General features: G+C 35.6%; 1 pseudogene; it reads right to left on the bottom strand.

Moving 5' to 3' along the window:
- Positions 1 to 32,224: 32,224 nt before the first annotated feature.
- Positions 32,225 to 132,888, bottom strand: LOC112310371 (phosphatidylinositol-3-phosphate phosphatase MTMR7 pseudogene; annotated as a pseudogene).
- Between the last annotated feature and the right edge of the window lie 11,291 nt (positions 132,889 to 144,179).

Here is a 144,179-nt window from a genome sequence, read left to right as displayed (position 1 = left end):
ACTAGTTCCTTGGTAGATTGATAAATATCAACAAGATACTTGATTTCCATAGGAGCGTATTTTCAGTTTAAAAATGATTCCTTAGTTAACTCATGCATTCTTAAGAAAAACTTGGCTCATCACTCAAAATAGCATTTTGTATTACAAATTGATTTCATTTACTTGTTAGTATGTTTAAGGAATATAGTATGAATCTAAGTAATTTTTACAGTGTTTTTATGTTTTAAATGCCATCAGGACCTACAGTTTCTGCTCAGACACGTAACAAACTTGGAATAATCACTTCCTTCCTTACAACAAGGAAAAAGGTGAACAATTTGAAAATCGACTCTTCTTAAATCCATCAGAGAATTGGAGTCATACTGCTGCGCTGAAAACTTGACAGGCAAATATAAAGAATCACGGTTACCCATTTTCCCAGCTGCTGTTGCCCTAGATCTGGCGACTCCTGGCCCGTGACTCTGGAGGCACCCTTTGAATTATTGCAGTCATTGAGGGCTTTCTCCTCAATATCTACAGCAGTCCAGAAAGCTTCAGGAAAATTTTTTTCACAAACACTCCTGAGAATCCAAAGGTACCCAGGCTGCCTGGGGTCCTTACCTACAGCCTCTTCTACTTCCACCAGGGTGAGAGCCAGTGCTCCCAGCTCATGCTGTGCACCCAGATAGCGCTCAGGCCTTCTTGGTCTGGCTGCATCGACTGTTAAGTCTGGATCTTGAGCCCACAGCCTGGCCGTGAAAGCTTGCTGAGATCATACCCAGCCCCTAGAGCAACCCTGGGGCGACCGGTCCTGCCACCAGACTTATTGTCTCTTCTGCACGGAAAAGCTCCCGTGTTAATGGGGAGGAAGTGGCTAATTGACTAACACACTGATGTGTTTTTTTTGTTTGTTTTTGGTTTTTTGCCCAACAATCTCAGGGTCAGATCTGTTTGGGTGTTGCAATCTTATAAGTCTGCCACAACTTCTCTACTCCTTACTTAATAAACTCTGATCCACTAGTAAATAATAGAAATAAAAATAATAATAATAGTAATAACAACAACAGCTCATCAGGAAGAGAAAGTGTTGCTAGAGCCAGAAAGTGGTAGGAATACGAAAAACTAAGCATTGCCTAGTTTGAAGGATAATACCCCCTGGGGGCCCTATCTTGGGGGAAAGGGAGGGTCTCCAACTTTTGTGAATGTTACGACCAGAAGCCCCACCAAATTTTCAAGGTGAAGAGCAAATAAAAAGCCTCTTGTACTTCCAGCAGTCAGAACAGAAAAGTAACTATTTTGAATCAAAGCCAGAGGGCTCTGTTCTCCTTAACAAAGGTCTTCCTTTAAAGGAAACAGTTTTCCCAAAGCTTAATTAATTTGGGTTTCACCAGAGCCTAATCAAACTGGGGAAGGGAAACAGCTAACTGTAGTCTGCAGTCTGCACATGTTTGCAGTAGCTTTATTCTTGATTACCAAAAATTGGAAGCAACAAAGCTGTTTTTCAGTAGGTCAATGGATAAAGAAACCATGATAAAAAATTAAAAAAAATACTAAAATAAAAGGGAATCAATTCACACAAAAAAAGAGGGACCTTAAATGCATATGGCTACGTGAAGGAAAAAAGTCTGAAATCTACATTCTGTATATTTCTGTCCATGTAAAATTTGTGCTGGACAAAGTTAAACAAAATCAGGGAGAACTTAGGCAAGACTGTTTCAATAGAGAGACACTGAACTCAACTCCACTGAAATAAAAGTCAGAAGGAATGTGGAGCCCAGGGGCTGTTTGGTGGAAAAAGCTTTGGAAGAAGTTAGAAGAGAGATTGATTAGATGTACAGAGCACCTTGAGTTACTCCTGAGTAGATGTTATTCCTGATCAAAAGATTTTCCCTTTAATTAGACTCCCTGTGTTTGACCATTGGTGCCCCTAGAAGTAAGGCTCTTAGCCTGACACAGAGACTAGAGGATAAGGTTGCTATCTCCTACTATGTTTAATTTCCAACGAAATGGTTACAAGTTCTTTAATAAACGCATTTCCTGGGTTTGTAAAACTGGCCTGTGTGGGAAAAGATGTGCATACATTTCAAAAGGGCAGAGGAAAGATTTACAATTGCAAGTTATCTAAAATAAATGCTCTAAAAAAAAGGAACGTTAGGAGGTTATAGTCAGAAAAAAAAAACTATCTAAATTTTAGTTAAGCTGAGAAGTATATGAAAGCAGTGTGGGTCACTTCCAACTATATGACGTTTTGAACAAAAAAACTATAAAGATGGTAGAAGGACCTGTGGTTGCTGGGCTGTGGAAACATACATGAGGATAAACAGGTGCAGCACAGAGGATATTTAAGGCAATGAAACTAGTCTGTGTGGATATCATGATAATGGATACAAGACATTTCATTGAACTGTACCACACAAGGAAGAACACTAATGTACACTAGGACGTTTGGTTAGTAACAATATATCAATATTGGCTGATTAATTGTAACAAATGCAACAAGTTAATAACAGGGGCAACTGTGGGTGGTAAGAGGGCTGGAGAATAGAGGTGTTGTATCAACACACTTCACACTTCACTCAGTTTTTCTGTGAACTTAAAACTGCTTCAAAAATAAAAGCTATTTTAAAATCATCATGATCTTTTATATTACCTAGTTGTTTCACATAACTACTCTTGCCAGCCATTTTCACAAAGCCGTACACATTTTTCTAAATATGTGCTATATTTTATTTGAGGTTAAATTACACTTAGATAAAACATATAATAACTGCATAACATTATTAATATAATAATTTTGAAAACAAATTTGGAAGTTTATTTCATATGTTTTATACTAGTCATGTAACGTACTCATTTCTTCTTTTCCATTTAGAAAGTTCCCTTCTAAAGCTTGCCTTATCTGAATGAACTCATTTTAATTAAATTTCCTATAATTTCATCAGTTTTGAAAGAAACTACATTACCTTCAGTGTGTTTCTGTCTACAAATTTTGGATTGATAGAATCTGAGTTATGTTTTCAAGGACAAATTGTAAGCCTTCTACTAAGCTATATATGAATTGTCAATCTAAAAAAATATTTGCTTCTTGTTAAATTATCTTATTACATTGGCATATAGCTACTTATATGTAAGTATAAAAATAGTAACATATGCTTTCCCTAAAATTAAAAAAAATGAAAATTATAATATTGAGATAGGCATAAAGCAGACCATTTGATAAGTGATGTTTGAGGCTAGACAGCAAAAACAGTATCTCTTTAAGTCACTACAGGTCCCATTTTTGGTGAGGAAACCATCCAGTAAGCTCCTGAAGATGAAGTTCTCAAACCCATGGGTTACACAGATGTGACATAGTACAAATTTATTATAAGAGATTGTGTGCACTTGTTGAAACCAAACACAATTGTCCCCAGAAAGTAAGGATGATAGGCTAAAAAATTCACAATAGCAGTTTCTCTGAACCTGACTTTTCATTTGGAATGTTCACTTGAACTTGCCTCCCCCACAACAATGTCTGGTTGTAAGAGTAATATTCTTAGCCCTTATAATTTTGTCTCATGTGTAGGTGTACTTAAGAACATGAATAAAGCAACACTAAAATAACACTTTCCTTTATTTTTCTTAGCTCATTTTTCATTGCCTTTGACCAAATTATCTTCATTTATCCCTGAGTGATATCAAAAAGAAATCAATGCAGAAAGTGCCAACTCTTCATAATGAGTAAAATATCCACACACAGATATTTTTTACCTTCAGGCTCATACAATTTTATACTTTTCTTGATTCTCACCTCTCAGCTTATCTCCAACAGGGAAATAAGATAGACATATTAAAAAAAAAAGCCAAGTCCCCGTTACGTGAGATGGATTTAATGCAGTACTACTCAAATGTAGGTCTCAGGACTCATGATGGTTTACAAATTGCCTGTTATAAGTCCTTCACAAGATGGTGTTCAATTTTACTTCATTTGAAATGTGTAGATAAATTATGATTCACTTTCTTAGACATTGGATAGAATAAAAGCTATTTTTGATAAATACAACAGAATTTTATGTATGGGCTTCTATATTGCATCTTTGTAGTTTTATTTTTCTAGTGTTCTACTTTTTAAAAAATTTGACCAAAGATTTATTGGTCATCAGCAAACTGTAAATTAAAAAATAAACAACAAAACTTACTGTTTATAAGGCAATTGTTCACCGTTAAATTTGCCTCTCTCGGGCTTGCAGAGTTCTGAAAAACAGAGGCTCTGGAGACAGTTTTCAAAGTTCCAATCCCAGGTGTGCTCGTTCTTCCTGTGAGATACAGACACTGGGTGGTTATTAACTGTCTGTCTATGATGTACCTGTGGCATTTAGCTCTGTCCCTGACATCAGCTGAATGATCAACAAATGCCAGTAACATCTACTGTTGTTTTTCTCTGAGCCAAAGAAAAATTCTCATCCCAGTTTCTCCCAAGTGAATCTCCCCACTTAGTTCTGCATCCTGGTCTGAGGAAAACAAAACAACAACAAAAATCCCAAAAGAGTTGTCCCTGACTGACTTCCAGAACTGTGAGAAGAGGCAAAATTATATTTATAAACTGAGACATCAATCCAGAGAGTAATACCTTTGAAATGTATAACTCCAGGTCATTGTAACACCTTAACTGTGTCATAACTATGTATTAGGTATGTTAAGTGAATACAGGGTTACCAGACTTTTACTTAAACATATAGTATCTGTCTTTCTCAGTATATGAAAAAAAAGAAGCTTTATGATTTGTTCACTTATATGTATTTGTGGACCTAATGATGCCTCATAGTTAGAAGTGTCTAAATAAAAGTTTATTAAGTAGGTGAATTAATAAGCCACAAAGTAAACAGAAATGATAACCTTAATATCTATCCTTTCTTTTCTTTTATACATTTTTTCTATTACTCATTTTAGAGAGAGAGGGGAAGGAAAGGAGAGAGAGGAAGAAACATTGATTTGTTGTTCCACTTATTTGTGTATTCATCGGTTGATCTTGTTTTGTGCCCTGAAAGGAGATTGAGCTACAACTGAGCTACGTGGCCAGGGCTCTCCCTTCGTGTCTTCCCCTTCATAGCTCACCTAATAGCACAATAAGGGCAAGTCCTGAAATCAGAATTCTCTCCTTCTGGTGATTGTTTTTGTTCATACTTGTTGGACTGTTACAGAATTTGTGTAAAACTATTACGAGGCATCTCCTGAGCAATTAATTATACAAAATGGCAATGAAATAACATTCTTAGACTCTTAAATGGTATGCTTAAAGTTTGGTGTCTAAACAACCTAAATAATAATCACAATAACTAAGGGGTAAGTTAAACATGACTATATCAAGTCCTTAATACTTGAGAAACACTAGTATGCAAAAGTCTATTTTAGAAATGCCATGTCCCCATCTCCTCTGAGGAAAATGTTGTATGTCTCAGAATAACCATTGACTTTTTCCCCAAACTGCATTTACAGTAATCATTCTTTAGTTCAGAACTTACAATTCTTGAAACAACCTGACAAGAGTTGTGGACTCACAATAAAAAATAAACAAATAAATGCGCTCATAAAATATGCATAAAGATTACATAAGCGTTTAATTTAAAGGAGTCGTGGAGTCCCCAGAAGAAAATGGACCCCGAGTTTAACAACTCTCACCAATAAGGCATTTTAAATATGCCTCTCCTCTGTCTCCACCCACAAAATCATTCTTTCTCTCAGATGTGCTCTTTTTCATCGACTTTAACTTATGTTTGTTCCTCATGTTCAGAAATGTGCTTAAAACTCTCAAACTATAAAACTTTCTTTAAAATGTTTATAAGAATCGAACACAGAAGCTTCCTCTTTCTTTTAACAGTAAGTTTCAGATATTGATTACTGATATATCTATAGTTTTTGGATATTATTTGTCATATCTTCCTTCACTCCTTTTTCTGCCTTCTTTCCTTATATTATATTTTAAGGGCTTTAGTTCATTTTTTCTTTTTTCTCAAAAGTACTGAAATTGACATTTCATTATTTTTTTAGATCATACTATAAATGTTACACATCATTCTAAACATGTATGAAACATTTTAATCGTTTTATTTTTGTAACTCAAATAAAAACAATAATTCATTAATTCCAAATTTAATCTCTCATATTGTATGGTACTGTTATCATACCATAACAATTTTAAACCCCAAATATTAATCATTAATATATGGTTTTTACTCAACATTTATACATGAACAGTCTTATAATTTATTTTCACTAACACATCTGCCAGCTGTTAATTTTAGTTTTCATATCTGGAAAGATTATTTTGCCCTTATTCATTAATGCTATTTAGGTAACTGTAATTTGCCGTGATATTCCTGTTGAATTATGGCAATGAACTTTGCTGAAGAAAAAAGTCTTTCTTTCATGAGTAATCCATCTTGCTGTGTTTTGTTTTTCTGACAGGTTTTAAAATTTTATTTTTTGAAGGGATTGACGTGCATTTTTACTTGTATGCCTCTTAACTGTTATTATGTATGCTTATTATTATACATTTTAATTCTTTGGAGATGACTTTTTTCAATCATAATAAATTACTATTAGATTTTAAATATTGTTTTTACTGACTTTCATATTTTTAAAAGAATACCTACTAGACATATGATATTCTTTGTATTTTACTAAATTCTGTTTCATAATTTATGTATTTTAACATTTCTGCCTCTGAGTTCTTTCCTTTGATGTATCTTCTATAACACACACACATATATATAAGATTTTCATTAAAAATTTTCCTTTGATGTATCTTCTAAAACACTATATATAAATATATATTTAGTATAAGTGCTAATGTACATGACAGTTTTCTATTCATTTAATTATTTTTAATTCCAACATGCTTATTCTTATACTATCATGCACTTACTTTATGATTCTATTACTTCCTTTGTATTATTTACATTTTAAACTTTCATATTTTGGAAAGGTTTTCAAATTTTTATATTGTTCCTTGTGTTTGGTAAGGAAATTATCCAAATTGTAAGCCAGCTGACTTCATTTCCTGAAGTATTTTCTTTTCTTTGTAATTTATAATATTTTTTGCCCTGATTTAACTTTTATTCTGTTGTTATAATGGAATATCTAGCTATCTTTCTTGTCTTGTGTAGACACATATGGGATACTAGCCCTGATGTAATGTTATAATTAATGAGTTGGAGGATACTGAGCCAAGTATTTAGTGAGATTTCAGGTCCAACATATATATGTTTACTGAAGCCTGCTCAATAATCACTTATTGACAGTACGTGTGTTCCCAAACTACCCCTGAACCTCTGATCAGTAAGATAATTCTTTGCAGCTTCCCAAGAAGGGTGGATGGGGAGTTTATTATCTCTGTTTCACAGATATGACAGAGATTTGCAGATCTGCCCTATACTGTTAGCTCAAGTGCAAGCTCAGTTCTAGCTTTCCCTTTTTGCAAGAGTCTAAGAATTAACATCACATTGTAATTAAAATATCAACTCCATAATCAACGTCTTACTGTCTTTTGATCTTCGGTGAGCTGGTGTGCTACTTATTTCAGTTGGTGCTCATCTGATCTGATTTTTGTCAGCTCTGTGTTCCTGTTTATATTTTCTTCTTTTACATTATTTAAAATATAGTACAGAAAAGTGTTCAGTATTTTGTGTTTTTAATAAGAGAGCCAGTCCTTTAAATTCAATTTACTCTGCCATACTCACCAGAAATCCTCATTAGCACTAATATAAATAATACATTCCTTGAAGTATAAAATATTTTCTCCAACATATCTATAAATATGGGAAGCTTGGCATTATCTAAAGTTTTATAATTAATTTAAATCTCAACTGATTAGCATATTAAGAGTTGCTGTTTCCAAAACAAATTTTTGGTATTATAACTAAATTTTGACAAAAAATACCAAAAAATCTTTTTCAAAGGTTATTTAGTGTGTTTTATGCCGTTTGTATGAGCGTGATCCTCTTGTTCAAATACGTACCTTGTGTGGAATGCCTAATCAGAAAAACGGAAAGATTAGTGTGCCTTCCCCTACATATTCAACCATGCCAATTTTATCGTAAATATAAAAGCTATTATATTTGCATTCATTTAGGCTGTTAAATACTTGATGTCAGATGACAATTTCAAGTTATGGTCTATGAAAAGGGACAGTTGTCATGAATCCATGTCAATGAACAGTTGAAAAATTTCAAGGTACAATTCATGACAATGGACAGTTTCAATAAAAGAGAATAAATAGTAAAAGATACTCTGATCTATACTGTACCATTCATATTCTAGACATATGAAAATTTTCAGAAAAGAAAAGGGATATTTAATTATTGTGATCAATTTTATGTTAGTTGCTTCAGCTTGAAGGAGTGGAACAAGATGAAAGTTCTCAATATCATAAAGATATATGTTTTTCATCCCTAACTTCACTGATGTAAATCATTCATTTTATTATTTCTTGCTGATATGTAATTAAATCAATTTCAAATATTTTTAAATGGTGTGTACTATCGATTATAGAGTAGAATAATTACTTACCTCTATTTCCCATAGCATAGTGGTATTTAATGCTCTTTAGTTGAAAGTATGAAATAAGTAAGCAAAACAAAAAAGGAGAGGCCCTGGGCTCAGTTGTTTAGAGCAGGCATCCCCAACCTCTGGGCCACAGACTGGTACTGGTCTGGGACTGTTAGGGACCAGGAGGCACAGCAGGAGGAGAGCTTGAATGTAATTCACTTGAACCATCCTGATACTATCCCTACCCCTCCTGGCCCATGGAAAAATTGTCCACAGCACTGGTCCCTGGAACCAAAAAGGTTGGGGACTGCTGGATTAAAGTGGCGTTCTGATACACCAAGGTTGCTGGTTAGATCTCTGGCTAGGGGATATACAAGAATCAACCAATGAATACATAAATAAATGGAACAAGAAATCCATGTTTCTCTCTCTGTTTCTTTCTGTCCCTTTCTCTCCCTCTCTAAAATCAATTTGAAAAAAAAGGAGATCCATTAACAATAGACTTTGAAGATATTGGTAAGTTTTTAAAAATTGCATTTTTGCATTTTTACCCACTCTCATGGTGTTTGGCTCTTTCATTCCCCCCCACCCCAGATTGCATGAAACAGTGCATGTTCTGTGGGTATGTGTACTTTTCTGAGTAGCAGGATTCATGTTATTGTTAGGTAGGATATAGTTAGTAAACTAAGGCAGGGAAGATGAGGGAGACATGTCTCACCCATTGCTTCAGCAGTCCTGAGTCCAATCTAGCGTTCTGGACATCACAAGCAAAGATAGCACAGGAGGAAGGGAGACCTTGAAATTCTGTGTACTGGGAAAAGGAGCTTCTGTAGCAAGTTCATGAACCAAGACAAAAGAGCCTTTACTAGCTGCAAAAGAAAGCCTTTGTAGCTGTAAATAGGTTTAGAAGAGGGGAGAAAGAGAGGTACCTGAAGCTGACTAAAGTGTGGAACCCCTGGACCCCAATAGTCAGTGCACTCAGATTGGCCAAGTTTCCACTTGTGGCCAGATGCTCAAGTATATAGAACAAACTTACTAACAACTGTATTTCCTTTACACACGGGGCATTCAGCTGAGCCAGGTATGTATCTCATAAATAAACTTGCTGACTCATTCCACTATACATGCTTGTCTCTCACCTGAATTCTTCTCTTGCAAGCAAGACAAAAACTGAGGAGATGTGGGGAGTCCCCTAACTCAGGTCTGCCCAGTAACATTCTCATCAGATTTTCTACAAATAGAAGGAATATTTTTAAATTGACTTACATGGGCTGACTAGATCAGTAGAAGTATCACATATTCTGTGGTTATGTAACCTCATAAACCTTTAGATTATTTTACAGTACAGGATTAGAGGGTCATTCAGGTTCTGATTTAAGTTTAGGGTTGAGGAGAGATGAAATTGAGATGTTTTTAGTTCAGAAGAACAATTGAAGAGCTATACATTTACATATTTGTAAAAAGTATATGCTCTTACAAGTATACATTTCAATATACTGCTCCTTGTAAGTATCCTGTAACTTGTCGTGAAGTTTTTCATTACATGCCATCACCTTTTTCTTTGACATGTAAGTGAATATCGGATGTCAGACAAAGTTGGGGGGTGAAGTTCTAAACAAAGAGAACATTTGATCTAAATTTCTTAAGTAACATTTCAGAATTCAACATTTACTTAAATTCTAAACAACAAAAAACTAGAGACAAAATAGAAGTCAAAATGAAACAAAAACAGAAGTTAGTCTTCTACTTTCAGGTTTGTCTTTTCAACTTACTGTCTTACTTTACCCAGAAAAATAACAGAAATCACTCCAGGAAGACATTCGCAGATTAACTGAACTGTTATTTAATATTGGCCTTAGCATTACCAATGGTTCCTATAATAAGGAATAAAACAGGAACCTATTTTATAATATAGCTAGAGTAACATTAAAACAAAACTGGCCTCAGGCAAAATCACAAGCTAGGATCAGTCCTGGGAGGTTTTAATTAATCTTGCCAGGAATGTTTTTCTACTGTTCATTATCTCTCTCCAACAATCACATTAGAGGTTTTGAATTGCTGATAAGGGTTTTACCCCTGGGTAGAATCTCCCAGAAACTTTAGTTTCCTGGTCATTTCACAACATGATTGTAAAACCATGGCCCAGAATATTTCATGTGTTTATATCCTTAAGTGTATCAATCTATAGTAGACTTCTGGGGAAGTAAAATAGAGTAGGACGTCTTTGTATATGCTGCTGAAAGGCCTTTTCACGGTGACTGGCAGTGGGATGGAGATGGAATTAAAAATAATTAGCAAAATCAGGAAAAATATATGGGAGGACTTTAGCTATGGGCTATTGAGTTGGTATGGGAAATGCTTCAACAGAACAAGATACCTTTTTATAAATCTGAGGCATTCGATTTTAAATCTGCATATATGTTTAATAATAGTAATAATAAATACCATTTACTTATTTCTTACTATTCACCGGACCTTCTTGTCCATGTTGAATACATAACATTAATTCTACCAATATTTACATACACTGATACATTTTATGGGGAACACTGGAACAAAAACAGAAAATATTTTCAAAGTGAAAGCATTATTTTGCTTGGACCTTCAGAAACATATTTCCAGAAAAGATGGTGATTTTTAACAACAAATACTTAAGTGAAAAGTTGAGGTAGTAAAAAAGGATGGGAGAGAAAGAAAACCAAATTCTAGATGGAAAGTTAAAAATGTGCAAAGGATCTAGTTGCATAGAACAAATATACAAATGATTCCAAAAAACAGCTGTTTCAAATGAAGAGAGAAGAAGGAGAGCTAGATTTGGTGGGGAGGGGAGGCTTTCTGCGGCTTTCTGCCACTTACTGATAATGACTCTGGGTTTATTAAAGAGGAAATAGCAGTGGAAGGATCCAAGAAAGCTCATAGAACAAAGGGAAGGCTTGAAGTGTCTGCCCCAGAAAATGGATACAACCCAAGGGAGTCACCGTATAAAACACAGGCACTCAAACCATTGGCCTGGCTGCCTCAGAACACTTCCATTGGCTATTGATAACAGAGGCTTTGCCATAAAGGACTTCACACCCCTCACTGGATGCTTTCCACTGCTACTGGTTTTCAACACTGTGACTCCCATAAATAACTCCCAGTTGGTATGAACCCTGAGTAATTTCCTCTAGTTACACACCCTGCTTAGGAATATCTACTTGGTCAATCAGTCTTGGTTCACATATATCTGTCTCAGCTCCCAGCATGCCATGTGGGATATTTTCAGTATGCTCACATTTATCTTCTAAAGGAAGATGCAGGGGTCCATTTACCACCCAAATCCATGCAATGGAGGCATCCCACATGTAGGAATGGGGTTAGGCGCTACACAGCAGTCGATCAGAAGAACGACTCTAAAATGAGGCTTAAAGTTTTAATAGAAGCAGTCCTCACGTTCAAGATTCTGATACGCTAAAATATCAGTAAGCTTTAGTGAAATCATAACAGTTCCCCAACAAGCAGTTCAAATTTCAATTGACACCTTTAAATCAATTAAACAAGGATGCCATTAGACTGATATAAGCCTTTCTCTGGCTCTTAACCACTTCAAGTTTGGCAATGCCTGAATGGAATCAATTTTTACTCAAATCACTTCTTAATATTTTTAATGCGTTCCAGTTTGTCTTTTAAACCTCCTTAATGGTAAATAAATACATACACTAAAAGCTTTGCTGCTAATTCTTCAGCCCACAAATTACTACCTAAATAACAAATGAGCATCAGGCTCCGTGACCAAATATGTAACTTCTGTCAAATTCTGTCAGTGATTGGTCACTGTGCATCTGTTAACAGGTTCATAATAGGTTCATGCACAGACAGCAAAGCATGAAGTCGTGCTGCTTCCTCATCTGCTAGTGATAAGCCCACATATACTTTTATGAAAACGAATGATCGAACGAAGGCACTGGGCAAACGTTCAAGTGCAGCATAGAAACAAGCGGGGACGGGTGAGTGTGGTCAGAGAAGAGACAGGCGACTGGGGCGATGTTGCGCTCATGCTCTTCCGGAAACCACGCAGCCAGAGGAGCCCCGTGAAGTCAATTTTATTGATAAAGTAAATAAAGTGGTTGAGACAGAAAGAATGAAAGTTTCCTGAGGAAGCGATGCCTGCAAAAAAATTAATATTATAAACAGCTCATAGATATTCACAACATTGAAAGACCATGGAATAAAACCCAGGGGGCTGAACCAAACTCAGAGAGAAGTATGCCAATTTGCTTAGGTATAGAAATGATGCTAGCCTGATTCATAAATTTTAAGAGGAGAGGAAGAAGGCGAGCAGCATTCAAATTATTTTAATACACTTTTGCAAAGAAATAAGACAATTTAATTTTCAAAATTAAAAAATTTTAAATACAGTGGACTACATAAGTATTAGTTTTGACTTTTTTTCCTTACACATTCATAACCAACAGTAAAATAGTCTTTAATATTTTTGCAAAACTTCAAAAGAGTTGTAGAACAGCCATAACTTTTTCCATGGACCATTATGATAACTTTGTATGTTTTCAGCTTGCACAATCATGTTCACAGTGCAAAGTGGACACTGCCTTTAATTTTTACCACAAAGCTTTAAAAATAGCCCACTGTCCCTAATTACTTCAACTTGCATTTCATGAAATGGGGGCATTCTTTTACCTGTCCAGTTGTACAATCATCCAAATCAGGAATAGATATTGTTAGTAATATTTTCTGAACTAAAGACCTCTTTCAATTTTGTCAATTGTCCCGAAATTGTCCTTTATGTCAAAAGGAAAATGTTTCTCTGATCTAGGTTCTAGGTCAGTCTAGGATCAAAACTGCATTTAATTCGCATGTGTCTTTAAGTATATAAATTTGGAACAGTTCTAGAATTTTCCTTTGTCTTTTATTGCCTTGAAATATTTGAACAATAGTAGATACTTATTTAGGGTTTATCTAATATTTCCTCGTGATCAGATAAGGTTTATGTAGTTTTGGCAGGAATATATCAGAAGAAACTGCACCATTCAGAAAGCCTCATACCAGGAGACCCTTGATGCGTATTTGCTTCTTTACACAGTCTTGTGACTCACCCGTGAAATCGGTCTTAAAAAAAATAATGAATGAAAGATGGTGACTTTTCCAATTCTATCATTCTTTTTGCATTCATTAGTTGTCATTCTACTATAAGGAAGAACTCTTCCTTCCCCCTGGTTTATTTATGTGTCTGTCTGTTTCTATTAGTGTGGACTCATGGGTTCTTATTTCATTCTATGGATTATAGTCCATTGCTACAATTTCTTATTTTCATGCCCAAATCGCTCCAGAATTACACAGTAGGGACTACTTCAGGCTAACTCCTGGCACAATCCTATTCCCTTTTGACATGGCCCAATCATTCTTTGAGTATATTTTTACTTTCTGTCATAAGTTTTTCTCAGACCAATTTTGCATTCTCAGCCACAAAGCTAACTAAATCAGCCAATTCTCCAAGACTGAAATAGTGTGTATGGGTGTGCTTTGTTGTGCACAAATCAGGAAATACATACAGATGTTATTTGTTCCCCTTATTTCATACAAAAAAGCTACCAGACCATAGATACTTATTTGCATTTTGTTTTTCATGTATATATATAAAAAATATTATATTCATGTATATATATATATATATATATATATATATATATGAATGTATGTATACACACACACACACAGAATGAGAGTTAATTTACCCCACTTGGTCCTAGTTCTGCATAATGAGATAATCTCCCTAAGTCACTCTGAGCCCCAGCTGGATGAGTATTCACGATTCAGGGGTCAAAGTTGTCACCTGTGGCATGTCTCACTGTGTACAGAGAATCACTTAGGGCTCAGTTTTGCATTTAACCTGTTTTAATCCCTTGAGCTTTTCTTCTTGACGATTTTTCTGTCTTTAATTTCCAGTCAAGGCAAGGTTACCTAAGCGATTAAGTTACTAACTTAAATGTGGAGAGTCCACATTTATTAATGCTGTCCAAACTTGTATTTTGGTTTCCCATTTTTTATGTGTCTCGAGTGAAGTGGTTATTTCTACTAAGGACATGAAGTTCAGCATGTTAATTGACATGTTATGAGTTCCAAAAATTTCCAATTGTTCTGTTTTATATAAAGTATGCTTTAAGAAAGTTACCTTTCTTGTAACTTTATATCCCACTATGGTTTCCACTCAATTAAAACATAATTTTGCACTTGAAGAAAAGTATTTTGGTAACAATGGGCAGACCTCAGAGATCACATCATGGAATTTTAAGTACATAAAAAGATGTTAGCAGGAGCTATTTATTTCTCTCCAGAGGAACAAATGATGGAGAGGGAGAGAAGCCCAAGGCAATACTTTTGGCAGTGAGCACAAAGAATTTTTCTCCCAATTGTTGTGATCGAACTCTGTAGTTAAAAATAATGTAGCTAATAATTTCAGTTTAATTATACCAAGAAATAATGTTTGAACTCAGTGTGCTAATATGTTTACAGCACAACTTTTAGAAATAACTGCAAATCTCTTTGAGGAAAGTTATTTTCTATTAATGAAAAATAAAAAAGTAATTATATATAAAGGAAAATAACAGTATATAAATGTTAAATAGCAACATGCATATCTAAATTTCTCCTCCCATTGATAGGATAACTAATGCAACAATTTTGAAATCTCTTGAATATCAAATAGATATTCTTCTTTTTTATAATTTTTCTTTTCCCTTAATTTTATATAGTTAACTGCAGAAATTGAGTTGAATCATAAATTCAAGAAATATTGATTGAATGTCTCTTAAGTCAGACATTTTGCTAGGCACTAGAATTCAGAAAAAAACCATCATTACTTAACCAAGTCCATAATTTTGGTTCTATTTCTCCAACTCTTGACATTTATACAGTATTTAACTAAACCAGTTATATGTGTTTGTGTTCGTTGTTGTTGTTGTGTTGTACTCATTCCTCTGCATCCCTACACTGGTGACCTCTACAAACTAATATTCCAGAGTTCCCCACTTTTACAGGTGTGCTTCACATATGTTGATGTTTCTACCAGTTTAATTGCATCTGATTTTCACTTCCATGTTTAATAAACATAGTTTATAATCGCCTCCTGCATACTAAACTTAACAAACTGGAGTGAGATATCATGCTTGCTTTGTTACAATTTTAATCTTTTTGCACTCATTTTATTGTTAAGTAAATGAGGCACTCTTCTTAGTTTAAAAATTATTTTAAAAAAACTTTCTGGTTATATTTTCTCTTGTTGATTATGTTCCAGTTAAAGGTGAGAGACATTGAAATTAAGAACAATGTAACAATAGCTAGAGGGGAGTGGGGAGAGGATAGTGGGGAGAGGGGTCTATAGGAGCTACTATAAAGGACACAAGGACAAAATCAAGGGGAAGGGTTGAGGTGGGGGAGGGAGGTGGGACTGGCTGGGGTGGGGTGGAGGGATGGGGAGAAAATGCAGACAATTGTAACTGAATAAAAAAATTAAAAAAAATACCTATATCCTCAGGGAGAAAAGAAAAAAAAACCTTTCTTATCTTCAATAGTCTGATTGTATATGACTCAATTCCTTTTCCAGAATCTTAAATCTTACTTTTCCTTTATCAGAAGTAGTAAAGCCCAGATGTAACTCACTGACCTAAGAAAGGTATTAAATAACACTAAGTTCCTCCAGCCTGAGAGTAGACACTTGCAGCTTAAGTTATTCCCCAGCTTTCAGCATTCGGATTTTGACATTTGAATATTCCTGACAGTATATGGTTTAGGAAAACGGAAGTTTTAAATCTAAATGCGTCCTCCTAAATAATTCTAAAATAATCAAGACTATCTTCCAATATATAGAATAATAAAATATATCAGCAATTAAAACATTGTAAAGCCAGCAGGATCGGTTTTGATATGTTGACTTTCTGATATAAAGATTAACAAGTGAAAATAACCACTTAAATTTCATAATCAAAACAAATAAGGCCATATTTCGAGGTAAGCAGTTTGGCTTACATACATGAGTAATTAATTTACTCACTTATTCAGACATATTCGAGTGCTACTCCTAACCAGATTTGCACTGATCTTGACCAAAGAGATCCAGAAATGAATTCCTGCCTAGAAACAATGAAGAGCCTTCTAATAAACCTGAGTCATCTAATATTATTCACATATTTGAAAATATTTGACTACTTCCTCTGAACAAGTTCTGCCCTCGTCTTGACAAAAGAGATCCAGAGATTTATCTCTGCCTCGGACAAGTGAAGAGCTTTCTAATAAACCTGACTCATCTGATGAAGCTGTACCTACTGGCTTGTTTATACCACACCACCTTAAAATAATTCTAGGTATATTCCTCTTTGTTTCATCGTGTGACTTTATCTAATGCCTGTGTTTCCTAGATCCTCTTTTCAGGCATAATTCAAAAAGAACTGCCTACATACACCATGCCCAACCTCTCACCGTCCCTTCTATTATCTTTTCCACTCTTATCCCTCCACTAATCTTTTCTTCTTAAGGTCACTATTAACCTCTATATTGATAATGCATTGGGCCTTTTCAGTCCTCATTGTACTCAGTCCGCTGGACATTTCACATATTGATCATGAGCTCCTGTGCTTGCTATGCTCCCTTGGTTTCCTCAACTCTACTGTAGAGAGAAAGACCTCAAAATGTAATAAAAAGTCATATATTTTGTATAAGCTGCAGTACATAAGAAGGAGTGACAACAGCACTAATTAGCCATAGCCTGAAGATACACGTTCTGATTCCTTAACACTTCAAACTCAGGGACACTCTAAGACCTGCTTCAAAACCTGTGTTGAGATCAGAAGAGAATGGGTGCCATAATATTCAGGTAATAAGGATAAAGCCTGAAGCTCAGCAGGAAAAGGAAAGTAGACAGAAGAGTTATAAGGTGGAAAACTTTAAAGGGTATTTGAAAGTTATAGTAACATATATTTGAAAAAGGTCACAGTGATGTCCGGTAAATTCAGGATTTTTAGTTAGTGGTTTTGTAATGGGGTCCAGAACCTGGGGTATCTAGGAATATAGGGTAAAAGGCCTGGCTGGGGGATGGGACACATAGAGCAGGGCCATTGAGAGCTATATTATATATCAATAACAGCAGACTAGTCTTCCAGCCAGAATGGAGCCAAAAGGTATGCACAATTTTAACCCAGGGCATAAGTGGGAGGCAGCACCCCCTGGGTACAGCACTTGCTTGAGAGCTTGGACATGGTTGTCTCCACGCCCAGGGGCCATGCCTGCCCAGACTAACTAGGGCAGCCCAGAAAGACTGAAAATATGGGAGAGCTGGCAGGTGTAGCCGGCTTGTGGGAGGAGTTGGGACTGGGGTTATGGAGGAAGTTCCAGGCTGAGATTTCAACTAAAGGCGAGCTGCTTTGAGGGAGAGAGACAATGCAGGACTAGGGACAAGGACAGTGCAACAATGTGAGACCATGCAGGAAGAAAAGGGGTGAAAGGACTCTCACTGGTGGGCCATGAGAAGGTGCCACGTGAGTTTGGATTAAGAACTGGAGATCCTGGCGGGAACACAGCTGGTGGTGCTGGGAACTATGGGAGGCCTGACCAGCTGAGCACAGATTACTGGGAGGAACCTGGGGTCTAGAAGAGCCACAGACTTCTATTTCTTTTTCCTGAGATACTGTACCGGACTGGCCTGGTTGGGCAAAAGGGGGAAAGGCAGGACTGTGTATGTGTGTGTTTGTGGGTGTTTTAAGGGACTTTGGGATTTTAATGGCGACATTCCACCATCACTCTAAACCTGTATAACTTTTGAATAAACAGTTCCTTTCCATTTTACCAAACTCTGATAAAATAGTTTTTGAGAGTCTATTGAGATCCACAGTTCCTAACACCTGGCAGCAGGCAAGACAAACCTAGCACAGGGTTCATTCTGTAACAGTTTTAACTTTTATTATAAATGACATATGCTGAGTATGTAGAAAGTTTTCCTCTTCAACTACAACTATACTGGTTTACTCCTTTATATATGTTGTGTTTCCTTCATTATCTCTTCACATTTTCTACTGAAAATTGGGGAATACCATTTATATCTATATTGTAAATACATATGAAATCAATTAATATATCCCTAACTACAATGCAACCAAGGCAGTTCAAGTCAAATTGTCTCTTGCGTGGACTATTGTGATGGCCTCCTTTCTGTTTTAAGTTTATGTTTTCTCTCTAATTAAACACTATCCAGTGCGTATTTCAAAAATGTCTCCCCAAAACATAATTTAGGCCATGTTATTTTTCTTTGCCACACTTGGAAAACATTCCAAACTCATTTTATAGTGTGCAAGATTTTGCATAATTTGGCCTATAGCTTCATCTTTAATTTGCCTCATTCAACTTTTCCTTTACCCAATATCCTCCGGGTATTCTAGCAATATTTAGTTCATAAAAAACAGTTGTGTCTTTCCTCCACCTGGGATACTATATATACCCTCATTTCCCATATGTATTTGCTTACGACTTAGAATGTTTCAGTTTACAGAAGCTAAAGTGACTTTTTTGCCTCTATCATTACAGCAAATATACCCTTCTCCATTGGAAAGTCAACACCCCGGTGTTTATTATAATCATTACGGTAATAATCACTACCATAAATATTGTAGTCATTAAGTTTGCAAGATTTCGCTGTTTTATATTTTAGCAACTTTAATTTCCATGGTATTCTTTAGTGGTGTTATTAAAAGACCATGTTAAATTACTATCATGGCTAATACAGTTCTAACAGGAATAAAAGATGCTATTTTTTCAATCCACAAATACACAAGTATGTTGAACTGCGTGTGTGTAGATGTCATTGTGTTACCACACATAATTTACGGATAAAAAACTATGACTTGAAAAAGAAAGACAATGAATTTTAAAATAAAATTTTAAAAAATAAGATGAAGACTATGGATATGTTTGTCTACATTTTATATATCAAAGCTTTGTAATTGAATCTTGTTTATCAATTATTTTTGTTATAATTACTTTGTTCTTACCTAATTTTTTACTTTAATTCACTCTATTTGAACATAAATTAAAGCCGGCCTAATGTTATTAAGAGAACACATACTTTTATTTTCAAATGTTTTAATTTTTATTTTAGAATACTGCAAATTTAGAGAAGTATCACAAGAACTCATATATATGTATATGCATACATATATATTCTGTATCATACAACGTTTATACCAATTCTCTATCACATTTCTTTTTTTTTTATTTGGTAGTTTAATTTAAAGTCAATAGTGACTTAACTGGTAGCAATTGCCAAACTGAATCTTTATATATATATATATAAATATAAATATAAACATATATATATGTATATATACACACACACATACAGTTGAGAAAAACATTTAGTTTATCCAAAAAAATGTTGTAATGATTCCTAACCTTGGAACAGTAGAAGCAAAATACTTTGCATGCTGTCAGAAAAGATAAAAATGAAAGCAACATGTATTGAGAGGATCAACCATTTTTCCCCAAGTCTCTATTTCATATTATTCGAAAAATATATGCAACACCTACATTACTCAGCCTCTAGGCATTTAACGACAAGAAATGGATATCGCATATAAGAAGGAAGGAGAAAGAGGAGAGAGTCTATTTGTGTCTGTAACACAAGGAAAAGGATAGGGATAAAGTAAGAATGGTTGCCTTTAAAGAAGTTTCTAATAATATTTCTGACTTTGCATAGGTATATTTCAAAAAGCTCAGCTTAGAGGGCAAGGAAAAACACTTCAGATTTTATCCAACTGGAAAGAGAAGGTCATTTGGGGTTGCTGAGGAAGTCACAGAACTTACACAGAAATTGCTAGTTGCTAATAGAAGCTTATTCTTTTAACTGTAAGTTGGCAAAACTTATTTAAGATATTAAAATAGAAATATTGAGGGCTTTGAGTCACAGATATTTTAAATGGCCTGCCTGTGTTAAGCAGTGCATAAAAATGGTTACAGGAGGGGGTGGGCCCCCCCAAAACACACCAAAAAACCTGTAATTAGCTTCTGGATGGGGGGCCCCTTGTAGTACAGGCTTCCCCTGCTAGGTGAGTGTTTCAGGAACCCATCTAGGAACCAGCTGGCGTTGTTGTGAGGGGCTGCATTTAGCTTCAGTGAATTTCTTTTGAAGACTCAACGTGTTTGCCCATTTCGTGATGGGTGATTTTCTAGTGCTAAGTGTTCAATGGTTTTTGACCAAAAACAGCATAACCTCCCTTGCCCCACCCTCCCTAATCACCTGATCTCACCCCAAGGGACTTTTTAAAAAATTTCCCTGGATCAAAAAGTCCTCAAAGGCAAATGTTTTGCCAATGTGGAAGATGTGAAACAAAAAAGTGGAAGAAGCTTTACAAGGCATCAAAATCAAAGAGTTCAAAAACTGTTTTGAGCAGTGGAAAAATGGTCTCAGTAGGTGTATTGCATCAAATGGACAGTACTTTGAAGGTGACTGAAGTTTAAGCATGTAAGAATAAATACACAATTTTTAATAAATAAATTCCATGTTCAGGGAGTCTCCCCTAGTATTTTACAGCAGGGGCTAGGGACTGTTTTATGCTTATCACTAGATTTTTCTGGAGGGCTGCTACTGACTACTGGCTAAGATAAAGATGAGATTTGCTAGCTAGTGATTTGCAATGCCCTGCGAAAAGTCTGAGACCCTTTGGAGTTTAGATGAATGGTTTGTATCTGGTTTAATCACTTATAGAATTGGGCTTTTTGGCTTGTTGACCAATGGGCGAAAACATACCTCAGTAAACTCATGCCTGAGCCCCCAGAAAGGGAGATATGTTGCAGACACCTTGATGGTCCATGCTTCAAAGATGAGCTGGGTACCCTGTGACTGAGCAAGGACACGGGAATCTGTGCCTACAAATACGCATCTCCATGACTGTTCGCTCGCAATTTCTCCTCTTGTGCCTTATTGTTGTCACGTAGGAAAGCTTTCTGTGGCATAAATCTGAATACTGTGACACCTTTCAATTATCCAACCCTGCGTCATCAATGGAAGCAGCAAATCATGAGAGGACATAGAACTATAATGTGATCATCCTATTTAATATACATATTTCAGCAATTATGTGGAGAAAATTCGTTTTAAAATTAGTTTAATGTTGAAATACATAATAGATGCATATTTATAAGAATGATTAATTCATAATGATGATATCTGTTATTCAAGTATAACAAATGGTAGCATATCTAAAATAAGTAAATAACTGAATTATATTCTAAAGAAATGTATGAATAAATAATACATATGAAAATGTATTTTCCATTTCCCTCTTGAAGCATGAGCTTAATAGAATAAATTCAGCAAAATTTGTACAAAAAATAGACTTAATTTGGATATAACATATGAAATGGAAAAAATGTGTTAAGCATCTTAAAACTTCAGAACAAAACATATTTTTGAAATATTTATCTCTATAGCAACTGTACTAATTTAGAAAACAATTATACTGCCTTTAATGAATTGACAATGGAAAAGAACTTATACTTAAGTTTTGAAAATAGTCGTTTTCACATTAATAGTGAGACATTTTCTTGAATGACTGAAAAAGATAACATATCTGAAGAATAGTTTATTAACTTACTAAATATTAATTATTATAACATTAAGTTATCCAAATATTTGATTTCATTAGACTTCCATATCTACAGAAAAAAGACTCACTATCTTTTACCAACAATTTAGACATTTTATGATTAATTAAAACATTTTTCCAAAACTTCTTTCATATCACACAAATTATTATAGTGAGTTCACCATGATTCTTCAATGAATTGCAGAGATAAATTAACATTGCATGGGCACATCTGTGATCAAAGCTAAGTAATAATAATGTGTCACATACTCTTGATGCTATAAAACATCTATAGAAGAAATATATACCTGAAAAATAAGTAAATTAAAGAATGAATCAAAACTTCAAGGAATACTTTTATTATTCGTCAGAGCATATAAAGCTTTAATTTAACAATTAGTTTTGAAAGTGGTTTTTAAATAATACAGCTTTGAAGTATTAAAAACAGTGCTACAATAAAAAATTGGAAAGAATGCCATCAGAATGAAGAATCTAATCACTAACATATAGAACAAAAGTGCTTTAAAGAAAATGAAACTATCAGAATTTTTTTCAAGCCCAATACTGCTCTCTGCAAAGGGTACCAAAGTGCTCCAAAGAACAGTGGCCTATAGAATACTCTCTTGTGCTGAATGTCAGCTAATAGTTCAGTTTCTTTATCCAGCTAATTTTATTTGCTATCCCTAGTGTCTGTGTGTCGTTTTCCTATAATAAAACCCATCAGTTATCCACTTAATATAAAATTCTACCTTGAGGTCATGTTTAACTCAATGTAATTGAAAACAACTCTCGGTCTATTGGAAATTTGTTCCCAGACAACAGTTATATCCTATGAAGAAGAATGCAATTCCCTCAGGCTGAAGCCCTGAGAACCCTGGGGCTTAAATACAGCGGAAGACATTTTTTCTCCTCTTTGTATGTTTCTTGCTAAAAGAGCGTGCTTGTCACAGCTATCTAAACGTGCAGATCCACGGACAGGCAGCGTGGCTTTCAGCTTGCTCTGTCACGGACTTAGACAGCATCAGCTCTAGTCCCGGTTCCCTACGTTGGCATATTTGCTTTCAGACATATCAAAGCTGACTTGCCTTTTATTGACGTAAAGAGCAATGAAGAAATGTGAGGCTTATGAAAAAATAAAAGACTACAAAAATTATGCATGTATGTGAAAAGTTTTCTGTCTGCTATTTCCAGAATTCTAGAATTGATCACCCACTTCCATGAATTTGAAGTCTATAAACAAAGGGAAGAAAAAACTCCCCATTTTGCTTTCACCAAAAAAAATGAGACGGTATTAACAATGGCACCTAGTGGTAGAAGGGCGCTGCCACAAAAGCTTTGTTGAAAATGTGGTCTCACTTAGTCTGCCCCTCTCATGGTGTAACATGCTGGGCCTGTTTTGTTTTCTGCTTCCGTGCAGTCCGGCATACATTAGAGTGTTTAGTGTAGACCACACGTGCTTCTCCAAGGGTTCCACGAGGGTCAGCCTCACAATCACCCAGGGTGCCTGTTTAAAATGCAAATTTAATCCTTCATTGCAAAGGCCAGAGACATCTTAAAGTGCAGTTCTTCCTCTCACTCTGAATATCATAGACCTCATTTGTACGTGTCTGTGTATACTTTTTAATTCACAACCACGGAAAATAAAGATGAAGTTTATTGTTATTCCAGTGCTCGAGGAATTCTCACTCCTGTAGGAGAAGTAGAAAGATAAACAGTTAAATTACAATATCTATGTAAACAGTAGATCGACAAAGGAAGGAGTGACAATATCTGGGAGTAACAGGAAAACCGTTCACTGTGAAAGCTACATTTGAACTCATTTTTGATGACTGATCAGGAGAATGTGAGATGATGACATGTATCAGGAAGGAAACGGGAGGTAGAAGAAAAGGCATACATCTGTCAGCAGGTATGGGGCACCGACCGAGTAATAAATCTGGAAGACAAACGGAATGTGGTTTGTAAGAGGCACGAAGTGAGACAACGGGACAAAGCTGTGCTCTGCAGTGTGGTTTGACCCTTCGGCACTGCTCTGGGTGCCCCAAACCTGGTAGGTTTTGTCAAAATGTAAAAAAAAAAAAAAAAAAAAAAAAATCCTTTTACTTACTCAGTAAAAACTCAGTTTATATTCTTGCACAAATAAGCTATCTTATGAAGAAAAAAGTTTAAAATCTGGAGACATCTGTAAGAAATGAGAGAATGAAAGAATAAGGGAGAAAAATGGAGGATATGCACAGAGGGGAAAATAAAGAATCACTCTTCATGGGCACAAAAAAATTTTAATGAATGAAAACCACTAACACAATCAATCACATACACACACACACACACAGAAATCTAAAGAAAAAAGGTAGATTATTGCCTTAGATGCAAAAAAGGAAGTTTATAATGAGTCCAAGAATTTGTGATGTAGTAACTAAAAATAAGATATGTACCCTGGAACAACCATGTGCCTGTGCAGTCAAAAAGCCATGTATAACTTTTGATTCCCCCAAACTTAAATATAGCTCCTCAGTGTGTGCAGAGAATTGGCTTCAGTACCCCACACAGATACCAAAATCCACGGATGCTGCAGACCCTTAAATAAAAGGGCAAAGGATTACACATACAATCGGCCTTCCACATCTGTGGATTCCTTATCATAGATGGGACATACCATTAATACTGTGTTTTTTTTAAAATCCATGTGTGCATAAACATGGACTATGGAAGGCCAACTCTATATTTATTGAAAAAAGTCTGCCTGTAAATGGACCACCACAGTTCAAATCTGTGCTGTTCAAGGCTCACCTGTACTTTTTTAACATGATTAAATAAATAGCAAGATGGGTGAATAGATAGGTAGGTAGGTAGATAGAGAGATATAAGTGAAAAGTGTAAACATGTAAAAAAACACCTACACCCAAAATTTAGCACCTTACTTGATAAAATCAGAAACAAATCCAGGATGCCAACAATCTTATCATTGGTTAGCAAGTAATGGTGGCACAGAAGTCAGTAGATAAGAATAATAAACTATATATGTAAGAAATTAAAAAATAATAGTAAATCTACCTTTATTTCCATAAGATATGTCAGTATATCTCAGTTTTCTAAAAGGGTCCAATTGAAAAATAATTTTACAAATCAAGTAACTTAAAAAGGAACATATGAAACTAACATAGAAACAGTTGCATACTGAAGTGTGTATATATATATATATTTATATATACTATGAAAATATAAAACTAGCTAGAATAAACAAAATGAGGTCTGATATACATATTATATATATATATATAAAACAGAGTAAAATAAAATATATGGTCATAAATCTAGCATAACATATACTCTACATAAGGAAAATTATAAATACTTCTGAAACACAAAAGAAGACAAATAAAAAAGGTATATTATTTGAAAGACTAGCACATATTTTTAATACTTAATTTTGCTGTGATTTAATACATGTATAATACAACAAGGCACATAAAACAAAGAATAGCTAGGATAATTCTAAAAAATGACATGTTTGGATTAATTAATATTACTATGTATTAAAACATTTTTTAAAATCTCCATACTCAGAACAATATATAACATAGGGATACATAGAATTATCAATGTAAAAAAAAAGGAACTCCAGATTGCAGAGTAAATACGGAAATGCAGCTTACACAAAGGTAGCATCAAATAAGTGTGGAAATGTTAACCTTTTACAAATGGATACTGAGACAATTTGATATCCATATGTATTTTAAGTGATAAAAATAAATATGAGCTGTATACTGTAAACAATGACACATTTCAATTGAAATATGAAGATTATAAATATAAGTAATAAAAAGCATGTTAAATTGCTTTTAGTGGGAGACTGAAGAAAGTTTTCAAACTGAGACAAAACTCAAGATGTAATTAGAAAACGTTTAATAAATTTAAAAACAGAAGATTAAGAAAACATGAAGAAAAATATCATAATCAAAGTGAAAAATAAATAACAAAGGGGCAAAAAATGTTTTCAACTTACATCGCAATCTAATGAATCAACTAAAAATAGAAAATAAAAAAAAATCTAATGACCTAATTTGAAAACCTGATAAAAGGCAGCAATGGAGAAATCTCAGGTAACAAATCCAGTGACCATTAAAATGGAACAGTACAAATTGAAAATTGCAAAGAGATATAATTTCTTATACGTTAGAATAAATAAATTTTAAGTTAGACAATAAACTCTTAGTGAGGTCATGAAGAAGAAGGCGTAGCATTTTGTTGAGGGAAGGCAAAGTTTTCCAACAGAATGGAGAGAATTTTGGCAATCCTGATCATAATTTTATAGTTATTCACCCTTTGGATCAACAACATTATCTTTTGGAAACTATCCTAAGCACGGAAAAGTAAAAAACACAATTTATGGAATATACCAAAATCAGAAAACAACCAAAATATCCAGCAACAGGTAACCAGTTGAATAAACTGCTTTAAATCACAGAGTGATGTCTATATTTACCTGCAAAAATTGATGAATTACAACACCAAACATTGATATGGAGTGATATCCAGGATATATCGTTAATGAAAGTGAGAGGATGTAAGGGTCTTTGTCAATAAAAAGGGAGAGGGAAATCCATGCACACACACATATAGAAAATACCTATGTATTTTTAAAAACATATTCAGAGTATGTTTTATAAATGTGCATTATATACATGATTTATAATAGATATGTAAAGTCTATATATAGGATAGAGACACCATATATATATATATGTGTATATATATATAGAGATGTGTATATATATATATATATACATATATATATATATAGCTTTATTAAATTCATTGGAGTGACATTGGTTAATGAAATTATGCAGGCTTCAAGTGTAAAATGCTATAATATAATATCTGTATACTGCATTGTGTGTTTACCACACTAGGTCAAATTTCCTTCCATCCCCATTATTTGACCCCAGTTACCCTTCACTGTCTCCCCCATCCCCCTTCTTTCTAAACACCGTACTGTTGTCTGTGTCTATGAGTTTCTGTTTGTTTGTTTGTCTTGTTAGTTTGTTGATTGCTTTCAGTTTTATAGCCCACACATGAGTGAAATCATATGACTGAAATCATAGATCATTGACATTTTTTACTGACTTATTTCAGTGAGCATGATATTGTATATATTATGCTTTCTTTTTAAACCATAGAAGGGAAAAAAGCAACTGCAAATACAATTATTACTTATAGAAAGAAGAGTACAAATTAGAAGGGATAATATTGGAAACAAGGTTTCTATTTTTATGACAATATAGAAAATTATGTATTCCTTTCTTTTCTAATTGTTGTTCAGTTACAGTTGTCCTCTCTTTTCCCCCCATTACTCTCCCCTGCTGTGTCCCCCAACTCCTACAGTCAACCCTCCCAATCGTCTGTACTCATGAGTCCTCTACTCAAGTTCCTTGACTTGCGCCTTCCCCTTCTTTCCTCTGTTATTCTCCTCCCCACTCCCCTCTAGTCACTGTCAGTTTGTTCTTAATTTCCAAGTCTCTGGTTCTAGTTTGCTCATTTGTTTGTTTTGTTGATTAGGTTCCACTTATAGGTGAGATCATATGGTATTTGTCTTTCACTGCCTGACTTATTTCACTTAGTATAATGTTCTCCAGATCCATCCATGCTGTAGTGAAGGGTAGGAGCTCCTTCTTTCTTTCTTCTGTGAAGTATTCCACTGTGAAAAATGTACCCATTTTTTTTATCCACTCATTTACTGATGGGCATTTAGGCTATTTCTATCACTTGGCTAGTGTAAATAATGTTGCTATGAACATTGGAGTTCATAGGTTCTTCTTTTATGTACTTTTTAACCTTAGTATTATTTAAGTCCTATCTGTAATTAAAACTCATAACTATATTTATGAAAAAAATTTCCCCTAAATGATATCAAATTGAAACAAATATTCTAATTTTGTATCAAGTTGTATTATGACCATACACACACACACACACACACACACGCACTTTTTAAGTGACTTTAAGACCAAGTATTTGACTGATTGTCTCTAATGGTTTTTATTCTAAAGACAAAAAAAATCACAAAGAAATCTTAAACTTTATTCAGTCATCTATTTTTTTTTGGTGGTGAGAACTAGGTTCTTCTCTGTGATCAAAAGGAAAGCATTCCAAAGACTCACACACAGGAGATTGTGGGGTGGTAAAATGGTTTATTCGTGTGGAGATAGAAGCTGCCCCCTGGGTTTCCAATGTCCCATCTCCCTCTGTCTCACCATGGAAAAATTCCAACTGTGCCTTCAGCAAGGCCAAGACAAAACCCGGTGTCCAGAGTTTCTGCTCCATATTGTAGTCAGGTCCAACATCCACCTAGCGTGGTGTGTGTTTCCAGCTGCAGTCCATTGTTCCCTTTGGAGCCCATGCAGCCTGCCATGGGCCGGGTAGCTGCTAGACCCACATGGTCTCTTATTCCTTACAAGAGTGCAGAAACAAACCAGGCGAGTGAATCATGAGGTGGGCAAAAGAGAAAGAGAACTTTTTTGTTCCCCTGGGGTTATAACCAGGAGCATGGGTTTGGGGTAGACCAGGAGCTTTCTCAAAAGAATCAATCAACTCTCTTAACTTGCAGTCTTGGGATGGGTTTATACCCCTTAGTTTGACTGACAGGCCTTTATGGTCCAGCACCTTCCCCTGGCCCCCCAACAATCTGGTACTGGAAGGGGGAAGGGGGAAGTGTTAATCCCCTCAGTGGAGAAGTGCTGTAATCCCCTGGAGTGTGAAGCTGCAGCTTCCTGACTGAGCAAGCAAACAGGTTTATGCTTCCAGTTTATTCAACTCAATGTGTAGTTCTCTTTGCTCTCCTTTCTCAATATCTAGCTAAACACCGAAGGTATAATATCACTATTGTTAATTCAAATTTAATATATGTTTTTAAGACAAAGCAGATGAGCAATGACATCAATATATTTTAAAGAACCAAAATGTATAATTTAAATGTATAAGTTAAAATAAACAAAAATATAAAACACAACTAAGTGAAAACTGTGTAATAATAAGGAAAAATTCTCTTAAATACAAACAGTCGAATAGTATTTTCTAAATATACCCACTAAAAAGGCCCAGAGAGTTTTATTCTTTCATAGTAAAAAGAGGCATAATGACAGAATGGGATGTAAGGACATTATTTATATTCTGATTAGAACAAAACAACAGGAAAGGAAGAATTTCATGTACAATCAGATAAATGAGAATAGGGCTGGTTATTGTGTCATTAAAAAATCCATACCATGGTGCTTAGATTAAAAATTGCAACTTTATATTTGTGAGAGATGTATGATAAATATTTGCAGATGAAATAGCAGATGACTAGAATCTGCTTTAAAATTGTTCAGAGGGAGGAAAAATATATAGTGGATAGATAAGAAAAAAGATTAACAGAAGATTAATCATTGTTGAAGCTAAATTGTGGATATATGAGAATTCAATTTACTTTTCACTTTAATTTTGGATAATTTTAATTATTTTTATAATTAAACATGTATTTAAAATTTTTAAATGGACAGAGTTGTTTGAAATAAAACTTAAGACTATATAAGTAATATATAAAAAGTTAATGTATATTAAATTTCTTAAAAGTATCTAAACATCTTTGAGCTATCAATAAAATATAGTTTGTCACAATTTATTCATTTTTATTTAACACACATACACAAAATTATAAAAATACAAAGAAAATTGATGAAGTATACTTGCCTAGGCTACCACCTCAGCTGATTCAGTCCTGGGCTGAAAAATAGTGACAAAACAAATTGCCATCATATCCAAATCAATCTCAGTAAAATCGATGAGGATATTTATGAGTATATTTTCAGCAGTTGTTAATTTTATCAGAAGAGACCAGTATTTAGTTTATGTGTCTTCTTTTTTACTATTTTACTATTCCAGGTATCTAATCATTCCCTTTTAATAGCTCTTATGGTGGGCACTACCTATTGAAAATAAAAACAGTTTTTAAAAGCAGTAATGCATGATTCTAGTATTTATATTTACATATATCCTTTATGACTCAATTCATTTTAATTAATGTTCATTGAATTAAAAGTATTGATTTTGAAATAAAGATAAGACAATGAACTGAGCAAAGCTCTTCCTCATAAAAAGCTATCATCTATAGAGAAAACTGGATGATATATAAGTAAGCCATTGAAAAGTGCTATTCAGAAAAGTAAAGTAGGATAAAGACGATACAGAATGGAGGGGCCGCTATGTTATATGCGAGCTCAGGAAAGCCTCTCTTATCACATGACACTGATGAAAACTTGAAGGAAATAGAGGAGCATGCCATCTCTTACCAGAGTAAAAGATTTTCAGGCAGAGATTTCAAGGCAAACTCCCAGAGACAGAAGCCACCCTAACACATCTCATGAATCGAGAGGCCAATGTAACAATGGCAGAAAAAGTAAGAGGGCAGTGGCTAGGGAGATCAGGTGGCTATCCAGAGGCTGCTTGATACAGGACATAACAGGTAACTGCTTTATTTTTCATCCCAAGAGTGATGGGTTTTAAACCAGGAGTGATACATGGTACCTTACTTTTAAAAATAATAGTTCCATTGTGTAAAATACAATTATTAAACCTCAGCTAGGTTCTTGATATGACTAGAATACATAACATATTTCTGTAATCCATTTGTTATTTAATTTTCCTTGAAAATTATTTCATAATCCTTCTCTCTTCCCAACTCTAGCACCTTCTTCATCATCATTATTCACAGTAATAATTCCACTCACTATCAAATTTAAACACTGAGACCTTCTTAGAATTTGGGCACATGCCTGCTACCACCCATTTTCCTATATCTGTGATCATAAATTCTGCCTGCTTTTCTGTTATTCTGTATTAATGGTCCAAACTAACAAAAGCCAGACTTTCCTCCCGTGTTCTAATGATGCCCTCACTTTTCGTATACTCAAAAATCGTGCTTCAGAAATTCTTCTTTCTTTCTTTGGTGTCGACGTTTTTCTCTCCATTGGGTAACTCTCATTATTTTGTCAATCAATATGAGGATATTTTCCTCATCCTTAAAAATTTATAATAGTCTTGACTCTACTTCTTTTTGAAGCCACCACTCTAAATTTCTGCTTTTCTTCATTGTAAAATTAAAAGAAATAGTTTCACTGATTACCTTATATTTATTTCCCTCCAGTTTACATTTGAACCCATTCCAAATAAGTGTCTTCATACCACTAATAAATGATGCGGGTATGGTACCTCAGTGGAGGTAATTAATATTGTCAGATTCTTCATGTAATTCGAAAGTAAACATGATAAATTTGGGAATTTAACAATGCGGAGGCCCGAGAAGGCCAGATGCTGCTAAAACTCAAGCCTTACCTCTTCAGTGCTCTCTAAGGACTGTACGCTCCTGGTATCTGCATCTTTTCCCCTGAATCCTTTCTCTGAAGAACAGTCACAGTACCCTGAGAGCAGTCCACATCCAATTCTTTTTATTTTTTTAACACTTCAAAATGTGTTACCTAAGGAAAAGGTAAAGTGATCATCAAACCTAAAAGATAAACTTGAGCGATTTCCAAAGCTCTTCAGTGATAGAAGTGTATCTACTAACCAAGAAGGGTGCTTCTCAACAATGACCTCTGTTATTAGAAATATTTATAACAGAGTCAGGAAGATAAGGAAGATAACATCAAGTGTTTAAGGAAACAAAATATGCATCAGGTAGCAAAATAAGAGGGAGATTGTAGATGATGATAGGAATACAGGAAAGGGGTCAGGGCACTTTCTGGGCTGAGCAGATGCATGCCATGACAAGGAACGTTTGTAGTGATAACCTCAGGTGATGGTAGAGGAATTGCTCTGCAGTGAATAAAACATTTATAGTCTAGAATGATCTCTGAAATGGGATAATTTCCTTAATATTTATTGGATAAAAGAAATGACTATTTCCTGTTTTTCAACATCTAAGTAAACTAAGTTATATTTTATCCTTTTCCTTGCTATGTTTTATAATTCTCGATGACATATACCATTTCCTGTTATTTTTTTTATCTTAAGTTTCACTGTTTACGTATTTTTAGAAAGTGTTTCTTGCATGTCCTTTATGTGGGAACCCTTGAGGGAAGCTTCAGGTGAAACGGGGCTCCAGCAGAATGCTGGTGTTGGCCCCTGTCTTCACTGGGTATATGCTCTCCACTGCTCGGAGACTGACAGCTCAAGTCCTCCATCTGGGCCTGCTGATCACTGTCGGCTCAGATCTGGATCTGAGCCTTTCAAGTTGTCCTGGGTTGAGTCAGAGCAGAATCCGCATCCCCTTGTGGGCTCCTGTTTGGAAATGATTTCATAGTTCTGGGGAGTGTTGGCTGTGCTGCTCTCTGAGGTAGAAAACCCTGAGTGTTTGATGGGTTCCCTTGGTTTACTCTTCACTTCAGTGCGATTTAACTGGGCTTTTTGGATTTTTTCCAGCCTTTCTTCTATGGCCCCTGATTCTTCCTCCAGCTGCTTCACCTCAGTGAAATAATCTGTGACTGACCGCAAGGGCTGCAATCCCTTCTCCATGTGGTTATACATTCCACTCCAACGCTTGTATTGAATACATGAAGTTGCATGGTGCTGTGTGGAGGCAAAGGTTTCCTTGGGTCTGACTGTGAGTATCTCTAAAGGGAGGATCCATGTGGTCGCTTGATTCTTCTGCAGGTGAGCCCATAAAGAGTATGTTCTTTCTTGAATTGTGAATTCTCATCTTTCCTTTTTGCTGTTACATAGAAAGTTTCCAAACTGTCAGGAATAAATGTGATGTTGAATGTTAATCAGAAACTGCTCATTGAACTCAAACACACAGGGAAATTATTCCATTAACTGCCAGACACACTCGATAAACTGGTCAATAACTGGAGAGATTTTTTTGAATCACATCTAGATTGCCATATCCGTGATTAAACTTATGACCAAAGGAATTCCAGTCCTTTTCAATTAATACAACGAAGCCATTTAGAGTCCAGTCATGTGGATCCATCAGGAAGCTGGCCACCAAGCACACCTGTGAAGTCCTGCCCCAACCATCGAAACAGTGAACAAGTTCACCTGATTCTGCCTCTGCAAATGCCTTGGCAATGAAGGTGCCTGCATCCTCGAAGGCCTTTAATGTGCCTTAACCAGCCAAAACTCTCCAGTCCCCACAGAAAGTCACTCGTGGAGGGAGACTGAAGTTCACACACTTCCAGAATTTTCTGCAGGTGTTTTCTATCCAGATAAACTGGAACTTGATGTTGGAATAATTGTCTTCATTCTCACAGCCTTTCCCAGAAGCATGGTTTGCCATGGCATTAAGCTTAGGCTGAATGTCAACGACTTAAATGAAGTTGCTTCCTGAATTGGCTTTCCTGATGGTCTGGAGCATCTGCTAGTCTTCCAAGCACAGGGCACTGAGGCTGGACAGGGTCTGGCTGCTCTGGCAGGTGGAGGCGAGGTTATTTTTATAGTACAATTGTAAGAAAGTGCAGGAAATCGCCACCTACTCCGGAATCTGGAACTCTTGGCTATGATGTACGTGGTGGCCAATCTGAGAATGTACAGTTTGGTAGGGTAAGACTCACAAACTCTGCAATCTCTATTTGCATCACTGAGCTGCCAATAATCATTAAGGAGGCCCATGCACTTGTATTCTTCACTGAGATTGATCAGTACCCAGTCTTGTTCTCTTTCTTCTTTATCCAGATTGTTGTTGAATTAAAGGCAGCATTACTCCTCATATTTGACCTCACAAAGCATATCAGAGAGATGTACCCATCATGGCAGTCTCTCTCCTGTGGTATGGTGAGTTGTGCCAGCTGAACGTTCTTGCTATGCATAGGCAGATGGCATCCATTAGCAGTTGTTGCCTGTTTTTCGATGGTGGAAATCTGGCTGTGAAGAATCCATGTTTCTTTCCTTGTGTCAGGTGCATTTTCCACAAATATGACATGAGCATCCATAAAATACAAGCACCTAGGGCTGCTTTTTCAGCAGACATTCTATCTACAAAGGTGGCATTTCCCCCCTTGGGCTTACCGAGGTCTCCATGGCAGGCCCATGTCTGCAAGGTTGCGGCAGTGACTGGGGCTCACATATCTACCCACGAGCACAGTGCAGTGGGAGGGGCACCTCATTCAAATCCTGCTGGATACATTTTGCAAATACCCTCAATTCCCTCCTTTATAAGTGTGTTAACTCTGGAACATGCTTTCTATTCCATTGTCCTAGGTTTCTCTGCAGAGTTAGTTCCAACTGCTGAAAGCTGGATTTCAAACTCACATTTTATTTGCTACCTTCCTTCAGGGGTGTCCAACCTTTTTGTGTTGGGCCACATTCATCTCCATCCCAGGCCACCTGAGGCCTGTGAGCAGCGGGTTGGACACCCCTGCAGGATTGTCTTATTTCCTTACACTTTGCCAGTGATTGGCATACATTCTAAATAAGTTCTTGCTCACAAATCCTTCTCTCATGATCTGTTTCTGGAAAAACACACACAAAGATCTATGGTATTCTTAGGTTTCAAGAACTGGAGAGAGTTAGCTGGAAAGACAGTATTCTCAAAATTAGTTTACTAGCATGAACAGAAATAAAAGAAATGAAATGTTACACAAAAATTCATTCAGGTTCTGTCAGCTGAAGGGTATATATTGTACAATATTTTTCTATGTCTTAAACATTATGGTTCACATCTAAAGGGGATAAGCATTGGACCCTGAGGGAGTGTCCATGTGAGGTCCCTGGGGTGGGAAGGATCATTTGAATTTCTATGATAGATAGGACAGCAATATCTCCAGTATTTTCAGTTAGAAGCAGTCAACTGAACTGCACAATGCTGCAGCCAGAGCAAGCTGTAGGAAGCGCCATGAGATTAAACAAAGACGGAGAAGGTGAGGGAAAACCTTGCCAAAGGTTTGAAATGGTGTGCTTATTACGAGAGCGTAGCCTGGCAGCATTCGTTGACAGCTCCAGATCTTACACGGGGAATCCATTTCTTCACCCTCCGCTGTCACTGCCTGCTCAGCCACTTCCCTGCTGCTATAAACGCTCACTTTTTGTTAGACATCCAGAGTGGCAAGTGAAAAAACAATGTGATTTCGATTTTTCAATAAAATAAGACAAGTTCAATGCACTGAACTGGCAGCTTTGCTTCTGAAGAAATTTTTGCCACTAGATTTGGGTACAGAGCTAAGCTCATAATAAAACTGGTGGGGAAAAGACTAGACAAAGTATTTCTAATGTGGCAACACACACGCACATTCGAAATGAGTGGTGTTACCAGTCATTAAATTCATTTTCCATATGTAGAGAAACTACATAGTAATGCTTGACCTTTGGTATTTGATTACTACCCATGTGCCTTTATGGCAATTTCACTGAAGTTTTAATATAAAGACATCTGTATCATAATCTAAAAGAAGGTATGGATAATAGCAAACAATAACTAAATATTTACAGATTTGCTTTGTCAGTTTCACTAAAATAAAAATATGAACAAACTCATACTTGCTACTTGAGATTACATCTGATTGGAAACATAAGCTGTGTCAATAAAAGTGTGAAAGGAAGAAATCAATATAAGCTTATCCTGTGCATAAGCTCTGGGTAAACAGAGGATATTTTTTCCAAAGTCATGTGTTGATCTTTCAAAATTGAAATATGTGGTTAAAATAAGCAAATGATACAAAAGGAATTTATGAATATATAAACCTACAATTCTTAAAATATTAGTTTTGAGTTAAAATGTGCTTTGAAAATTGTCCATTTACAATTGGATAAGGAACAAAGGAGGTTCAAAGGGAACAGAGACATGTATTGTATTAGGAAAAGAAAACATGTTAAAATGATTAAAATAATAGCAGTTCACCAAATAGCAAAAGTTTATGTGAAAATTCAGAAACATATTAATTGTAACTTGTTGAAAAGAAAATACTATTTATAATATATATAGACTTTACTTAACCAAGGTTTTCAAAAGTGGTAAGAAAAATAACAAAAACAGTCAAAATGTTTCATTGTTCTTATCAAAATGAGTAGTGCTCACCCACTCTTCTCTCTCAATCCCTCCTTCCCGCCTTCTCTTTCCTTCCTTCTTTTCTTGCCTATAACATAAACAGTTCTAAAAATTAGGTGACTTCAAGCATGGGCACCAGTGATCTGTAATTGTTTTGAGTGTCTGCTCACCAACACTAATCGATACTCCATGTGATTCCCTTATAGTAAAATGTCAATACTAGTCCCTGCTTATAAACAGATAGAGAAGCTGGGCTGCTTCATAAGAGCTGTATTTTTTTCTGGGAAATCTCCTCAGTTATGTCATGTTGTTAGATACACAGGCTTATTTAATATAATAGAGCTGGTTGACAAGTGCATGGGCAGGAACACTTCCCAACGTATGCAGAGTACTCAGCAAAAGCTTTTGCACGGCTATGGGCCCTCAACACATCCATTGATGAATTAATGAATGAATGTGGAAATAAATCCAGATGACTCTCTGACTTGCTGTTCTGTCGGGGCATGCAGTACCATCAGTTTGCTCTTTGAAGAAAGCTGAGGGTATTGGGAGATCATGTCTCCTTTATTGTGTCCCATAATTTGTTTGTTTGTCTCTTTGTATTTAAGATCACGGCTAAATCTATTGCATCTCACAATAAACTGAATTAATAAAATTATCTGAAGACCAATTAATTATCATGTTTTCCAGAACCACTTTCAATCTAGGATTATACTAGAATACCCAATTCTACCACCATTGGTCTGTTGGAGATATGCTGTCCCTGCCAGTAAATTATCTCCTTGCGAATGGTGTTGCCAAAGCTTAACAATGACTATGCATGGGATGAGTCATCCACAGTTGGTTTCGTGGCCTTTGGGTTAAGGTTGAAATATTTTTGTACGACTCTATATCAAAATTGGTGTTAATTCTTTCTATGTCAGTATTTATTCAACACCCTTTCTTGCAATGGTAAATGCATACATATATATGTGAGTGTATCTCAACACTACTTTTCAAATAACAGCACAAAATATCTACTTTCAGTAAATAATTAGGCTCTAAAATTAAGCTAGTTATTAACAATTAAAAAAATAGAAATAAACACCTTCTTAACTTATGTGAAATATTTCATGCATAGTCAGTCATGAAAATTAGTTACCACCTATAGAAAATAAATACAAAAAATGCATCTTTTAAAGAAGATAATTAAAGCACAAATTGAACAAGTAAATATTGTTCTTTTTAAACTTAAATATACAAAATTAAAACAAGATACATATATGCAAAAAACTATTTCCACAAACCCTAACTGTGACATATCTGTATCACTAAATATTTCTTAAGCAAGTTTTAATTGACAACATATGTCAAACATCACAGAGCAAAGTGCATGAAGCACTTTGCATCTGTCAGAGCTACTTACAGCTAATTTGTCTTTAATATATTGTTTCGTATTGAAATGTGCCTTGTGTCTGTTTGTCAAATGCCGACACTGGTGTTCTATGCAAAACGGCTAAATATAGCCATGCGGCCTATAAAGGGAGTGATTCTATAATATCTTTTTTGTTGTGTAATAATCCGTAAATTGACAGCTATTGGAATTGAGGATAGATCATTAATTCTACATAAGTACTCATTTGATTACGTTGAATCCAAGTAAGAATTTAAGTAAGATGCTGGTAGTCCACAATGGAAACCTGTATCAGCCCATACATAAGGAAGAACTTAAAAGGGAAAATTCTGTGCTTTGTGTTAGCTTTATCTCATTAACTTGTAGCAAAAGGAGTTAAAATGTTGACTTCATGTCCCATGTGCAATAATTTTCACTCAGTAGATCTCCTAAAACAAATTATGAAAATTTCCATTAATGAACTTTGTACAAACCCATGAATTTATTAGTAATCGATATACCTTTCCTTGTTTTCTTTTCCACTTTGACCTTCAAGCAACAAGATACTTTTTTCCTGTATACGTACAATTTTTCACCCAGGAAAGTTGAATTAAATTAAATAATTTAAGCAGCATTGAAGTCTTAATGAAGGGAACTGTCCATTCCAGGCATACTACCCCGTGCAAAGGTGTTTTGTTTTTCCCTGGGTCAGAAATGTGTTGCTGACATCAACAGCCTAAAAGATTTTGTATTTCTTGCTCCTGAATTTCTCATTTGTTGGTTTGTTTCATCACTAGTGTGTTGCAGTTTCTTTCTAGGTCACTGTAGTTATTTCAAAATCATGTAAAATTCTTGTGTGTCCCCCACCTTTGTTATACCAATTCAGCTACTATGTGTAACTGTACAGTTGGTCCCTTCTGCATCTCTCACTCATGTTTGCTCTCACCCTTGGTAAGGTATTCATTCCAGTGGTTGTGTAGAATACAACAACCTCAGCCATCTGGATGGCATATGGAGCAGAGTGAACAAGTATCTTTAATGCTGCACAGCTTGAATATAAGCAGTCAGTCTCTTAAGAATATTCATATTTTCATTAGAGGCAAAAGTGCTGGGTATTAGGGAGAAAATTGGAGATGAAGAAAGGTTAAAGATTCCATGGATGCACACTTGCAGGACTAGAAAAAAACAACACTGAGCTGTGGATGAATACAGTGAGGGAAATATAACAAAAGCTATGAGGTAGAAGTATAGGAAAAGGTAGGTGAATTCTACTTATAAGCATATAAAGAAAAGGTGTGTATATCATAAATTTTCTAAAATACATTTTGAACTTGACTGTTTGGTTTGGGATTACCTTTAGTTTTAATATATCCCTTAAATGCCAATCAGTTCATGTTAGATTGGCACCGAGAAGTCTAGTTATTTGTTAATAAGGTACTAACTTGTTAGCTGAATGGAAATATATGAAGCATTTTAATATTTTATTTCATTCATAATTAGTATGTTTTAAATGCTGGGTATCAGAATAGATTCTGATCTAAAATATCACACCTTATTGCACATATGTCAATCACATTCAAATTATTTACAATTAAAATATTATTACTCATAACTGAGACAATGAAATGGAATAAGCATTTCTAAGGGAGTCATTTAATATAGAATCAGGAGGCTATCAGTGAAATGGGGCCTACGCACATCTTGTCCTGCAGTCTCCAAGCTGCTTTATTAAGTTGCTAAACCTGTTGCTAAGGTCAGCTCAAGGCTGAGCCATAAATATCTTGGAACTGCTGCATGGACACTTACGGACTTCCTCTCTTGTAGTTTTTGCCTCCCTCATTTGCATGTTGGAAGTAATCAACCCTTGTAAACCTAGCTAGCAAGACTGCATTTGCATGAAAGAACTGCATTCTGTGGTTTTTGCATTTATAAACCTTTCCTTTTCCTTGTTCTTTCCAGAGCTCATTTTGGGTTGCAACCTGAAAACGCATCTTCAGATTGCAATTTTTTTTGCTCAGATAAAATGCTTTCTGTTATTACAGTGCGAACATCTGCTTTGGTTAACAATACTAAGTGACTCAAAAACTAAATATTAGTCTTCTCATAATATAAAGTAAAACTGTTATTTTAATTGAGTTCTGAAGTTCAGATCATGCAGAGATGTCATGTATCTTCTCTTTGTATTAAAAGAATAAAGAAAAGGATTTGATCTGATCATTCGGAATTTCCTCTGTCTTTGGAACTGACTGTGTATGTCTCCACTGTACAATTACCTCTACAATCTTATATAGTGGGAAAAGCCTTAAAAGGAATAAAATGGCATATTTTATAACAACCTAACAAACAGTTTTTCATAGAAATATTCAGCACAATGAGCAATCAATAAGAAACATTAACATCCACAATAATAAGGTTAAATTGGATTAAACTTGCTTTGAAATATTCTACACTTTTGGAAAACAACATATTACAGTGTCATGCAATGTGGGACAAACGTAGATTTACAGTTGTGACTATACAAAGCACAGAATTTATTCTTGTATTGTTATTCATTCATTATTATATTATTTTCTGCATGAACAACTTAACAAATTTTGTCTCATTCTATATTTCAAAAGTAGTATATCCTTGCTTGACTGAAAAATTCAAAATTCTACTTCAACATGAAGTGAAATAACTATTCTTTCCATTAAGCTCTTTTCAGTTTTCATGAGATACAGAACAATTTAGGAGAAGACATTGTATTAGGACATATACTATAGAGAAGTGAAGCAGGCATACATCGTGGTTTTAAATGTCCAGGGAGAGCAGCAGAAATTTTGCCATGGAGGAAAGAGAAGAGCTACCAAAGCTTTAGCACCCATGGCTACTCTGAACAGAGAAAATTCTATCATGCAGGATAACTTTCCATTTAATAAAGTGAATCAGCTACTCTCCATGTCCAGCTGCCACCCTCTCTTAGCTACTGTTTCATCTCTTTCTGTCTTTTGCTTGTCATTTGTTTCTACACATTTTATTTTACACATGCACAATACAAATGTACAAGAGCCATCTTAATGCCATTTCCAGCATTGTGTAACATTTAAAAGAAGTGTTAATTCAACGTTAAGCATTTGAAAAGTAATGCAGTGGTTAAATATAGATTTCTTCCAGGAGATGAATAAGGCATTTAAAAAAAGGTCCTTTTCCCATCAACAGTGTACTAGGGTTCCCTTTTCTCCACATTCTCACTAACACTTGTTTGTTGTTTTATTAATGGTGGCCATTCTGACAGGTGTGGGGTGATATCTCATTGTGGTTTTAATTTGCATCTCTCTGATGATTAGTGATGTTGAGCATCCTTTCATATGTCTATGAGCCATCTGTATGTACTCCTTGGAGAAGTGCCTATTCAGGTCCTTTGCCCATTTTTAAATTGGATTGTTTGTCTTCCTGGTGTTGAGTCATATGAGTTCTTGATCTATTTTGGAGCAACAACTGTGGAAAGCAGTATGGAATTTCCTCAAGAAACTAAAAGTGGAACTGCTTTTTGACCCAGTAATTTCACTCCTGGGATTATACCCTAAGAATACTGAAATACTAATTCAAAAGAACTTATGCACCCTTATTTTCACAGCAATATTATCTAAAATAGCCAAGTGCCAGTCTACATCCATACCACCTGAATATGCCCGATCTTGTATAAAATAGCCAAGTGCTGGAAGAAGCTTAAGTGCCCATGAGTGGATCAAAAAACTGCAGTATATTTACTCAATGGAATACTATGCAGCAGAAAGAAAGAAGGAGCTCCTATCTTTTGAGACAGCATGGATGGATGCAACTGGAGAATATTATGTTAAGTGAAATAAGCTGGCAGTGAAAGACAAATATCATATGACCTCACCTATAAGAGGAACCTAATGAATAAAAATAACAAACTAGCAAAATAGAACCAGAGGTATGGGAACAAGGAACAGACTGACAGTGACCAAAGGGAGTGGGGAGGGGGATAAAGTGGAAAGAAGGGGAAGGGGCTAGTCAAGGAACATGTTTGAATGACCCACGGACATGGACAACAGGGTGGGGAATGACTGTGGGAGCTGGGGGTGGGCTGGTGGAGGAGGGCAAAGGAGGAAAAATGGGGACGACTGTAATAGAATAACAATAAAATATTAGAAAATGAAAGTCCTTAACCTCTTCTTTACACATATCTCTCTTCACTGTTGTACTTTTCCTAAAAGTTACTCAACTTCCTTTTCTCTCTTCTGTATATGTTCCAGTTTCACAATGTATCTTTTTTCACCCCTATTTATCTCTTACTTTTCTCAAGAATAACATGCAGTCTGTTCCACCGATAGCTTGTTTAGTGAATTCTAAGTGGTCTACCAGAAAAGAAACTACTCTCACTCTTAGAAGTTGTAAGAAGGATGGATCACAAATATTTTAATGCTTTTGTCTCCCTGTAACATTTCCCTGTAATGGCACTGGCATCTATCCAAGAAGTGGGCTGCACTGTTTACTTTTGGTCCCTTCCAATCAACAAAGGAATAATTTTATTTTTCCTTTATTTTTACTTACATATCATTTATTAATCAAAAGAAATTACCTTCATTTGAAGTTAAAACTAAAAGTAAATGGTCACATATGTAAATTATAATCCCACATTTAAAAATACTATATACAAATGTTTATGTTTGTTTTTTGTTTTATTCTTTCCAGGTTTATTGAGATATAATTGACATGGGATTATGTAAGTTTAAGGTATCAAATGTGATGATTTGATACACTTATATATTGCAAAATGGTTGTCACCATAAGTTTAGTTAACACATCTTTTACCTCACGTAATTACCATTTTGTTTTTATGACGAGAACGTTAAAGCATGTTGGTCAAAGGGTACAAACTTCCAGTTATGAGATGAATGGTTTCCAGGGCTCTGGTGTACAGCATGGTGCTAATGGTTAACACTAGTGCTTCCTTGTCTGATTAATGCAGAACTACTTTTTATTTACTATCTGTGTGTCTCTGAGTGCCATGTCACCTGATTTGCTCTGATTGTCTTCCGTTTGCTTTGTTTTTCCTTCAGAAATAATGATGTTAGGAAATGTAGAGAAGTCATAGAAAAAACAAATTGCTAATTGTTCTGACTCCACTCTCTGAATTTCTACTTAGTACATAGGCAGTACGTGATATGAAGCAGTGTGAAAAATGTACTCAAACACAAAACTGAGACCATAACATGTAGTTCTGTGTCTTATTCAGGGAAAACTGCCTACTGGGAGTTCAGACTGAGTGCAGACTAAGAAATCTGTGCATGGCCTCTGATTCCCTCATTTCTGGCTCCTAAGTGGTCTTGATTCCATCAGCTGATCTCTTGTCATGTTTTCTCTTTTTCTTTTTTTCCCCTCAGAGCAGCTGTGTAAAATACTTTTTCACCTTCTACAAAATTAGCTTGTCTAGCATGTAAATTCAGTTGGCTGATCAGGTTTCTGGAAATTTTAAGATATTCTTTTCCCTCCCTAAGCTTTTAAGAAAATTTCTACTAACTTGCTGTAATATAATTACTCAAAATATAATCTGCCAAATATGATAGTCTAGTACAATATTCCCCTAGCCCGAATATATATACAAATGTTCCTTCGACTTTTGTAAGGAAATAATTCACGTACTAGACTTATAAAAAAGGGTATACATGCAACTTGCCATGTGGATTTTCTAGACCTGTCATAGGAACCCGAATCAAAATACAGATCTTGGATGCTGTGACTCAGTGAATAATTCCTAATGTCATATCCTCCAAATTTTTACCTACACTCCGTCATTTCTTGGTCTTTTAAAAATTGTCACTGCTGTACCATTTTAGCAGCATGTTCAAATTGCAGCTGAGCAATCGACAAAGATATTCATTTGTACTTTGTTCTTGCTTAATCAACCCTCATTTTTTCTTGCCTTAATGTCAACCAAACTCATTTCCAAAATGTTTTCCTGATATTTGTGTTTCCTTGTTTCAAAAGTCCTTTATGAAAAATGCCCTTCGTAGCATTTGATTTTGAAAAATTGTTGTTTGACTATGTTTATACAAGGGTTGCTTGCAGACTGTTGGAGGGGAACTGTTTCACACATTGTATCTTAGGAGGCCAGGCCACAGGCACTAGGCTCTGAGCCTCTAACTATATTTCTATGGCCACACATAAGACAGACTATTCAGGATCATGATCTTCAAGGGTGTATGAAATTCTTATCAAATTATTAGGGACCAAAGGTGAGAGGGATCTTCCTAAGTGTTCTGATGTTGGTAAGAATCCAGCTTCCTTTCCATGGCCTTGGGAGCTTTATTCATTTAAATATGTTTTAAACCCCTCCTTTCCTGCTAAATGCTTTCCATATATGCCTTTTGAGCTCTTTGGAACAGGAGTCCTCAACTAGTAGTTCCATTTTAGTTTTTATATCTTGTTTATGGTGGCAACACAGTCACTGGTAAATTTGGCCACAGATAGTGTAAGTGGGCAACAGCTGTGAACCCTTTCACTTTGATATTCCACATGCTATTTCTGCCATAAGTAAAATAGTCAGATTGCTCAGCTGTTGTATATTAATGAGCTTAATGGCTATCTCTAGTTTAAAAACTCATGAGAAATTTCTTTAAAATCCTCCATCTAGATTATTCATACAGTTTTAGTGAGGTCAAATTCTCTCACTAATACCTTAAGTCTGTATGTATTAACCCAGAGGAGTGTCTGCGATTTCCCTCCACAGATTATCAGAACACCAAAGGTTAATATTAATTTCCTTACAAAATAAGTCCAACTACTTAACGATCAAGAGTTAGTTCTCAATGTTATAAGGCTTTGTGTTATTACTTTGTTTTTTCTTATTGTGTTTTTTTATGATGCATATAGATTCAGTTTGAGGTAATACCATCCTTAGCCAATTCATAAAGCAACTCAAATTTTCTAGAGCCCACTCTGGCCAGTGTTAGCATAGATATGTCAAAGGAAGTATAGAAATAACTCCCAAATACTTACCAAAAGGTATGGACTGAATTATGTCCCCTCACCCAAATCCATATGTTATAGGCCTAAGCCCAGGGTGACTGTATTTTGAGATAGGTCTTTGCAAGAGGTAATTCATGTTAAATGAGGTCATAAACGCGGGGCCCTAATGCCATAGAATCAGTGAGTGTCCTTATAAGAAGAGAAGGACACACCAGGAGCACAGGTGCATAGAAGAAAGGTCATGCGAGGGCACAATGTGACGGCAGCCTGAGTAACGTAATGCATTGTTATAACTACAATCTTTAATGTAAATTACTGAGGCATTTCAAAAAAGTATGTACATACTGTAAAATCAATCTGATTTTTCCACAGTCCCCCATTAACTACTGAACTCTCTGTCTTCCTTTTCAACTGTGTGATTTCAGTTCTCTCTATACGCCCTTTCCTCCTATACGGTCTGTCGTTCAGGGCTGTTTGAGGTATAATAGTCATCTGTCACTGTTCCTTCAAAAATTCTCAGAACTGAAGTTTATTCTAGCATTATTCAAATCAGAAAAATCATAGATCACTGAAACTTTAATAAATATTCTCACAAAGTTAAAAAGCTAATTAACACATTAATATTTTGGACCCTCACTATTATACATGTTGTAATAAAAATAAAATATAATTTTCAACCGTCAAATTTGAGAATATATAAATCTGACTAGGATCTAATGAAGACAGGATTTCTTATATGTTACCGCTGGATATATGTATTATTGTTAAATAAAAGGAATACAAAATTTGAGACCTGATATTATAATATTTAAATTTTATGTAGAATAATTATCACTATGTTTTCATCTATTAATTGGATTGTGAAAAATGTTTATTTCTTTTATTCATATTTTATTTAATTCTCTCCCGTGGATTATGCACTGAGAGAGAAAGTGACGGTTACACTGATACAAACATTTTGGTACACAGTAAAAATATTTCTCATTGCAGAAATAAAACACTGGAATCCAGATTTCTTTCATCAGCCTCCCGTTCTCTCTAGTCTAGTCTGTCTACCACTGCTAAGTGAATCCGATCTCTTGGTTTTCTGACTAAATCAAGTTTCTGAATCTGTGAGGCAAGAACTGAAACTTCAATCTTAGTAAGTTCAAAAGGTTATGAATACCCCATGAAGCCAAGGGGAAGACAGATAAAGATGCCACACTTGGGTGAACATGTTAACTTTATTAGGTGATTGTGTTGAAAATAGAATCTCTTTGTATTCCATTATAAAAGCGAATATTAAAGAAAACAATGACAGACAACATAACGGAGTAGGAAATATCTGTTTTATAGTTTATTTCCACTTCTCAGAGCATTTGAAAAGTGGATATAATTTAATTTAATTTTCATTGTTCACTTTTTCCTCCAACACTGAAGTAAAGGAAAGAGACGCACAATTGAATGTCAATGGTGTGGTCTGAATAAATAATGTTTGGATTGACCTACAGTTGCAAAATATTTTATTTAAGTAGTAATGATAGGGGAGCTCAAGAGTTGGAACATTTTAGTTTTAGGTAATAGTTAATAAGCCTAGTAGTTAGTGCATGTAAAACAACAACAACAACAACAACAACAACAAAAACTATTGTTTGAGAACTGAAGGCATGGCCTACCCTGACTCCAGGAGACCAAAAGCAAGTCAGCCTTTGAGCTCCAGAAGAGACCATAAGCAATCAAGATGGTATGTGAGCCTTTGTGTTCCAGGAAGAGACATCCTGCTGCCAAGAATACAGATAAAGAAAGTCACCCAGGACACAGGACAACAGGACCCAGATAGAAAATCAACCATCAGTGAATGAAAGGATGTTAGAGAAATTGCTGGACTGCAGCTCTTATCTGATTAACCTCTTTCTTGAATTCGAAATCCCTCACCTATACTTTTTATTTCCCCTGGAATTCCAAATCCCTTTACCTACACTTTTTCCTCCTTATGACAAGGCTGACTTGAACGGAAATGTAAGATTCTCTGTTAGGGTATGTAACCCTCTGTCTTTTCAGATCACTGGCCATCTGAATAAAGCACCCATAAAGATTGAATCCCAGTCTCTACTTATTGGTTCCAGTAGTGACAGGCAGCATGAAAGCCAACTTCTCCAGTTTCAGCAATGGCCTATTTACTCCAAGCATCATTTAAAAAATATATTTATTTATTTTTAGACACAGAAGAAGGTATGGAGAAAGAGAGGGAAACATCAACGTGTGGTTGCCTCTTGCACACCCCCTACTGGGGACCTGGCCCACAACCCAGGCATATGCCCTGACTGGGAATCCAACCTGAGATCGTTTGGTTCACAGGCTGGTGCTCAATCCACTGAGCAACACCATCCAGGGCTACTCCACCATAATTTTACTTTCAGTGTATCTTTTAAAGTAAGCATTGTGGTTTATAGAGTATTATTAATTAAAAATATGTATCTATAGTTCTGTAACATGAATTTTTAATGATAAACAAGAAAAAAGAAGTTTTTCAGAATATTTCTCTAATCTGCAGACCATTTGTATGTCATCTTTATGAAAAATGTTCATTACAAAGTGAAAAAAGCCTTTTCATAAGTATAAATAAATTTATATACTATAGGAGTAAGTGATAGAACATTCTCTTAAATATTTCACACCATTAATATGCAATGTCTACCATCACTCAGGCTCATTTTCTTTCTTCCAATAATATAATCTGAATAATATAATTAACTTCATACTACTTTAAAAATTTTCTCAGTAATAATATTATATTCCTTATTTCATTATAATTCATTCAACTTTTTTTGATGTCTGTTCAGATTCTTAAAAATCATATTCAAATAGATTAAAAAATACAAACCTAAATCAGCACAATTTGCTATAATAACAACTATAATAACATGGGTTTTATTTGCTATAATAACATGGGTTACTAATTGGGCCTCCATGCTTTGCAAATCACATGAAAATATTGGTGGTTTTATTCACTATTTGATAATCAGTTGTCATAAAAGACAACACAAAAATAGAAATAAAATGGCTTACCATTAAATTTAATTACTAGCTACACAATAACTTGCACACTTTCTCTTTGTCCATTTGTTCAAAATCATCATTTTCTTCATTCATTTATGCCAATACATTGAAATTTATAATCCCAGTGCAAATCAGTTCACTGTGTATATTTTCAATACTAGTCAGTTACAGTAATTACATTATCATTTATTGTAGTATATAAAAAATAGACAATAATACAATTATTACATTGTGAAAGTGAAATTTTAACTAATGGAAAATCCATAGCTTAAATGATAGATTCTCAATCCTGACTGTATTTTGAAATTCCCTGCAAGTTTTGAAAAATACTCAACACTCAATTTCACCAGAGATAAATTTCAAGCTGCTCTTTAAGTGAATTGGCTAAGGTGATGCTTGTCCAAACCAAGTTCAAAATTATTACTAAAAATAAGAGGGCAAATGCATATATAATAATAATTCCATATTTCAATTTTGTGACATCTGTTTTCACCTAGATCTACCTGGCTACTTATCAACCACTTGATATCCTGGCAGAAAAGACTCATCATTCACTGGAAGCCAACTTATTATAATAAACCTTGAATACCTGGTTTAAAAATGTAATACATCTTATGCTTAATTTTATTTGTTTTCCCTATCATCTTTTAAAATATGATATGTTACTTAACAAAAGATTTTAAGTATAAAAGAGGGTATAAAATATGACAAATATGGAAAATGTTTATTCTAATCAATAATTAAAGGAGGACAAATTGAAGCAAATTAGTGAATATTTTTGAAGAATAATACTTGCCATCTTCAATGATTTAGTGCCTATACAAGCTCATCAAAGAACAGTTGTAGTATATATTTAGAGAACTTCTTTTTATTAGTGTTTTATTCTTGTTCACTTAATTACAGTCATCCCAATATTTTCCCTCTTTGCCCTCCTCCATCCAACCCACCTTTTTCCACCACAGTCCATCTGGACAAGTCCTTTTTCAGAAAACTTAATCAATGATCTAAAATTGCATTGCATTTGTCATTTAAAAATTACAACAAGATTTAGGATTGAAAAACCCTAAAATCTTAATGTGAAATAAAGAACAAAACAAAACAAATCTCATAAACAAACAAGTTGGTAAAACTATTGTTTACCATATCTAAAAGTTTGGAAACTAATTTTGTGTTCAATGACAAAATAATGAATATTGGTACTTTTACTCAAAGTGTTAATATGTGGCTGTTAACCAATAATCTTAATAAGTGCTTATGTTGTAGTCTTATAGGTAAAACTAGAGATAAATGATTGCATATATAATTGAATAACAAATATATAAGTCATATAAAAATTATGTGAAAGAAAAAATGTTTAAAATTGCCTTACAAAACTTTGTACCTGGGTAATAACAGCAGGTTTAAAAAAATCTCTTTTTTAAAGTATATTTTATTGATTATGCTATTATGGTTGTCCCATTTTTTCTCCCCTTTATACCTCTCTGTCCTGCACCCCCATCCCTCCAGCATTCTCTGCCTTTAGTTCATGTCCATGGATTGTACATATAAGTTCTTTGACTTCTCCATTTCCTATATTATTCTTAACCTTTCCCTATCTATCCTGAACCTAACAATTATGCTCCTTATTCCCTGTGCTTTTTCCTCCATTCTCCTCTTTCCCCTCCCTGCTGGTAACTCTCCATGTGATCTCCATTTCTGTGATTCTGTTTCTGTTCTAGTTGTTTGCTTAGTTTGTTTTGTTTTGGGTTTTTTTTTCAGGTTCAGTTGTTGATAGTTATGAGTTTGTTGTCATTACTGTTCATACTTTTGATCATTTTCTTTATCTTAGATAAGTCCCTTTAATATTTCATATACTTAGGGGATGATGATGATGAACTCCTTTAACTTGACCTTATCTGAGAAGCACTTTATCTGCCTTCCATTCTAAATGATAGCTTTCCTGGGTAGAGTAATCTTGGATGTAGGTCCTTACCTGTCATGACTTGGAATACTTCTTTCCTGCCTCTTCTTCATACAAGGTTTCTTTTGAGAAGTCAGCTGATAGCCTTATGGGAACTCCTTTATAGGAACTGTCTCCTTTTCTCTTGCTGCTTTTAAGATTCTTTCCTTACCTTTAATCTTGGGTAATTTAATTATGATGTGTCTTGGTGTGTTCCTCCTTGGGTCCAATTTCTTTGGGACTCTCTGAGTGTCCTTGACTTAGTGGGAGTCCATTTCCTTCACCAGATGGGGGAGGTTCTTCTTCATTACTTTTTTCAAATAAGTTTTCAATTGCTTGCTCTTCCTCATCTCATTCTGGTACAGCTATGATTCAGATGTTGGAACATTTAAAGTTGTCTGGGAGGTTCCTAAGCCTCTCCTCATTTTTTTGAATTCTTGTTTCTTTTTCTTTTTTTTTGGTTGAATGTTTATTTCTTCCTTCTGCTCCAAATTGTTGATTTGAGTACCAGTTTCCTTCACTTCACTGTTGGTCCCCTGCATTTTTTTTCACTTTGCATAGCCTTCACTTCTTCCTCTATTTTTCATCCATATTCAATCATTTCTGTGAGCATCCTGATTAACAGTGTTTTGAACTCTGCATCTGATAGGTTGTCTATCTCCTTGTCGCTTAGTTCTTTTAGTGGAGTTTTGATCTGTTTTTTCCTTTGGGTCATATTCTTTGTCTCGGTGAACCTATTATATTTGAGTCATAGGTAGATACACTTTGTTTCCCTGAACAACCAAAAGAAGGACAAGCACAAATTTAAAAACAACAACAAGCAGAACTGCCAGAAAATTGAACTGTATAGAAGTCTGACAACCAAAGAGTTAAAGAAGAAACATCACCCAGACTGGTAGGAGGGGCAGAAATGGGCAGCTGGGGCAGAGAGGACATGTGGCAAGACAGCAGACCCAGTGGAGCAGGTGGTCCCACATTTGCTTGCAGATAAACCAGGAGCAACAACTGGGGAACAAGACGGACCACACAACCCAGGGTTCCAGCTGGGGAAACTAAAGCCTCAAACCTCTGGCTGTAAAAATCTGTAGAGGTTGTATTGGGAGGAGAAACTTCCAGCTTCACAGGAGAGTTCATCTGGAGAGAAGCACAGGGTCCTAGAACATACGCGGGCCCACCAATCCTGGAAGAAGTGCCAGTAGGTCCCAATTTGCTTGTGGGTAGTGGAGGAAATGACTGACAGCAGGGCAAGAAGAGCTGAGCAAGCAGCATTGTTCCCTCTCAGACCCCTCCCCCACACACAGCGTCACAACGCAACTACATGGGTTGCTCCACCCTGGTCAATACCTAAGGCTCCAACTCTTACAACACCAATAACCTCTTATTGTCTTTCCTAACTCTTCAGATTTGTTAAGAGTTGTAAAATGTTTGTGTTTATCATTATGGGAATAAAAATAAGAAAGTACCTCTATAATCTCAAACAAATGAAGGTGAATGTACAGATATATCTCCTTAGAGATCTGAATTTTCCTTATCTGCTAATTCTGTTTCATTTTTGTAATGGCAGTGTTACTTGTCAAAGATGACATGACATGTTTACAGAAACTAGTGATTAAAGCTGCAAGTCAAAGAAATATTGAATACTTCTTAAAATATATCCCATAAAAGTATGACTATATAACATCATTCTTCTCATCTGTGTAGATACTAGTAATAACTGTTTACATGCTAGTAATAATGATTCTGGAATAAAGGTTTAAACTGAGTCTGTGAGACAATCTAGGATGATTATATTTAAACCCATATAATGGCAGAAACATCAAAACAGAAATATTAAACATGTTGTTAATTGTGTTTGTTTTTATCCTTTGTTCAATTTCAATGATGATATGTCTGTTTAATTATAAAGCTAATACTTACCATAAAAAAGTATTTTCTTAGTGAATACAGTAAAAAGTGTTTCCCTTTTAATTTACAACAAAGGAATTCTTGGGGGTAAATCCTATTGCCTCTTTTTATTATATTATCTCGTCATTTTGTATTGTTTTTCCAGGTACACTGGATCATACGTATCACCAGTAAGTCACAGCCTTATTTTTACATAATGTTACACCTTTTTGTAGTTTATATTAGATATTTCTAAAAATATCTAAAAGGACCAAAAGGACATTTTTATATTTAATGGAGGATGTAAAGTATTGAAATACTTGGACATGTCCAAGGATATATTATGCCTTGGTAAGATGGACAAAAAAGCAGTATAATTCTGACCTTGTGTTAGGTTGTTAAATATGAATGTTTAAGTTGCACAGCAAAAGCAGCAAGCAGGATGCCAATTTAACAAGTGTCATTGCCTCTGATTTTCTCAGGAATAGAAATAGAATGAATGAAAAACCTAACTCATATTGTTTTTCAATAAATTTTAGCTTTCTTGTAAAATGTGTTCTCTAGGGGCATCTTAGTTTAAATTATAATAGTTTGACTGCTGACTATTACTGCAGCAACTTCTAAAACTGTATGTGTTGCTATAAATTGCCTATGAGTCAGATTCATTGCAAGGTGAGGAAGGGCATTCTGAATGCCCTATCTGTTTTTCTCATCTAATCCAAACCTAAAATAAAACAAGCACTCGTGCATTTTACTTGCTGCATCCAGCTTTAAAAAAAAAAACAACAACAAAGAAAAACAACCAACCCCCCCCCCGAAAAACTCTAGCACTGTTTTCTTTAAGAAAAGAAGTAAAAGCAAGAGAAAAACACATTTCTATAAATAAACAAAGTTTTCAAGATTAGCTAGTATTTTATATAACCTTGTGAAGTGTTCTGATTTGCATTGACCTCCCACTTCACATGGAAAATTGTGCTAGCCAGGTAGGAAACGAAGTCTCAAAGGTAAAGTAACAGGTCAGTAAAGTCAAACATTTAATCAGATAATGGAAGCCCATGCCATTAATAAGTGTGCCACTTGCTTCAATAAAAGCACCCCTTTAAGAAATCAAATCAGTCTCTTAATACTCTGTACATAACTCATACTATTCCACCCACAAACTCTTCCCTGGTCGCTGCTACCTTTCTTCTTTCTTGTAACACTATTGTCTGTATCCTTCATTTTGACTTTAAGTAGAAAATGATATTATATTGCCATGTATATGCTTTACATATGCTTACTTTGCTGAGCCAGGTTATTTCTATTATAGAACTCTGAATGTGTCTTATTGCCAAGTTTTAAGAAAACAGAGATTTCTAATTTGCCTAATAGCATTATTAGCACCTAATGCGGATAAATATCTATGATAAAAAAAAAAAACTTTGAAAGTGGTATGGAATAATATGATATATTCCTAAAATAAAAAATATTCAAATATAGTAATATACATCATATTTTATCAACTGATGATTAAGCCTGGTAGTTGTTTAAGTAAATATTAAGGAATGGAAGGATAAAATAAAAATAATTTAACTAACACTTTTATCATTATTGGATTTGACCAATAAAAATGAGCAAATCACAAATTCTGAATGTTCTCATGTTTGGAATTCCTCTCTACATCTATCTAAGTTCAGCAGGCGCTGGTACAGCATCTCACATATACGGGGAGCATGCTGCAATGGAAAGAACACTGGACTGAAGCAAAACGTCTTGGTCTTTGTTTCTGCTTAGTGGTCTGTTGTTGGATGGATCACATTAACTATCATATTTTAAAAATAAATTAAACAAGATATTATCCTATCATTCCTTTAGCTTCAAATGTTAAGTAGTCCCTAATGGGTTTCTTTAATTTACAGCTTTATTGTCTTTGCACCAAAGGACACATTTGGTTCCATGTTAGTGCAATGTGATGTTAAAATGAAGCTTCCCTCTGCTCCAACACTGACCCCTGAACACGTTTGAAAGTGAACGGAAGTAAGTTCCCCATAGTATTCTGTGACGTAGCTCTAATGCTGACCCATTTGATCTCTCTGTAAGATGGTTTTAGAAACTATTTTTGCTGTCTAACTCCACATACATTATGAAGTCAGTTATGTTATACAAATTTACATTCAAATTATGTTTAGTGTTCTGACTAAAGTCCCCACACATTAATTCTTTTATGTATATTAGACTTTGGAATTATTCCCCATTCAATGATATTGACCCCTCATGAACTTCATCCTCAGAGTACATGTGATATTTTAAATGTGATTCCATTTAAAGAAAAAATTCACTGTCTAAATAAGGTACATGTAAATTGAACTATCCAATGTTACTGCCATTTTAAAACTGTCTCCAAATGACTATCTCAGTGTCTACCTCAAGATCTTTAAGAACTACTCAGATTTTACCATTCAAATAAATGATTTTCAGCAAAATAATGATAATGCGTGCACATATATGTTAATATTTGTGTATAAATATAGGTCCATGCATACACTGATATATACATACACTTAAATTGAGATTTTTAAAATATTTCTTACATCTTTATTATTAGACTTTTTTTTGTAAATGCAGAGACCCAGGTAATGTATGGAATGTTTAGCTAATGGACCTTGATGTATAAAGTATAATTGTATGATTTTGAGGAACCAAGAATTTAAAAAATTCTGATTTTCACTCTCATTGAAACAACCTGAATGTAAGCATGTGTTTTCTTTTAACCAAACAAAAAGAATGTATTAGCTCAACATTTTTCCTACTTCTATGTTCTGTCCTTTGGAGATGCAATATAATGGAAATGTAACAACATTATATGGTTAAAACATGACAACAGGCCCAAAATGGTGTTGATTATGCTGAGCCCCATGTCACTGAACTGAGATTTAACTTAATTACAGTTCAGCTCTCCAGAAACAGTAGCTACATCAGTCAGTCAGGAATCTCCTGGTCCGACTAGGTAGGTAGCCTGCCTGACAAACTCCTGCCATTCCCCAAAGGAAAGTAACAGGCCAGGTTGTCACTAACCCACCTTTTATGTTTGCCTAGTATAACTTCCTTGTTTTGTTCCTGTTCCCTTCTACTCATAAAAGGCTTTCATTCCATACAGCTCTACAGAGCTCTTTTCTACCTGCTAGATTGGGATCTGCCCAATTCAGATCCACTTTTGCTTAATAAACTCTCGACATTTTTAATAAGCCTCTGATTACCTTTTAATAGTTCTGGTGTCACAAGACAGAACTGAAGTAGACCCCAGACACCCCCAGAAGCCACGAGGAACCAGACTAGTTTCCCGTGGAGCCCTGCTTTCTCACTGCTCATGAGGTGGTGGTGGAGTCCCTCTGGGATCCTAGCGCCACAGCTGTTGCGTTAATGAGTTTTTGGATTTTTTAAGCGTTTCTTTTTCCTGGCTGGGTTCAACTAAAAACCAGGACAGATTTTGGGGTCAAGCTGGGTCTGAGTTAAAAATTGACCTGGGTCTCGGCCAAATTGGGTCTAACTTCCATTGGACTGGGTCCAGTGTGAGGCCTGGGGTACATAAATTTTTAAAGGCTAAACAAGCAGGTTAACTTTGCCAAAAACAATTATGAATTATGATGGCCACAGCAGAGAACTTTTAACCTAGATAAGCTTATCCATTTACGAGGTGACTCAGAGAAAAAGAGGTGTCAGCCAAACACTCATAACGTAGGAGAAAAACTATTTTTCTTTCACAAAAGTTTCTGTAGAAGTCTACTGGGACACACAATTTGCTCTGGAACCTGAAGACAAGGATCCTGGGAAAACTGACAGAAGCTAGAAAAGAGTGAGAATTTTTACCAGAGAGAGAGGGGAAGGTAAATTTCATGTTGTCATTTCTCTTCCAAACTCATGTTTTAGCAGGCAAAACCATTAGTAAGAATTAGATATTTGAACTGTGACTTCTGAATTTGCTTTTGTGTACTCACTGGTTGTTGATCCTTCCTCTCTAAGGAATAATTATTGCCTTTTTATTTCTCTCATTCTGTATCCTGAGACCTTGGCTCAGTAACCATCAGGTTGGGGAATGTAAACAAACAAACAAACAAACAAACAAAAATTATGGTCAGACAGAAATGTCAGTTGCACAAGTACATTATATGGTGCATAGTCGGCAATACATTCTGCAGAAAAGATTTAAAATATACAAAGGATAAGGAAGATCAGGAGAATTTCTTATTGTTGATGGTACAACTTTCATTAGGGTAGTCAAGGTAGAACTAATTGAGAAGGTGGCATTTGAGCAAAGATTTGTAGAAAGTGAAATATTTGGTCATTTAGCTATCAAAGCTGTTCGAAGAACAAGAAGGCCAACTGGGTAGCAGCAGACTGGAAGTGAAACAGAGCATGTAGTGTATACAACATTTTACAGATGTGGGCTTTGCTGGGACACACGGGGAACGTTTGTGAATGAGAAAAGACACTATTACCGGTATATGACAGACAGTGGTTCAGAGAAAGCAACAAAATGATATTTTATCCTTTTTTTATCACTGGAAGAAAGTGAGAGGGTACAGAAAATCAGGTTTAGACCAATTATATGGATAGTGAAACTTTTGGGGGAAAAATTTGACTTTAGTTTGACTTTAGAACGAGTAAGAATGAGGCAAGGGAAAATCGTGGCAGTGAATACGTAACAGTGACCTTTGGATTAAAGATGTCTGGATTCAAAAGGGGGCTCTTTGTTAAAGTGTTTGATAGATACAGGAATATTTGTTGAATAAACAATATCACATATAAAGGGGAAGGAAGGAGTTGTTCTATAAACAGTAAGGAAGAAACTGACTCCATTTCCTCCCATCCAAGAGAACAGATCACCTCTTAAGTGAGCTACAAGAAATCATTTTCCTAAAGTGGTTTAGGGTAAATAAGACCAAGTACCATAATACATAAATTCTCAAGAGTAGGGATTTAACATATTAATCTTATTATGCTCTCATATCTCTGCTCCACATTATTAGCAAGGGGCTCTGATCCCTCCTGTCAATTGGATTCTTCCACTGGGTAACAGCATCATTTTCAACACGGGCATACCAAGTCACCTGGGAGGAAGGGATGGGAATAACTGAGGGAGGTTTTTTACAGTCCAGGTGTGGAAGCTGTATATTATTCCAGCCTATATGCCATTGGTCAGAAAGATCCAATGATACCTTTTCATATTTTGAATGAGGATTTACATTTAACTATCTCCAAAACTCTTTTTAACTTTGACATCTGAAAATGCTGGATTTTTTGTTAGAAGTTTGAACATTGAAATGTTAGATGAAGGAAGAGGTTGGTATAAGATGAAACGATATAAAAGGGACTGAGAACAAAGAGAAAGAGTGAGAAATATTTACTATATATTGTTCCACAAGAGGAGGATATCTTCAATTAAATCACTTTTAAAATGCCAATGTATAATATACTAAATGAACATAAAAATTAATAAAGTTATTAAGTGATTACTTGTTAAAATGAAATATTTTGCACTTATATTACATGAAATAACTGAAAATGTTTCTCAAACATATATGCAGTTTCATTATAGATTTGAGAGTCCACTTACGAGATACACATACACAGGCACACATACGTATATATACATCATATATAATGATATATATCACTAAAATATGTTCTGAAAGAAAGTTTATTTTCAATATTTTATGATAGTACAGAAATATTATGTTCCTATTTAGACTGTCTTGATACAGACACATAATCTATACGTTACAAACTAAGAACAGATACTGATTGCTGGTCATTCTTAATAAAAGAAATGATTCATTAAGTTTTTGAAATTGGAAAGACAAGTGTTAGACCAGTTTTTGAAGTATTCTTGATTACAGCTTTGAAACAACCTATAAAAACAGATGTTTACATTTGTCCTTAGTAAATTTACAGAAACATGTTAATGAGCTCCTCTGACATAAATGCAGCAGCCCTTTCAAAACCAAAAGGTTAACTGTTTTTTCATCAATGTACTTTCAATCCATTATTTCACATTTTAGAAGGATTCAGGAGGTAATATCTCTTCATAGCCTCCAGAAGTGAATCAAGAAGGTCAGGCTTGAAAAGTTCACAATTATATTGAATATATTGACATCCAAGAAAGACTAATGAGATGAAATAATGAAGGCTATAAAAATTATAATGGAGAACACAGAGGAAATACTAGTAATCATCACATGTAACATACATAATTCAATAGCAACTTTCTTTTTAAATGATGAGAATATTACATTATATACATAATAGCTAAATTTATTTATATGTATATATAATTGTATACACATTCATATAAATAATATATAATATGTAATAGCATATGTAATATATAATTGTATATATAAGTGTGTGTATGTGTGTATATAGTCTTATATAAAACTCAGAAGAATGGTGTATTTTGATCAAATTTAGGGGAAAATTTCTATTCTTCAAAAGCCAATTTCAACTGGTAGGCATCAATTTGTGTAACAAAAACATTTGGACTCTATAAAACCCAAGCTTTTATTCCTTTATGTAACAAATCTGAGGATATATATTATAGGCAAGTAAATGTGCTAAGGCCCACCAATAACATAAAAAATACCCAGTTCCAAGTTGCTTCAGTAAAGCTGCAAGTTTTCAGAAAATGCTAAGTCATGTTCTGCAGTTTTCCCAGAGGAAACAAGTGTTTGTGTGTGTGCATGTGTGCACACATATATGCACATGCAAACACACACGAACACACATGCGTATGTTTGTGTATCTATTCATACATATATGCAAACATGCATGTGTACTGGCAATATACTGAGGAATGGTTATTTTATATACAAGACCTTCTGCTGAAGGTATAGAATTGAAAGACAAAGATAACTTGGGAGGAATATAATAAAATACGAAAACTGCTATGAAGTAAGATATTTGAGTGGAGGGATCATGCCTAATTTCAAACACCCCATGGAAACGCTCACAAGATAGCTATAATTGAACATGCCTTTTTATTTCTAATGACATTTAATTGATTAAGTTGCCCAAATAAATTGTCATATAAACAAATAACAATGTTTCTCTTTTTCAATATCTTTACTTCTTCCTTCTTTGTCCAGTCATATAACCCACTTTTATAATGCAAATACCTGTTTTAAATATCATTTAAAAACTATAAAATATCATAATCTAGCATATACATATTTAAGATTCAAGTGTATTTTAAAGTGACAGGATTCATAATATAACAAACACTATTCTATAATATTGAAATGTTGAATATGTAAGATAAGAAGTTGCTGAAATGATTAAGTTGCATTAAGATTTTCCATGTTAAAAAGAAAAGTAGGGTGGAGGCATATTTTGAAGAACTGCTAATTCTATCTTACTTTTAAAAAAATTTTAATTGTATTTTTCCATCATCATTTAGTCCCCTTATATCCTCTCCCCCCAGCAATCACCACACTGCTGTCCATGTCCGTGAAACTTTTTCTTTCTTGCTCCATCCCTCCATCCTCTAACCTCCCCACAGTTATCAGCCTGTTCTCTCTCTATGACTCTGTCTCTATTTTCCTTGTTAGTTCATTTTATTAGATTCCACATATGAGTTCAATCATATGATATTTGCCTTTCTCTAACTGGCCTATTTCACTTAGCATAATGTTTTCTAGGTCTATCTATGCTTCCACAAAGGGTAACATTTTCTTCTTTATTAGGGCTGTGTAGTATTCCGTTGTGTAAATGTCCCATAGTTGTTTTATACACTAATCTACTGATGGACACTTGGGCTGCTTCCATATCTTGGATATGGTAAATAACAGTGCAATGAACATAGGGGTGCTTATGTTCTTTTGAATTAGTGTTTTGGGGTCCCTTGGATATATTCTCAAGAGTGGGATAGCTGTGTTGAATGGAAGATCCATTTTTATTTTTTTGAGGTATCTCCATACTGCTTTCCACAGAGGCTGCACCAGTCTGTATTCCCACCACCAGTGCATGAGGGTTCCCCTTTCTCCACATCCTCACCAGCACTTGCTGATTTATTGGTAATAGCCATTCTGACAGATGTGAGATGATATCCCATTGTGGTTTTAATTTGCATTTCTTTGCTGATTAGTGTGATGAGCATCTTTTCATATATGTATTGGCCATCTGTATGTCCTCTTTGGATAAGTGACTATTCAGACACTTTATCCATTTTTTTAATTGGATTGTTTGCTTTTGTGGTATTGAGTTTTACAAGTTCTTTATAAATTTTGGATATTAACCCCTTATCAGATATATCAGTGAATATTTTCTCCCATTCTGTGGGTTGTCTTTATATTTTGTTGATGTTTTTCTTTGTGTGCAAAAACTTCTTAGTTTGATGTAGTCCCATTTGTTTACTTTTTCTTTTGTTTCCCTGAGCCCAGGGACAGTCACAAGCAGCATGTGACAAAGGTCTACATAAAATTTTACTTTTCGTTTTCCTAACCAAAAAGATAAGTTATTATTAAACCTTTGCAAATATGTTCATTTTTCTACTTTCCAAATGGAGTACTATTTTCTCCTTAATTCATTTCATACACTTTCCCTTGCTAAAACACACCTGGATTATTTCAACATTCATTGTGCTCCACTGTATACCAAAGACTTTACATTTCTCCACTGAGAGAGTGGAACTTGCCACCAAGAACAACTTGCATGCAATTCTTACCTTGAATTGAAACATTCAAATTCACTCTGTTCAGAAGAGCTAAATTACCTTGTGTACATTGGTAGGAGGGTCCAGGCACCTGGGTTTATTCCCTGTTTCTATCATGTACTGATTGGAAGAACTTGTATTAGTTAACAATTACTGTTGTTTCTTCATGTGCAAAGTTGTTTTGTTTTTAGGCATTAGTTGTTAAATGTATTCAAAATATAATAAAATTCTTATTGCATAATCAGTAGAGTGGTCACATAATTTATTAACCAAAGTAGGATAATTTAATATTGAATGTGGTTGCTTTTAATATTGATTCTTTAACAACAGATGTAAAATGGGGCCATCCTGGGCAAACCAGGTTGTATGAACACCAAAAATAAGTATGAATTAAATATAAGCTGTACCAAAGATATGGCAATGTTGATGTTTCTGATTTTGAATATGAGCACTCTCTTAAATGTATTCAAGAAATGTAAATTAAATTGTTTTTATTGCCATGTGTTGAAGCATTAGTGTTAATCAAACGTAGAATTGTTCTACTCCATATATATCTATGACTTTTGGCAAAACAAGTAATTTTCTCCAATTATTTCAGTTATTTCATGCATAATATAAGGACTATGTTTTTGTCTTTTTATGGATAAGTGTGAGAATTAAATGTACATATATACATACACATGTATATATGTATTTTTATATATTTATAGGCATATATGTATATGTACTTATAAATGTACATATATGTGTGTGTGTGTGTGTGTGTGTAGAGAGAGAGAGACAGAGAGAGACCTAATAAAGTGCCTAATACAAAACACTCCGTTTCATTTCTTTCTTTTCTGAGTGAAGTTAAACATGTAGTGTATGTAAGCAACACTTCCTAATAACCAATGATGATTTACTACAATTATTCATGTGCCACTTGGTTTAGATTATTGTTTTTAATTTTACTTAAAGGTAAGTTTAACTTAGCATCCCCCCAAAATGAAAGAATTACCTGAAAATTATAATATTTGCTATGGTATAAAATTACACATTACAAAACAATTTAAGCACGAATATATATGGCAAATACTACATAACACTTAGGTTGTTCCTCATATTTACAAAAAATCATTTTCACTAGAGAACTTTAAAAATCCTTAGGTTTATACAGCTAACTAAACATGAGAATATGGCAAATGTACTCAATTATTCCTGCTTGTATGCTACCTATTTAAAGATTCTGAAAAAATGCAAAGTGATAATAAAAGCATTAAAACAGATATGTCAAATGATTTATTCTTATCCCTCTAACTGAAATCCAGACTTGTATTTTGTTATAATTTATATAAGCATGCCTTCTTGATAGAATGCTATTTATCTTATTGTCTACATTTTATTTATTTTTTGCTTTGTGAGACATAAGTAGATACTTTAGGTCTGCCTTTTCTACTTTACTGATTATTCATTTTCAGTTAGGTTAAGACATAATGTGGTATTTGATTACACTATGGTTTTCCTAAATTCTTGAATTAATTTTGATAGGCAATGAACATAGGTTGCTAGCTAATTTTTCTAATGTAATAATTTATATCTTAAAATTTCTTTGCCTGCCAAGTTTTAAGAAGAATGAATAAAATTTTAGTTCAAATAAGTATATCATCTAAAGATTTTCTAGTCATTAACATAAATAAAACACCCTCTATGAAACTGGGATTATACCCTAAGAATCCTGACTCACCAATTCAAAAGAACCTATGCACCCCAATCTTAACAGCAGCACAATTTACAATAGCCAAGTGATGGAAACAGCCTAAGTGCCCATCAGTAAATGAGTGGATCAAAAATCTGTGGTACATTTACACAATGGAATACTACACAGCAGAAAGAAAGAAGGAGCTCCTACCCTTCATGACAGCATGGATGGAACTGGAGAGCATTATGCTAAGTGAAATAAGCCAGGTGGTGAAAGACAAATACTGTATGATCTCACCTATAAGCAGAACCTAATCAACAAAACAAACAAGTGAGCCAAATAGAACCAGAGACATGGAAACAAAGAAAAAACTGACAGTGATCAGAAGGGTTAGGGAAGGGGGGTGACTGAGGAAAGAAGGGGAAGGGTCATCAAAGAACACACACAAAGGACACATGGACAAAGCCAAAGTGGGGTAGGATTGAGGGTGGGAGGTAGGGGCGGGTGGGGCAGGGGAAGTCATTGCCCGAAAATGGAAACAACTGTGCTTGAACAACAATAAAAAAGAAAAAAAGTAAAAAAAAAAAAAAATCTTGTAAATATCTTAACCTAAATTTTGAGGTAATGTCTTGAACCCTATAACAAATGTATAATCCAGGTATGCAGACAACTTTGCTTCAATAAAATAAATGAGTAAAAAATTAATTACTTGCTCTAAAGTCACAAATGTGTCAAATTGGCCTACTGGAACATTTAATCTTCGGTCTGAAAAGTAATTGGTATTTTTAGAGTCATCAGTATCTGGCATAATTTGTTTTGAGTATCATGTTAAAATTTCCATGTAAACATAGGATTCTTTACTATAGACGAAATGATTGTGTCCTTCCACCCCAATTCATATGCGAAATTTTATCCCCCTTCTGGTAATATTAGGAGGTGGGGCCTTGGGTGGTGGTTAGGTCATGAGGGTACAGCCCTCGTAATGGGATTAGAGCCATTACAGAAGAGGCTCCAGAGAGTCACCTTGCCCCTTCTGCCTTGTGAGGACAGAGTGAGGAGGCAGCTGCTGATGAACGAAGCAACAGATCCTCCGCAAGAACTTAATCTGCTGGTGCCTTGATCCTGGACTTTCTAGCCTCCCAAGCAGTGAGAAATAACTTTCTGCTGTTTATAAGCCAGCCAGCCTCTGGTATTCTGCTATAGCATCCTGAATGCAATTGACTGAAAACATGTAAAAAAAATCCTGTATTGTTAATATATCAGTGTAGTGTGCATGGCGAGAAGACATAAGAAACCATTAGTGGTTGTATTTAGGAACAGAGCTCAGGTCCCTGATTCACGTTCTGTTACATAAAGCCATGGACACATACAGTTGTAAACTATGGCTTGTTTTTCTGGTCTCAAAAACAGAACAATGATGACAGCTTTGATGTCTTGTTATCATCTATAGCAGTGTTTGTATGACGCTGTAATGTTAGTGCTTTGTGTTGAGCATTTATAGCATCTTGAAAAACTCCAAGCTTCAGATTTGTCTCAGCTTTATGGAAGTTAACATACTGAATATTCTTAGTATTTAGACATTTTCTTGTATTATAGAATAGCTCTATTTATGTTACCGGCTTATATGCTGTGTAAATATAAATAAATATTGACTTCACTCTGGCAGGTTTAAAGTCTTACTGGAGACTACAGAGGGGCTTTATTGATCAGCACTATAGGGACAGCTGGCTACCAAGTGACACACCCGTGTCGGTCAGATAATTAATGCGCACTGAAGCAAACAGACACAACCACTGCCTGGAGAGTATTAAGAAGGAAAACTTCAGATCTCTTGCCTGAAGAAACTTTACTACTATTAAGCTAGGTTTGCAAATAGCAAAAGATTTACTACAGCTTATTAGGATCTCTCAGAATCATAAAATCCAGTGCAATGCTATTTTATTCTTCCAAAACTCTCTGGACTGACTGTATTAAGCAAACCACAATATTTTATGTTCTAGAACTTCATGAGTCTTCATACTTGCAGTTATAGAATATGGATGGAAACACTTCCCTTTCCTTCCACTCTCTTCTCTCAGTTTTTGGGGAAACCCATTCCCCATTAACCTGTTTCAAAAAAAATTAAATTGATGAAATGATAAGAAATAAAAAGCAACATAAAATTGTTAACAAAGAAATAAAATACTTATATTATTTTAAAATTTAAAACAGAAAACATTTTAATAGACTACTGAATACAGGATAGATATGCAGCCCTAGCATCCCCTAGAATACCTTCGAGTCCTTGTTCCTGGAACACAATGGATATACACCCTTCCCCTAGGTGGAGGCCCTGGCCTGCCCCCATGATGCCTTAGTCTCCATCCCAACACTAATCCCTTCCTCCAATAATCCAGGGCAGAAGAAGGACTGGCTTGACCCAACCCAGCTTCTCTCAATTCTACCCACTGGAGGATCAGTGTTGAGAGTCCATAAATATGGGGGCCCTCACCCCTACCCCAGTGCCCTTCCTGCTCCTAGGACTCACACTGTACACCATGTTCCCATGTCTCCTCACCTCACCTCTCCCAAGAGACACTGGACTTGGGAAATGAGTAGGGGTGCTGGCTAGAGAAAGACCCCCTCCTCTCCAATGATATATGAAAAAAAGGTGCCACAGGGGACCACTACCCATTGCCCCTCCCTCCAAAATCCTAATGGGCCCCTCATTCAACATTTGAGAATCCTGGTTTCTCTTAAACACCCTTAGGTAAATCCTTGGTGGTGGTATTGGCAACTTCAGTATTAAATGTTAATTCTCAAGGAAAAAGAAATTTATATTTACAGTCATACCTTAGTACTCCTTGGCTTCAGAAGTCATCAAACTCTATATTCATAACATTTTGATGAGAAAAAATATTTCAGCACTTGGCAATTGCTCAGGGCTCATCACACTTGCTAGAGCTTGTATGAGTCACGACACCGCCCTGCAAGAGAAAACGCTTCATCATTCGGTACTCATCAGTTTTGGCACTGGTCCTGAGTTTGGGGACAAATTAACAATGAGTACAGAGGTACTACTATATCTATCTATCTATCTATCTACCTATCTATCTATCTATCTATCATCATCATCTATCTATCTGCAATTATATGTTAATGCATAATCTTATACATTATAATTTGCTACTTATCAATTATATTTTCTCACATTTCTTCTTATTCAACTCAAATTCTACCTTATTTAAGATACTCTCTGTCAAAATAGTCAGAGAATATAATTCTATTTTAATATAAATTGAAGGCAAGCCATTAAGTAAGGAAAACTCAACAAATATTAATGAATGCATGCCAACCACGTACTGGTGATTCAGAATCATTGTGCTGCTACAGGCATGTTTAATTTTGTTTCTTTGTTGTTTATTTCTACTAAAATATCATCTAATATATTATTTCACAATATAATTTATTATGTGGCACCCTATGGAACTTTATATTCTTCTATAAAAAGAATAGTAAGAATAGGATGGGTGTGGGGCAGCTTTTGTTACATGGATGTTGGAACAAGTTACCCCCAAAATGAGAAACACAACAACCACTCATTATTCTAATATTTTTCTGGGTGTCATGCTGTGAAATTATAATTTTTAAAATTTCATTTATTGGACATCTAAAGAATGTGATAAAAAGAACGTGTAAAGAATTTCAGGTCTAAAAACAAAAAAAAAGAAGAAGAAACTAATCCACTAAGTTTACTGACTGGCTTTGACACAAGTAACGAAATACGTTTACTACTATCTTGTTTCAAATCTAAATATGCACGATGTTTAAGAAAAATAATACATATTAATATGTCAATATGCTCTCTGTGGTATTTGAGACCTAGTTAGCATTTTTATTGAACTCCTGTGTTAACATTTTCAGAAATGGACTATTATTAATTACCAATTTAAATCCATATTTTGATACTGTGGGTCACTATTAAATGGGTCATTTCAGCAGTAATAGCTCTTACTAACAGTAATACTTCAATTTCAGCAGATTTCAGAGTTAATAATTAAAGTGTGCATGTACCACAACCTATTTTTCATGATAACTAGACAGCATAAGACAGTAACATGATTTTGCTCATGATGAAAGACACCATTCCATTCCACTGCTGTTTGCAAAAGCATTTCACTTCTCTTAATCTAGTCTAATTAAAGGAAACTGGTTATTTACCTGTCATGTAAAAATAATAATTTCATATCTTAACAGTAATCTGGGGAGGTATGATTGCTAAATTTGCTCGTTGACTCTGTAGGAAATATTGCATGTAATTTATTGTTGTTTTGTTAGTTCTACAAATCCTACTATCACTGGCATCATTAAGGACTAAGAGTATTCTGTGTATATTCATCTTCAAGGAATCTCAAATATAAAATGTTGTACAAATTTCTTTCTCTCCAGCTCTTATTTTCTTACAGCCTACCTTGGATTCCAAAGATATAACTAGCAAATTTGAGCAGCAGGGTATGAGATAACAGTTCTGAGATTATAGTTTTGTCTCAATTAGTCTACTTCTGGGATCTAAAAAAAAATTACCTACTGTCCCTGAACTATAGGTTTTTATTTGTCTTTTTAAAAAATTGTATTGAATTTATTGGGGTGACTTTGGTTAATAAAATTATATAGGTTTCAGGTGCACAATTCTATAATACATCATCTGTACCTGTATTATGTGTTCACCTCCTAGTCTAGCCTCCTTCCATCACCATTTATTCCCCTTTATCCTCTTCTACCTCCCCCACCCCCTTTCCTGCTTATAAACATCATACTATTGTCTGTGGCCATGAGTTTATTTTTTTGCTTAATCTCTTCACCTTTTCAGTCACCATCCCCCTAATCCTTCTCCCCTCTAACAGCCATCAGTCTGTTTTCTGTATCTATGAGTCTGTTTCAGTTTTGCCTATTAGTGTATTTGTTCATTACATTCTGCATGTAAGTGAAATCATATGGTACTTGTCTTTCTCTGACTGGCTTATTTCACTTAGCATAATACTCCATGGGTCCATTTTACTATGCTCGCGTAAAAGGTAAGAGCTCCTTCTTTTTATGGTCTAGTAGTATGGACCGTTTTTATGGTCCATGGTATAATGTATTGTACCACAATTTTTGTATCCATCCACTCATCTACTGATGGATATTTGGGCCACTTCCAAATCTCAGTGATTGTAAATAATGCTGCAATGGACATAGGCTTCATATATTCTTTCAAATCAGCATTTCAGGTTTCTTCAGGTATATTCCCAGAAGTGGAATCACTGGGTCACAAGGCAGTTCCAATTTTCATTTTTTGAGGTAGCACCATACTCTTTTCCACAGTGGCTGCATGAACCTGCATTTTGATCAATACTGCATGAGGGTTCCCCCTTATTCCCATCCTTGCCAATACTTCTTTATTGATTTATTGATGATAGCCATTCTGACAGGTTGAGGTGCTATCTCATTATGGTTTTAGTTTGCATTTTTCTAATGATTAGTGATGTTGAGTCTTTTCTTATGTGTATTGGCCATCCGTACATCTTCTAGGTCTATTAATATTCAACAAAGGAAATAAGAACATACAATGGGGTAAAGACAATCTGTTCAATAAATGGTGCTGGAAAAATTGGACATGTAAGTGTAAAATAATGAAAATAAACAAACTTTTTACACCACACACAAGAATAAACTCAAAATGGATTAAAGACTTAAATGTTGGAGTTGAAACCATAAAAATTCTAGAAGAAAACATAGGCGATAAAATCTTGGACATTTCTTACAGCAATATTTTTTTCTGCTATCTCCTTGGGTAAGGGGAACAAAAGAAAAAAAATAAACAAATGGTACTACATCAAGCTATAAATCTTTTCACAACAGGGGAAACCATTAACAAAATGAAAAGACAATCCACTGAATGGGAGAACATATTTACCAATGATACATCTGAGAAGAAATTAAAATCCAAATTTTATAAACAACTTATTATGCAATTCAACACCAAACCCCCCAAACAATCATTAAAAAATGCACAAAGGATCTGAATAGATACTTCTCCAATGAGCTACAGTTTTTGCTTCAGTATTATTTAAACTGTTCTTCTGACTTTGGAATTCTATAGTTTTATTTAATCTCTAATAAAAGCTAGAAAAACAATAGAATTGAACAAAAAAGTTTCAACTCTAGGATCACAATACCTGATATCAAACTGTATTACAAGGACGCTGTAATCAAAACAGCTTGGTACTGGCATAAAAACAGGCACATAGACCAATGGAACAGAACAGAGATCCCAGAAATAAACCCAAGTGTCTATGGTCAATTAATATTTGACAAAGGGGGAAGAAGCATAAAATGGAGCAAAAATAGCCTCTTCAACAAATGGTGTTGGGAGATCTGGACAGCTACATGCAAAAAAATGAAACTCGATCACCAACTTATACCATACACAGAAATAAATTCAAGGTGTATAAAAGACTTAAATATAAGTTGTAACACCATAAAAGTCCTTGAAAAACATTGGCAGCAAAATCTCAGACATTCCACACAACAGCATCCTCACAGACATGCCCCCTAAAGCAAGGGACATAAAGGAAAGAATAAACACATGGGACGTCATCAAAATAAAAAGCTTCTACATGGCTAAAGAAAACAGCATTAAAATACAAAGAGAACCAACAGTATGGGAAAACATATTTGCCAATGATACCTCAGACAAGGGCCTGATCTCCAAAATATATAAAGAACTCACACGACTCCACTCCAGGAAGACAAACAACCCAATTAAAAAATGGGCAAAGGACTCGAACAGACACTTCCCCAAGGATGACATACAGAGGGCCCAGAGACATATGAAAAGATGCTCAACATCACTAGCCATCGGAGAGATGCAAATTAAAACCACAATGAGGTACCATCTCACACCAGTCAGAGTGGCCAACATAAACAAATCCACAAACAAATGTTGGAGAGGATGTGGAGAAAATGGAACCCTGGTATATTGTTGGTGGGAATGCAGACTGGTGCAGCCACTGTGGAAAACAATATGGAATTTCCTCAGAAAACTAAAAATGGAACTGCCTTTTGACCCAGCAATTCCGCTGCTGGCATTATACCCTAAGAACCTTGAAACACCAATCCAAAAGAACCTATGCACCCAAATGTTCATAGCAGCACAATTTACAATAGCCAAGTACTGGAAGCAACCTAAGTGCCCATCAGCAAGTGAGTGTATCAGAAAATTGTGGTACATTTACACAATGGAATTCTACGCAGCAGAGAGAAAGAAGGAGCTTATACCCTTTGCAACAGCATGGATGGAACTGGAGAGGATTATGCTAAGTGAAATAAGCCAGGTGGTGAGGGACAAATACCATATGATCTCACCTTTAACTGGAACATAATCAACAAAAGAAAAAAGCAAACAAAATAGAACCAGAGACATTGAAGTTAAGAACAATCTAACAATAGCCAGAGGGGAGGGGGGAGGGGATAGTGGGGAGAAGGGTTTTCAGGAACAACAATAAAGGACACATGGATAAAACCAAGGGGGAGGGTAGAAGCTGGGGAGGGAGGTGGGTTTGGCTGGGGTGGGGTAGAGGGGTGGGGGGAAAATGCAGACAACTATAATTGAACAACAATAAAAAAAAAGCCTCAATTCTAGAAAATGTACTTTGACTTCACATGATAAATATCATTACATATTATAAATATATTAATGGAGTGTGTTTCTTGATTTATATGTATTACAACATTACCATTCTAAGTGTATACACACACACCATGGAGTTTTCTATTTTAAAATATTCTGTGCTATAAAATTAATATATATATATATATATTATCATAATCACCAATACTTTGAGTTAAGAAAAACAACATATTTTTGTTTTTTTCTAAATTTATTTGAATATTATTTATGGTATATCCATCAAGCAATCAGCTAGCCATAACTAAAATATTGTGATGTCAGCCATGATGACATGTTAATGAAATACCTGAAGGTAGAAAGCCTTATCTACACAGGAAGGTGCCTATGAGACTGTAAAATTGTGCCTAGTGAGTGAGAGTAGTGGCATTGTTACTTATTTACCTAGCTTTGTCCTTAATTTTCGTTATGTATTTTTTCTTCACTCACCTATGTGCCTCACTAGAAGATGATGTGACCCCAGCCCCAGGGGCGGGCCTGATTACTCTAAGACACTAAGGGTTACTCTATTATTCTAAGGGTTTCTCAGCCTCAGCACTGTCGACATTTTGGGCTGGATAATTCTTTGCTGTGGGGGCTGTCCTATGCATTGTCAGTTGTTTAACACTATTGCTGTCCTCTACGCACTAGGTGCCAGGAATGCTGCCCCAACTGTGATAACTAAAAAATGACTTCACATATTGTCAAGTGTCCCCTCAAGGGCAAAATCAGCCTCCAAATCACACCACTACTCTAAGGACATTCTAAATATCTTTGCCAAAGTTTGGCTCAGAAATGAGCTTTCAGACACAAGAAGACTTCCAGAAAGATTCTGGGAAAAAAGTGTAGCCCTTGTGAGAGGGGCCTTGGGGAGAAGCTGTTTGTATTCTTCCTCCAAGGAGTGGAATGTCAGGATATCGTGCATGGAACTGCTGCAGCCATCATTCTGTACATCTGAGGATGAAGCCAAGGTTAAGGACAGGGAGGGAATAGGTGGAAATACTGGTGGTGAAAGGTGTTAGACCTATGGGGTCAGACCGAACCTTAGTTCAGCAACCTCACCACTTGAGTTCTGGCTAAGGAAGAAAGAGCCAAGATTCAAACTATAAGAGAAAGCTTATTTAGAAAGTTCAGGGATAGAAGAAGTGAGCATCCCATAGGCAAAAACAGAAGGGGCCCTTAGAGCTTAGGAGAGAGAAAAGGAAAGGTAACACACCTGAGGAGAAAAGGAGAGGGGTGGGAAAGGTGCAGACATGCTTCTGAGAAAGGGAGCGAGCTGGGTCTTCCTTCTGGAGAGGTTTTAGGGGTGGGGCTTCTGGGGAGCTCCCAGGGAGGACCTCAACAGTATATTTTCCAGGTTTCCAGGTGTGTCTTTTCAGGGTCATGGTCTCCACTGATTGTTTAGCACCAGGGCAGGGGGACATTAGTCAATTCATCTGGTCCTGATGTCAGCCATGGCATTGCTTGTCTGGTTTGGCTGCTTTTCTGGCCCTGGAGTTCAAACACAACTGGGGCCTAGATGTTATACCTAGAGGTTGATGTTTAAGACAGTGGTTGTGCAAGGGCCCTCACGAGAATCTCATAAGGCCACTCTTTGGCCCCTTGATCCTCCTCCAAGGGGGTCTACTGTATGACTAGTGACATTCTAGGGAGGGTCCAAACTGCATGGGCAGTGATATGAAAAGTTAGATGGTCTGAACCGCATGACCAACAGTGTGCTAGGGGAGGAAAGCTCACCCTGTGGATGAGGCCCTTGTTTTCCCAGTTTTGCCATTAATGAATCAACCATCACTCAGATCCACGTCTGGACCTGTACTAGTGTGGTAGAAGTTACTTCCTTAGTCTATAAGCCAACGTGAACTGGTATTTTGTTAAAGAAAAAAATTAAATTTCATCATAAGAAAATATTATAAAATTTACATTGGGTTTTGCAGATCTTTTTCTTGGCTTTATTTCCCTTCTCCCTCTTTGATGATTTAGAACTTTTAAAAACCTACACCGTATTTTTTATTTTCTCATTTTATTTAGGTTTTTCAGATTTTGCTAAACATATACCCTTTTGTTACCAAAATTAAGCTAATTAATATAAGCATGAAAATTTATAATTCAGATACAAGAAATTTAAAAAATAGTTTCTGCCTATGAAGTCTGAGGACCAACATATGCTAGATTCAGCTAAGGCTAATTAGGCTGCAATGTAGTATTTACTCATGATTTAGAGATGTTTTTTTCTTTTTCTTTTTTTCTCTGCAGATTTTTTTCCCCCCAAACAACAGCTGTTTTCAGTCTGACTTCAGGGTTTGTAACTTAACTTTTCTGAATTAGTTCTAAAACATTGCAGTTCAGAGATATCACAAGCTACTCTACTGTAGCAACCTGAGTCATAGTTCTTCATGGTCCCTAAGCTGAAGAGACAAATGTTGAAGAAGAAATTCTCTTGTCTATCAAGTACATTGTGATCTTTAACTTAAAAGTGCTGTCCTCCATATAATATTGCTTATCTTCTTTATTCCAAATGAATAAAAGTAGGAAAATTTACTTTTTTTTGACTATACAAGCCTAATAATATTTTTTGTTTTAAATAAAACATTTTATTTCATTTATTCAACAAATCACCCCTTTTAAAAGAGCGAGCTGATTCATCACCTAAATGTGCAGGAGTCTAGTGTGAAATCTCAGGAGTGTTGAGGTCGATGTGCACAATCCCTTTTTCACATCTTGCCTTCATCAAATAGGTGTGCAAAGACAGGTATATTCACAAATACAGTTATAGAAGAGACTGATAAAACCTAATAATAATTTTATTATTAGTGTATTCCTGAAAAGCTCTTTCTATGGAGGGTAACATTCTCAAAAGTTAGCATAGATCTATAGATTTAAGATTGTTGCATATTATTGTCACATCTTCTCTGACCCCACCTCCCATCCTTCCATATTATAACCTTTAATGCCTCAACACCAACAGACTGTTTGACTCATTGGACTTCCCAGACTTGAACATGACATTTTCACTGTCTCTCCCCTTCTCATAACCTCTTCTTTTTCCTACCCAGTGTATTGATCTGGTCATTAATTACAATAATTCCCTTCTAAACACCATCATCTCCCTTACCCTTTCTTGCTTTGTCAGACCTGCTTGGCAAAATCACAACTTTAGTTACTAACCCAGCTCTGCACTAATGCAGCCAACTGTGAATACAGACAAGCACTCAGGCACCCTACCTGTTCTCTTTAATTGCATTTCTGTGAACCTCAAGTAAACACTGAGTGCTGTCTAGTCACCATAGTGCATTTCTATATTCCATTTCCTCCTCTACTTGAAAACTATTTCATACTCTTTTTTCTCTCCAAAAAATCCATCACTTTCCCCTCCATTCAGGCAACAACTTTGATTCCTACTTCCACAAGAGAGTGAAGGTGAAGATTCCAACAGATGTCCACTGTCGTATCTACCCATTACATGATATCATCAGCCCTTCATACTCTATTTTTTAATGTTGTTCAAGTATAGTTGTCTCCATTTTCACCCCACCTCCCCCTGCAGACTTGAAAATTGTTCGTTTCACATTTGTGCAAATCTAACTTCATAACAAATCCATGCTTACAGTTCTTCAGGCCAGAAACTCTGAAGTCACGAGAGGAATTTTTCTTTCTCTCATACCTTACACTGCATTTGTCAGGATATCCTGCTGGCTCTACTTTCCTTTTTTCCCCCCTAGGAATACTATGCAGTTATTTATTTATTTATTTTCATTGAAAAAAATCATTGTTGTTCAAATACAGTCCTCGGCCTTTTCCCTCCACCACTCCCTCTCACCCCAGCCACCCCCACCTCCCTCCCCTAATTCCATGCACCCCTTGGTTTTGTTCAAAACACATTCAAATCTAGTTCATTACTATTGTCCTCACTTCTAGAAGTTGATTTTCTCACTGTATTATTTAAATAACCTGTAATGTATCTCTATGCTTCTATCCTTGTCACAGGAATTGTATTCTCAACACAGTTGTTATAGATGTTCTTATATTGGATTGGCCAAAAAGTTTATTTTTTTCCATAAGATGGCTCTAGTAGCACTTAGTTGTCTTTAACTTCACTAGAAAAAATTTTTCTAGATTGTATTGTGACAGCTGTCATATCGATGTACATTAAAACAAACAAAAAAAAAATTGGTGAATTTTTGTGTAGCCTTTTCCATGTTGAATGGAAGAAAATATGCAACATTTTTGGCATATCATACCTTATTATTTCAAGAAAGGTAAAAACACAACTGTAATACACACACACAAAAAAGATTTGTGCAGTGTATGGAGAAGGCACTGTGACTGGTCGAATGTGCCAAAAATGGTTTGCGAAGTTTTGTGCTGGAGATTTCTTGCTGGATGATGCTACACACGCAGGTAGACCGGTTGAAGTGGACAGAGATCCAGTCGAGACATTAACTGAGAACAATCAGCATTATAGCCCATAGGAGACAGCTGATGTACTCCAAATATCTGAATCAATGAAGTTATTGGTGAAAATGAAAATGTTTCTTTTATTTTATAAAAGATACCATACGGACTTTTTAGCCAGCCCAATATAAAACCTTCTTGGACTCATTGAGTTAATGCAATGTCTTTCTAATAAATTCTTCTGTGGTATTCTTTACTTTTTTGTTGTTGTTGTTAATTTGAAACTAGTTTATTTTACTTTCCAACAACAGTTGTACCCAGTTCTTTCAGTGTTTGGTCATGCAGTTTTTCCAGGTTCATTTCTCTACCTCTAATTATACTGCACACATTTATACAGAGAAGTACTTTGTTCCATGTTCACAACATTGCAAATTTTCAACTATTTTTTAAAGCATTAATAGTAATAGTATTTTCTTTTTTAATTCTCTCCAATATCAGGTAGTATTTGTATAAGAATAAGAACCTCATCTTAAATCAAATGTCACAAAATATGGCAAATATTCTTTTTTAGTTACTAAATCTTTCCTGAATATCTAGGTTGTGTCTGGATGATACTAGAGTCCAAGAATGTTTTGGTTTCCAGTACAGTGTTTCTAACTTCAAGTATAGTTTTATGAGAAAGACATTTTAATGGTACAGTAGAGTATATGTCAGGATTAAGATACATGTATTTCATGGAGGCAATGAAGCAGAGTACTATGGAAGCTTATAAAAATGTGCTTTGTGAATTCCACACCAGGAACTAATAGGACTTCTTTGGGTAGATATAGGAAGAAGAAGAGGAAGGGCATCATGGGTAGGTAGCCAACAAGGGACTCTGTTTCTGAAGGTGAGCGATGTGTGTGGGAATGTCAGGGGATGCGGTGTGAGAAGCAGACTCTCCTGGCTCATTTCTGTTTTCTAGCAGCTGTCCAAGACTAAAGAGCATAATAAAAACTTTTCTTTTACTCTTTCTTATCTAATTCTTATTGTTTTCAGAGATAATGGTTTGCATTTCTTCTTTATGATTATTTTTGGTTATCTATTACACATTACATTCATTTATTATGGGCAACAACTTTAACACAGCAGTTTTTTTCATTCACAATGAAACACATTGTCCTTCCTATAATCTTTACTATTAATGCTCGTGATTAGTCATTTTCTCCTAATGGATTCACTAAAATCTAGCGCTTTAATCACTGCAAAAGAAGTGCCAACAAATAGCCCAAAGCAAAGAGGAAAACTTGTAAGCTACCACCATTTTAACTGATGAAGGGTGCATGAGGGAAATATAATCCTTATAAGTTACGAGTAGCTTGTATTTCTCATATCTCATCGTGTTTATTATCATCCACTCAATAAACATTAATGGCTACATGTCTCATTTATATTACACTCTAATTGCATCACATGTTACTATGTCATGTTGTACCAGACTACATTAAAAACCCCTACATAGCATCTGACAAAGTGAAATTACCATTTTCCCCCATAACATAAATCCCTAGAAGGAAAATTGTATCATGTAATTTGTTTTTTTTTTCTGTTATGTGTCTCCTGAAATGTGAGGTTCAGATAAATGTAGTCTGCCTTATAAAATGTGCACTAAGAAAAGAAGCAGATACAGGCTCCCACAGTGTTCTTTGGGATGTAACTCAAACAATGTGTATCTCTCCTAGGCATTTTGCTATTGCTGTAAAAACATGCCATTAGGTTTTGATTGGGATTGCACTCAATATGTAGATCTCTTTGCATATTATAGGCATCTTAACAATATTGTCTGCCAACCCATGAACACCAGAGGTCTCTCTTTTATTTTAGTATTAATGTATTTCTTCTATGTTTTGTAGTTTTCAGTGTACCTCTCCTTGATTATGTTTAATTCTAAGTATTTTATTCTTTTTGATGTTATTACAAATGGGATTGTTTTCTAAATTTTTTGAGAGTTTGTTGTTATTATGTAAAAATGCAACTAGTTTTTGTATCTTGATTGTGTATCCTGAAATTTCACTAAATTTGTTTATTAGTTGTAATTGCTTGTTTCTGTTGTGTGTATATGTGTGGAGGCTGTAGGGGTTTTTACACATCTGTGAACAGAGATAATTTTACTTATTTATTTTTAATTTGAATGACTTTCATTCCTTTTTCTTGCCTAAGTGTTCTGGCTATGACTTCTAGTACCTTGTTAAATAGAAGTGGCAGTAGTGAGTGTCCATGATTGTTACAGAGGAAAAGCTTTTGGTTTTCCACCACTGAGTATGATGTTAGCTGTGTGTTTGCCATATATAGCTTTTATTATATGTATTATGTTTCCTCTATACCCAGTTAGTTGAAAGTTCTATTAAAGATTGTTAAACTTTCTGTTTTCTGCATCTGAGACTATTATTATATAATTTTAATCATTCAGTTTATTAATGAGGTATAGCAACATAACTTACTTGCATGTGTTGAATCTTATTTATATGCCAGAAATAAATCTTCCTTGGTCATAGTTTGTGATTTTTTAAATGTCCTTGAATTTTGTTTGCTAGTATCTTGCTTAAGATTTTTGAACCTATGTTCACAGGGTTATTGAAGTGTAGTTTTCTTGTAATGTCTCTGTCTGGCTTTTGTATATGCTGCTTTTATGAAGAGAGTTTGGAAATGTTCTTCCCTTTTTAATTTTTTGGGATAGTTTGAGAATAACTGGTGTTAATTCTGCAGAGGGGTAGAGCTGGAGGCAAATTCTGTGGTTGAGCTTAACAGAAAGCCTACAAGCAAAGGTATATATCTCTGGGGGCTCTGAGACTTTAATTGACTCTACCCTAGGCCTGTTGCTATAAAAGTCACCTTGGTACACAGCCTGGATTTTTCTGCACACACCCAGGCCCAGCAGAGGGAGGCATGGCTGTGGATCTTGGATAGCTCCAAACATGTCCAGGGCCATTCACAAGCAGAGTCTGACATAGTCATGCACCAGAGTCTTTGCAGACCTACCTAATAGTTAGACAAACAGAAAGAGGCAGTGAAGAATGGGAAGACAGAGACAGGCCCCAAATGAAGGAATAAGAAAATCCTCCAGAAGGAGAACTAAATGAAATGGAGGCAAGCAACTTATCATTTGTAGAATTTAGAGTAATAATTATAAGGACACTCAAAAGCATGAAAAAAAAAGTTATAGAAACCATAAAAAAGGACCAGTCAGAAATAAATAATGCAATATTTGAGATAAATAATACACTGGAAGGAATAAACAGTAGGTGAGATGAAGCAGAGGATCGAATCAGCAATTTGGAAAACAAGGTAGAAGAAACACCAAAGCAGAACAGCAAAAAGAAAAAAAGAATTTTAAAAAAATTAGGAGGGCTTAAGAAACCTTTAGGACAACCTGAAGTGTAACAACATGCACATCAGGGGAACACCAGAGGGAAAAGAGAGTGAGCAAGTTATCAAAAACTTACTTGAAGAAATAATGACCAAAAACTTCCCTAACCTGGTGAGGGAAAGAGACACACAAATCCAGGAAGCACAGGGAGTCCCAAAAAGGTGGACCCAAAGATGCTCACATCAAAACACATCATGATTAAAATGACAAAGATTACAATGCAAGATTGGTACAATATTCACAAATCAATAAATGTCATACACAACATACAAAATAAAGGATAAAAACCACGTGATCATATCAATAGATACAAAAAAGCATTTGATAAAATCCAGTACCCAGTTATGGTAAAAACTCTCAGCAAAGTGGGAATAGAGGAAATATACTTAAACATAATAAAGGACTTACATGAGGAAGCTACGACCAGCACTATACTCAATGGGCAAAAGCTGAAAGCTTTCCCCTTGGGATTGGAAACAAGACAGAGATGTCCACTTTCACTTGTCTTGTTCAACATTGTACTGGAAGTCCTAGCCACAGCAATCAGACAAGAAGAAGAAATAAAAGGAATCAAAATTGGAAAGGAAGTAGTAAAACTGTCTTATTTGCAGATGACATGATAATGTACATAGAGAAACCTAAAGATTCCACCAAGAAACTACTAGATCTGATAAATGAATTCAGTGAAGTAGCAGGATACAAAATTAATATCCAGAAATCAGTTTAATGTGTCTAAATATTTTTTTAATGGAGACCATCAATTTATGTATTCAATGTGAATGCTTTCTATGTGCTAGGTATCCTTCTCAGAACTCCAGGTATATTAGTAACCAAAAAACTACAACCATTGCTTCTTGGAGCTTACATTTTAGCCAGAGTAGATAGATAGTATATAATAAATAAAATAATTAAGTTATAGCCTATATAAAAAGTTGATGAATACTATGGGAGTAAAACAAAGAAAATAGACCTCTGTATAAGGAAGGTCAGGAGATTTTGGAAAGGAAATTGAAATATAGAGAAATAGATAAATTTAATTTAAATAAATATATTTATGGGTACCCTAAACACAGCTGTAAAGTTCCCTGTTTTTTCTACCTTTCCTTAATGAAAGGATTTTCCCCTCATTCTTTATGGATGTCTCCAGAAACTTATCTCCTTTAGTTTTGGATTATATCTTCCTATATCCTGCTTACTAAAACATATTACTTGAGACTACATACTTCAGGAAGTATAATGTACAACATTTCCCATCCTATAACCCACCCAAAATTTAACTCAGCTTTATCTCATTTTTCACTAAAACTAAAAAAGATCGTAAAAATGATTCATATATTTACTCTCAGTGAATACCACTTATTTACCTCTTTTCTCCTCTGTTTTCTAGTGCATTACTTCCCCTTATACTGATGTTGTGGGAGAAACTCCCAGAAACTTTGTTCTCACTGATACAGTAAAGAATTACAGGCCAGCGAGCACACTAGCATGCAAGCAGAGTTTATTAATGTTAAGTTCTAATGGGAAAGCAAAGCAAGGGTGGCAAAAGCAGGGTGGCAAAAGCAGGGTGGCCAGGGGCTGGGAGGCCATGAGAGGTGGCCAGAGATCCCCTGGCCAGAGGCCAGCTGGTCAGGGTTCCCCTGTGTGGTAAGAGAATCATGAGACCAAGAGAAGAGTCCAAGAGAGAAGAACCCTGTTTTGTGAGGGCTTATATTGGTGGGGTGGGGGTGAGGAAATTACATTTTGATTGGCAGGTAAAGGTGCTGCCAGCTTCCCCCGAAAAGACATGACTGCCCAAACGTAGGTATGGGTGGGGGTCTGTTAACTCGAATCCTTGTCTTGCTCTAGAGTCTATTTGTTCATTTTGCATAGGTGAGGGGAGGCAGGCGGTTAACCAAAGTTGTTTATGGGCCCTTTCTTTGGGCACTGTGAGCCCCTTCCCCTTCTCCTTTCCAGGCCTTGGGATGAATACACAGTCTCAAGGTTTTCCTTTTACCAGCTAGTGGAGTTGATACACATAGACTTTCAAGGGCTCCCCCCACTCCTGAACTATCATAGTTTACATGTTAAGGCTGCCTAGACACCTGGTAGCCTTATCAGACCTGGCTCAGGATTCCTGGGTCAATGTGTGAGCTTTTGCTTTTTGCCTCCTGTATTAAGTTCTTTGTTAGATTGTAATGGTGAGGGCCCTGCCTTTCTTTCCCCTCTGGCCGCTCTTTCCACCGTAACACCAACATTACTCACTGATATTAAAACTCTATGGCAATATAGCACTCATCTGAAATCCCCTCTCACCTAGAAAAAGCAGAAGAACCTCTAAATACCGAAGACTAGAATGTAAAACAGGGTTTTTTTTTGTTTGTTTCTCCTACCCGTCGTTCACTGCCTTACACAAACCAACTGGTAATTTCAGGATCTCTGTAGTGGAAATGCTGGTGTATATGGTGTGTGGGGAGGCTTACTCTACATACTTTATGCAACATACTTGTAAATAATGTATCGTGTAATACTTCTCAGTATTATTTAAGCTATTTTATAAAGTGTGGGTAATAAAACATTTCAGAACACAGATCTATGCTTTTAACTACTGAAAGGGAAGGGGAAAAAAAGGTGAATTTCTGACTCCTTGTTGAAACAACCATCTCTTTTTTTGACCGATATGACTTAGGACAGACCCTGATTTGTAAAAGTGTTGGTGAGAGTTTATACTCCACAGCGACACTGCTGTCCCCTAGAGGAGGAGGGAATAAAAATCAGGCACTCCTTTCCCACCATTCAGTTTTTTGTTTATCTGTTTTGGTGGCGGGGGTGATTTTTTTAAAAAATAAAACACAACACAGTTGTGCGTTACTTAGCGACAGGTAAACTTTCTGAGAAAGGTGATGTTACATAACTTTCCATTATGCTCACATCAAAGAATGCAGGAAGGTATAGCTTACTGCACACCTAAGCTACACAGTATAGGCTATTGCCCCTCAGTTACAGACCTATACGGCATGTTACTGTACTGAAAACACTGTGGGAAAGTAGAACACAGTGATAGGTCCTGGTACATCTAAGGAAATGTTACAGTAAAATATGGTGTACAGTAATTTTATACCACTGGCAACACGGTAGATTTGTTTACATACCAGCATCACCACAAACATGTGAGCAATGCATTGAATACTCTGTAGTAGCTACGATATCCCAAGTATCTAGAATTTCTCAGCTTCCTTATAATCTATGGGACCACCATCGTATGTGGGGTCTACCATCGCATAAAACATTTTGTATGCAGCATGTTAACTGCTATATTTCTGTGAGTTGCCACTATTTAAAAATAGCTTTTTGTTGTTTCAAGGGCAATTCATTAATAAATTATATTACAAAGTCTCAAACCATATCCTCAGATTTTTTTAAAGTTAAAATTAATACTATTCCAGGACAGATTTTCAGACATACTCAATGCCTGTCTATCCAAATCTGTTTCTTAGCAACATTGGTATGTAGTTGTCATTTTCCCACCAGTATTTTCCTTCAAACACAAGGGTGTTACTGAAAAAAAATTAAGCCCCAAATCACTTTAAATTAGTTTCATGGTATTTCTGTGAAAACTCTGTATAGTCAAACAGTTATTTCAGCATCCACTAAATAATTCTGTGAATATATGATAGACATTCATGCTCCAGTTTTTGGGCTACAAAAAGTTAAGGTATTAGCAATGTATAGCATAAAAATACATATATATATAAGCAATAAAATAATCATATTTTATTCACATAGTTGGTTCTATTTTTGAAACAATGATATATTTTCCTATCTGTCATATTTAATTTCAGAAGCAGCACGTGGACATTTGTCTCAGCATCATCTCATACATAATATTTTAATATATAATAGCATCCATTAAAGTAACCAGGAAGATATAACAAGTTCCCAGTATTCACAACTAAAAATGCAAATGTGACATTAGTAAGTATGAAAAAAGCCAATGAAACAACCCATGAATATGCAAAAATTATAATGGTGACAATTTTTAAAGTCTTTGATTATATTGTATGTAAAAGGTTCTTTACTTTTAGTACATAGAATCCTAAGACTATTAGTATTGCTTAAAAAATTGAAACTCTAACATACTTATTCTTAAGAAATTTCCAATAAAAATTGGAAGGACAATTTTCCAAACACTACTTAACTTTGGGTTGTGGAGGGCCACAGATCAGCCCTCCTGTGAGGGATGTGTTGGCATTGTGCTAACACTGCCAGGGGCTTCAGTCAGCAACCACACCATTCTATTCTAGAAAGACAAGCTATGTGTAGTCTCTAAACCATGTTCATCTTTATATATATGCACATACACATATATATTTGATAAGTCGAAAATATCACTAGAAAACAATGCAAGTTTTATCAAATTCCCTCCTAGCACCTCATTCCCCCCTTATTTTGTGAAGTCAATGCTGAAAAAAATTATATCTCTACTATATATCAAATGTTATATTTTAAACAAGAATATCCAACTTTGTAAAGAATATTTAAGTGATCCATAAACATTTTACTCATAGTCCAAAAATGATCTGAAAAATACAAGTAATTTTTTAGCTTTCCTTAAAAAAAAAGATTCATTACATTGTTAAAAAAAAAGATTCATTACATTGACTGCTAATACACTTTCCAAAAAGTCCATTAATAATATGCTAAAGGTTAGTAAAAGTTATTAAACATCAATATCTATACATTTAAATCTGTGTATCACTGAAATGTACTGTAGTAGATCAAAAAAAAAATGTTTTGCTAGTATATCTGACCACCACACAATGTTTGGCAATATTGAAAAGCTGTACACAACATGCATGCATGGCCATAATTGAATTTCTATTCTACTCTAAGCCCCCTTATTTGTCTTGAGGTAGGCATACTTTATAACATTATTTTAAACAGGACAGAAACTTATTAGCAAGATATTCAATAGCTCATACAATTATAAAGCAGCATTAAGAACCAGATTTAGTAAAGGACAAAGGCAACTTATCTCTGGTTAAATGTAGCAGGAAATAGTTGACATTTTAAGCAAAGCGTTGCCATTGAAATTGTCACCTCCAGTTGCTGTGCTTTAATGTACCTCTAGTATAGACTGCTAGTTTCTTACCCTGTAGTTTTCTCTCATTCATAATAATGGACTCTGATTTTTTGCTGGAAAATCTTCACACCTGCAATAAATGCAACACTTCCCATGCTCTCTTACATGCACTGTAAGCACATACAATGATGTTTTAGCTAATTAGACATCAATGGAAGCACTATAAGGAAAATATTGGGAAACTTCACAGGATTCTATTTCAGCCTCCCAGTTTGTACTTTTTGCCCTTCCGTCCTTTCTCTGTCCTACTACCTGGAAGGTAAATGGAATGCATGGAGCCATAACTATCCCTAGTCCTGATTCATGCTTGAGAAGGGAGGGCACATGCTGGGGAGGGCAGAGCAGAGAGAGGAGAGATCTGGTTCCTGGGGTCCCTACAACCGCCACATCAGGCTCAGTCTCCTATCCCCAGACTTCTTTCTTGTGAAAAACAAATTTTCATGCATTTAGCCTTTTCTTATTTTGTATTTCCTTATATAAATTCCAGCCTACATCTTGCTCAGGATTCAAAACAGCAGGACAGAATTTCCAATTCTTATGGCCTTTTTTATTCTTACCTTGCCTATGATAAGGTTACTTTATTTACTATATCATTTATATTGAACTTAATAACAGAGAGGTAATATCCCAATGAAGCTGATAAAGTTGATATGATCTTAATGTAATATAAAAATGGATGTTTCATGGGCCAAATAACAATCAACATTCACCACAGGTAGGTAGGCAGGTAGGTAAATGGATAGATGATATATATATATATATAGATAGATAGATAGATAGATAGATAGATAGATAGATAATAGATAGATGATAAATGATAGATAGATAGATGATAGATAGATAGATAATCCCCCAAGGGTACTCAAAAGTGAGTAGTACTTAAGCAATGAATGGGATTTGAAAAAACATGCTTTCCCCCCTTTATGGGGTAATAAACCCTGTATTGACAGATTGATAAACTGACTGATTATTTTCTTATAAATGGTAAAAGAGCCTGCAAGAAAAAACACTTAAACACATTGTATGCCCCAAAATGTGGAAAGAGGAATGTGCCCAGGGCCATTGAAATTGTTGGTGGGTGACAAAGATAAAGGCAGTGACCATCCAGTACTGGTTCTGGGTCAACACCTGCCCCCCAACCCCCAGGGGCATGGGCCTGTAGTTCCTGTTCCCCTTGTCTCTGCTGAGCTGCAGGTTACGGACTACCACGTGACCACCTGGCTTTGGCTAAAGCATTCTTGAATTTAAATTAAACTAGCTGCTTCTTAAACCTGCTCTCACTAAAGGCAAGTGTCATTACTTCAAAGTACCTTCAGTATAATGTTATAACGTTGCCCCAAACACAGATGTGATAAATTGCTTTAATTCACTTATGACTTTAGAGGACCCATATTCTTCAGGAAATTTGTAAGAATACATTTATCTAAACTGAGAGTGCTAACTTATTCTCATTGCCCAATACCAAAAATGGCATTATTCTAAGTTGGAATAAAATCATTAAAAGAAAGCTACATAGAAAGCCATTTCATAGTAGAGAGAATACTTTTTAATTCTAAATGACTTCTCAGACATTACACTTGAAATTTTACCTATATTTTAATGAGAATATCTTAGGCAATTTATATACATTTTATAGATAAGAAAACAAGCAAAAACAGGTCCAGTTTGGTAGGCGGAGTTGGTAGGTGGAAGAACTTAAATTCAAACTTAGGGCCATCTAATTTTGAAATTCAACTTTGTTCAAATGTTTCCCTAAGTTTTCCATGAGGCGATGAGGAATTGACATTTCTCAATCGGTCTGAAATCATGTATGAACATACAGTAAGTCAGACATATTTCCTTCCATAATGTATTCTACACTAGTGAGAGCAGACTCTCTCACCATGTACAGTGAGTCCGTGTGTTACTGGTGACCTTGGCTCACTGGCCCCCAGGCTCACTGCTTCTACACACAAGCACCCTCTCCCATCGTCGACTCACTGGCAACATACTCTCATAGTCTGTAAGTCATGTTTAAAACTATTTGGGAGACACTGTCTTATACTAACTGGAATGTATTTCTTAAGCATTCTTGTTAGAGTCGCCAGGTTTAGCAAATAAAATACCAGATATCCGCTTAAAGTTTAATTTCAGAAGTGATTTTTCACATAAGTATTGTATGTCCTATGCACTATTTTGGAGGGCATATTGATACCAAAAAATTATTATCACTGGGCATTATGTATTTTATCTAGCAATCCCATTCTTTAGATTTTTCCTATGTCACTATGAAATTCACAGCTTTTTAAATTTCAGTCAGTATTTGTGACCTCAAATTCTAAAACGTTTGTGGGACACAGATGGAAAAACAGGTGAGTCTATAGAATGAAAATGGATAATTATGAGATGAAGCGCAGTGTGGGGAACTTGACCATAAATATCTTGGTCACAAGCCTTGTGAGTAACCTAAGGTCACCCTGCAATGTAATTTCCAGATGCTAAATGCTCAGGACATATCACTTAATTACTGGAAAATCATCACTATATCATTTGAAGGCATTTAAGAAAATGACTGTATGTTTTAGTTTATGTTCGCTCGGAACAATAGTAACGTAATTTCTTGCACTGAGCCTCTCCGGCTGACACCTGCTTCTGTGTGTGCTGTTGGTACCCTCACAAGCTCTCCAAGGTTATCCTTTGCTGGTATGTGTTCCAATGACTTTTTGGGAGATAAAAATATCTTTCAATTTCTCTCTTTTTTTACATATATTTTATTGACTATATTTTTATAGTTGTTCTGATTTTTCCCCTTCAGCCTCCTCAACCCAGTACCCCCTTTCCCTCCTGCAGCCTCCCCCTTAGTTCTTGTCCATGGGTCATGCATATAAGTTCTTTGGCTTCCCCATTTCCTATACTGTTCTACATGCCCACCCCCACATCTATTCTATACCTAACAATTTGTACTTCTTAATCCCTGCATGTCTCTTAAGAACATCACGAGGGAGATCTTTATCTCATTCTTAAAGAGAATGGTTCACACTCTTCACAAAAACATTGTAAAGCACTTTCAGCGTGTGCTCAAGGTCTGGAGTACTTCATCTGAAATAGCAACACTCACGAGACATGTAAATCACGCCCCTTTGCAGGGGCATAAAGCTCACTTTAATTCATTCTCTGTCTCTTCTTTAGTAAAAGTGACACATAGAGCTTTCAAATTTTCAGTGGTCAGGGATCCATGTACTTTTGGTTTGTAAAACTCTGTTTAAGTTATGGAAAATATATTACCACTAATTATTATAGTTTTATGCAAAATAGTAACTTCTTCAGGCAAACATTTTCATAACAATAATAGTTTTTAGTTTTAGTTTTTCATTAATAAAACCCAACCAGCAGCACCACCCCTGCCCCCAGCACAAAGATAAAGATAAACATGTCAGAGGTAAATTCTGTTCTACCTTTTGGGATGTTGAAAACTGTATGTTATAGATGACATTTTTTTTCCAATTTCTTCTCTTATAAACTCGTAAAAATTCACAGTTTTATTCTCACCCAAGGCTATTTTGCTATGCATATAATGCAGCTATACCATGTATGAAAGATATCTTGTTCTAATCCATTTATATTAACTATTCATTTTTTTAAAATCTGTATTTGAACTACTTTCATACAGTATTATGTAATTTAACAATCCTTTAGGAGTTTCTTAGTTATACAAACAGCCCTATGTTAATATTCAGTATTGTACAGCAATAACGTTCTGCATAAACTTGTTTCACTAGTATTACTTTCTTTTTCTAGTTAGGAAAGAGGCTTCTGTGCTGCTCTCAAAAATTGGTTATATGTCTTAAGTGATTGTATTCTTATGAAAATATCCCCAAATTCCAAATCCCCCTTTGTTAAAAGAATGGTTCAATGGTTCTCATAAAATTCCAAAGAAGAGCAGTGGGATCAATCTTGCCAGAGCAATGTAAATTTTTAACTAATGGTATGAAATTATTGAGTTAGACATAGTTTATAATGTATATGTATAACTATATACCCTTACATACCCAATATATTAATATACTTATAGTTATACACTCTACCACTGAGATTTTCAGTATTATAAACTGCAAAATAGGGTGTCTTTCATTCATACCCTCTGTAAGGCCACATACTTGTGGTTTATCACATATTTCTAGGCTTCAAGTACAAAATAAGATATGTATTAGACATGTCCTTCAGTGAGAATGGTGTTTATGGAGAAGCTAAAAGTTAAATAAAGAGTTCTATGTCTTTCAGTGGAAGAGAAAGACTACTGTCTAGGGAACGGGGGCACATTCAACCCAGAGACACTAAATCTTAGTGAGAAATATACATTAATGGTATGAAAAGTTAGACTAGGCATGCAAAGACCATTCCAAGAAGATGGAAAAATATATTTGCAAATGTTCTGAAAGTAGAAATGAGGTTCTGTCCTGGCTGGTGTGGCTCAGTGGATTGAGTGCTGGCCTGCAAACCAAAGGATCACCAATTGGATTCCCAGACAGGGCACATGCCTAAATTGTGGGCCAGGTCCCCAGTGGAGGGCACATAAGAAGCAACCACACATTGATTCTTCTCTTCCTTTTTTTCTCTCTCCCTTCCCCTCTGTCTAAAAATAAATAAATAAAATTTTTAAAACAAAAGAAATGAGTTTCTTAGATTATTATAGCATGGTAGGCATTAACAGCTAATTCAAATATTTGTTACTATTGTATTTCTGCCAGGATGTTGTCAATATTTTTATAATTCAGTCTAAAGTAAAAATATAAAAGATTGTATGTTTATATCTTTCTATCGACACATTGCTATGTGACATAAACTTACAATATTATCTTTCTAGTGAAGAATTTATGGATGTGGCATATGCTATTCTCAATTGAACAATTTTCATAGTAAAATCCTTTTTGACTGATCTCTGAAGTGTTTAACTCAGTGTAGCTTATTTTGTTTCTTTTATATAGATGGTTTCTGTGATGATCTATGTCTCAGTAGTATCAGTTGATATTTTGTCTTAAAATTAATTTAAAAAGATATTTTTTCAACACATTTATAAAATAATTTGAAAGAACCATGTTTAATTTTGTTTGTTTGCTTATTAACTATTAACTAAATTTGCTTAAATTATTTATATCTGGTATAAAAATCATTCAATTATAATGACCTTTTTTGCCAGTTGGTGAAATACATCTATTTGTCTTTAAATGTGAGCTGCCTTGTTATAGAAGATACTTATAGTTCCTTTATCATGACTATGACTAGATTATTTTTATCCTCATCCAAGGTCATTTTTCATTGCCTAGGGGGAGACGAAAGGAGAAAGAGAAACCCCTTGATTGGTAGCCTCCCCTACTCACCCAGACCAGAGATTCTAGCACCTTGGACCAGGATGGAGCTTATGACCTAGGTATGTACCCTAATAGACAATTGAACTCACAACCCCTTGGTTACAGGATGACCCTCCAACAAACTGAGCAACACTGGCTAGGAGGGCCTATTTTTCGATGGGCTTATAAGACTTCTTGAACAATTTGACACTCTTTTGAACTGGAAAAAGTTACCCCTTGGGCATCCAGTTTAATAAATCTAGTTACAGTCTCCATCCTGGCATTTAAAGTCCTGTATTCATCAACTTCAGCACTGAACGTCACTGTCATAATTCTGGTGCTGCTCATGTGAGATAATAGTAATACATTCCATCAAATGCCTGCAAGTTTTTAAGATTTTACTTATTTTTAGAGAGAGGGGAAGGGAAGGAGAAAGAGAGGGAGAGAAATATCAATGTGTGGTTGTCTCTTGCACACCTCCTACTGGGGACCTGGCCTGCAACCCAGGCATGTGCTCTGCCTGGGAATTGAACCAGTGACCTTTGGTTCGCAGGCCACCTTCAATCCACTGAGCTACACTAGCCAGGACATGCAACTTCAACTTCTTGATGAAGACTGCATGGAAGCTACACAACCCTCTTTAATTCCTTCATTGGAATTTCAAATATGGTGACTTAGCTTGGCAATCCCCTCTCCTTTATAAAAAATTGTCCTCCTTTTCCTCAATAATATTTCACTTATGTGATTTTACTTGGTCCTTTTCCTTGTGTGTGTATGTATTTTTTTTAGTTTTCTTTTACAAATTTATGTGAAATACTGAATGATATTCTTCTAAAGGCTTTGGACTCTTTACTAGAACTTAACAGAGAGTAAGTTGTTCAGAGGAATCCTAGAAGGATGTCATGCTGGTCCTAATAAATGATATTTTTTTAAATAAAACTGTTAATATATAGGTTTTGGGGTAGGTTTCCAGATAACTAGGGGAATCAGAGTGACAATTTACAGTTGGAGGAAGATTTGCTATGAACTGTTGGGCTGAAGGTAGAGGTGAAAGGGTGGGAATGGCAGTGTCTATAGGGGAGAATGAGAGACCTGAGTAGATTTTCATTGATGAGATCCAAATGCCATTTGACATGAGCTGTGCTATATTTGTCAGGTGAGATGTTCAAGCTTTTTTAGTCATTGAGGGATCAATTAAATCTAAAGCTAAAGCCTTTTCTGAGAGGAGGAGATACAACATCTTTACTAGAACATAATGGCCATTGCTGTATAACTCTGAGATGGACTTAGCTTTCCAGAGAGAGGGGACTCTTATGAGAGTCTGTCTGATTGAATCTAGGCCAGTCTGCTTAAGAATATAATCCAAATTGAGAAATGAATTTACAATTCCAATTGGCCACTTGTTAGAGAATTAATCCAAGGAAATTCTTGTCTTTGCAATGATGCCACGTCTTTGCAATGGAGCAAGCAGGTCAGGCTCCTCCGAGACTTGGGTGCCAGTACCTGTGTTCCCCTGTTTCTGTTATGGCTGCCGAGAACCACTGGTGTCCAAACGAGTCTTTGGGATTTTCCTCTCAGGCATCTCAAGCATCTGGAACAGGTGCTTCGAATTTTCACCCAGATGAGGTCTGAATGTATATGTTCCCCTCAAATTCTAAAGTCAAAATATTGGTATCATATGTGATCGTTTTAGGAGGAGAGACCTCTGGGAAGGGATTAGGTCATGAGGGTGGAACCCTCACGAATGCGATAGGAGACACCACAGAGCTTTCATGTCCCTTCAGCCATGTGAGGACACAGCCAGAGGTCTGGGGTCAGAAAGGGGGCCATACACCTCACCATGCTGGCACCCTGACCTCAGACTTCCGATTTCCAGAACTGTGAGAACTAAGTGCTTATTGTTTGTAAGCATTCCCAGTACATAGTATTTTGTAATAATGGTCTGGACAGACTAAAATACACTTTTCTTATTTCCCTCCTTAGAAATTAATAGAAGATCAGTTTCTTCAAATTATGGTCTTTCTCCTTGGAATTAAATTATGTGGGTCCGGTCAGTCTCCAGTGCTGATAAGCTTGCTGTGGTGAGCTAAACAAGAAGGGCAGAGATGTCAGGCCTCATTCACCCATGGCACAGTCCCTCCCTAGACTGCCTCCTACCCGCTTGTGTCATCTAAATATCTCACCCTAGCAGCTCCCGCTTTTACCGTAAGCTCTGCAGAGTTGCCACAGCTACAACAGGTCCACTGCTCGTCTTTTTAAACTTGGTAAAGAAAAAAAAAAACCTAAAAACACCTTCAGGATAATTTCCTTCTGAAGTCAAAGACTTTGAAAGAGGCATAAACATTTAGAGATCACAATTGTTTTAACAAGCCATTATTTATAGAAAGAATTTAACTCTTACCTAAATCAGTGGATGTTAGCATTTATGGTTCAATTACCATGAGTGTATTTGTTTTACAGAGATAGTTCTAGTTGTATTGGAAGCAGGAGAATTAAATACTTGGCAAGGCTTTTAAATTACCGAAGTCACATACAGAATCTATAATTTGTTTATAACAAAAACTATTAATGAGGGATGTCCCTCTGTCATGCAACTCACCTAAACCAAGCAGAAATTCACTCTATAGTAAGTTCCTTTTTCTTAAATGGTTTATCTCGCACTGTTTTTATTTTCTTTTAAATTAGTGTAGCAAATTCCTAGGAACTCTAATACTGTGTTTACTAATCATACATTTATTGCTGCTGTTGTCTTTTTTTTTTTTTCTTTGACTTAGCTTCCACATGAGGCAATATTCCATTCCAGGAGTATTTCAAAGCTTGAATTCAATGGAATCTCATTTTCTTTTAATTGGGTAAACTTAAATGCCATGAGAATGGTTTCTCATGATGCTGATATCCAGCATTACAACAGCTATTATATATAGTCATTGTCTGGCAATAAGGGGCAACTATCACACACGATACCCTTCATGCCTCCCATCTTCTAGCCTTCGCTGGGTATTTTAAAACTTGAATTCAATTATGTTTAATCTCTGTGCTGTTTTGGGGGTAAACTGGTCTCTTTAAAACATTCAGTTAAGGATTTATGTTCCAGTTGCAGTGAATGTATTAATTTGGATAAATGCTAATCTGTTAGACATAGATACCCAGGATATAATGGCTTACACAAAATACATTTCCTTTAATTAATGATCTACTGCAGCATCCAGCCAAGATTTCCTGTAAAGAACATGTGGTCTTTGTTATTACTACTCAACTCTGTTGTTGTAGCTTAAAAGTAGCAATAGACAATAAATAAATGAATGAGCATGGTGGTGTACCAAAAACACTTCATTTAAAAAATACAGCCTGTAGGCTGTAGTTTCTCTACCCTTGATCTAAAAGGAAGCAAGCCAGGGTTGGCAGGGCAGCTCTGTCACGCTCATTGCAAGCAGTTTGCAGTTTCTCCAGACAACATTATATCGCAGTGGATCATCCAAGTGCTCATCTATATAGTAGGGATGGGAGGAAGTGAAAACCCAGGACAATTGTCTTTAAGAAGACTTCAGTGTTCATTCACCTTACCCTTGGCTCATTTTCAGCCAATGGTACAAAAGAACAAGACTCTAGCTGGGTACTCATGGGCCTGAGAAAAGATGCCCATGCATCTTTTCCATGTTGTCACGAAGGGTAGGAGTTCCTTCTTTCTTTCTGGTGCATTGTGTACATGTACCACAGTTTTTTGATCCACTCATTCACTGATGGGCATTTAGGTTGTTTCCAGCACTTGGCTATTGTAAATAATGCTGCTATGAACACTAGGGTGCATAGGTTGTTTTGAATGGGTGATTCAGGATTCTAAGGGCATAATTGCAACAGCGGGATCGCTGGATCAAAAGGCAGTTCCATCTTTAGTTTTTTGAGGAGATTCCACATTATTTTTCACCAGTATGCTGCACCAGTCTGCATTCCCACCAACAGTGTATTAGAGTTCCCTTTTCTCCACAACCTTACCAGCACTTGTTGTTCATTGATTTTTTAATGATCACCATTCCTGATTTTTAAAATATTTTCTTAAATGAACATCCAGAGCCAAAAATATTTATGTCTTTTTTATTTAAAAATATTTACTATGGTAGATTCTTTTGAAAAGAGAAAAGTAATACACTGCTTAATGTGTTTAATACACTTCAATTAACACTACATGGCAAACTATATTGGTTTTATAACTCATAAAATTTAATTTGGAATGGAATTCTTCCACTTACATATTGTCATTTTCTTCTTCTAAGTTCCCTATATTTTATTGATATGTCATTTTGTTGCATATGTCACATCTATTTTCTTTCAGTTTACACAATTCATTTTTCTAAATTTTATTTTAAAGTGGCATAGCCAACTACAGACCTGTTTTTGTAAGCTTTCACTGGTTACATTCATAACAACCAATAGGTCATATTGAATAACTGGGAGGAGAATATTACATTTTTTTCCCTAGACTCATTGCCAGTTAGATGTAGCCATGCAACTCAAATGGATGTGATAAGGTAGCACATAGAGACATTTCTGGAAGGGAATATTCCTGAGGACCATTTGATTCTTGTTCACTCTTCTCTCCCACTGCTTAAAAAATGGACACTGTCATCTCAGCCTATGAAAACGAAGGCCATAACCTAAGGATCATGGGATAGTGAGAGAGTATAAGCCAGGGTCTCTGCCTTAACTGTAAAGTAGTTGTTCTATCAGCCCTGAACTGCTGGCCTTCAGGTGACTTCATGAGTGAGATCTAAACTTCCATCTTCTTTAAACTATTTTTATTGAGTGACTTTGTTCTTCAGGAAGATCAATAAATGATTATAATCCCCAGTAATTCCATAGATACATCTCTTACCATCTATACATAGCTCCTCCACTTTCAATGTCCTGCGACAGAGTGGTACATTTGTTATAATTAATGAAAATACACTGACTTGTCATAACCCAAAGTGCACAGTTTTCACTAACTTCCCTGCTGTGTGTATCTTTCTCTTTCTCTTTCTCTCTCCCTCAGGATAGCTAGGGACTGATCATTTGTTGTTTCATTTTTTTTTTCTTTTGGAATTTTCCCTTGTTTTTTGCTTATTATTTTTTCAAAGATCTATTTTCTGACTTTATTAATTTTATCTACTTATTGCCCAATTTTCCTTTTTTTGTTTTAGTCTTTATTAGTTTCTTCCTTGTTTATTTGTGACTTTTTGCTAGCTTTAAAATTAGAACTTTATATGACTAATTTATAGGATACTCTTGTTTATGCTATTTATTTAGTCCTGCAAGTTTTAACTATGAACTAGCTGGCTGCTCCTCACATATATAGAAACATGTGTTGATTTTTATTAAGTTTGAAATGTATTCTAGTTTTTTATTAGTCAGGGTTCATCAAAGAAACAGAACAAATGGAATGTGTAGGTGTATAGGTGTGTAAGTGTGCATGCATATGTGTATATTTATATAATTATTAATGTATATAATTATACCTAACTGTACACAATGATATATAGCAATATATAATTATTATAAGGAATTAGTTCACATAATTATGGAGGATGAAAAATTCTAAGATCTACATGGTGAGTGGCCAAACTGAAGCTTCAAGAGAGCTCTATGTGTAGGTCCAGTTAATACCAAAACTTTGAGAACTGAGAAAGCTGATGGTGTATTTGTGGCCAGAAGGCTGACAGGCTGAAATCCTAGGAAGAGCAGGTGTTTGGGTCTGAGGGCAGACAAAAGTCAATATCCCATTCAAAGACTGTTGGACAGAAGGAATCTCTTACATGGAGAATGGTCAGCCTTTTGCTCTACTCAGGACTTCAACTGATTGAATGAGGCCCACCCACTTTAAACAGGGCAATCTACTTTACTCAGTCTACTAAGTTCAATGTCACATCACCCAAAAACACTCTCATGGAAATACTTAGAAAATTTTTGATCAAATATCTGGACAACTCTTGATCCAGTCAATTTGCCACATGTAATTAATCATAAATTTTCATTGGTATTTCTTCTTTGACTCAGGTTTATTTAGATGTGTAAGTCAATTATATGCTTTTAAATACATTGAATTAGTTTCTGATGCAGCATAGGGTCAATATTGGTGACCATACCATGGGTACTGAACAAAAATGTAACCTTCGATTGTTGGATTTAGTCTTCCAAATTACTGTTTGCAGGACGTCTTTTTTCCTTCATTTACTCTGTACCTCTCTGTCTGTTTTTGAAGAGTTGGGTCTAGTAAATGGCATATAGTTGAGTCCCATTTAACAACAATTCTGGCTTTTAAGAAAGGAAAGTCCATTTCCATCAATAAATTTAGTGATTAAGTTTGTCTACTGTTGTCTTGTTTATTATTCATCTCTCCATTTTATTTTATTCCTTTGTCCTTTCCTTCATTCTTTTGTATCACTTAAATATTTTGTTTAGAGTTCTATTTTATCTATTTGCTTTGTAGGTATACTTATTTTACGATTATTTTAGGCATTTCTCTAGCAATTACAATTTACAAAGCATGTAATTTTACAATTAATTTGGTTTACTTTTATGTAATTTATCACAAACTGCAGATACTTTGCAATCATTTAGGTCCATTTATGTTCCCACCTGCCACTACTCATTTTGTTTTAGTTATATGTGACAACAGTGTAGAAAAAATAAACCACAAGACAATGCTTATTTTTTGCTGCAGAGAGCACTACGCATTTCAAACAAAATATGTTATGTGGTGTTTTATACTTATACATTACATAAATATACAGTTCTCTTTTAAAATTAGGAGTAAGATAAATAGCATAAAAATATATAATGGTTGGGGAAAAAAAGAAATAAAAGTTGTTCCTATTTGGCCCTGGCTGGAGAGCTTAGTTGGTTAGAGCATTTTTCCAATATGCCAAGGTTACACGTTTGATCCTTGGTGAGGGAACACACATGAATTGACCCATGAAGACATGAATAAGTAGAGCAACAAATCTCTCTCTCTCTCCCTCTCTATCTGTCTCTATCTCTATCTCTATCTCCCTTCTTCCCTCTCTCCATTCACCTCTCTCTCTCCAATCAATTGAAAAAAATAGTTGTCTCCATTCAAATAACTCGGCCCCAGATAATATTTTCTACCCTCAGGAGTATTTACAAACAAATCATAAATGTTTATGAAAGAGTTTGAGAAGGTTGCTGTATCATTAAATCTATCCACGAAAATTATATATTCATTTCTATGTATTTCACAAGAAACATCATATATAATTTTAAGAAATATACCATTTATAGAGGCAACAAAATATAAACTATTGAAGAATAAATAGAACACATCTGCTTAGACTTTTGTGAATTAACATGTAAAGGTTAACTGAAAGGCACTTAAAAATCTAATGAAATAAAAAGATATATAGAATATCATTGGCTAAGAATTCTTAATAGTATAGAGATGTCAATCATCCCAAATTATATAAGATAGCAGTTATACAAATTGTATAAATATATAAATAATTATATATAATTTTACAAAAATCCCGACATTTTTATTTCAGTGAAAATTTGGCAATCTGACATGAAAATTTATTTAGAAAAATGGAAGGTCAAGAGTCAAAAAGAATTTTTGATGAAAAACATTAGGAGGATATGTCACATTATAGATCTAAAGTTACTTTGAAATACATATATATTTATATATATTTATATATATATATTATTTATATACATCAGTTTGCTATTTGCACAAGACCAGATTGCTGAGCACAATACAGAGCACCAACTTTACGTGACAAATTCAGAGATGACAAAGGTGACACTACTAATAAAAAAGTAATATAAGATGAAAACCAAGGAAATGCCATTGATGTTTCTAATTACATGGTTATTAGTGTCCTTTAAAAATTAATTTAAAAGGAAGAACTATACTCTAAGTAGCTGAAAGGAGAATTGGAAATGAGGAAATAGACAGAGGCCAGTACAGCTTTTTTTTTCTCTCTAAATATTGGAGAGAGAGTATATGTCAATTATATGCCACACATTATTTCAAATGCTTTCAAACACATGGTGCTGTGTTTCTTCTTTGGATAACTCTAAATGTATTCACTTATAATTTACTCTACAGGTACTGGGAATTGAAACTCTGAAACGTGATCTGCCTGTTTCCCATAGCTAATATGTACAGCTGGCACTGGAATCTGACTCTGTAACTCCTACTCTTGAGATCTTTGCTGCATGTCAGAAGTGCTATCTTTTCACCAAAAAACAAAACAAAACAAAACAAAAAACCTAACAGATCCTAGCAAATTTACAAGTAAATCATACCTTTCTTAGCAGGTTCTTTCACAAAATGGTTTCTGTATTCTACTCTTTATCCACATCCCTTCCCCCCGCCCCGCCCCCACAAAATATCTCATGGTAAAACTAATGTTACAGAGCAAGGCAGGGGTGGTTCACGATAAATTATTACAGAAAGGATTCCCCCTTTCTGTCTCTGGAGGTTCCTTCCCCCACGCCCACCTGCTAGGTTCGAAATGCCCGCCACCAGAGTCTCAATGCCAGAGACTGGTGAAAAGGAAAGGAATTGTTTATTTAAAAATTACACAAACTTAGAGTAATGACTTAATGTCTTCAATAAGATACTAAAGTCCTCTAGAACACCCACAGACGCACAGTCCTTCCCTCTCCCTGTGCCCAGTCCGGGGTACCGTGTCTCAGGAAAAGAAGTAGAAGTCCGTGATTCAGGCTCCCGGCACCATCAGCTGTGTGGCGGCTGCAATCTCCAGTTAATCCAAAGCCATGTGGCACCTTCTCATGGCCCACCAGCAAGAGTCCTCTCTCCCCTTTCTCTATGGCTGCAAAGTCTCTCCTTCTGCCTAAGCCGCGTGGCAAAATGAAGCACTCCAAAACCACGTGGTCCTCTCTACTCTCCTTCAGAACTGCGTGGTCCTTTTCCCCACTTTAGAACCACATGGACCTCTATCTATCTACTTGCTTCAGAGCCTCGTGGTTCTCCCATTTACTTCAGAGCCGCGTGGTCTACTCCTTCCTTCAGCGCCGCATGGTCTCCTCCCCATTTACTTTGGAGCCGCGTGGTCTCCTTCCCATTTACTTTGGAGCTGCGTGGTCTCCTCCACTCTATGGCTGCCGGGCCTAGGTTTAAATCCCAGCACCCATCTTCCTTTGCAGCCCCATTTCTGACTCCTCCTACAGTCAGTTACACCTGCCAGCATCCCCGTATTCTTCCAGCTTTACTGGGCTGCCATAGTAAGTCTGGGCAGGTGTGGCCCCATGGCATGGAGCCAATCATCTCCAAGCTCTCCCACAGGCCATGTAACCAGGGGGAGTTGCTTCCCAGTCCCATCTTGGGTGGAATTTGGTCCCATCCCCCTGGCTCAAAGCATGGCCACAGCTACTTAACACATCCATGAAACCAGTTAAAGGTTATAGATATGTTAAATGACTGTGCCAGGGGTTAGCTGCAAAGCTCTTGCTACCCAAAACAGCTCTGAATGGCCCTGTTCCATGTGTCCCATCCCCCCCCCCGGCTCAGGCCTGTGGGGGTGAGGACATCCTATATACATTTTTCTAATATTTCCTGGACACCCCGAGTCCTGGACCCCATCACAAATCCCTTCCTGGGACCCTCCTCTTGGCTGCACCCTGCTTCACTAATAGGTGCAAAACTATACCATTCAACGTCTACAGGAATTTATACAGAAAGGAATTGTCAGAGGCAATGCACTTTTGTGAATTGTTTTTTCTAAGTCATTCAAAAATGTTAGCCACAAGAGAAACATGTCCTTCAAATGGGTGCCCAGCATGAGAAGTCTTACAGACTAAGGCAGTACTATTGCTACAGCAGTTATTTCTAAAATTTTAAATTAGAAACTGCAACAAATAGAGGAGTTTAACTGAAGAGTGAAATCAGGGGAGAAAAGCAGATGCTTCTGTGATTGACAGCAACAAAGAAGACACTGCACAATGGTTGCACATATCAGTGCTCACTGAAACAAATCATTACTCATATTTAATAATGTAGCAATTTGCAAGCTACTGACACTCATTAATACAACAAATTCTTTAATGTGTCAAACATTCTGCTAATACAATATTTTACCTACCTACAAGCACATTATTGCCTAGTGAGGGAGGGAGGCCTGAGTGGACGAAAATGTAGCATACACTCTACTAACTCTTCCCTCAGAAGACAAGTGAGGCTTCCTATGGCTGTTGCTGACAGATTTAAGTCTTGCAGTAAAAATAAAAAAAGAACAACAACAACAATAATTCTGGGCAATGGTTAAACATCAACAAAAAGTGTGTACAAACAAAAAGGTGTAACTAAGTTAGTCATATTTAGGAAAGAATAGAAATTTAGTTTAACAGTGTCACATGTTTACACAAAGAATGATTAGCTAATAAGGTTCACATTTCACTTTGAATGATTGCAAAAGTAGGTAAATCTTACATATTATCATGTGTCAAGCACTGTTTAAATATTTTACATACATCCACCTAATTTTCAAATGATCTCCTAAAATATATCAAATAAAAATTGCCCAGGTCATGTTAAACAAAGAAGACTTTATTCAATACTCTTGTAATAGGGAGAGAGACTGAACTCAACTCTGGTGGAAAGAAAAAGCAGGAGGGTTTCAGAGCACTGGGGTGAGATAGTGAAAAAGTACTGGAAGACATCCGTGAGGAGGTGGATCAGCATAATTAAGATATCTGTGTTTGTCAATTGGCATTGATTGAAGTTTGGATTTATAGAGACCGGGTGGTGGGGCACTATTTTTCTTGATGATTATTTTTCAGAGGGGTGGCCCCCAGGTCTTTGAGAAAAAATATTTCTAGGTTGTTAAACTGGTAAGAGGCTGGGAGGAGATCTGCATCTCAAAGGAACAGAGAAATAATTTATAATTGCAAGTTTTCTAAAGTAAATAATCTAATAAAAGGGAGGTTAGGGGTTTATAGTCTGAGAGAAAACTGTCTAAAGTTTGGTCAGGCTGAGGGAAGTGTTAAGGCTCTCTTGGTCAGGTAAGTGCCATCATTTTTCCCATTTTATAGATGACAAAATGAAATCATGAAGAATATAAACAGATAGCCCAACGTCATATGGTTTTTCATAACGATTCAGGACTAAAACCCTGAAAGTCTGGTTCTAGTATTCAAAGTCATTTCTGAAAATTCACTCTACTTTATGTTATTCAGTGCATTCTTAAGTTTATTTAATTAATCATTATTGAAGCTATTAGGAAAGTAGTGAGATTTATGTGTTAAAAAGTTGTTTATGAAGTTTTTATGCTGGATGGAAATGTACTGTAATTCATGATACTGGTAAAAGAAAAGTCATTTATATCAATGTGGGTCAATTATAGGGGGAAAGGAAGCTAAAAGTCTGATTAAAGATCCCAGGAACAGTGATCCATGATACGGTGTTTACTTTGGAAGTACAGATAGGAAGATGTGGCAGGTCTATAAAAGAAAATTTCAAGGTCAGTTGTATTTAGTGCACTGTGTTTGAAATGAACATGGAAGAAGAAGGAATGGTAGGTAGGAAGGGTGGAAGGAAGGAGAAGAGCAGAAAGAGAATATCCTTGAAGACTCTTACATTGACACATATGATGATGTAATGTTTGTGTTTATTCTTTGGTTACAGCCTTCCTCCATCACTCCTTTAGAGTATCACTAAACCCATTCTAACCTCCTTCCTTTCTCTCAGACAAACCCTAATCACTGGATTCTTCCTATTGGATTAGTGAATCTATTCAAGTATGTCCATGAAAAAGAAATATATACACAATTAAAAACTACAGCAGCAACAACAAAATCCCAAACCCTACCTTGACCCCAAACCACCCACTGTATATGTTACCACTATTGTCCCTTTCTAGCCAGGACACCTAAAACAGTGCATGATGCACCCCGCTTTTCTTACATCCAACCCCCTCTTCAACATGTTATAATCTGCTTTGGCTCCTAGGACACTAGCAAGTTCCATTCCCACCAAGATAATTAATGATATGTACATTCCTGAGTTCATAAATGTTTTAAACTTCTCCTAGCCTTACCTCTTATTAAGACTCAATGTTTTATAGCATTTCCAAGTACCCTGCACTTTCTATACATTCGCTCCCCTTGGTTTTTATGACACAGTACTTATCGCCTCCCCATTTTTCTTGTTTCATTCACAAGCTTAAATTTATTTTTTCTACTCAAAAATGATAAATATTTCTCAAGTTTCTACAAAAACCCAGAAATTTACATTTCCAAGAAAAAATATTCTTTGACCTCCAGACTCGTATTATCCAACTCTTAATTTGACATTTCCTTGGATTTTAAACAAAGCATGTTAGAAAGCAAACTCTAAATTTCCCCAGCTCAGATCCTGTTCCTTTAATAGTTTACAAGTCATAGCACAGTTTATTCAAATGTAAAATTCAGTTGTCACCCTCGACACTATTTTCTCCAGCACTCCTTTGCATCCCAAATATTCTCACCTGCCATTACCACTTCCAGTAAAAACACACCATCACTTGGGCCACATTCATTGTTTAATGGTTAAGGAGATGCTGAGCTGTTCTTGCTGTTAGCTCTCATACTCTAGCTATAACATGCCTAATTTCATTTCTTTCAGTTTCCTGTTTTTCTCACTTCATCCATGCAGTGAACTGAGCCTTGTGTTCTGTAAGAAAAAGGCTTGTCTGTTTAGGTCATATATTTATGCATCCTAACCTATTCCAATACAAACACATCTGTCTTGGCTTTTTATGTGTCTAGGGTTTCAGCAGAAGTAGGTTATGTTCAACATTTTCCTTAAATGTTTGAAACTCCGTGGTGATAATGTAAGGCCGAATTTTAAGTCAAAACTCCAAAGTCATGCACATATCCAAAAGGGAGGAAGAGTGAAAGATTTTGAAACCCTGACTAATTCATTACCAGCATGTCATTGAGCTCTTCTGGGACTTGTGCCTCTAGCATGGAGAGAGATCGATAAAATATTTTTTTCAGTAGGACTTCATGACTATTATTTTTCTTATAACACAGTTATCTATTTTTTCTGTCATACATTTTATTCTACAAATATAAAGTTAAGTTTGAAATAATAATAAAATTAGTATCTCTCCACATACGTGTTTTCATGCTTACCTAAAACTTCAGATTTAATAAAATGCAGCACACTTGTATTCTAACTACAGTAAAGAATGTCAATAAATGAGCAAATAGTTTCTCAATGGATTTGAGAGCTGTCTATTTTTATTTACTGTTTTATGGATACCATGTTCAGAAAAAAACTCTACTTCATTGAATTAAAATTTTCAAGATTATATAAAATGTGGTGATTATAGATATGTTAAATAAGCCAGATTTTAACAAACAGAGCAATGTTTAATGCATTTCTAATTGTTTTGCCATATTTCTATGTCTATATCCCAATCCTATGGTGAAGAAATGATTTCCTAAGGTTAAGTTATTTTTATTTCCATAAATTAACCTCAGAAGAACTTAATATGTAATTGAATATTAAAACTGTGTTTATTGTAGTTGGGAGTGGAGAGAAGGATAAAAAGCCGTTTCTCTCTGGGCCACAGATCTCTGTGCTGGTCTCTGAGTAGTAAGGGAGCATAGCCCCATTTCGGTTGAGAGGGACGGCCAGCTTTGGCTACACACGGTAAAGCTGGGACTAAAGCAGGAATCAGTCTGGTACTGTTAGACTTGACTCTGTCTTGTATTTCTATTCAACATCTTTGATTTTGTAATAAATGGAAGTTCTAGTCAAACACAAGAAAATTATGCTTTACTAGTATTTTGGAAACCATATAAATTTTACTGAAGTTTTATAGTATGACTGAAGTTTAAATCACAAATTGAAACAAAATTAAAGTAAATTAATATAAATAAAGAAAGAAAGAACCTTATAAAATCCCCAATAGATATTCCTCTTTGAGTGTCTTCTTAGGCGGCAGCCACTGGGTTCACCCCTGTGGACTGATATTTCCCTCATAAGCAGCTACATGCTTCCTGGCCCCTGTCATTAGGCATAAGGTCTCCCGTTAGGGTCTCCCAGTATCTTGTGTTCTTTCTCTGTATTTGCCTACCATTCCTCCCAGCAAAGAACCTATTATAACAAGACATATATTTTAGGGTGGGGACTGGAACCTACAAATATTCTTGTCAACTTTTCCCCAAAATACATATTTCCATATATTTTGCTTTCCCCTGGAAGAATGTTACTGACTTGAAGAAAGAATAATGTCAATTTCTTCTTTTTATCCTGTTCACTTTTTGTACATATTAGACACTACATGCATATTACTAAGTAAATAAACTACTAAACAAGGGCAAAAAGTAAGAAGTAATTCAAACCTTAAGGAAAAAAATGAGTTCAGAAAATTGTTTAGAAAAAAGAAACTGCCAATATTGGCTGGTAGAAAGTTTCACTTCTCTTCTCTGATTCTGATGCTGCTACTACTTTGCTAACTTTACAAAGGCTGGCAAAGAGTATTTGTTCATATGAACTTAATTGAATAGCTTCATATTTTCAGTGTTTCTAATTGGTAAATCTGTACAAGGGGTTCTACTGTCTCTTTAGAAAATAGCTCCTAACATGCTAGACTAAAAAATATTCAAAAGAAACCAGATTTAAATTCGATAACAGCAGAGACTTTAGAACCTGTATAATATTATTGGTATTGCAGACTGAGATTATGTTCTCTTTTTTAAAGCTCTAGTAATTTCTGTTATAATGAACTTTCAAATTCCCCTTGTAACTCACTATTGGAGATTATTTGCATCTATTCAAGTCATTACCTAATAATTCTCCAGGAATTTGCTAGTATTGTTTGTTTTATTTTGTTGTGTTTAAAATACTGAGAAACCCTTTTTCTACCTGTTTAGGATTTCTCTTACATCAAAATAGTGCCTGAATCTTCAAAAGCCCAAAGTAATGATTTTTACTGATTGTGGTGATTTATCCTGTAAATTCCTTTTTTGCCATAGGCATGGTTTTCATTTTTCAGTGTTCATCAAGAAATCTACAGACATATATGCTAAAATGCAATTAGAGAATAAATGTAATACTTTGCAATATATTTTAAGCATTTCATCACATAAGAAAACAAATGTAAAGGAATATATATTAGTACCGTCCTTGGAGATTGGACAACACAACTATGCCTTGACCTCGATATAACTCCCACTGAATCAGAGGCCCCTAGATTGTGTTCCAAGGGTGTTTAATTACAGAAAATCTAACAGGTGATTCTCATAAAAATCCCAGGTGGGACTCCAGCACACTAAAAAAAAATTGTACAGCAAAGAAAACCATCAACAAAATGAAAAGAAAACCCACTGAATGGGAGAACATAATCGGTAGTGATATATATGATAAGGGGTTGATATACATAATGTATAAGAACTTATAAAACTCAACACCAAAATACCAAATAATCTAATTAAAAAATGGTCAAAGGACCTGAATAGACAGTTCTCCAAACAAGACATAAAAATGGTCAGTAGACATATGAAAAGATGCTCAACCTTCACTAATCATCAGAGAAATTCAAATTAAAACCACAATGTCATATCACCTCACAAGTGTCAGAATGTCTATCAACAATAAATCAACAAACAAGGGCTAGTGAGGATGTGGAGAGAAGGGAATGAAGACTCGTGCAGCCACTGTGGAAAGCTGTATGGAGTTACCTCAAAAAATTAAAAAATGAAACTGCCTATAACCCAGCAATTATATTTCTGGGAATTTATCCAAAGAAATCTGAAACACTAATTCGAAAGACTGTATATGCATCCCTATGTTCATTGCAGCATTATTTACAGTAGCTAAGATGTGGAAGCAGCCCAAATGCCCATGAGTAGATGAGTGAATAAAAACCTGCGGAACATTTACACAATGGACCTGGAAAGCATTATACTATGTGAAATAAGCCATTCAGAGAAAGACAAGCAACGTATGATGTCACTCATATGTGAAATCTAATGAACAAAATGAACTAACAAGCAAAACAGAGGCAGACTTACAGAGAACAGGCTAACAACTGTTGGGGGCAGGTTGCTGGAGGCTGGGGGTATGTGGAGGGACTGAACAAAAAGGGCAAAAAAGGAGAGAAAACACCGACAACAATTTGGTGATTGCCAAGGAATGGAGGGTTGGGAGAGGTGGAGGAGAATATAGAGGGAATAAGTGTTGATGGAAAGAGACTTGACTTGGGGGAGTGAACATATAATACAGTATACAATGATGTGTTTTGGAATTGTGCACCTGAAACCTGTATAATTTTGGTTACTAGTGTCACCTCAATAAATTCAATAAAAAGGGAAAGAAATAATGAAAAATAATTAAATAAAAATTTAAAGAGTACAACTATTAAAAGCAACTATTATTAACATGTTAAAATACATGATGTATTTTAAAATATATTAACATGTTAAAATACATATTATATGTTAACATATAATATGTTAATATAATATAAATAAATATAAATTATGACAGCAATAACATACACTTCATGGGGAGGGAGAAACTAAAGTGTTTTTTTTAATATGGTTAAAGTCAAGTAGTTATTAACTTAAAAAGATTGTTATAAATTAATATATTTGAAGTAGCCCCAAGGTAATCACAAAAGAAAAATAACTATTAAATTTACACAAAAGAAAAAGAGAAAGGAATTGAAGCATATCAAAACAAAATATTAATAAACACAAAAAAGTAAACAAGAGAAAGACACAACAAAATAAAACCCTACAAGACTAATAGAAAACAAAGAGTAAAATGTCAATAGTAAATCCTTTCCTATCAATAATTAATTTAAATGTTAATGGGTTAAACTCCCCAATTAAATGACAGAGATTGACAGATTGGATTTAAAAAAAAAATTAGGGGCTTCTGGTCAAGATGGTGGTGTAGGCAGACATGGCTTGCCTCTTTGTACAACCACATCAAAATTACAACTAAAATATAGAACAACCAGCACTCAGAACCATCAGAAATCTAGTTGAATGGAAGTCTGACATATATGGAATTAAAGAAACCACATCTATTGAGACTGGTAAGAGGAGCGCAGACCTGGAACAGGCTGGTCTCTCTCTCACTTGTGGTGGATACAAATTTGGAAAGGATATCTCAGAAGCAAGGAGGCTTAGCTCCACGCCCGAGCCATGCAGCTGAGAGCCATGGAGCTGGCAGGCTGGTGCCATATTTCAGACTCCATCAACCTGGCTAACACTGTTTAATCTGCCTTGGAGATTCCCCAGAGATCTTAATATTCAAACTGATGATGACCATTTACTATATACTTAGTGCATTATACATTGATTATATCCTATAGAAATTATGTAGAATGTATAGAAAATATGTAGGAATTTTACTGAAATTAGTTTGACAAACTAGGAAACTTTAGCGCACACAGGTGCAAGAATCTCCAAGGAAGGTGATCAAAGTTCACAAACTTTCAGTTATGAGATAACTCCCCAGGGTATAGTATACAACATGACAATTACAGTTAATTTTTTTCTCTTTTTGCTTTCTCATTTCATTGTACCTACGTGAGATAATGGATGCTAATGAAACTTATTAGAGTAATCACTTCATAATACATATAAGTAAAACATTATACTATACTGTTAAAAGTTATACAGGAATTTATGTCAGTAATATCTCAATAAAACTCAGAAAAAATCTTCAGAATTGCATAATATATTCTAAATGTTAATTTACATTTTGAAAAATTTTGGTTTAAGAAATCAGTTTAATATTTTTGTAATTCAACCATTGAATCTTTATTAAGAGCTACAGGCTGTGGTGGTGCTGAGGATGCAAATATTTGGGGCAAGACATTCATTGACTAGAGAGGAAGAACACAGTTCTGGAAGCACATATTTCACCAACAACCAGTGCATACAATAAGAGAGACGCATGAAGCAAAGGAGCCCAGATAAGACAGCATGAATTCTGCTGTGAGCAGAGCAAGCAGCAAGAAAAGTCCTTCCCAAAGAAGTGATCTTTGAGTTAATATCCATACATATATTTTTAGGCTCTGACTCAAATGAAATGATCAGACTGATATCTTTATTCTTACATTCCTACAGATATTCAGAAAGCAAGGGAAATAAATTCTTTCAGAAAAGAACAATCCTGTTTTCTGCTCTAGGACATTCTTTCAAAATTATTCTAATTAGCATGAAACTACCAAGCATAGTTTATAGTTTATGTAAAATATATTTAGAAATGAATACTAACCTCCAATTTTTTATACCCTCTAGCACATATGTCATTTGGAGTTCAGATCTTTTGAAGATACCACAAATATAGAGTAAGGTACTAAATGTACACCATGAATGCACCGTATGGGTGTGAGGCCTGGGTGGGACGACACCTTCCACTCCCTCATACTGGTTCTTCTGTGTTATGGATATTCACAGGGAACAGGTAGGTAAAGATAAAGACTGTGAATACACTCTCATCAGTTCAGTTTATGTTTTGCTTCCAAGGCCTATGCCACACATTTAAGGAAAAATTGACTTCAGAGATTTTTTTGGACTTTGAAATTGAATACATGGTGCTGGGGATCTGTAAATGCTTGACAGTTTTAAAAAGAGTGAATTTAAAGTCAGCATCCAAGGGATAAAATAAAGGTCCTCATTTCCATGAACAGAGTGAGAATGGTTCTGGGTATTTTGTATGGTAGAGTTTTCTCTTTTGGAGGAGGCCATCACTGTTACTGGGACATAGGTTTCATTTATACTCGTACTTAAAGACATATGTAATTGAGCTGAAAATGGCAATAGACATAAAATCCAGCTACTGCAGTACAAGGCTCACTTAAACATATCTTTAATTTAAACAAACAACTTTATCAATAAATAGCCACTATTTAGCCATAAGTTTTAGAAACATATGCTGACTCGGGCTGAGGAATAGGAGCCCTGAGTGGGAACTTAATGAGCTGAAGACATCAGAATGTGACTGGTTAATGAACTCACCAGTGTAAGCAAAGGATAACCAAATTTAGTTTCTGGGTAAGGTTGAAAAGAGTCATTAGATTGAATCAATATATGATTGATTTCAATAAAGCAAAAAATAATCTTTAAGTTTACTATCCAAAATCCAAACATCTCATATCCAAAACAATCTGTGAAATGCACAGAAGCATCAAGTCTTCCTTAGTAGTCAACTTTTGAAATGCAAGAATACCAATTTATGTCTTAAAAAAGAAGTGTTTAAATTTTAATCAGGCCATAGCTTTACCAAGTCATATGTGTGAGTATGGTTAACACCTGATACAGAGACGAGAGTTACCACTTATTCATTGCAAATATGGGAACTTTTATCTGCATCACAGTCACAGAAAGATCAAATTAACAGAAGCAGTCCATGTGAATTAAATCTCCCATTTTATCCTATCAACAACGATTTCAGAGACAAATCATGACATATCAGGGGAAGGAAGTTTCGTTGTGGATTGCCTATGACATCATTAGACAGCCTTTTCCAACTGAAAAGATTTTCAAGAAGAAAACCAGTGGGGCTTTCTGAAATCAATGTAGATGAGTCAGACAACCATAAGGTTTAATTAGGGTTTCTCTGCTTTCTAGTTGTGATATCTGATCCATTTACTTAATGTGTCTGACCTCAGTTTCCTCAGAATAGTCGCTTCACAATTTCCCTTCTGTAAATGGACTAAATCTATCATTCTATCACAGGATCTTTTGAGAAGTAAATATAAATTAAATAATTTAACAAAAGTCATGGAACATCGCACTGTCCTCATGAATGATATTTATTATATATTAATTTTATTACATCAATAGTCATTACAGCCATTATTATCATATGCCAAATTTGGGTAGGTATTAGGTTTTGTAACTCTCAAATCGCATTAACATTTTGAGTCACTAGTTGCTTCTGTTCTATTTTTTTTCCTGGGATGGAAGACTTTGCAGTGTACAGTCAAAACTAAAATAGCAACCTTCGTGTCTTCCTAGAGGTGATATCCCCCATTTCTCTCTCCTATAGGCAGACATTTCTGGAAATAGTGGTTTTCAAGGTTTTTGACCATGATCCACAGAAAAAAGTTCATTTTGCCGTACAGCACAGTACTCTTTCCCAACACAAAATTGTATAAACAAAGCAACGTTCTCTTATACATGCACTATCAAAATCATTATTCTACTCAATTTGCTCTTAAAACTTACTCTTAATAATGTATTATTAAGCTGAAAGTATAAAATCTATAGCTCTTAAAGAAAATGAGTTGATTAGTGTGGTCCATTAAAACATTCAAATAAGAAATTATTGGGCCCTGTCTGGTGTGCCTTGGTGGATTGAGCACTGGCCTGAAAACCAAAGTGTTGCCGGTTCAATTCCCAGTCAGAGCACATGCCTGGGTTGTGGGCCAGGACCCCGGTAGCAGGCATTGAAAGGCAACCACACATTGATGTTTCTCTCCCTCTTTCTCCCTCCCTTCCCCTCTGTCTAAAAATTAATAAATAAAATCTTTAAAAAAAGAAATTATCACATTGGATTTTACTAGTAATAAGAAATTCCTGTTATTTTGTACTATTCTTAAATATGTTAGATGTTATACTGTTTGCAACAGTGTCTAACCATTTTATTACCTTTAATATAAAAGCTGTAATGTTTTACATTTTAAAAAATTAGTAAAAGAGCAATAACCTTCAGTAGTACTTGTTGAGTACCAAATTTTTTTTTGTAAAATTACATAGACAGACCAAGACAGACATGACCCTATTTTAAAGCATTGTCCTTTTCTATTTATCACCAGATTAAGAAATAAAAATTTGAGAACCATATTTTAGTATGTTAAAGATTTCTGATAAGAACAGATATTACACTTGATCATAGCCAAAAGGCCACAATTAATATTTCACAAAAGGGGCAGGAGCATAATATGGAGAAAAAATACCCTCTTCAACAAATAGTGTTAGGAGATCTGGACAGGTACATGCAGAAAAAAGAAACCAGACCACCAACTTATACCATACACCAGAAAAGATGGATAAAAGACTTAAATATAAGTCATGACACCATAAAAGTCCTAGAGGAAAAACATAGGCAGGAAAATTTCAGATATCCCATGCAGCAATATTTTCACCAATATGTTTCTAGGGCAAGGGATATAAGGGAAAGAATAAACAAATGGGACTCTATTGAATTATTGAATTAAAAAAACTTCTTCATGGCTGAAGAAAACATCAACAAAATGAAAGGGGAACCAACCTTATAGAAAAATATATTTGCAAATAATACCTCCAACAAGGGTTTGATCTCCAAAATGTATAAAGAACTCACATTGCTCCATGCCAGGAAGGTAGATAATTAATTTAAAAATGGAGACAACTGTACCTGAACAACAATTACATATATACATATATACATATGAGACCCGAAACACCTGAACAGATAAGTCTCCAAGGAAGATATACAGAGGGCCCAGAGACATATGAAATGATGCTCAGCATCACTAACTGTCAGAGAATTGCAAAGTAAAAGTACAATGAGATATCACTTCATACCAGTCAGAATGGCCATCATAAACACGTCAATAAACAAGTGCTGGAGAGGGTGCTGAGAAAAGGGAACCCTAGTGCACTGTTGGTGGGAATGCAGACTGGTGCAGCCACTGTGGAAAACAGTACGGAATTTCTTCAAAAACTAAAAATAGAACTGCCTTTTGATCCAGCGATTTCACTGCTGGGATTACACACTAAGAATCCTGAAACACCAATTCAAAAGAACCTATGCACCCCAATGTTCATAGCAGAGTTATTTACAACAGCCAAGTGCTGGAAATAGCCTAAGTCCCATCAGTAAATGAGTGAATCAGAAAACTGTGGTACATTTACACAATGGAATACTATTCAGCAGGAAGAAAGAAGGAGCTCCTACCTCTCCTGACAGCATGGATGGACCTGGAGAGCATTATGCTAAGTGAAAAAAGCCAGGTGATGAAAGACATATACCATACAATCTCACCTATAAATGGAACCTAATCAACAAAAACAAACAAGGAAAATAGAACCACAGACATGGAAATAAGGAACAAACTGACAGTGACCAGAAGGGAGGTGTAGTGGGGACAACGGGGGGAATGAAGGGAAAGGGGCAAGTCAAGCAACATGTACAAAGGACCCATGGGCACTGACAAGAGGGTCGGATTGACTGGGAGCAGAAGGGTGGGCAGGTCAGGGGAGAGCAACAGGGGAAAAATTAGAACAACTGTAATTGAACAACAATAAAAAAAAATTTAAAAAGAGCCCTGGCTGGTGTAGCTCAGGGGACTGAGAAAAGGTCTGCAAGCCAAAGGGTTGCTGGTTTGATTCCAAGTCAGGGCACATGCCTGGGTTGCAGGTCAGGTCCCCAGTTGGGGGTGTGTGAGAGACAAACACACTTTGATGTTTCTCTCCCTTTCTTTCTCCCTCTCTTCCCCTCTCTCTAAGAATAAATAAATAAAATCTTTAAAAAAATAAAGAAAAAGAAAATAGAGACTTTTATAGCTAAAAAGCATTTCTTATACAAGTCATAGTAATCATCTTTGTTAGTTATTTATTAAAAGGTTATCTATATTGAAATAATGAAATTACAATATTAGTAGGGAAGTAAAAAATCAGCTCTCAGTCTCTGTGTTCTAGGATAAGACTGCTTTTCCTAGGCTCATGCTCAGTCAGACAATATACCTTCAGACAGTGTATAACTTCTGACATTTGCTAAAGATTTGCTATATATAAAACATGAGTGAAAGGACACATGGACAAAACCAAGGGGGAGGGTGGAGATGGGGGAGGGAGGGGGGTTCAGCTGGGGAGGGGTGGAGGGATGGGGAGAAAAGGCACACAACTGTAATTGAATAACAATAAAAATTAAAAAAAAACATGACTGAAGTTTCAAATAGCAGAGTGTCTAAAGCCTCTTCTTCCTCAAACTACCTAGTCATTTTTTTCTGCAATGTGTCATACTGAAAATTTAAAATAACCAATTAGTTGTAAAAGAAAATAAGTGTGGAAACAGATATAGATTATATATTTTAAGACTATTTGAACAAAGATATCAAAATAGCAATAAAGCAATTTTGAGAATTTGTTAGAGCATAGGCATAATGCTTTGTTCAAGGTCCCAGGGTTTACCATTGAAAGATTGAGGTTCAATATCGAGCATATCTGCCACTTTGTCCTAAGACCTAAACATTCCCCATTATTAGAGAAACACTCAACTCCAAAATAGAAAACACAGTTTTAAGATTCTAGGCTAAAGCTGGAAGAAATTGCACTTTTTCTCTGTCTTATGTCAAGCTTATCAATTCCTTCTTCTCTTTTGCAGCTGTAGGTAGTACACATACTCTAGGTTTTAATTTCAATGCTTATCAGTCATGAAGTTACAGAGGATTGCCCTTTTCCTTGACAATACTTCGCCTTTAGTAAAAGGTGACCATAGTAAGTTCTCTTAATGCTGGCTGTCCTCATTTCCTACAGGACTTATGTAAAGTACAGGCATGTGAAGTTAACCTCAATAATTACACTAGATGAAGTTATGTTCATTATATTAATCTCTATTTAATAAAATGAACCACAATACAGTTGAATTCTTTCATATCACTTTAAATCAAGCCCTTAGGACATTAAATGAAGCAATGAGTGGAAATAGTATGTCACTGAAAAGCAAAGCTACTGTGTAGGGCACAGCAAAATCGTGTACCCTCCTACCTGTAACATAACGATGAGGATGTGTTTTTGATGCATGTGTGCTACGTATACACAACATAAGTGACAAATCACCTACCATCATTCTTAATTTAAGATTGCCTATTAATCCATGAGATTTAACTGTCTCTGAAGACCTAAAAATTTCAGTATTGGAATAAGTTTCGGAATAAGTTCCTGCCTTAAGTTATCTGCTTCAGTAATTTCATTAAGTTAGGTGTCTCCATTTATGCATAATTCACTGATAAATACCTCAAATTGGAAAGTTATTTTATCTTCAGTGTTCAGAATATTAAATAAAGATGGTTAGGGCAATAGAGATTATCTAAAGAGAATATAAAAGACTTTGCATTTCATAGTGTCCGATAAAAATAATCTAAATTTCTAAAATGGCTAAACTCGATATTTGAAAAGAAGATGGATTCAATCTAGCCACAGTGAGGAGCTGCAAGAATCAGTCAACTGTGTAAACTAAATAAAATCTTTGTCTAAAACCTGTTCTTATAGTAAAGCTTACCAGGGTATAGTGGGCATCTAGCCAGCAGCAAAGAGGAAGCGAAGAGAAATGCAAGGAAAGAAAAAGTAATTCACTAAAACAAATTTACTGGAAACCTTTGGGCAGCTGCCAACCAGGATGAAGGCAAAGCAGAGAAGCAAATTATATCCACACAACTTTAGCAATTGAAAACAGAGTTATAAAAAAAGTAACAACCTTTTTCAAATGATTATTAGAAGTCTCTATTTTGGAATACAGTATAGGTTGTCTCCAAAGTGGGGAGAGTGAGGGGAAACAGCTGCGATGTTTCAAAATATTTGAATGTTTTATTTAAAACCTGCAACATGTTTTCCCATAAACATTATATAAAAAATGGCAGGTCATCATGCCGAAAGCAAGTTCTATTTCATCGATGGTGCACACAATGGATATGATTATCTGTACATTTCCCTCTGGGTGTAATGACATATCCTGGGGGGAGTGCCTTCCCATTTCCATCTTAGAAGACCAGATCCGCTTGCCTATTGCGACAGAGTACAAGGAGAATTTCTGCTAGGGGGGAAAATTTTCTATGGAGAGTTGTCTTCAGGACATGTATCAATTCCCTACAAGGTGGGATGTGAGAACAGAGGAGGCGATACTGGGCATTGTTAGTGGTTGCCATGGGGTGATGCGAGTTTAATGTTGAAGAGCATGAACGAGATATTCAAAACCAGCTTCATTTTATCAAATGCTTTTTCTGCATCTATTGTGCTCATGTGGCTTTTGTCCTTCATTTTGTTTGTGTGGAAAGAAGGAGTCAAATGTCCTTTCGCCCTACATTTGACCCTTTCCACCCTTCACTAACCATCAGTCCCCTTCTTTCTGGTAACCACTGGCCATTGTCTGTGTCTGTCAGTTTTTTGTCTGTTCCTTTGACTTGTTGGCTCATTTGTTGCATTTAGTTTTATATCTCACATATGAGTGAAATCATATGGTTCTTGACTTTTCCTGAATTATTTAGCATGATATTCTCGAGATCCACCTGTGTTGTTGAAAAGGGCAATATTTCATTTTTTCTTATGTCTGAGTAGTATTCCCTCACATGTATGTCCTGTATGTTTTTTATGCAATCATCTATCAAAGGACACTGGTTGTCTCCCTGTCTTGGTCACCATGAATAATGCTGCAATTAACATAGGGGTGCATGTATCTTTATGAATACATGTTTTAAAATTTTCAGATAAATACCCAGGACACATGTTGCTGGGCTGAATATTTTTAGGAGTAATAATATGTGCTGAAATTTTGTCTATTTTGTTGTTTTGACAGGGAACAATTTAAACTTTATTGATTTTTGTTTAAAAAAATATTTATTTATTTATTTATTTTAGAGAGAGGGGAATGGAAGGAAAAAGAGAGGGGGAGAAACATCAATGTGTGGTTGCCTTTTGCATGCACCCAACTGGGGACCTGGACCACAACCCAGGCATGTGCCCTGACTGGGAATTGAACCAGTGACCCTTTGGTTCACAGGTCCACACTCAATCTACTGAGCTACACCAGCTAGGGCTATTATTATTTTTTTATTTGATAAATCAGATATGATAAAAAATCATTGTCAATGAAAAATTTTGTTTCTTTTGAATAAGAAAATATAGATTTTGGAATAAAAACATGTATAAATTATATTAGTTTTAGGGTAAAACCAAATAATTTATTTTGAAAGATAAGTTTAATTAGAAAATAATTTGATATTTTTAATATTGCTCTATACCACAACTTTAAAATTATGTAAATGATTTATTGGCCTATATTTCCAGTTTTAATTATGATCATCATAGTATACAACGTGTATCCAGACAGTATTCAGCCATATAATATGAAAAATAGAGACATTTGTTGAAGATACAAGATACTAGAAACATTGCACATAGGACAATGCCTCAGTCCCCTTCAAAGTAAGCACCTTGGGACCTCACACAGTTCTCCCAATCACCAAAGGCTGCCCTGTCATATTTTCCTGAATCTCACTGACGGTCTGAAATCTCTTCCTTTTCAAAGGTGATTTTTGTTTTGGGAAAAGCCAAAAGGGACCAGGCGCCAGATCTGGGCTGTAGAGGGGGCTGAGTCACTTGGGTGGTTTGATGTTTCTCAGAAAAACTCTGTGTGAGATGTGATGCAATTGTGGGTGCATTGTCATGGTGAAGCTGCCAATCACCAGTTGTCCACAGCTGTGGCCCTCTGAATCATCCGACTAGTTTCCACCAATGAATGTTAGAGCTTAATGGCAAATTTGATGCAGATGTGTTGCTCTACTCCCTCAATCATTTTGAATGTGATAGCCACACAATACACATGCTCACTTAACAGCATCTACCACCTCCCTGATTAGTACAGTGAATCAGCCATTGTCCACACATATACATCCCAGTCCCCTCTCCTTGGCTGCCAGGTTACATGAATGTCTCACAACCTGTTTTTCTTATATTAACAATGGCCGGGCTGTTTCCAGACAGAATTCGTACACCTGGACTAAGAAGATGCTTTCTACAATTCCTCTAGAAAGTACAGTAGAAAAAAAATATTATGATGATTATTATTCTGTAAGAAATGACATGCCAAATCTTAATCTAATTATTTCTTTATTATATTTATTACTAATATTCAAAATACTTTATTTTTTAGTTTCATATGTATTATCATTTAGACAAAATGGCACTAGTGATAAAATTTTACTACTAATTTATCTTAAAAAGCAGTTCTCTCTTAATTAAGAACTTTTTTTAATTCTTAATTTAAAAAATTTAATAACTTACGCACCTTCGTATTCTTTTCTGCTAAATATCTTTCATTCAACACATTGAAATAACTGATTGATTTTTTTCTCCACTGGAAAAGAAAAAGTATACATATATGAAACTAGACAGACTCTAAGGACTTTTTTTTAAAAGGCAGAAAATAGACACTTAAAATTATTGAATTCTATTTAAGGCTGAATTTTATAATTTTTATTATTACATAAAATTAAATAATGACAGAATGCCCAGCATACCCCATGGTATACAGTATAACAGTAGTAACAGACGGATGTGGGCCATGTTAATGTTATTTTCTAGCCTCTAGAACTTCAAGTAGATAATGCATTTGACCCTCTCAACACAGCAGACTCACAATCCCCAGAGAGCACTTTCACTGGCTCGTTAATCTGTGGCTAAGTATTAACCTGTGCACTGGTATAATAAAGATCAAGTTGTTTAAAGTATCTTTGGTCCTAGTTTAATGCATAAATACTTCTGACAACAAAGATAAAACCAGAAAATACCCAGAGGTATCTAAGCAACTGCAGAGTGAAGATAAAATTATTCAACTTAGTGGAATTGCTGAATTTAAAGCCAATATAGAAATTTTTATCAGTTTATCCTGAAAGAAATTGAAAAAATGTAGTACTTGAAATAATATATTGTGGAAGATGAAGTGCTTAACTTGCCGTTATGGGTGTAGCTGTCTGTGGACTTACTTCTGCAATGCTCACTAAAGAGAGAAAGTAAATGATGAATCTTTCAGAGATATGACTGCAATTCTTCAAAAGTATCTTCAAAGTCGCTGCTTACTGTGTATTTAGTGTTCACAAACATTTCCAGATTTCAGAATATTAACCATTGTACAAAGGTGCAAATTTGGGCTTACTGAAATATATATGATTTGTAAATAGATACCAATCGTCAGGTGGAGAGCACCGGAGCTTAATAATGCAAAGATAATTATTATCAGAAAATGAATTGTTTAATCTTATCTTTATGAAAATGCATAATCACTTTAGGGTACATAGAAATTAAGAAGTCAGATATTTGATCTATGCATCTACTTAAAATTCTCTCCTGCTAGTTTTATTAATATATATTTTTCTGTCAATTGCATTTAACCAGGCATTTAAGCTATCATGCTTCCCCCTGTAGGTTTTCCAATTCTCAGGATATTATTTAAAGACAGACTTTAGGAGGCCTATCATGATTTGCCTATGCTGTTACAAATGAGAAGCTCATTGTGTCAGTCTGCAGGAGATGGGCAGGTAAAGTAGCCCTGCTGCTAACAAGCCACACTTAATAGCCAGGACTTCCTTCCTGGTGAGACTTGGCCATTGGTGCCCAGGATACAGCTTAGGTGGCTAGGCACCCACTCCCTTTGGCTCTTGGTATCTTGCTCACGCAAAACCCATAGTGAGCTTCTCCACTGCTTTTGGACATGCTAATTATATTGGATTCCTAGGGTTGGCACAACAAAATACCACCAACTGTGTGGCTTAAAAAAACAGAAATGTATTGCCTTACTTCTGGAGGCTAGAATTCTGAAATGAAGGTGTTGGTAGAGTTGGTTCTTTCTGAAGACTCAGAATTTCTGAGTTTCTGGTGATGGTGGCAGTCCTTAGTGTTCCTTGACCAGTCATGGGTGTTGCCTTGGATGGATATTGCAGTATAGCCTACACTAATGACCTTGTCTTAACTTGATTACATTTGCCAAGACCTTATTTTCAGGTAGAGTCACACGTGCAGATCCTAGAGGTTAGGGATTCAATGTGTCTTTCTGAGGGAAACAATTCAACCTCAACAGTAACCTTCAGACTTATATCATCTGATCACATTCCTCCCCCTCTTTCTTGCTCAAGGGCACTCCTCCTACATTCCCCCTTTCCCTCAATGGATATATGCAAAATTGTTTTTGACAAGCTCAGATTTCATTTTAAAAAAACAGTATATGTAAGAAGGAGAAACTGATTTAGGGGTGGATAATGAACATAAGAAAAAAGTTTTAAAAACTTTAAAGAGCATCTGATTGTTAACGTAGAGAAAAACATGTTTGCATGAAATAAAATGGCACTTGCCACTTACTAGTAGTGATCCCAACTTTTAGAGAAATAGCTTACTAATCATTTATCTACATAAAACATGGAGTGATGAAAAATTAAAAGTTGAAATATGATAAACTATTTATGGATATTAACTAGATTAAAGTAAGTATTTTGTTGAACAATGTCTAGTAAATAGAATGAATATAAGATTTTCACTTGAAAGGAAGTCATGTTTATAATGTATATATGAGAGACTTTCTGAGATATCATATTCAAATATGTATATATTAAGTAAATCAATCTATTAACAAATATTTCTTGAATACCAACTATGAGATAGAGACTATTCTAAATGCCAGAAATGTAGAATAATTTTTAAAGAAAATAATTTTCACATAGAGCCTACATCATAGCTATTAATATTTTGTAAAATATAAATTATATAAAATGATATGAGCTAAGAAAGTATACAGAGTATTCCAGGGGTCAGTGAATTGTAAGTTTAACACAAAAAGTGACAGTTGAGCAAAAATCTAAAGAGATTTGAAGGAGTATGCTTTGGGAGTATCTGGGAGAAGTTTAAATACCTTGAAGATGGAATGTGCCTGGAATGTACAAGGCATACCAAAGAAGCCAACATGGATAAGGCAGAGTGAGTGAGACAGTAAAGGTGATAATGTATGGGGCAAAGGGTCTTCTTGGACACTCTAGGGATTATGCTTTAGACTTTGTGGGAGTTACAGAAGCCAACAGAGGGCTTTGAGCATAGAAGTAAAGATTTTCATTTCACAGGATTGCAAGGTTATTATGGCTACTTTAGTGAGAACAAGCTTTAGGAGGAGGAGCAGAAATATTGAGATATGTTAGGAGGCAATTGCAATGATCTCGAGTAGGTAAGAGATTATGGTGGTTTAGAAGGAGGTGTGGTAATCTGAGATGATAAGAATGCATGTGGTATAAATATACTTAAAGGAGGAGACAAAGGAATGTGTGAAAAGACTGAATTTGTGGCACAAGAATAAGAAAGAAGAAAAAAATTAAGATTCTTGGCTTAAGCAACTTAAAGACCATGGTTGACATTATACAGAATTAAAAGTTGTGAAAAGAATAGGATTATGGGGGAAACAAGTAGTACAGTTTTAGACATGTTAAGTTTGATATGCCAATTTTACTTCCAAGTGGATGTGTCAGGCAGTTGGAAGTAAATGTGTAGCTCAAGAGAGAGGTCTGGGGTATATATATAAATATGCTAGTTGTCAGTGCCTACAGATAATTAAAACCATGGTGCTAAAAGAGATAGATATTCAAGGAATTTCATATAGAAGGAAAAGAGAAGGGTTTCAAGACCAAGCCCTTGAACTATAAAAGATGGGATCTCAAGAGATAGAAGAAGGAAAAGAAGGAGGAGGAAGAGGAGGAGGAGGAGGAGGAGGAGAAAAAGAGGAAGAAAAATCTACAAAGGATAATGAAAGTGACCATCCAGTATGGAAAGACCAAAAGTATAATGGTATTACTCTGAAAGGCAAGTGCAGAAAGAGCTTGCAACTGGAGGAAAAGTGTGGTCAAAGAATTGATTATTGGATTAAACTATTTTAAAACAAATTTGGTAGAAGCAGCTTCAGTGGCATGATACTATCAGAGTGGGAGAAATGAAATTTGAGATCATAAATATAGGCAACATTCTCAAGGAGTTCTGCTGCAAAGGCTAGTATATTGGAGAAATGAGATTGATATCAATAAAACTAAAGGGTCTGGATTTTACCTTCCTTGCCATCTTGCAATTTTGCTTGCTGAAGTTTCATGAATGATGGTAGAAGGCCAACACTATTGCATCAGAGATAAAAGATCGTTTCTTACTCATAGCAACAGCAACAGCCATAGTTTCAGCATTTTTTATGTCTGTCCTCTGAACCCCAGCTCCCACATATAGTGACTTGAGTTACAGAAGTCTGAGTTTGAGGGACCTGAGTCCTCCAAAAAAGGGTCTAGGAAAATCTTCCCTTTACTCTGGCAGAGGATTCTATCTCTGTTGTCTAAGACTGATTCCTATACAAATATCTTTCAAAAAATAATATGCTTCACTTTGCAGAATGTGCACAAGTATGATAGGCTCACAGGAAATTTGTGTTCTAACCATTTTCAGAGAATTTTCCTTAATGAAAAAATTGACTGTATCTTTGTATGCTGACAGAAATGATTAAATACAGAGGGAGAAATGTATGATACAGGGAAAAGGACAATTTTTAGTGATATGCTTGAGTAGGCACAAGTACATGAAATCTAATGTGTAAGTGAATACTTGGCCTCAGATACCTCTAACAATAGACCATTCACGGTGACCAGATGAAAGGCAGAACACATATTCACACATGCTGATAGTGGGCTATATGTGCCCTCGGGAGTTGGTGGAAGGTCTCTTCTGATTGCTCTTACTTTTCTCAGTGAAATAGAAATCAAGCTAAACTTCTGAGAATGAGGATTGGACACAAAGCAGAAGAAGTTTTGGAGAGAGAAGGAGAGATGAAAGGGCTACTTAGGAAATGTGGAGATGTAAACAGAAACTCTAGATATATTTAGAGCAGACTCAGCTACTGCTGACACAATTACTATTATAGGTACCTTCTGTGTACCCCCCATGCCTACATTCTATGCATCTTTAGCTTGCTCTCTACACATTTTATCCCTTTTCTTTTTTTTTTTTAATTGTTGTTCAGTTACAGTTGTTCTGATTTTTCTCTCATTGCTCTCCCCTGCTCTGCCAAACCCTGTTCTCCCATTCAATCACCGCCCCCATTGTCCTTGTCCATGGGTCATTTATACATGTTCCTGGAATTGACCCTTCCCCTTCTTTCCCCCATTATCCTTCTCCCACTTCCTTTCTGGTCACTGTCAGTTTGTTCTTTATTTCCATGTCTCTGGTTCTATTTTGCTCCCTTTTTTTTTTATTATTAGGTTCCACTTATAGGTGAGATTATATGGTATTTATCTTTACTTCCTGGCTTATTTCACTTAGCATAATGCTCTCCAGTTCCATCCATTCTTTCATGAAGGGTAGGAGTTCCTTCTTTCTTTCTGCTGTGTAGTATTCAATTATGTAAATATACCACAGTTTTTTGACCCACTCATTTTCTGATGGGCACTTAGGCTGTTTCCATCACTTGGCTATTGTAAAATGTGCTTCTATGAACACTGGGGTGCATAGGTTCTTTTGAATTGGTGTTTCAGGATTCTTAGGGTATAATCCCAGCAGTGAAATCGCTAGATCAAAAGGCAGTTCCATTTTTAGTTTTTTGAGGAAATTCCCTACTGTTTTCCACAGTGGCTGCACCAGTCTGCATTCCCACCAACAGTGTACTAGGGTTCCCTTTTCTCCGCAATCTCAACAGCATTTGTTGTTTGTTGATTTGTTTATGATGGCCATTTTGACAGGTGTGAAGTGGTATCTCATTGTGGATTTAATTTGAATCTCTCTGATGGCTAGTGATGCTGAGCATCTTTTCATATATCTTTGGACCCACTATATGTCCTCTTTGGAAAGCGTCTGTTCAAGTACTTTGTCCATTTTTTAGTTGGATTGTTTGTCTTCCTGGAGTGGAGTCATGTGAGTTCTTTATATATTTTGGAGATCAAACCCTTGTCTGACATATCATTGGCAAATATGTTTTCCCATATAATTGGTTCCCTTTTCATTTTGCTGATGTTTTCTTTAGCCATGCAGAAGCTTTTTATTTTTATGAAATCCCATTTATTTATTCTTTCCTTTAAGTCCCTTGCTCTGGGGGACATATCAATGAAAATATTGCTGCATGGGATATCTGAATTTTCCCTGCCTATGTCCTTGCCTAGGACTTTTATGGTGTTACAACTTATATGTAAGTTTTTTATCCATCTGGAGTTTATTTTTGTGTGTGGTATAAGTTGATGATCTAGTTTCATTTCTTTGCATGTACCTGTCCAGATCTCCCAACACCATTTGTTGAAGAGGCTATTTTTACTCCATTTTATGATCCTGCCCCCTTTGCCAAGTTTTAGTTTATTGTAGAGATTTGGGGTTACTTATGGGCTATCTTTTCTGTTCCATTGATCTATGTATCTGTTCTTATGCCAGTACCAGACTGTTTTGATTATAGTGGTCTTGTAATATAGCTTGATATCAGGTATTGTGATCTCTCCTACCTTGTTCTTTCTTTTCAAAATTGCTGAGGCTATTTGGGGTTCTTTATTGTTCCATATAACCATCATCTTAACCCCAAAACTAGATAAAGTCACAATAAAGAAAGAAAACTACAGGCCAATATTGCTAAAGAACATAGAAGCTAAAATACTCCACAAAATATTGACAAATAACATCCAGAAATACATTTAAAAGATTATACACTATGATCAAGTGGAATTCATCCCAGGGATACAAAGATGGTACAATATTTGCAAATCAATTAATGTAGTACATTACATAAAAGGAAAGACAAAAATCATATGATCATATCAACAGATTCAGAAAAAGCACTTGATAAGGTACAGCACCCATTTATGATAAAAAACACTCAGCAAAGTGGGAGCAGAGGGAGCATACCTCAATGTAATAAAGGCCACATATGATAAACCTACAGCTAATATCATACTCAACGGACAAAAACTAAAAGTTTTCCTTTAAGATCAGGAGCAAGACAAGGATGTCCACTTTCACCACTTCTATCAACATAGTATTAGAAGTCCTAGACACAGCAATCAGACAACAAACAGGAATAAAGGCATCCAAACTGGAAAGGAGGAAGTAAAACTGTCATTGCAGATGACATGGTAGTGTAAATAGAAAACCTTACAGACTCCACCAAAAAACTACTTTACCTAATAAGTGAATTTGGAAAAACAGCAGGATACAAAGTCAATATTCAGAAATCAACAATGAAATATCAGAAGCAGAAATTAGGAATAAAATCCCATTTACGATAGCAACAAGAAAAATAAAGTGCTTAGGAGTAAACCTAACCAAGGAGGTAAAGACCTATACTCAAAAACTGCAGAACACTGAAGAAAGACATTAAGAAAGACACAAATAAATGGAAGCATATACTGTGTTCATTTTATACCTTTTGTTAAGTTTCAAATTGAATTTAGTAACTAGGAGTACCCATGACATATTTCACAGATATAGAACAAACATTTCAGAAATTCACATGGAACCATAAACGTCCCCGAATAGCTGCAGCAATTTTGAGAAAGAAGAACAAAGCAGGAGGGATCACAATACCTGATATCAAACTGTATTACAAGGCCACGGTAATCAAAACAGCCTGGTACTGGCATAAAAACAGGCACATAGACCAATGGAACACAACAGAGAGCCCAGAAATAAACCCAAGTCTATACGGTCAATTAATATTTGACAAAGGAGGCAGAAGCATAAAATGGAGCAAAAATAGCCTCTTCAACAGATGGTGTTGGGAGATCTGGACAGCTACGTGCAAAAAAATGAAACTCGATCACCAACTTACGCCATACACGAAAATAAACTCAAGATGGATAAAAGACTTAAATATAAGTTGTAACACCATAAAAGTCCTTGAGGAAAACATTGGCAGGAAAATCTCAGACATTCCACGTAGCAACATCCTCACAGACACATCCCCTAAAGCAAGGGACATAAAGGAAAGAATAAACAAATGGGACCTCATCAAAATAAAAAGCTTCTGCATGGCTAAAGAAAACAGCACCAAATTACAAAGAGAACCAACAGTATGGGAAACATATTTGCCAATAATACCTCAGACAAGGGCCTGATCTCTAAAATATATAAAGAACTCACAGGACTCCACTCCAGGAAGACAAACAACCCAATTAAAAAATGGGCAAAGGACTTGAACAGCCACTTCTCCAAGGAAGATATACAGAGGGCCCAGAGACATATGAAAAGATGCTCAGCATCACTAGCCATCAGAGAGATGCAAATTAAAACCACAATGAGGTACCATCTCACACCAGTCAGGGTGGCCAACATAAACAAATCCACAAACAAATGTTGGAGAGGATGTGGAGAAAAGGGAACCCTAGCGCACTGTTGGTGGGAATGCAGACTCGTGAGGCCACTGTGGAAAACAGTATGGAATTTCCTCAGAAAACTAAAAATGGAACTGCCCTTTGACCCAGCAATTCTGCTGCTGGGATTATACCCTAAGAACCTTGAAACACCGATCCAAAAGAACCTATGCACCCAAATGTTCATAGCAGCACAATTTACAATAGCCAAGTACTGGAAGCAACCAAAGTGCCCATCAGCAAACGAGTGGATCCAAAAACTATGGTATATTTACACAATGGAATTCTATGCAGCAGAGAGAAAGAAGGAGCTTATACCCTTTGCAACAGCATGGATGAAACTGGAGAGCATTATGCTAAGTGAAATAAGCCAGGCGGTGAGGGACAAATACCATATGATCTCACTTTTAACTGGAACATAATCAATAGAAGAAAAAAGCAAAGAAAATATAACCAGAGACATTGAGGTTATGAACAATCTAACAATAGCGGGGAGGGGGGGGCAGGGACAGTGGGAAGAGGGGATTTCAGGAACTACTATAAAGGACACATGGACAAAACCAAGGGGGAGGGTGGAGGTGGGGGAGGGAGGTGGGTTCAGCTGGGGTGGGGTGGAGGGACGGGGAGAAAAGGCATACAACTGTAATTGAATCACAATAAAAATTTTTAAAAAAACAACTAATGCTCACCTTTAAAAAAAAAAAGAATTTAGTAACTATGTAGTCACTGTAGGGGACTGAAGAGAAGAAGAAAAGTTGTAGCTATATTTATTATTCAGACTATTACTCTCTCACAGAGCCCTTTAGTTGGCTGTGTCTCAAGTGAAAGTCACTGCTTCTCTTAAGACAGACTTTTCTTTCTTTAGTTCCATTAATTTTTACCTGCCCTTTGCCTCTCAGGCTTAGGACTATTAAAGTATTTGTTACCACCAGTCCCGGATGACTGCACTGTCCCTTATGGTTATTAAACAACTTGCGCACACCTTCAAATCAGTTTTTGTTTCTTACCTGAAAAAAATTATGATTTAAAGTATCAGTGTATGAGTGTATGATCTCTTTCCTATTGGACCCTGAATAATAAAATTATAGATACTATTCACCTGACATTTTGTTTACTGAGTACATGAATTTATAGAGGTTATTTAAAGCTGGAATGAGTCCAGTTATACTAGACTTAGTGGCTCCCCACTATCTAAATCATGTTAATCTCTGATGTCCTCTGGTAATCCATTCATTCTCTCTATGATTTTCTGCATATTCGAATATGCTACTGTCCTTCCGAGACAACTGCTCATTCAAAGTCATTACAGGACTTGTGTTAGGGCGGCATGGTAGCAAGCCTCCACTGAGACATTTGTTAGTTTTTCCAACTGCCTTCTTGCCCTTTCTAATTAATTACAACCTACTTTGAATGTAACTAAAACAGATTTGCTTCCCTCATATTTGCCAAAATGCATCATTCTTCTTAAAACTTTCTTTCGACATGTGGCAAGATAATACCACATTTAAATTTGGCCATCTAATCTTTCAAGTTCTCTCTTTGCATCCTTCCTAATGGATTCTTTTAAAAATATGTTATTGTTTATGCTATTGCAGTTGTCCCATTTTGATTCTTTATCTTTAACTTCCAACCTCTTCCTGTCTATTCTTCCTAACCATTCTTCAAAATTTTAATTGGAAGACATGTTAGGATTCAAAGTTGGAATATTTGGATTTGAAACCTGAGATATGCTACTTCTGTTTATTGGTGCACATTATTTAACTTCTCTGAACCTCTGTTTCCCTCAATAATAATAATAATAATAATAATAATAATAATAATAATAATAATGCTTTTACATAAGTGGTTTTATAACGATTATATATGATAATCTATGTAAAGGATATATTACCAAACAGGAATACAATATATACTTTTCTTTTCTATGTCTCCTTTATTTCACAACCTATGCAGCTAAACATTAGTATAATTTATGAATGGCATCTATAATATCCATATTTTACAGGTACCATAAGTGCATCACTAAAAATTGAGGAAGAAATGTAAAAGAAGCCATGTTTCTAATTAAAATGCCGTATTTATATTTTGTTACTACAACCTAAACTGGTATGTGCTAGTGAGAGAAGAATACAGGATATTCTTGCAACTAAGTAAGCATCTGAGGACGGTAGATATTTTAACTTCAAAATCAAATACAGTGCTACATTAAACTAAGAGGAATTCTTTTTGATGAGATGAGAAAGAGAGCATTGTCAAATACATGCTAAAAAATATGACTTTAAATTTGAGACAGAAAACTTTGCTTTGAGCTGCGTGTGCATAAAAGATAAACCAGCACGGAAAAGTTGTCTTTTTTGTGTATCGGTGTTTAAGATAGCATGCCATGGTTCCTTTTTAATACTGTGCGGTGCCAAATCATCCCACTGTACAAACACCAGCTGAGGTTTTTCTGAAATAGCAATGCAAGGTTTGACTTCAAAAAGCATAAGATTTCATTCTATACATAGAAAAAAACTTCCTAAAGGAGTGGGGAAAAAATGCCGAGAAGTTCTACCTCCATGTTCATACTTCAAAAACAAGTTCAAAATGAATAATTCTATTTATTACTGAAACAGTAAGATGGGTTCAAGAATACTACTGACTTACTTGGATTATGTGTATAAATTGAACGTGTGTGCCAAAATGGTCAGATTCAAAATGCAGACACTGCTTTTCCTCAGCCATGGTTTCAGAGAAAAGTTTTCAGGGTCTAAGTCGCACTAAAAGAAGTACTTAGAATCTATAAATAAAATGAAGAACATTCTTCTGTTTATGCTCATTCATATTTTATGAGGGCATAAAATATTCATAAAATTAAATCAAAGTATTTAATTCTGATTATATTATTGGTTTATTATTTTTATTGAGGTTCTGTTCTGGAAAGGGAAGTTATCACTAATTGGAGTTTTTAGAGAAGATATAGGAAAATATATAATGCCACAAAAAGAGTTTTTTGTTCATTGTAATCTAGAGATAATAATCCAAAAATACTCATTAAAAATGGTAAAAATACACATGATTTTAAGATAATTTAAAAATAATTTAGTTTTATTCTTTATTTTCCTAACAAAATAAATATTTTATATATTGAAATAGAAGCATTTAACAATTTCTAGGATGCCCATTTTATCTCATTAGAATGTAATTCCAAACCCATGATCCTGACTTCTTATTATCTATCAACAATCATGTTTAAATTCTCATAGTGTGAAAGGCACTACTTTTCCTGTGTATCCTTCTCCTTCAAGTAAAGAAACATTCTTCAATATCTAATATTTTCTGGAAAACTATACTTTTTATGTTTAAATGATAGTTAAATAATCCTTAAATACTTATGCCTATAGAAAATATTTAAAAGTTGTAACAGTCTTTTACTTCTAAATAGCTGTGTAATGATGTGAATGACACTCATTTAGCTGAGTTTTAATTAATTCATTCACAATATGAGGGACATATCTAGATTACCTCTTAAGTCTATTTCAGGTAAAAAAAAAAATCAAAGAACAGAGGGGAAGAAAGATCATTTCATAGAAATACAAGCCTTTAGATTTTGTAATATGGAATATGTTTATTTTATTTTATTTTATTTCTTTTTTCTGCCCCTCCCTTACTCTCCTCCATCCTACCTACCCCACCTCCCACATTCAATTGGAATATATTTTTAAAGAAGAACTTTCTAAATGTTTTAGACAGTTAATTTTTTTTAAAGTCCAGTTTTTGATTATTCACAGTGAATTAAAAAATCTAGCCGTGACTGAAAGCAGAAAAGTTTATTGAAAGTCTTAAAGAAAACTAGGCCTCAGAATCTCTATTTCTGCACCACCATCCTACCTCTACAGCCAAAATACTGTTCTTGACACCTGCCAGGAGGAGACAGGATACTTATGGCTGGAGAGATGTCTGTTATTCACTGAATCATCGCAGGGATCACATGAAAGTCTGCGTACTGAAGAGCCTGTTGATCCTTCTGCTGGCTTCATAGGTGAGCCGCTTGTGTAGACACCCAGGGCTCATACTAAAAAGGGTTTTACTCTTGGTTTAATGCTATGCCCTTACTTTTTAGAACTTCTTAATAATTTTTGAACACATGGTTCCTAATTTGTTTACCTGGTCCTGCTTTTCCTGCTTGTCTCCCAAATATTGATAGCCAGACTTTGGATGTTAGTCAGGTGGTCACCTATCTTCTTGAGGAGTTTCACCTCCTAGTCCAAGAAACGGTTCTCCAGGAAGTCACAGAGATAAGGGTCTGTGCAGGCAGAACCCAGGGTGTACAGATTCAAAAGAACCTGGTTTGGGTTCTTTTCCAAGACCAAGGCAGCTTCCATGATGTCCTGAGTTTCACCCTACTCATCTTGGGAAGGCTTCACCAAGTTCTGAAGAGAATGTGGCCACCACGCTGATTTTGCAGCTTTAAGAGATGCTTGGCACCTTCGAGCTTCTTCTCCGTCAACTCTCAGAAGTGGCCCATGCCCTGCAGAGTCACATCACCACAGTTGAAATAGAAGCTTAGAGAGAGGTAGGTGCAGGAGGCCCGCAGATGCAGGTTGGCCAGGTGGTTAACAGCGGCCTCCACCTTGAAGGAATAATTCTGATGAATGTGGGAGCTCATGGTTATTCATCGATGAAGAACTCAGGTCAGAAAAACGGAGTTGGCTGGTCTCAGAGGCTGAAGATGGCTGAGGTGGTTCCAAAGGTGGTGACTAGAAAAAAGGTTGGAGGGTAATTGGAAAGAAGGGGCGTCTCTAGGTCTGTTCCATCCAAACCCTATTGAAGCAATAGACAGATCCCAGGTCTGCCGAGAGCATTGTCAGCAACTGCTAAAAAATCTTCATTATAAGCCATATCAGTTAAAATTTTGTAAAAAATGGCAATAAGCAAAATATCTTAGAGAAGTTGGCAAACAAAAAGAGAAAAGAAGATCATTAGAAATAGAGCTGTCATATAATTTCTTTTTTTAATTTTTTATTGTTGTTCAATTATGGTTGTCCTACCTTTTTCCCCATTGCTTTCCCCTACCTCATCCCCCACAACTCCCACAGTCAATCCCTTTCTCATTGTCTGTACCCATGCGTCCTCCCTCTATTCATGTTCCTTGATTTGCCCCTGCCCCTTCTTTCTCCCATTATCTTCTCACTCGTCCCTTCTGGTCACTGTCAGCTTGTTCTTTATGTCCATGTCTTTGGTTCCATTTTGTTCATTTGATTGTTTTATATATTAGGTTCCACTTATAGTTGAGATCATATGGTACTTCTCTTTCAAAGACTGTCTTATTTCACTTAGCATAATGCTCTCCAGTTCCATCCATACTATAGCAAAAGACAGGGATTCCTTTTTTGTACTTCTGTGTAGTATTCCATTGTGTGAATGGAATACACTCAGTTTATTGATACACTCATTTACTAATGGGAACTTAGACTGTTTCCAGCACTTGGCTATTGTAAATAAGAACAAAAATAAAAAAAAATTTAAATGAGATAAAATCTTGAATATTCTGAGGGAATATGATTATTTGCTTCCTTTCTTCAAAGGTAAAATATCAAGCAAGAACATGAGAAGCAGGGAATTAAATTAATCATAGTACGTTGAACAAAAATTAAAATATAAAAATAAAAAACAAACTAAAATCATACCAAAATTGAAATAAAATTTGGATACACTATGTAGGTGAGCTGTGAGTTAAGACTGAAAATCATAATAATATAAAAACTAAGTATGAGCTGAGCTAAAAATTCTAATCTAATTTAATGGGAATATAGCAGGGGAAGAATGTTATTTGAGAATGGATATGAGAAAATTTATTTAATGTTAATATCTAATGTAGAAATGTCTACATTTGACATAAGCAATAGAAAATAATGTCTCAAACTGAAAAATAAAAAGGACAGAAGAAAGACAAGAAGGAAGGGAGGATGAGAGAAAGCAAAGTAAGAAGAGCATATTCTAACTTAGTTTTTATTGTTGAAAATATGACAGATGCCCCAATTTTAAACCCTATCTTTCAGATCATGGATAAAGATAAATTTTAAAAAAAAGAAAAAACTATCAGTGTTTGGCTTACCTAATCTCCTTCTGCCTGTTTAAATTACACTTAGAATACAACATTTTCCCATATCATTTCATATGTTGTTTATATTTATTACTTTAAAACATTATCAAAATTGTCAGTCAGTGGATCTTGAATTCACAAATTTTTATACAACAACCACCACTATAAATATGGGTACATAAAACAGAATCATCTAAATCTACTCTTATATAGAGAATTTATAAGGTAAAACTGTAAAGCACTTTTGAACTACTCTGAGTGCTATTATAAACTAAGTGCCGTCTTTCTTCATTTCACAGACCAGGGTCACTTAAAAGTCTACAGTTGAGGCAAGGTTTCAGTCCTGTCCTTCAACTGAAATAAAAATCAGATTTTATTTTATGGATTAGTATTTTGATGTATTTAGGAGAGTAAATACCTGGCATTCCCCTTAACATATGCCAATAGCTCCACATATGTTCAAAATAGTGATATAAAATAAACCAACAGAATCAATCAGCCTATGTCATTTTGAATCAAGAGATGATCTGCTGCTTTGCTATGCTGCTTTTACATAGATCTTCAGTTACAAAATCAATTTGAAGAGCCTCCTTTAAATATAGAAAAAAAAGAGAGAGAGAGTAAGAAACACAAAAGAGAACGACTATAGACTAAGCAATAGCAAAAGTTCAAGAACTGAGCAGAAAGACCAAAGAAGTAACCTGATGTATAAGAGAAGTTTACTATCTGGTAGCCCGAAGTAGACTGGCTCATCAAGAGAAACCTTCTATTAGTTATCTTCTTAATATACCATAGAGGCTTTTGCATGTTGGTGTGGTGAGCTTCAAAATCAATCATATTCTCACCAATGAAGGATTACTTTTACTACTGCTTTGATAGCACCTCTGGGTGAAGACTGAGTTTAATGACAACACTTTGTCATAAAGAGGGAGTTCTGTAGTTGGAGAAAGGCAGAGTAGCGTGGTTCAGGTGTGCAATTTCCACTGAGCTAACTTAATACAAGAATGTAAGTAGAAAAATTTCTATGCAACAAAAGCAAATCTAGTCTTCATACTCTCAGGTATCAGCATATCAGAAGACTTTTGGGAGCACCTGAATGGCAGACAAATCAAATTTGTCTCTTTAGGAAGAAATTGAGCAGCACATAGTGTATGTCTCATATTAAAAAAAAAAAGAAAAAAGATCCATGTGGCCTAAAATCCATATAGTTGATGACAAAGCTGATGTTTTATTTTGGGGAGAAAAATGTGACTTTTAATACTACAATAATGAAGATTGTGGTGCTATTGCATGCAATTTATCTAGAAATAGGTTTATCTGTACAACCAATAATAGTGATAATAATAATATGTCAGCAATAACAATTATAATAAAGCAGCACTTTATTTTGGGTTTCCTTCATTTTTCAATCAAATATATAAAGGCTCCACGTCTTTTACCATGGTTTGCAAATAAAATAACACTATTGGGAAGCTATATGGAGTTACAGAGCTTGTTAAGTATTACAGAAACTTCCCAAAGCCCCAAATTGTGGCCTAATCAAGAAGGTCAACTAATTGAGTTGCTCTAAGAAAGCTTTTTCTCAATTCATCAGTTGCAAGCTCTCTTTGTTCTTCTTTTCCTTTTTATTTGTTTTAAATTTCTGGCTAGTTATTATAAACATTCAAGTCCATGGATCCTTTTCCTCTTTTGCACTCACTTTTTATAACAATAACTTCTTCCTCTGTGTTGACATAAATCACTCGGAAAATAAACCCGTGATTTTTCAACACTGCCTGGTAATCTTACTACTTTTCTCTGCTAATCCTGGTTTTCCACTCTTTTCGAAGCTGACTTAATACTTTCACTTGGCCCACTACTTCCCTCACAATGATGTCCTCACTTTTAGCCTACGAATTTCCATTTTCTGATAATTCATTTTAAAAAGTGTAAGGAGATGCCGTGGCCAGGGGCCTCAGTTGGTTGGAGTGTTCTCCAGTGTACCGAAACAATCCTTGGTCAGGGCACGTGCCTGGGTTGCGGGTTTGATCCTTGGTTGCGGATGTAAGGGAGGCAGCTAATTAATGTTTCTCTCTCACATCGATATTTCCTTTCTCTCTCTCTATAAAATCAATAAGTATGTTTTTGGGTAAGGACTAAAATAAAAAACATGGAATTATTATGCAAAAGGTATAAAAACTCACACTACTCAACCTTAAAAAACAAAGAAGCAAACAGTCAAATTAAATAATGGTCAGAGGGCCTCAACAGACACTTCTCCAAACAGAACACACACATGGCCAATTATGATAGGAAGAGATGCTTAACATCATTAATCATAAGGAAAAAGCAAATAAAAGCCACAATGAGTTATCATCTCACACCTGTCAGAATAGCTATTATCAAAAGTTAACAAACAAGTGTGGGTGAAGAGGTGGAGAAAAGGGAACCTTGGAACACTATTGATGGAATTACAAGTTAGTGCAGTCACCATGGTAAACAGTATGGAGGTTCCTGAAATTATTAAACACAGAACTACCATATGAGTACACATTTCCATTTCTGGGTATTTATCCTAAGAAAATAAATACACTGATTTGAAAAGATATATACACCCTATGTTAATTGCAGCATTATTTACAATAGCCGAGATATGGGAACAATTTAGCTGTCCATCAATAAATGATAGATAATGAAAATGTGAGTGTGTGTATATATATGTGTACACACACACACACACACACATATTCCCATACTCACAATGGAAGGTTAGCTGTAAAATAGAATGAAATCTTGCCATTTGTGACAAGATGAATTGACCTAGAGCATATTATTCTAAGTGAAGTAAGTCAGACAGAGAAAGAAAATAATGTTTCATTTTATTTTTATCTGGGATCAAAAAAAAAACAAATCAACAAAACAAAGCGGAAAGACTTATAAATATAGAGAGCAAACTGAAGGCTGCCAGCAAGGAAGTAGGTGGAGAGATGGGTGAAGAAGGTAAAAGAGAATTAGCAGGTACAAACTTCTAGTTACAAAATAAGCATGGGATATATTGTGCAGCACAGGGAATACATTCAACAATACTGTAATAACTTTGTGTGGTGATGGATGGTTACTGGACTTATGATGATCATATTATAAGGTATACAAGGAAGTCTTTCTGCAGAAAGTCCAGCCATTGTTAATAGAACAAGAATGGTTTGTGAGACAGCCAAGGTGAGTGGACTGGAATGCACATGCGTGAACAATGACAACTTCACTGTAGTCAGTGGGGGTAGTAGATGCAGTGAGTGAGCACATGTACTGTGTGGCTGTTGCATTCAAAATGACTGAGTAGAGAAATGAATCTGCATCAGATTTTGCATTAAGCTTAAACATTCCTCTGTGGAAACTACTCAGATGATTCAGATGGCCGCAGCTGTGGGCAACTGGTGAGTGGCAGCTTTATCATGGCAGCACGCCTCCTCCTGCGTCACGTCTCATGCAGAGTTTTTTGGAGAAACATCAAATCACCCAGGTCACTCAGCCCCCCTACAGCCCAGATTTGGCACCCTGTGACTTCTGGCTTTTCCCAAAACTAAAATCACCTTTGAAAGGGAAGAGAACTCAGAATGTCAATGAGATTCAGGAAAACATGATAGGGCAACTGAGGGCAATTGAGAGAACTATGTAAGGTTCCAAAATACCTACTTTGAATGGGACTGAGATGTCATTATCTTATGTACAAAGTTTCCTGTATCTTCTTCAATAAATGTCTCTGTTTTTCACAGTACATGGCTGGATACCTTCTGGACAGACCTTGTGTATATGTTGAATCACTATCTGTACAACAAAAGTGTTCTTTGTCAACTATACTTTAACAATGAGCACACCAACAAAACAGAATTTCTCAGTTGGGACCTTCTCATCTTCCCATGTGTTCAAAGTCACCATTTGAAAAAATGAAGAAAGTGTCCATAATTGTTCTGGATCCCTTACCTTCTCATCACCACCGACTGGCTCCTCACTTACATTTCCTGCTCTATTATTATCTGCTGTTTCTTCCCTGAGTCTATCCATCCACAGAGAAAATGGAAACTCTGCTAAAGCCATTACGTTTTTTATACAGGCAAATGCCAAGGAGTTTCCGAAACTCTGAGTTCACATGCTACTTTTTCTTACTATTTTTCAAACTGACATTTCCCTGATTGGATCTCTGGCCTTTGACTGACTTTAGTTCTGCTTCTCTAGCTGTAGGAATCTGTCTCAGACTGAATGGCCCCCTGTGGTCAGTTGAGTTTTGTTATGTCTCTGGATAGTTTATTTTGCAATAGAAAAATAATATTTTTGCCATGTATCCTCTCTACGTTTGTCCTTCAGCAAACAGCCATTATCCCATAACTTTCTTAGGTCAAGAACATAATGTATCTTGCTCTCCTGGAGATGGTCTGTTTTTTTAAAAATTTAATTTGTAAAAATTGTTTCTTTTTTTTCCTCAATGTTTGCCTCAGGGGCATGAATCTCATTTTCATTGATACAACCTGGTTGAGCCAAGATACGCCTGTAATAACACTGACTGAGTCCTTGGCATGGCCTTCACACCGAGTAAGGCTCTGGGACAAACACCCATCTTATCTGATTATGAGATAGAATTTCCAGATTGTTTAAATCTAAAGCAGACACTCATAGAAGATTTCACCATAAAGCCTTTACAGTCTCATTTACTTTTATATTTCCTTAAAACTATATATTCATGCTCTTTAATATATAAAGTACTGTAGAGAATAATATAATATTCATATAGTTACTCATATTTTTCTCTAGTTATAAAATGAATGTTAATTGCATTAAATTAAAATACATAGAAACATATAAATTTTAAAAATTACTAACTTTTTTTGAATTCACCATCTTATTTTGAATTCACCTGCTAAGAAACACAATGAAGTTTATAATGTATAACATGATATTCTTTTATTTATAAAATATTTCTATTTTAGTTAACTCATTTTAAAATTAGAAACTTTTAATGGCTATCATGATATACCCTAGTTTCACAAAGAACTGATTATCTATCAGATATCAACAAACATTGGAATGGCTGCTCCATTTGGGTTTGCAAGGTATAAATCATTGAGGGTGGGGCAACATAATCTGTATCGGCCATTCATGTCTAATCGCGCTATTCTCTGAGAGGGAATAACTCTCTGGGAATGTACATTTCAGTATGGCATGCAGTATGATGTAAAAATATTATAACAGCCAGCCAAACAGACATTTCTGAACTATCAGTCTAGACAGTGCCACATTTCCCTTATGCGGTGGGTCAAACTACTGGCTTATTGCTTATTTTAAGATTTCAAATTAAATATTAGACCAAGTCAAAGACCCCATAAGATAGATTCTCCCAAATACACTGATTTGAGCACTTCCCAATACGTTCCACTTTTTCTAGTTTCGTGCCTTACACTTTTTGTTTTGCAATTGCTTGATTTCTCAGAAGACAAACACTGCACCACTCTCCTTACCTATCTCAACATCTCAAAATTGCATCTATCTATCTACACACACATACTTACTCACATCAAAACATCCCAGTAGATATTGCTCTTTAGGAAATAAAAGTACACTTGTATTTCAAGACCCATATGTACAAACTCAATTGATGCTTGTTATATATTTTCAAAAGTACATCCCCTTGTATTATGTCTTGATGACCAAGAACTTAATGAAAATTCAAAAAGAAAATTTTCCAGTTTTACACTAAAATATCAAAAAAAAAACCCAGTGAACTATATAAACATATAAAAAAATTTTATGGGCAACATATCAAATAAAATTCATTTATTAAAGAGAATAATTTAAGCACAATTAGTTTGCAATGGTCTAAGCTATTTAGATCTTACTGTTAATTTTATAACAGAACAACCAGCCTCCTGCTGTTATCAGTTACTCAGCTGATACATTTATACTGGAATTGACTATATGGCCCATTATGACAGAAGTAAGTACTCCTTAGTGCGTAACTGTGTTCATTAAACCAAATGAGAATTCCATAAAAACACTGTTTGGGGCCATATATGTGCAATTTTACAGAGACATAATAATCTTTTCATACTTGGATTTAAAAAGAAATACATTCATCCTTTGAAAACTTAAACCGCTGGAGGAAAGTACTGGCAAGATTAATTCAAGTGGTGGCCTATCCACTTGTCTTTGCTTTTGTAGTAACATGTGATTCTTGGTGTGAGGGAAATCAAAGTGAGAGGGAGCGCAAAGAACATGACCCCAGGTTTCTTGAACTCTCCCCTCAGAATTTGTTTTATTAGTCAGAAAACATGACCTATTGTCTCATGCTATTACACAAAACTAGGATGTCTTTCACACTGAATGTAATTCAGGAGAACACAAGGTAACCTAAGAAACAGCCTTTCTACTTATATCCTATTGTAGCTTTTGCAATTAAATGAGGCAATTGTTTTGAGATTTTTAAATTCTACCAACAGCCATCATACATATTCTATTTTTAATTATATTTATTGGGGTGACATTGGTTAATGAAATTATATAGATTATAAGTGTATAGTTTGTATGATACATCACCTGTTTATTGCATTGTGTGTTTACCAGATCTGCTACATAATTTCCAGAATCTCTTTTCCAGTGGAGTTCCCATCTATTTATTTTCAACAGATTGGATAATAGATTTCTTTTTAAATAGTGTTAAATTAATTTAATAAGTTAATTTAGATGATACAAACAAATACTTCAAAAAGAGGCAGCCAGTTTTCTTTAGGGGACCTGCAAAATGGACCAGAAGGCAAGGAGGTTTTATAAGACAAAGAATAAGAAGAAGGAAGAGACATAGAAAATAGCTGATTGGCTAGGGCCCCATAGGCAAACTCATTTGGGGTGAGAAGGCCCAGATTGGGCTTGACATTTGGGGACTGGCTGACTGAATGCTCATTCCTGGTCAAACAGAACATTTACAGGGAGGAACATGAAAATTACCTAAGTTTCAGTTTGTTGATGTGGTGCCCTGGGCAAGAAAGTTACATTATGGACTTAGAAAATTAATAGATATAAATGAACGTACTATGTAAAATGTGGATTATAGTAACTGACTTGGGGCAATATTTGTAAGTTTGGCACATCCATTATCCCATGTTAAAAATGAGAATTTAGATTTTTACATCCCCTGACAACTCAACCATGGTAGGATGTCAAGGTTCTAACAACTTTAATTTCAGAGTCTAACTCTCTATCCACAAGGCTTAAAACATCCATCGTGCTAGATTTTAATTATATTCTTCCTGAGTTCCCATTTCCTTTCTACCTTCTAAACTACACAAACTCATCTATTACTATTTCTAATAACTTTACAAACTAACACAGATGTTCTATAATGATTCCCTACAATATCCCATTGTGTCTGGCAGGACAAAACTTTTATTATGGCTCTAAGTCTCAAGAAAATGAAAAGAAATTGCCTGTACCTTGATCAAATCCAAGGTTAACTAGTTACCTGGCTGATATTAAAAATTGGTTCCAAAATTAAAAAAAAAAGAAAATCATAAGGAAGAGAAGAGACACTTATGGTACTGTACATATTTATTGGGAAAAAGTCCATATATAAGTGGGCCCATGCATCCAAGCCTATGGTGTGCAGAGATCAACAGTATGTATATGTGTAACACACACACACACACACACACACACACAAAGAGAAGAAGGAGGGAAGGGACAAAAGGAGGAGGGAGGTAAAAAAAAAAAATTAGTTCCAAGTCCAGCATCCTTCCCCCTAATGCAATTCATTACATTTAATGCATTATAATTAAATCATAAATTGATAAGAAGCAACTCAAACATGTAGCCCCAAAATTGGTGGCATTTACTTCTAGTACAGTGAAATTTTATGTAAACAATAGCATAATTCCATAAAGTGGACATGCCACTAAAACAGACATGGAAAAATCTAGTGTAATATGGTTTTTAGACACATCATTAATTATATTCTACCAGATTCTGGTGAGCTTTAAGAAATAACATATATGCATCATACTTCCTTGTGTTTTTTTCTTTTGTTCTTTTTGGTTATGAACACGAGCATGTTCAAGGGCTTAGTGAAAATATATCCATTAGCAATCTTCAGGCATCCCTCACTGTAGACTAAGGTCAAAGTGCATTGGTCCCTGTTGAAGAGAATTAATTGAAGTGAAATGAGAACGATTTACTATGAACAAATTGCTGCTGAAGATCAAAGTGTATCAGGGCACTATTGATCAATGCTTTATAACATCACAACATACAGAAGAAATACAAACATTGTGTGGTCAATTTCATCTCTAAGCACATATGTATATAAATTTGTAAAATTACATGCATATATATGATTTTAAAAGTCAGTGTCTGAAGAATATGCCAGCGGTATAAAGTGTGCCATTTGCAGTTCCTTATTTTTCTAAATGTCCTTCTCTACTAAACCCCAGCAAAGACAATAGACAAATAAAAATAAACCAAACAAGGAAGAGAGAGACAGAAGGGACTTAGAGACTGGTGTGACCCCACCCCTTTTATTCCTCAGATGTACACCGACTGACAGAATTATATTCCCCCAAATTACAACAGTAATCCAAATACTTTGTCCTCCCCTAGAGTTACAAAACAGGCTCTGATGATCTGCTAATAGATATAATGATTGATACACTAAATGGAATGCAACAAAAGGGACGTAAAATTGCCTGGGAATAAAAGTGGACGCTGTGGTTAAGATAATTAATTTCAGCAGATCATAATACTGCTTTTAGTCAAATATACTGAATATATGAATTACTCAGAAAAAATAATGAGTTTTTGTAAAATTTAGGGTTTTTTTTGTTTGTTTGTTTGTTTTTTTTTGCTTTGTTTTGCCACAGAGAGCAAACATCAGAATAGGATTATCGGTTTGCAAACTGGAGATGCACAATACCTAGCAGGAAAAAGGGTCAGTTCACAGCAGTTCTGGAGGGTGCTCACACCAGACAATCATGCCCAGGGACTGTGGGGAACCGTTCCAAGAGTGGGAAATGTGGCTCAGCCCCCACTCGGAAAAGCCAGTGAGGAGAGAGGTTGGCAGGCAGGACCCACATCCATGGATAAGTTCTCCAGTGGGAAATCAGGCCTGCATTGTACCCAGACTGCTATGAGACTTGCTCTTGCTAAAACTCCCTCACCCTGAATTGAGGAAGCAAATGTTTCCTGGGTATTTTTATCTTCCCAGAATCTGGGCTAGACCCTCCAGGTATGGGACACAGCCTTTTCGACCATTTCGTCTTTTACATTGCAAATGTCCTCCTTTGATGTATTCGGGCACACCCTCTCCTTTGTCTGCAAAGATAACCACCCACAACAAACCTTTGTATAGTAAAAGAGGACCTTCTTTGATGTTAAGGGCCTGAAAAACCTATAAAGGCTGGTCAAGGCAAGGTTCTGGGCGCTCCCCCCTTGAGGGAGTGGCTGGGGCGATCAGAGGCACTCTCCTCTTGAGAGAGTGGCCGAGCCATCCCTTTTCCCCCACAGGACCTCTGTAGTCCGTGTGTATGTGTATTGGAATACTGAAACCTCAACAGCAGGTCTTGCAGGCCGAGATCTGCATCAAGGGACCAGTCTGAATTAGCTGATTCTTTCAGCTCCTTCCAAGTCTGTGATAATTTGATTCTGAGTTAAGAGGAACATACAATGATTAAAGGAACATGGGCTTTGGTATAAGAAATATTCAGACTGTAGTCTTAACTACAAAGTGTTCTATTATATTATATTCAAACAAGTCACTACCACATCTAAGTTAAAATTATGAGTGATAAAGTGTTTTCATTAATGCATAATGTAATACAGTTGAAGAATTTAATGGTTACATGAATGGGTTTTAGATTTAGAAAGATCTGGATATGAATCCCAGCTCTATTACTTGCTGTGAAACTTAAATTCTCTCTGAGTCTTAAATTTCTTATCTTAAAATAGATATAAAAACAATCACCTCAAAGGTTAATTCAGGAATGAATGTGCTGATATGTATAAAGAATTAATTTCAATGTGTGGTATGTTTTAAATTAGAGAAAAATGATTTTTTTCAATCTTTCCCTTTCATCGCACTACTTCCATATGCTATTGATCTCAGTCTTTTAAAACTATTTATCACATGATTTATTCAAATAAACTCTTCCAGGACATACGATGCTTATCACCATGTTGGATTCTGGGAACACAATCCCAACAAACTATATCTCCTGCCCTCAAATGGCTGCTTTTCTAGTGGACTTACAAAGTAAAAAAGTATAATTGTAGGAAACAAACAAACACGGGATTCCTGGCTAGATAAATTAGTTGGTTAGAGTGTTTTCCCAATGCACCAAGTTGCAGGTTCAATCCCCAGTCAGGGCACATATAAGAAGCAACCAGTGAATGAGTAAATAAGCATTACAATGCATCTGTTTATCTCTCTCTCTCCTTTTTCTCTCTCTCAAATCAATTAATCAAAAAATAGTAAGGGGAGACATACAAGGGAATTGTGCCCTAGTCTCTGTGGTCAGGGTAGGCTTCCTGAGACCTGAAGATGGCCAGGAAAAAATGGGGAGAACAGTACCTCCAGATGTAGCAATAAATATATTATATAAACTTATTAGTGAGATGGAAAGATCAATATATTAATATTTGTCCAATGGAGATGATAAGTAATAAAAAGTTAAACACTAAAATGCCTTGAATAAAAATGCCAAGAATTTGGGAATTGATTCTGTAATCAACTGATGATGGTCTTTCAGGCTGAGTACCATATTGTCATGCCAAATTTATTTCTTAGAACATAAAGCAAACCTCTGTCATCAAATATGTAAATAAGCCATTGGGTTAAATACAATTGCATGGAATTCTTTAATTCATAACTTCATAGTGTCTTTAATATGTTGACATTCATTATCTATGTCACAAAGAAAATTTAGTACGTGGCATTTTCCAAACTCATTTGATGCTTTTCCATTCTCTTCCAAGATCGCTATTGGCTAAAAATTAATGTTGTTTAGTTTATTTGAGAAAACTAGTTGTTGCTATAGTGGAGAAATATATTGAGTAGAAGCATAACTAGAATCAAGAAAATCAGAATAGCGTCTGTTGTAGTGATACAACTGAAAATTTTAATGGGATGAACTAGATATTGGGGGACTGGTGGAAAATGTAAATAAATCTGAAAGACCATAGCAGATTGAAATTTAGGGAACAGAGTAATCTTCAAAGCTAATTGGCAGAGGTTATTTGAAATATCTTCCTAGATACCTTGATAGCCCCTCCTCGAATTACCAGGAATCACTCTGCAAAGCCTGATGCAACTACACAGGCCCTTGGCTGTGATCCTGAACTATCTCTTGGCCCATGTGGAGATAATAAGAAACATCCAGTCACCCAGTCACATCTAGACACATCGACATCTTCTACATCTAAACAAGATGGTCTATTCGCATTCTGTCACTCAGCTCTGTTTTCCAGCTGTAGTCCCTTATCTGAGATGTGTAATTCTTCCTTTCACCCTTCAGGAAAAACTGACGCGGCTTTAACCTGGCAATCCCATTTTGCCTGCCATAATATAGTGCAACACTCACAGAACTGCCGTAGACAAATAACAAATAGTAACAAAGAGGGCATTAATTGAGCACAGTATGTTGTGGCTTCAAACAATTTAGTCATGCTGCCTTTACAGATTTTGAGGGGTATGATGGTGTAATATTAAATAATTTCTTCTACTTTTTATCACAGATTAAGCAAAGTGCCCTGACTTGATAAGTTGCCAACCTAAAAGAAATTCAATGAAAATCTAGCTAATCAAAGAATCAACAGGGTGGATAAATAAAAATAAATTGTAAAATTGTGATCCCCACTGAATTCACACTTTTGATTTTCCTTCCTCTTACACATGACATTGTTAAGACACAGCTAAATGAGGAAAGAAATGAGATACTTTTCATGCTGATAAATATTTAGAAACCTATTCTGAGGTTAATGCCTTGTCATTGCTATTTAATGCTTAAAGCCTGGTGTGTTTTTAAAAAGTAATTAAGATTCTAAAAGAGTGAAAGCAGGTGCCTGAATTTCTAAAGTGAGCACAAAATAAATGAAATGGTGCATTTTGAGGCAAAACTGTAATGACAATTTCAATATTAAAAAAAATTATTTGCCACTGTTGAAGAGGTTGATCACATTTGAGAGAGATGGAGTGGGGGGGCAGGGGCGGGGAAGCAGCTTCTAGCCACGTATTTACTTTGTTGTAGAGAGACCTTTGTTTTAAAACTGTATTACATTTTAAAGTGTTCTTCAGAATACTATTCCCTGGGAGAAATTATTCATAAATGGCACTAATGAGTGTCAAGCTGCATTTCAAGGCATTTTGAAAATTGTCCTATTAATTAATGGTGTAATTAAGCTTTTGTCAGTGACATATCATATTTCTGACAGGAATAGATGGCCTGTGTAAGTCAATGCCAGGCAGCCGTCCAGGCAGCCGCTGTGTATAATGGATGGCAGCAATTTAGCACAGGTTTACAGTGATGGGACCACCTACGGGAGGGAGGCTGGCAACTTGCATTCACAAACACGCTTTCTTTGCACTGTACTTGGGAAATAACTGTAGCTGAGATTGATGTGGCCCCCTCCCTAAGATGGCACATTAGCCTTTTACCATTAAACCATAAATAGAATTTCTCTGAGCTTTTGTGACAAAAATGTCAATTAGCTTCTAAATTTTTTTTCATTTAATTCTGGATTCTAATCCATTTGCATATTAATGTGAACATGGTGCATAACTGTTAGATTTTACTACCTCACTAAGGCTAATAGGATGTAATACACACTTATTGACAGTAATTGTTATACACATTTAAATGTTCCCCCCACACCCATCTATACGTGTGACAGATATGCCACTGTTTAATGCTTCTAGAATATCAGTGTGTCAGAGTAGAACTTAAACTCGGACACACAGAAATAGAAGACGTATAATTGAAATAGAGGAGCTGAGTATAGTCGCATCAACACATTTAAATACAGATCATTTTATTCAGGTCCTCCCTCTGCAACAGATCTCTATTAATTCTAGTATTAATAATTTAAGATTCTGGCTCCAACTATCAAGGTCTTAAAAGTGAATACAAATCAAATACAAGGAAGGAATTTCCTTGGTAGAAACATTTCACTTAAATGAAACTCACAGGCTTACACTGACTTTTTTGTTTTTTACACAAAGAATCATCTTTTCCTCTTACACGTTTTTATATTTCTTTGTTTTTAATTATCTAGTTATTTTTCTTAAAAAACAACCTACTTTCATGAGAAATTACAAATGTATATTTTAATTTACATCATTATCATTTAGGCCCTAGTTTTCCAAGGATCTTTCAAGGTTTAAACAGAATTATAAAATGGTTAATTGCCACTAGTTCAGAAATCAGTACCAGAATTTTTAAAGCAGAAAAAGGATTTTTAAAGATCATTTAGTTTGACCCACTTCATTTTACAGGTGAAGAAATAGAGCCATAGAGATTATGTAACTTCCCCAAGGTCATGCATCCAGTAAGTGGCAGAGTGAGGACCAGGGCTTGACAAGTTCAACTTCTTTTCTTCAGGGGTTGTTTCAAAGTCATTTCTTAGAGATACCAGTTTAGATTTAAATGGAGATAGAAATATTAAATAAGCAGGATTGCAGAGAAAGCAAGACAGAAAGGAAAACCAAAAGAAGAAGAGAAGGGAGGGAGGAGGCAAAACATTTTATGAAACAGTGAGGATCTTATTTTAATCCTTTTAGATGCCTCTGTAATTTGATAAAATGCATTGCTTATCTTTTGAGACATGGGTTGATTGTATAACATTGTACAGTAATTTCCCAAGTTACAAATGAAGTGTGTTCCGGAATTTTATTTTGCAACTTTTTAAAACCGTTTAGTCAAAAGTTCATACCAGGTCTATATCCAATAGTTTTTATAACCCATAATGGACCTTAAACACTTGAGGTAAGAAATACCAAAGTCACAGGGGAAAAATTCTAGCAGGTTGAGAAGTGTGGGTTGTAGGCAAGTTAATAGATTAGCATTCCCTCAAAAATTATTCTTTTAACAATTTTTCTCAAACTTAGTTTTTTTAAAGATTTTATTTATTTATTTTTAGAGAGAGGGGAAGGGATGGAGAAAGAGAGAGAGAGAAACACCAATGTGTTGTTGCTTCTCACCCATCCCTTACTGGGGACCTGGCCTGAAACCCAGACTTGTGCCCTGACTGGGAAATGAACCTGTGACCCTTTGGTTCTCAGGCTGTCACTCAGTCCACTGAGCCACGCCAGCCAGGGCTCAAACAGGTTTAAAATACTGAGCGCTTGTATGAAAAGACAAAGAGGAAGGACTGCTGACAGTGGCCTCTTCCTTATTGGTCAGTATAATTTGGCTTTGTCCTCAAATTTGCATATCCCTCTTAGCAAATTAATGCCGATCTTCCAACCTAACACATCTTCTCTGGAAAGAGTTTAGGTTCAATTTTGTTACACAGGCATTCCTGCTTTCGAGGGTCTCATCCATTACCTGACAAAAGCTAGCAAACTATGTCTTCCAACGCATAGGACTTTCACTGACAGAAGTTTGGCAATGACATTAGAGTTCCTTAGAATAACAATGAACACATAGGAGGTGCTCTTCTGTGCTAGGTATGGATCTAAGTTTCTTTTCACATATGGATTCTAATATATGGCTTAATTTAGAAATAGATAAATGGTAGATAAATGGAAACTGAAGCACAAATTTAAGCAAGTTAAAGTTACTGCTAGCAGACTCTTGGAAGGGACAGGAGATTTATAATTTATAAGTATATTAGAGTAGTGATGATGATTTTCCCTTTTCATTTTTATTCCTCATCTTCTGTCTTCACACTTTCATAGCATAGAAAAGATCGCCATTACAACGGTAGAAGTAGCACTTCATAACAAGAGGCGACTGGCATAGGTTTTTCTCTTCCTTCTTTGATGGACGATAGCTGGGGGAGGGGTGGTGAGAAAATGAAAGCATGGTGGGAGAGAGGAACTCAAAATTAGGAGTGTTTCTCTCATTTTCTGATGATATCTTAGATATTCTGGGTTGAATTATGCACCCCCTCAAAAAACGAAAAAAAAGATGTGTTAAAGTCCTAAACTCCACTAACTCAGAATGTGACGTTATTTGGTAATATGGCCTTTACAGAGGTAATAAGCTAAAATACAGTTATTGGAGGGTATACATTAATCCAACACGGCTGGTGTCCTTAAAAAAGGAGGAAACCTGGACACAGAGACGGATATGTTCCCAGAGAGAACGCCACATGAACGTGAAAGCAGAGCTCAGGGAGATGAATTTAGAGCCAGG

Source organism: Desmodus rotundus, chromosome 13 (assembly GCF_022682495.2).
Source record: "Desmodus rotundus isolate HL8 chromosome 13, HLdesRot8A.1, whole genome shotgun sequence".
Taxonomy (NCBI): domain Eukaryota; kingdom Metazoa; phylum Chordata; class Mammalia; order Chiroptera; family Phyllostomidae; genus Desmodus; species Desmodus rotundus.
The sequence above is the reverse complement of the archived record's forward strand: the minus strand, read 5'-3'. Positions and strand labels throughout refer to the sequence as shown.